Source organism: Trichosurus vulpecula, chromosome 4, assembly GCF_011100635.1.
Source record: "Trichosurus vulpecula isolate mTriVul1 chromosome 4, mTriVul1.pri, whole genome shotgun sequence".
Taxonomy (NCBI): Eukaryota; Metazoa; Chordata; class Mammalia; order Diprotodontia; family Phalangeridae; genus Trichosurus; species Trichosurus vulpecula.
The window spans coordinates 33,524,831-33,654,284 of NC_050576.1; the positions used below are offsets into that span (position 1 = coordinate 33,524,831).

General features: G+C 44.2%; 4 protein-coding genes across 10 annotated transcripts; 3 read left to right on the plus strand and 1 right to left on the minus strand.

Annotated features, from left to right (window-relative positions):
* Positions 1-1,146: 1,146 nt before the first annotated feature.
* LOC118848206 (intracisternal A particle-promoted polypeptide) lies at positions 1,147-34,000 on the plus strand. 2 transcript variants are annotated; one of them, XM_036757019.1, is made up of 9 exons: positions 1,147-1,331; positions 13,204-13,531; positions 18,002-18,433; positions 23,945-24,100; positions 24,610-24,777; positions 28,349-28,486; positions 29,853-29,975; positions 31,003-31,223; positions 32,606-34,000. In XM_036757019.1, the coding sequence occupies exons 2-9, from the start codon at positions 13,240-13,242 to the stop codon at positions 32,828-32,830; spliced, it is 1,755 nt and encodes a 584-aa protein (XP_036612914.1). In that variant the 5' UTR covers positions 1,147-1,331; positions 13,204-13,239; the 3' UTR covers positions 32,831-34,000. The 2 variants fall into 2 exon arrangements, with proteins under 2 accessions (XP_036612914.1, XP_036612915.1); XM_036757020.1 differs by having other exon boundaries at positions 13,207-13,531.
* Positions 34,001-35,526: 1,526 nt separating this feature from the next.
* Positions 35,527-37,564, minus strand: TMEM69 (transmembrane protein 69). Its single transcript, XM_036756609.1, has 2 exons — positions 37,155-37,564; positions 35,527-36,487 (listed from the first exon to the last, which is right to left on the minus strand). Exons 1-2 carry the CDS (start codon positions 37,287-37,289, stop codon positions 35,804-35,806), a joined length of 819 nt encoding a protein of 272 aa, XP_036612504.1. The 5' UTR covers positions 37,290-37,564; the 3' UTR covers positions 35,527-35,803.
* Positions 37,565-37,634: 70 nt separating this feature from the next.
* Positions 37,635-119,101, plus strand: GPBP1L1 (GC-rich promoter binding protein 1 like 1). Of its 6 annotated transcripts, none has more exons than XM_036755035.1 (14): positions 37,821-37,954; positions 70,782-70,828; positions 73,369-74,358; positions 74,713-74,830; positions 79,807-79,842; positions 86,533-86,662; positions 87,109-87,395; positions 91,232-91,304; positions 95,805-95,998; positions 103,422-103,562; positions 110,933-111,091; positions 116,958-117,082; positions 117,880-117,982; positions 118,119-119,101. In XM_036755035.1, exons 4-14 carry the CDS (start codon positions 74,771-74,773, stop codon positions 118,266-118,268), a joined length of 1,458 nt encoding a protein of 485 aa, XP_036610930.1. In that variant the 5' UTR covers positions 37,821-37,954; positions 70,782-70,828; positions 73,369-74,358; positions 74,713-74,770; the 3' UTR covers positions 118,269-119,101. The 6 variants fall into 6 exon arrangements, with proteins under 6 accessions (XP_036610926.1, XP_036610931.1, XP_036610930.1 ...); XM_036755034.1 differs by lacking the exon at positions 37,821-37,954 and adding an exon at positions 38,126-38,182; XM_036755031.1 differs by lacking the exon at positions 70,782-70,828 and having other exon boundaries at positions 37,635-37,954.
* On the plus strand, positions 92,025-92,507 carry LOC118846470 (60S ribosomal protein L21-like). The gene has a single exon (XM_036755038.1). It carries the CDS (start codon positions 92,025-92,027, stop codon positions 92,505-92,507), a length of 483 nt encoding a protein of 160 aa, XP_036610933.1.
* Positions 119,102-129,454: the final 10,353 nt, after the last annotated feature.

Below are 129,454 nucleotides of genomic sequence, written 5' to 3' on the forward strand. Positions count from 1 at the left end.
CACAGCGCCTGCTTCTGCCGCCTTCATGACCGTTGGAACAAATTGTCCTCATCTGCCCGTTCCACTGGGGAAAGTCTTCACATGCTTGGGGTAGATAGATGGGAGGCCCATTGGTTACCCTCAACCTGGCTGATCCGTCTGCTGAGATGGCTTTAGCGGAGTGTGGCCACTGCCCATGCTACAGCTTCTTGGAGCCATAAGTGAGAGTTGGGTGACAGATGGACACCAAAGGCAGGGGAGCACTCCTGAAAGGGTCTCGGGAAGCCCTCACACCAGAGGTGCTAGTTCTCCCTGAGCGCTTTGTATACCCCATCAGGGAAAATGACACTAAAGAAGTATTAATCGTTCGCTTTGATGCTAAATCCTAAGGGTAACCTGGCAGCAGGCTTTAAAGCCCTTTACAATGACCTCATTTGATTCTTACGGCAACTCTGAGAGGCAGGTGCTATCACCCCCAATTTACAGATGAAGAAACTGAGGCAAACAGGTCAAGTGACTCACCCAGGGTCACATATAGCTAGTAATTGTCTGAGGCTGGATTGGAATTCAGGTCTTCCTGACTCCAACCTAGAGTTCTGTCCTTGGTGATAACTTGAGGTCCCTAAAAGCTTGTGGGACCTTTTCCATCTGACCTGCAGCTAAAATCTTCCATGTGCTATCCTCCCCATTAGCACTGAGCTTCCCGGGGGCAGGGACTGACTTTTCTCATTGTAACCCCAGCGCTTATCGCTGTTTTGCACACAGAAAGCACTTAATAAATGCATGTTCATTGACCGTGCTCAGGGCGCTGATTTTAGCAGCCATGCGAAGTGGGGATTGGACAGGCGGGAGGCAGGAGGAAGGAAGGCCAGAGGTGATGGTGGGGGGGCCTGCCCTGGGGAGGGGGCTGCATGGGGGCGGGGAGAAGGGGGTCACGGAGGAGGGAAGCGTGGAGGATGGCCCCGATCTTTGACGGACATCATCCTAGATGGACAGCCCCGACTCCTCACTTTACGGAGGGAAAAACTGAGGCAAGGTAGGAGCAAAGCGCCGACTGCTGCCCCTCCTCCCGGAAAGTTCGGCACGCACCTGCCCGAGGGCTCCGCCCCCAACACCTCGGGCAGGCGCCTGCGCGCCCCGAATCCCCGCCCACTGAGGGAGGGGCTCACTCACGTGACGCACCTCCTCCTCGCGCAGGTCCCTCTCGCTCGCCCCTCCCCCTCTCCCCCCCGCCAGCTGCGTGCGCAGCCGGAGGCAGGCCCTGGCCGGCTCTCGTAGGTGTCGGTGACCGTGGGAAGCGGGGATGAGTCCCCGCGAGCCCCTCCACTGACGCCGCTGCCACCGCCGTCCAGGTAGGTCGGGTCAAAGAGAAGGACTGGGATGGAGGCCGCAGACCCGCGGCCCCAAGGTGCGTCATTTCCCGCCGCCGGGTCTTTGCCTGCGCCTGGCAGGCCCTCCCTTACCCCCTCCCCTGCCCCCGGCACTCCCCCTACTCCGTGTAGTTTCACCCCCGGCCCTTGCGCCCTGCGAGCCCCAGGGCAAGTTGTGTCATCCTCTCCAGCTCTCGGCCTCAGTTTCCTCCCCTGTAAGAGGAGGGAGCGGGCCCCTGCCAGCTCCAGGCTCCGCGGAACTTGCTGCAGCCACCGCTAATGACGGGCAGCTCCCCGAGGGCTGGGGCGGCTCCCTTTGGCTCCTCAGTGTCCCTGGGGCCGGGCCCCTGCTGATGGGGGATGGGCGGATGGGATAGGATGGCATCGAGCCGGGTGGGCATCTGGGAACCGGGCTGGGCGGGGCCCTTGGTTTGACAGCTGGGGGGAGGGGAGATAACTCAGCCTTTAGTAATGGGAACGATCCGGCCACGCAGCGCCTGCCACCACCCCACCCTCCCAGTATTTCGTTATCAGCCTCAGCCTCAGGGGAGCCTCCCTTGGCATTATCTGCATTTCACAGACAGGGCAGGCCCCCCAACAGTCACTGAGGGCAGAACCCTGGGGCACCACCATCCCACCTGCCTACATCAGACAGTGGTAGGGGTCACCCTGACTAACCCTCCCATGGTGAAGAAGAGAAGCCAGGCCTGGAGAGCAGGGGAGATGACAGTGCTCAGGGTCACAGAGAGCTAATGGCAGAGCCCAACCTTGAATCTTCTGGGCGAGGTGTGGGCAGCTTGTAGAGGGCCTTGAATTCCAGGTCCAAGAGCTGATACTTTACAGAGGCTCAGAGTCAGCTGTTGGTAAGGACCTGGACTTTCCCCTGGGGAAGCAAAGATAGGCCATCAGCTCTGCTTTCAGGGACCTAAATTATGGGGGGGGGGGTGGGGGAATGCTTTACAACATGGACCTAGGCCACTAAGGCCAGTGAAATGGCAAAGATATGTTACCAGAGCACTCAGACAGTTGGAAGCTGGGAGGCTTCATGGAAGAGGTGGTACCTGGGAAGGGAAGAAAGGATATCAGTGAGGGGTGGAGGGGAGAATAGGCTGGTTCAGATCTGGTCTCTGACCCTTACAGGTTGGGTACTTGGGCAGTCAGTCCATAAGCATGAATATTCTATCAGTCACCACTCTGAATCTCCATATCCTTATGACAAGTGGAGATCATAATCCTTGAAGATCCTTCCCAGGATGCTTATGAGGAAAGTGCTTTGTAACCCTTAAAGGGGCTTTCAGGGGCATCATTGAGGCCAAGCTGTATTTAACAACAACCCCAGGCTTCTTCTTGCAGGCCTCTGGGGATCTTTGAATCAGCCCATTTCAGTCTCACTGTTAGGAAGTTTGCCCTGCCATTAGACCAAATCATGCCTCTCTCTGTCCCTTCTCCCCGCAAGCAGTCAAGGCTAATCTCTCCTGACTTGAATGTAGCCTCCCTCAATCTTCCCTTCTCCAGGCTAACTAAGCACTAAGTTACATTAATAACTGTTGTGCCAAAAAAAGTGAGTGAGACCTGGATATAAATTTAGATGTGGATTTATTCAAGCGTAGACTGTTTGGAGTAATTACTCAAATCGAACAGCCCCAAGCCAGGGAAGAGAAAGGGTACTTAAAGGGAAAGAACACAATTAGATTTCCACGGAGATGGGGACACAAAGAGTGGGACAAGCTGAGGCAGGATTATTTCCGTAGAGAAGGGAACACAAACAGTGGGGTCGTGGAGATGGGAGTACAAACAGTGGGGTGAGCTGAGGCAAGATGGAGAAACTGGAGGGGGGGTGTGGCAAGGCATAACATTCCACACTTTTTTTTTCAGTGTGTCAATTCTTTGACACATTCTCAGGGGATCTGTCACAAGCATCAGGGGGACTGGGATTTGCAAATTGGTAATGGAGATCCCTAATCAATAGCAGTTTAACAGAGTTTATGCGGGACTTGACAAATTGCAGAAAATAATTAACGAGGCAGGGGCCTACAACCAGAGCTATAATGAAGAGGAGGAGGGGACCAACCAGGGCCAACACCAGGGTAGTGAGCCAAGGGGATCTATGGAACAGGGACTGATACCAGTTCTCAGAGTTTTCCAGCTTCCTTTGTCTATTGACAATATTTTGGTGTACCAACCTCAGGCTTTTCCACTCCACCCCAGAGTTGTTAGCCTCTGCGGTTCTGGAGGGCCACCTCCGCCAACGAGTCCACTTGTTTTTCTAGGACTGAGATGGACTGCTCTATGTGGGAGAGGTCAGTGTTTACCTGTGCACTGAAGGCATCACAGTTGAGATCCCCTTTGACTAGGGCTGCAGTTCCAGTGGCAGCAGAGCCCACAAGCCCCAGGCCCACTAAGATGGGGGTGAGGAGTGGTATTGCTTGCCTTTGACGGTAACTTTGTTGCCCTTCGGGGGAAAAATAGCACCAGCCTTCCTCACCCAGGAGGAGGGAAACCCGGGGAATTATGGCCACCAAGATGCACGGGGGGGCCTTCTGGGTGTTGTTGGTGTCTGAGGAACACAGTAGGAGAGACACACTGGGTAAGGCCATTGTGACACGCCCACCAGGCTCCTGGAGGGACCAGGAAGTAGTCTGAGCTGGAGGCCTGAATCTCCTGAGTTTGTTTGCAAATGGAGCCATACTGAGAACTGGATAAAGTGGTGTTAGATGATGTAAGGCAAAGGCCTGTTCCCTGCACATCCCCAAGGGTGAGCTGTGGTTGGTTCCGCTCGCAGTTTTCTGTGTGGGAGGTAGGGGTGATGGAGGCATTTGGTGTTACCACTACATAGTAAGAAGGCTGGGGCTTAACACAGATCCAACAATTTTTGCCCAGTATGTGGTTAGAACTGTTAAGTGTCTTATGAATAGCCGATAAAAGGGCAAGCAAGGAAACCTGATAGGTGTGGGGTTCCTGAGTAATAGGTGTTGGGGCAGGGATGGCTAGGTTTCCTAATGGGGCAGGGATGGCCAGGTCCCCTATTGGGCCAATGGGATGGGGACCTGGTAAAGGCTTCTTGGTTACTGTCAGGGTCAGTCTCTCCCACTTGTGGCAACCGCATGGTCACCCAAGGGATAATAATGAGTCCCAGTACCTGAGAGACCGGGCCTCTCCGGTAGGGTCGAAAGGATTTAGGACAATAAGATCGAGTTTGGGGTGCCAGGAGTCGGACCTGATTGTACGGATATGGAGTAACGGGTCCGAGTCCCCAATGCTGCCCACTGGGACACACAGGGAGTCACTAGGGTCAGTTGAGGGGAGGTTGTAGACCATGACACAAAGGCAAGCACATGTAGTTGGGCATCCTGAAGTAGAACAGAGCAGGTAGCCTGCGTCTGCTGATGGGGCCTCAAACGGGCTTGGCTGGGGAAAAGGGGTATTGAGGGGGAGATGTATATCTTCGTGACTTTGGAAAGTCCAGCACTTTTTGTTCCCTGTAGTGATTACCCAAAGTAGAGCTTAGCTTGGGAGCATGGGGATTGTGAGGGACCAGGGGGTAATAGGAGGATCAAGAAGGGGGGTCAGAACAGTCTTAGCCTTTGGGGGTCGTCGAGGGGCTCTGCCTTCCATTGTGCGGATGCAACTGCTTTCCCACGGCTATGGTGGAGCCAGACAGGAATGGAGTTAACCTTGAATGCAGATGGGGTGGTCAGGATGACAGTGTAAGGGCCCTTCAACTTAGGCTTGAGACCAGAGGCTGTATGTTTTTGGATTAGGACAGAGTCCCCAGGCTGGAAGGGGTGGAGGTGGTCAGAAGTTGGAGTAGGTGGGGCTTCCCGGATAGATTTATGAAGCTGAGACTGGGTATGTTGCAGACCCCGTAGGAACTTAATGAGGGAAGCATTAATAGGAGCGGGCTGCCCAAAAAGAATTTCAAAGGGGTCAAACCTAGTTTATTAGGGGTGCATCGGCTGCGGAGCAGGGCCAGAGGGAGCAGAGTGACCCAGTTCTCCTGAAACTCTTTAAGGGTGCAGTTTGCTCATTCAACCTGACCAGAGCTCTGGCTATACCCTAGGAAATTTGGCCGTCTCCCAAAACCCACCACCCAGACTTCTTCTTCCCCCCCTTTTTTCTTTTGGCTGTGAAAGTGAATAGGAGGGAGGAGGGGTGGCAGAGGGGAGGGGGTCTGAAACAAGAAGAAGGGGGGAGGCTTCCGAGAGGGATGCTGCCTGGGGCAGCGGCATCGGCTGCGTGGTTGCCAATTGCTTCAGGGGAGTCACCAAGTTGATGGCCCGGGCAGTGGATAAGTAGATGTGAGGGGGCCCTGTTCTTTGTAAATAGGCAGAAAAATCATCGAAGTCAGGAAGGAGTGTGCAGGGTTAAAGGGAGAAGACTTAGAAAGGGTAGGGCGGGGGCTGATCTACCACAAAAAGATGAAAGGGCTTAGTGATGTCAGGGAGAGCAAACACAGGGGCAGAGGTGAGGGACCTTTTTAGGGAGTCAAAGGAGTTTTGTTCCACCGGGGTCCAGACTAGAGGGCCAGACCCAGCAGTAGAAGAGTAAAGGGGTTTAGCAAGGTCAGCAAACCCAAGGATCCAGCAGTTCACGGACATACTTCTTGGTTGTAGGAACAGGAATGTTTAGGGTGGCCTGGTTACAAGCTTAAGAGAGAGAGAGACAGACAGAGATTTCCAGCCTCAAGGCAGTGCCCAAGGTAGGAAACAGAGGTGCAGCAGATCTGCGCAGTAGCCGAGGGAATTTAAAAGAGACAGAAGAGAGTGAGTAGCTTGAAAGCAACCGTCCTCGGTAGATATAGCTAACAAGAGATCATTAACATACTGAATGAGGGAGCAAGAAGGGTTAGATTCCCAGAAAGGCAAGAGATTCCGGTGGAGGGCTTCATAAAAAAGGGTGGGGGAATTTTTGAAACCCTGAGGCAACCTTGTCCAGGTCAGCTGGTCAGAGAAGCTCGAAGAAGGGTCGACTCAGGTAAAAGCGAAAGGGGCTGACTTGCAGGAGCCAAAGGAATGGAGAAGAAAGCGTCCTTAAGGTCCAAGACAGTATACACAGTGTGGGTGGGTAGCAAGAGGCTGAGGAGGGTGTAAGGATGGCTTATTGACCTCCCGAAGATCTTGCACTGGCCAAAAGCCAGAAGTGCCAGGCTTTTTAACAGGAAGCAGAGGGGTGTTCCAGGGGGACCAGCACGGGACAAGGATGCCAGCCTCCTTGAGGTGGGAAATATGGAGAGCTACTGAGGAAAGAGAATGAATCCGTCTGGAGGCCAGAAAAGCAGTTTTTGGGTCCTGGGGGAGGGTCACTGGAGGAGAGATTTTCTATTCAGCTCTGGTCTTTTCACCGAGAAAGCTTCAAAGTCCTCTATTTTATTGAAAGTCCATATTTGGCCTTGGAGCATGATACTCAGTTTTGCTGGGTAGGTGATTCTTGGTTTTAATTCTAGTGCCATTGACCCCCAGAATATCGTATTCCAAGCTCTTCGATCTCTTAATGTAGAAGCTGCTAGATCTTGGGTTATTCTGATTGTGTTTCCACAATACTCAAATTGTTTCTTTCTGGCTGCTTGAAGTATTTTCTCCTTGATCTGGGAGCTCTGGAGTTTGGTGACAATATTCCTAGGAGATTTCTTTTTGGGATCTATTTGAGGAGGCGATCGGTGGATTCTTTCAATTTCTGTTTTGCCCTGTGACTCTAGAATATCAGGGCAGTTCTTCTTGATAATTTCTTGAAAGATGATATCTAGGCTCTTTTTTTGATCATGGCTTTCAGGTAGTCCAATAATTTTTAAATTATCTCTCCTGAATCTATTTTCCAGGTCAGTGGTTTTTCCAATGAGATATTTCACGTTGTCTTCCACTTTTTCATTCCTTTGGTTCTGTTTTATAGTATCTTGATTTCTCATCAAGTCACTAGCTTCCACTTGCTCCAATCTAATTTTTAAGGTAGTATTTTCTTCAGTGGTCTTTTGGACCTCCTTTTCCATTTGGGTAATTCTGCCTTTCAAGGCATTCTTCTCCTCATTGGCTTTTTGGAGCTCTTTTGCCATTTGAGTTAGTCTATTTTTTAAGGTGTTGTTTTCTTCAGTATATTTTTCAGTATATTTTTGGGTCTCCTTTAGCAAGTCATTGACTTGTTTTTCATGGTTTTCTCGCATCCTTCTCATTTCTCTTCCCAGTTTTTCCTCTACTTCTCTAACTTGCTTTTCCAACTCCTTTTTGAGCTCTTCCATGGCCTGAGACCAGTTCATGTTTTTCTTGGAGGCTTTTGGTGTGGGCTCTTTGACTTTGTTGACTTCTTCTGGCTGTATGTTTTCATCTTCTTTGTCACCAAAGAAAGATTCCCAAGTCTGAGACTGAATCTGGGTGCGTTTTCGCTGCCTGGCCATGTTCCCAGCCAACTCACTTGACCCTTAAGTTTTTCAGCAGGGTATGACTGCTTGTAGAGTAAAGAGTACTATGTTCCAAGCTTGGGGGGATGTGCTGTTGATTTCAGAGCTATTACAGCCAGCTCTGCCACACCAGCACTCCTCCTTCCCCAAGAACCCCCAACCTGCACTGGACTTAGATCTTCAGCAGGCTCTGCACTCCTGCTCTGATCTGCCACTTAATTCCTCCCGCCAGGTGGGCCTGGGGCTGGAAGGAACTGCAGCTGTAGTTCTGTAGCTGCCCCACCTCCACTGCCCCCCGGGGTGGTGGCTGAACAGCGAACTCTATCCCCCTGTCCCCAGCAGCTTTTCCCACTAACCTTTTCTGTTGTCTTTGGTGTTTGTGGGTTGAGAAGTCTGGTGACTGCTGCAGCTCACTGATTCAGGGCGCTAGGGTACGCTCTGCCTGGCTCCTGGTCTGGTTGGTCTACACCGCCCATGCTGGGCTCTGCTCCACTCCACTCCCAGCTCCATGTGGGGTAGACCTTACCCAGAGACAATCCAGGCTGTCCTGGGCTACAGCCCTGCTTCCCTCTGCTGTTTTGTGGGTTCTGCAATTCTTCTCTGTTGTCTTTGGTGTTTGTGGGTTGAGAAGTCTGACAACTGCCACAGCTCACTGATTCAGTGCGCTAGGGCCCGCTCCACCCGGCTCCTGGTCTGGTTGGTCCCCGCGGCCCACGCTGGGCTCTGCTCCACTCTGCTCTGCTCCCAGCTCCATGCACGAAAGACCTTACCCAGCAGCCATCCAGGCTGTCCTTGGCTGGAGCCCTGCTTCCCTCTGCTATTTTGTGGGTTCTGCAGTTCTAGAATTGGTTCAGAGCCATTTTTATAGGTTTTTGGAGGGACTTGGCAGGGAGCTCACGCTAGTCCCTGGTTTCTAGCTGCCATCTTGGCTCCACCCCCTCAAATTTTAATTTTTAAAAAATATCCTAAAAGCCAATTATTAAAAATTAGTTCTACTGACTTTAAAAGCCAGGTTCAGAGGTCAGCTAGTTTCTGACTCCACTGTTCTCTTTCTTTCAGTAAAAACTTCCACTTGCAGGCTTTTCCCAACTTATTGTACAAATAGGTGTTGCAGTACTACTACTACAAAACCTGGAAGTTTATAACTTCTTAAATTAAACTTCTTTAAAAGACATGGTCATATGAAATGACTTAACAGTTTCCTAATCCATTCATTATTTCAACAGTACAATTGTCAATCTAACAACACTTAGAGAAATTGTTTCTCTAACAACACAGGTGAACCTAACAGTTGTTACCAAGCAACATGACAAAATTTTAGAAACACAACAATACCATAAACAGATGTCAACCTTTTAAAATCATAATTAATTGATCACCAAACTGGCTAGATGTATTTCCACATTCATCTTATCACCATTGACACAAACTTCACATCTGAGAAAATTCACATATGAAGCAATTCTATTTAACTTGAATGTTTGTATTTGCCAATCAATATGCTAAACACTTTTACAATTAAGAATACTATTACAATTTGGAATCACCTGTTATAACCAGGTCAGTTTAAAGTGACATACTGGACCAATATTCATGTTAAATTTAATAGTACCTACTCACAGATCTAGTCCAAAGGGTGGGTGGGCATAATCCCTTCCATCTCTCTATGACTTCATCTATTGGGTTTTTAAGTCAGTCTATCAAGCCTTTTACTCTCAGCTGCTTGCTTAAGATTTTAATTTACTAATCTTCCGCTTTTATCACAGTCTCTCCTTTCCTTTTCCCATAAACTTTAGTGACAAGCAGTAAAATGAACTCTAATTTATCTTAAGCATTAAATTAGGAATGACACATCTTCACTTTTCACTTCTTTTCTGGTTGGGTCCCATTACACAAAAACTTTTTCTGCTTTATGTAGGCAGAAAAAGGGTTAAAATACTTCTCTAGCTGTTTCCCTTTTGATTTAGGGAAGAGTTAACCCTTCCTTATCTTGAAACTTTTTTTGTGCAGAGAAGTTCAAAGGAACTTTTCCCATGTACCTTTAAATTTTTCTCCTGAGTGGTTACCTTTAAGTTTTTCTGCTCACATAACTCTGCCTTTGAGTGGAAGTTATGCCAGAGCCCTGAGAACTCGGTCTTAACACTTCTCAGGCTTTCTTTTCTCACATACCCTGTTTTTTCCCGTCTTCAACATAAATCAATCTCCCCCCACAACTTGACTTTAACTTGTGGGTATTTCTCCTTACAGTGTTAAACTTTAACCAGACTACAGACACATAGCCTGCTCAGCTCCCTCCTCAGGAATGCCAGTGTGATAGGAAGGGGCAAGGGGGGAGTTTACTGCCTGCTGCTGCAGTGACTAACAGGCTACTCTCACTCATTCATGGAGGAACACACACATGCACAGGCACAAACAGACAAAAATACACAAACACTAAATGAAGAGACACCCTGGGACAGATACCAGAAACCAGAACGGGCAGAGGCTAGACGTCTCTAACATGCCCGGGAGATCAGTGCTTCTTCAGAAGGGAGGCCCTGTCAGACTAATTAGGTCTGTCTCCCCGCCTTACTGACCACTTAAGCCGCATTTGGCTCCGAATCTCCACCAGAACCAGAAGGGAATTCCCACCAGAAACCGGAAAACAGAAACCTGACTCAACTTACCCTCTGGGGCTCTGGAACATCTCAGAGACCGATTCCCCTAGAGGTCTGGATCCACAGAAGTCTGAATAGAGGGCAGGTCGGCGTCGGGGGTGGGTTAGTTCTCCTCCCTCTTGAGTTCTTGGGGCTCTGGCACGTCTGGCCTAAAAGCCATTTATTAATGTCTCAGAGGCCGGCTCCCCTTAGAGGTCCAGATGAGGAGATGCCCACTACCAGAGGACAAGACCCTTCTTGGCCCAGGTCTTGGGGGTGCCACAGGCCACCCCCAAATCTCACTGGGGCCTCCAGAAATATTGTGCCGAAAAAAAGCAAGTGAGACCTGGATATAAATTTAGATGTGAATTTTTCAAGGGCGCGACTGTTTGGAGTAATTACTCAAATCGAACAGTCCCGAGCCAGGGAAGAGAAAGGGTATTTAAAGGGAAAGAACACAATTCGATTTCCATGGAGATGGGGACACAAACAGTGGGACAAGCTGAGGCAGGATTATTTCCGTGGAGAAGGGAACACAAATAGTGGGGTCCGTGGAGATGGGGTACAAACAGTGGGGTGAGCTGGGGCAAGATGGAGAAACTGGAGGGGGGGGCAGGGCATAACATAACAACATTATAATAGCTCACATTTCTGTAGCACTCTGAGGTTTGTAAAGTCTTTACAAATATTTCATCCTCACAACAACCCTGCAAAGCAGGTTCTGCTATCATTCCCATTTTACATAATAGGAAACTGAGGGAAACAAGTTAAGTGACTTGCCCAGGGTCATACAACTGCTGTTGAATGTCTGGGGCTGGATCTGAACCTATGTGTTCCTGACTCCAGGATGGGAGCTCTACCCACAGCACCATCCAGCCCTGGACTTGGAGTCAGGAAGGACCTGGGTTCAGATGTTGGCTCTGACATTTAGTAGTTATGTGACCTTGGACAAGTCATTAAACCTCTCCAAGACTCAGTTTCCTTATCTGTAAAAAGGGGATAATGCTAGCCCTGACCTCTGGGGAGCTTGTCAGTAAAATGCTTGGCAGACCTGATAGCTCTAAGTGTCATCCACCCTACTTCCTTAGGGTGCCACAGCTTGTCTTGGTCCTTCCTTATGGGGTGCCCAGACTAAACACAGCCCTTTAGATCAGGTCTGAGCAGCATTGAAAATGGAGGGATGCGCATATTCCTGGAAGCTCTGCCCAGTCTCATTAGCATTTTGGGCTGCCATACCACTCATGTTGACTTGGGCTTGTGGTCCAACAAGACCCTGTCTCCCCCTACCCCGAGTCTGTGTGAAATGATTATTTTAAAAATCCATTCTGTCACTCTTGTGGAAAGGGAGTAGAGGTCCCCAAGCCCACCCCTTGAGCCGTGCCCCAGGTTATAGTCCACAGCTCAGACCACTCACCTGTGAGGTTTTAGTTTATGCCCCTGGCAGGAGCAGCTTTCCCTCTCCCTTCACATGGGAGCTGAGGTGGCATGTGATGCCCTTTCTCCTGGACTCAGTCCCCAGTATGGCTAGCTCTCCCTTACTTGGGGGTGGGGGTGGGGAGGGCTGTCCAGACCATAGGTCTGCTGACAGGAATTACCTGCAGGAAGTAGCCTGTCAGCTGTGTCATGGGAGGAGGGACAAATGTAGCCTTTAGGGGGGCTAGTGGTGTCAACAAACCAGACAGCAAGCCTCAGGCCAATGTACAGTGGCCTAAAGGGTCAGTTTGTCAGCCGTGTGGAGAATGACCACTCGTCAGCTTACCTACATCCTGGGAGCCTTGCCTGGGACATTGATGGACTAGAGAAAGTCCAGAGGCTGGGAAAGGGCCTGGAGTCCATGTCCTGTGAGGAGCTGGGATTGTCTAACCTAGGGAGGAGAAGGCTAGACTGGACATGAGAGCTGTGCTTTGGTATCTGAAGGAGGGAGTAGTCTGGCTCTGCTTTGCCCCTAAGGGCAGGACCAGGCAGGATGGGGGAAAGCTGCTTGCAGGTGGACTTAGCCTTTAGGGGAGGAAGAGCTTTGCAGCAGCAAGAGTAGGATAGGCTACCTTGGGAGGTAGTGAGCTCCCCATCCTTGGAGGTCTTCAAGCAGAGGTTGGAGGCCCCCTTGGTGGGGACTCATCTCAGAGATGACCTAGATTCAGAGCTCTCCTCAGATCCTTTGCAGTCTTCAGGGCCTCTGTCTATCATATTAGAGGTGCCTGCTCAGTCTTTGGACAGAGGGCCGCATCTGGAGTCAAAAAGACCTGAGTTCAAATCTAGCCTCAGACACGTACTAGCTCAGGGACCTTGGACAAGTCACTTGGTTGCTGTTTGCCTCAGTTTCCTCATACATAAAATAGGGATAATAGCACCTACCTGCTGGGGTTATTGTGATGGTCAAATGGAATAATCATTGTAAAGCTGTGGCATATAGTAAGGTCTTTATAAATGTTGGCTGTTGTTATTTGCAGCCTCCAGAGGCCCCTCTGTCATAGGTGGCACAGGGGATAGAGCTTGCGGCCTGAACTTAGGGAGACCTGAGTTCGAATCCAGCCTCAGACACTTGCTAGCTGTGGGTCCCTAGGCAGTAACTTAACTCTCTTTGCCTCAGTTTCTTCACCATGGGAACAATAGCGGTGCCTGCCTTGCAAGATTGTCATGAGAATCCCAGGAGATATTTGTAGATTGCTTAGCACAAAACTTGGCACACAGTAGGGACCCCCCAGGATGCGGTGGTCCCCATGTCTGTCCTCAGGCCAGTTCAGCTGCTTCTGGGCTGGCTATGCGTCTGGCCAGCTATCGGGCATGAGGGCACGCTGCTCACTGACTGGGTCTCTTCCTTTTCTTCCAGCAGGAAAGCAGCTGAGGGGCCGGGTCACCTTGAACCATGGCTTGTGAGGTGGGGCCAAAGGCGGCTGATAGCACCTTCTCGTCCGACAGACATGCCCAGATCATCCTGGCCCAGATTAATGAGATGCGGAGCGGGCAGGATTTCTGCGACGTGCAACTGCAGGTGGGAGAGGCTGAGTTCCGCGTGCACCGGCTGGTGCTGGCTGCCAGCAGCCCCTACTTTGCTGCCCTCTTCACTGGGGGAATGAAGGAATCCTGCAAGGATGAGGTGCAGATCCTGGGCATCGAAGCAGGAATTTTCCAGACTCTTCTGGATTTCATCTATACAGGTAGCCACCGTGGCACAGGCTGCCCTGGAGGACAGGGAGGGTGCCAGCTGGCATGCTGAGTCTGGCCCCGGGCACTTCCCCTGCCTTCTCTCTTAACGCTCCTTAGGTTGTTTCTGAGGGAAGGGGCTGCGTTGATTTGGGGAACTGCTTTGTCCCTAAATAGGACACTAGGGAAGGGCTGAGCTTAGCTAGAATCATCCTGTCCTCCCCCTCCCCCCACCTAGGACCGCACCTTGGGGTCTTTGGATGAAGCAGGAAGGGTTGTGTTCTTAAGGTCCTGCAGTTCTTTGGGGTAGGGTTTTTCTTTCAGCTTCCCCACTTCTTTCTTAGGGCCTGTGAGAGCTGGCCTTGGTGGAGATGAGGAAACAAGGCTGTTACATTGTCAGCACTGTTGGCTGATTGCGTCTAGAGTGTGGGGTCCAAAGGCCTTTAGGCCTTTGGTCTCTGGTCAGGTCCTCAAGAGAGGTGCTTTCTCTTTGCCATCTCCTGCTTTGTCCCAAATATCCCTCAGTTTCCCTCTTTGGTTGTTACAGATCCGGGAATTTTTCTTATTAATTTATTCTTTTAAAATTTCTATTTTTTTCTACTTACATGCAGAAAAATTTTTAATACTCATTTTTAAAATGTTAGGGTTCAGATTTCTCTCCCTCTCTCCACACTCCTGTCCTTGAGAAGACAAGCAATGTGATATAGATTATATATGTGTGGTCATGGCAAACATTGGAAGGAGAGAGCAGTCTGCTTCTGCTTCAGGGTGGGACCAGGCACAATGGGGGAAAGCTGCCTACAGGAGGACTTAGCCTGGAGGTGAGGAAGAACTTTGCAACAGCAAGAGTGGGATAGGCTACCTTGGAAGGTATCAGGAATTTTTCTAAGCCAGGGGTTCTTTGGGTATATAGATCTCAGGGAACCCATGAGATTGGATGAGGAAAAAAGATATCTTTTTTTCTTCACTAACCTCTGACTAAAATCTAGCAATTCTTTCAATTATTTAAAAACCCAATTCTGAGAAGGCTTCACCAGATAACCCAGGGGGACCCAACACACACAAAAAGGTAAAACAGCCCCTGGCCTAAGCCATTCTTGAATTTGTTTGTGTTGCCTGGTGATGTGGTACGCACCCTCAGAATTTGGGATTTGGCAGTAAGGCTGGGTTCTCCCCTCAGCAGCAGTATACCCTGCTGTGATTTCTCCCAGCCTTCGTTGAGTCTCTGCAATCCCCACATTTCCTATACCTCTTCTTCTGTGGGCCGCCACTCCCCCCAACCAGACGCATGGTCTTGGACTCACTGACATTTGGCTCTTCTACAAACAAGGCCCTCTATCTCTTCTCTGGGTGTTGTCCCTGGCCACCTCCTATGCCTGGGACATCCTCCCTCCTTATCTCCCCCTCTTGGCTTCACCCGCTGCCTTCAGCTGAAATCCCACCTGCTACAGGAACCTTTCCCAGCCCCTCCTCATTCTAGTGCCCTCCTCTGTTGATTTTTTCCTCCTTGTCTTGTCTAGAGCTTGTTTGTACAGTTGTTTGCTTGTTGTCTCCCCCATTCCACTGAGAGCTCCTTGAGGGCAGGGACTGTCTTTTGCCTATTTTGTAGGCAAAGTAGGTGCTTAATAAATGCTTATTGCCTGGCTGATTCCTAACAGTGGATTTTGCCTGCTTTCTGTGCCCAGCCTCCTGGTGCCTGCTCAGTCTTTGGCTTCTTTGGCTACAGAGGCCCAGGGAGCCATTTGCAAGGATTCCTGGATCTCTTTCCTCTGGTGGCTCACAGCCCATCATTTAATCCCTGTGGCCGGGAATATTGTCCTGTTAACCATCTTTTATTTATTCACATGGAATCTTTTATTGTTTGCTTGGCTTTTGTCCTTGTATCTCTTGCACAGTGCCTGGCACACAATAGGCACTTAATTGATGCTTGTAGGATTGAACTGAGACCGCCCTGGAATAGTGGACAGAGATGTGACCTTAGAGCCAGGAAGACTTAGGTCCACATTCTTACTCTCACACCCTGGCTGTATGACCCTGGGCAAGTCCTTAACCTCTCAGTGTGCTGGGGAGCTCTGTGAGACTAGAATTACCTAAAAGGTGCTCATCTGCATGGGTGGGGGTTCGAGCTTCCCCAGGAGTTCCCTATCCCCCTGACCTTCTGGGGCCAGTTCCTCTGCAGGTCCTGGCCTGGCCTGGACCAACTCATCCCTTTCCCTTTGGCCACTCACATAGTCCCTGGTTTTATGGGTTCTTAATCAGCTCAGTGCCCTGCTGGCCAAAGCGATTTGGGGTTATTTGCAGGCTTGGAGATGTCATTGTGTATCCTTCCCATTTTCTTTCTAAAAATGCTTGAAGAACAGACCAGCCAGCCAACTCTCCATGAGGCTCCGTGGAGGACCCTGTAGCTGCTAGGCTTCTCTCCAGGGACGTGCATCTTGGTTTTTCCCCCAGTCCCTGGTTAGCTGCATCTCTGGCTTGCTTCTTCAAACTGTCTTTGGTGTGGCCACTCTGTGGGCTCCTCCATGTCCAACAAGACATTTCAAAGAGCCTCTCCTCCCTCTGGTGTCCTCAAATCATCTGAAGAGTGTAGACTGATGGTTCCATGTAGGTCAGCAGTGTCTGGTGGCAGCCAAGAAAGTGATCGTAATCTAAGTCTACGTTCGGAGAGGCAGCTTGTCCAGGGCTAAGGAGGCCTCAGTCCTGCTGGCCTCCACCCTGGTCAGACCCCATCGGGAGCACCAGGCTCAGCTCTGGGCACAAAGGTTTCAGAATGCATTGATGAGTTGCAGAGTGTCCGAAGGAGGGCAGCCAGGGTGGAGCAGGGCCTCAGATCCACATCACATGAGGACTGATTGAGGGAGTTGCCCATCTCAGAGAAGACGAGGCTCAAGGGGAACATGATGGCCTCCTTTAAGTATCAGGAGGGGTGAGCTTTGTTCTGCTTGGCCCCATAGGGTAGAACCAGAGGCGGTGGGGGAAGGGGCAGAGAGGCCCTGAATACCTCTCAGTAAGGACAGCTACCTAGACATCGAATCAGTGAGCCAGTGAGCTCCTCCTTACCAGAGCTCTGTATGCCACAGTTGGCTCACCACTTGTGGGAAGGGGTGGAAGAGCCTCTTTGTTCAGGAGCCAAGTGGTCAGGCTATGTGCCCCTGAGGTCCCTACTTGCTCAGTGGTGTGGGGATCTGTGAAGCCATCTTCTGATGCTCCATTGGAATAGAGAGATGATCAGGGCTATTGAGGGCCCTGCAAGCCCTAGGAGCCCCCATCCAATGGGGGCAGGGGGCACCAGGCCTGGGCAGAGGGGTCTAGACTAACGCAGACAGGTTCAGGCCTGTGCTGGTCCCAGCAGCCAGAGCTCGAGGATGGGGGAGTGGCTGCCCACCTTGATGTTGTCACAGATTCTTGAAGGATTTGGGAGTATGAGGTGCTGAAATCCTCAGCACACAGGCAGAAGTTTTCACCAAGGGGTCTGTGACCTTTAAACCCCACAACAACTTTGATAACTATTTCTGTTTAATTAATTTCCTTAATTTATTATCTTGTTTGTATTTAAAAACATGGATTCTGAGGAGGGGTCCTCAGGTGACACCAGACTGCCTGCCCCGCCGCCCGAGGCATCTGGAACACGACCCAGAACAGATAAAAAAAGCCTTTCCCTGTATAGCTGAATCTTGTTTAGGTTCGCTGGTGGCCGCCCTTCATTGCAGCTTGTCTGACGTGCTTACTATTTGCAAAGGCATCTGCTCAGTGCTGGTGCTTCAGGCTTCTGCATGTCATGCCCATTTCCACCTCTGCACATCCTTTCCTTGCTCTTCAGTCAGTCCGTCAAATATCTACTAATTACCTGCTTTGTGTAGGGCATTGTGCTTGGCCCAGACAATACAAAAAGAGGCGAAAGACAGTCCCAGCCCTGGGGAAACTCACAGTGTAGTGGGGGAGACAGCCAGCAGATGGATATACACAAAGCAAGGTGTCTACAGGATAAGTAGGAAGAAGGCAGGGGAAGGTGCTGGAGTCAAGAGGGCCTGGGGGAGGCTTCCTTTACAAATCCAAGAGCCAGTCAGTCCCGCCTTCTAGGGACCCAAACTGGAACATCAGGGAGAATGTTGTATCTGGGCTTTCTCCAGGTGCCCCCTGTCCCAACGCTCTCTAGACTTTGACATATATCAGTCAGTCCACAAGCGTTAAGTACTTGCTGTGTGTCAGGCACTGGGGTAAGCTCTGGGGATACAGAGATAGGCTCCTGCCCTCAGGGGGCTCCCAGTGTGATGATCTGTACGTAACCAGATGCTATCTAAGAAGAGAGACAGGCATGGAGCGCTATCTCCTGATCTTGAAGGCCTCATGTTGGGACTGGGACCTTCATAGTGCCCAGTGTTATGCTCCTAGCTTCTCTCTGGAGCCTTAGGTCTGGCTGGGCTTGGTGCACAGAGTGCACCCTCACACCTGATGCCCCTTTTGTCCTCTTCCCCCTCCTCCAGGTGTGGTGAACATTGGGGTGAACAATGTTCAGGAGCTGATCGTGGCTGCTGACATGCTCCAGCTGACCGAGGTGGTGGACCTGTGCTGTGAATTTCTGAAAGGACAAGTAGAACCGTCCAATTGCATCGGCATCTTCCAGTTCTCAGAGCAGATTGCCTGCCATGACCTGCTTGAATTCACGGAGAACTACATCCATGTGCATTTCTTGGAGGTGAGCGGCGGGGAAGAGTTTTTGGCACTGACCAAGGATCAGCTGATTAAGATTTTGAGAAGTGAGGAACTGAGCATTGAAGATGAGTACCAGGTGTTCTTGGCTGCCATGCAGTGGGTTCTGAAGGACCTGGGCAGGAGGAAGAAGCATGTGGTTGAAATCCTGGAGCCCGTCCGATTCCCCCTGTTGCCTCCGCAGAGGCTAGTCAAGTACATAGAAGGTAAGGGAGGGAGGCTGGGCTTCGATCTCAGGTTCATGGTTGGTGCACGTGGTCAGGCCAGCCTGTGAGGAAGGAGGCCCTCAGCTTTCTCAGCTTGGATCAGTCATACCAGGCAGCAGCATCAGATTGATAAAGCATCTGCTCCTTGCAGAGCCCCATGCTGCATCCTGGGGAGATGGAAAGATTCAGTAAGGCCTGCTCTGTACCCCTGTGGGCTGACCATCTGCATAGCAATAATGGGGTCTTGTAGGACACAAACAGAGCAGCATGCAGTGTGGGCAGGGCCCTGGAGGCCTTTTATCTGTCCACAGACATGGGTTCCTGCCCTTCTCAATTGTTAATGTTTGATTGATGTCTGGGGGGAAGACTGCCAACAGTGCTCTGTGTAGAGGGGACAGAGCTGGCCTCGGGACTAGGAAGCCCTGGATTCGAGTCCTCCTCTGACCCCTCCTGGCCATGTGACCCTAGGGAAAGGTCTTCACTTCTCAAGGATCCAGGCAGCCCTCTAAAACTAACTGTAGAGAGATATTTCCCTGCGCTGGGGGAGAGAGTTTACTCATCTGAGGTTTCCCTGGACTAGAGAAATCCTGGGTCCAGTCCCAGTCCTCATCCCGGCCCCATTCAGCCACAGCACCAACACCTTTCATCACAAGACGGATCCAGCCCTAAACAGTAGCTGACATTATTGTTGGTGGTGGTGGTGTTGAGTTGGGTTTGATACATGTTTTCAATCAGTGGGAAAAAAAACCTTTTCTCCCTCCCATTCCAACATCCCCACCCCTAGTTGACAATAAAAGAAAAAAAAAAAACAAGCCTTGTTACATATATAGTTCAGCAAAATAAGTTTCTGCATTGGCCACAAAAAAAAAATATGTTTTACTGAGTCCTTCATCTCTCTGTATCAGGAGGTAGGTGGCCTGTTTCATCATGAGTCCTCTGAAATTGTGGTTTGTCATTGCACTCATCAGAGTTGCTAATTCTTTCAGAATTGTTTGTCTTCACCATAGTGTTCTCATTGTATAAATTGTTCTGGTTCTGCTCACTTCATCAACTGCATTAGTTCATACAAGTCTTCCCAGGTTTTTCTGAAACCATCCCTCTCATCATTTCTTGTTGCACAATAGAATTCTTTTTTTTGTTTTGTTTTGTTTTTTTGGCAGGGCAGTTGGGGTTAAGTGACTTGCCCAAGGTCACACGGCTAGTACAAACGTCAAGTGTCTGAGACCGAATTTGAACTTGGGTCCTCCTGACTCCAGGGTCTGTGCTCTACTCACTTCGCCACCTAGCTGCCCCACACAATAGAATTCTACCACATTCATATACCATAATTTGTTCAGCCATTCCCCACTTGATGGGCAGCCCCTCGGATTCCCATCCTTTGTCACAACAGTATGAGATGCTGTAAATATTTGTGTAGATGCTTAGAGTTTGTTTTGCTTAGAAATTATCCCTCCTTTTAATTCCGCTTTTTCCCTTTTCTTCTTTTCCTCCTGTTTCTGTGTTGACAGAAATGTATTTTAATACTCAACTCTATGTGTGTGTGTGTGTGTGTGTGTGTGTGTGTGTATGTGTATGTATGTATGTATGTGTGTGTGAGTGTATGAGTGTGCTGTTCTCTCCTTTGACCAGTTTTGGTAAGAGTGAAGTTCTCAGAGAGTCAGCCACTTCTCCCACCCCCTCCTCCTTTTTATATAGATGTCTACTTGTGAACCCTTCCTTTCCCTTCTTCCCCCACCCCTTCCCCCAGTATATTCCTCTTCCTCTCTCTTTCCAGTCTTCTTTTAGAATCATCAAGGCATAGCAAAACCCTCCTGGGCCTTTTCTAATTAGACTCCCTCTCACCCCTAATGATAATAGGGATCAGAGGGGACACATGGATCATCTCCTCATATTTGAATGTAAGCAGTTTTATCCTTGTTTAGTCTGTTATCATTGTTCATTTAGGTTTATCTTTTTATGTTTTTCTTTATTCTTATGTTTGCATTTAAAAACTGGTCTTTTCATCAGGAATGTTTAGAAGTCCTCTAATTCATTAGAGGTCCAGTTTTTCCCCCTATAGCATTATACTTAATTTTGTTGGATAAGTTATTCTAGGATAAGCCTTCTAAAGTATCAGATCACATCAAAAACAAACATTTTCAAAAAGGGACAGGGTCAAGGGAGAAAATTCAATAAAGGGGGATAGGTTAGGAAGGAGCAAAATATGGTTAACCTTTCACAACATGAGTATTGTGGAAGGGTTTTACATAATGATACGCATGTGGCCTATGTTGAATTGCTTGCCTTCTTAGGGACGGTGGGTAGGGAGGGCAAAGGGGAGAGAATTTGGAACTCAAAGTTTTAAAAACAGATGTTCAAAAACAACAACAACAAAAAAAGTTTTTTCATGCAACTAGGAAACAAGATACACAGGCAATGGGGCATAGAAATTTATCTTGCCCTACAAGAAGGGAAAGGGGGACAGGAGGGGAGTGGGGTGACAGATGGGAGGGCTGACTGGGAAACGGGACAACCAGAATATATGCCATCTTGGAGTTTGGGGGAGGGTAGAAATGGGGAAAATATTTGTAATTCAAACTTTTGTGAAAATCAATGCTGAAAACTAAATATATTAAATAAATTTTAAAAAGTGAAAAAAAAAATAAAAGTATCAGATTACAAACTCTGCGCTCCTGCATCATGATGGCTGCTAAATCCTGTGTGATCCTGACTTTGGCTCCTTCTATTTGAATTCTTTCTAACTCTTTGCAGTCATTTTTTTTTTTTGATGTGGAAGCTCTGGATTTTGTCTGTAATATTCCTGGGAGTTTTCATTTGTGGGCTCCTTTTTGGAGGTGACTGGTAGGTTCTTTCTCTTTCTACTTTACCCTCTGGTTCTCAAGGATCTTGGCAGTTTTCTTTTAAGATTTGTTGAAATATGATATCGAGGCTCTTTTTTTGATCATGATGTTCAGGCAGTGCAGTGATTTCTTACATTTTTCTCCTTGATCAGTTTTCTAGGTGAGTTTTTGTTCTGACAGACTTCACATTTTCTTCTATTTTTTCCAGCCTTTTGATTTTGTTTTACTATTTCTTGTTGTCTCATGGAGTCTCTGGCTTCTCTTTGGTCCACTTGAATTTTTAGGAAGTTTGTTGCTTGGGTAGGTTTTATACCTTTTGTGCTAAGATGTTAATTTCCTTACTAATCCTTTCTTCCATAGCTCTCAGTACTTTTGCAATTTTTTCCTCTGGTGTTCTCATTTCATTGATAAATTTTTTTTTCTAACTCTTTTTTTAACTTTCACTTTATCTCTTTAAGAAATTTGAGTTGAGTTTGTGCCCAAACTGTGTTTTTCTCTAAGGCATTACTTATAGATGGTTTGAAGTCATTCTCTTTCTGGGCTTGTGAGGGTCTCTGCCACCATACTAGCTCGTTATGGTGGGGTTCTTTTTTTGTTTGCTCATTCTTCTAGCCTGCTTCCTGACTTGGGACTGTATTTTAGGGCTGGGCCCTGCCACGCTTCTTTTTTTTTTTTTTTGTATTTTTTTTTTTGTGGGAGGAAGGTAGGGCAATTGGGATTAAGTGACTTGCCCAAGGTCACACAGCTAGTAAGTGTGTCAAGTGTCTGGAGCCAAATTTGAATTCAGGTCCTCCTGACTCCAGGGCCAGTGCTCTACTCACTGCACCACCTAGTTGTCCCACCCTGCCACACTTATAGAGGGAAAGGCTGGGCTGCTCCTGTTGCTGCTTTCTTGGGGTATTAAGGGTTGTTATTCTAGGTTCTAATGTTGGGGACCCATAAGCTTTCAGTGCTCCTGAAGTGGTCTGATCTAGGACAACATCTGATCTCTGCCCCTCCTCCCAACTCCCTCAGGCTGGTCTCTGCAGATTCCTAACCTTGGTTTGGGTCTGAGCAAGTATAGAGTGCTTCTGGACTCAGTCTGCCCTTTAGGCTTCCCTTTGGTCTGGGATTTCTGCCCTGGTTATTTGTCTGCAGGCTTCATATTGGGCTGGAAGTTGGAACTGAGGCCTGATTCCAGTTCTGGGCTCCAGGCACATCGCTACATCTGAACGTTCTTCTTGCTCAGTAGACAGCCCATTTAGGGCCTGTGACTGTCCTTACATCCTTACTGTCCTTCCCCATTCTACTTGAGTCTGTGACCTAGAAGTGGATGGGGGCAACAAAGTTGCCAGGTGGCACCTGTTTCCACAGTCTGCAGGAAGTCTTAGAATTTATATGTGGATTGCCTTTGGGCACTGTCTTTCCCTTGGGCTGGAGTGGCCAGCCCACCCTCAGGGTCTCTGTGCATGATTCTGTGCCAACCTGGGCTGGATAAACGGCTCACTGAAATTTTTTCCCTTGAATTTTCCCATTAGAATGCAATCTGGTGTGTTTCTAGATCTGTTTGTAAGAGACTGTAAGGGTTGGGGGAGGGGAGGGAACTCACTGTACTTCTGCTCCTCCCTCTTGTGTTTGTTATAGCGTTTCCTTTTCTCCTTGGATCTGAAACTATTTAACACTTGTCACTGCCCTGGAGCAACCTTTGGTGTTTGCATTGTACCCTGTGGGTAAGGGGAAGGAAGTCCTGAGAACACTGGAGAACCAGTGCCAGAGACTTTGAGGATGCTACAGGCCTGCCCTCTGCCCTATACGCTCGTGGGAAGATGGGACCATATAGAGACTGAACCCAATGGAGGCAAAGCTGAGGGTAAAGGTCAGGTTACATAGAGAAGGAGGAAGGAGGGAGACAGAAGAGGAAGAAGATGGGAAGGTGGAAGAGAAGGAAGGAGGGGAAAGGGGGGAGACAGGAGGAAGAAGATGGGAGGAGGAAGAGGGAGAGTGGAGGAGGAAGAAGGAGGGAGGAGGAGATAGGAGGAGGAAGACTGGAGGAGAGGGAGGAGGAAGAGGGGAGGTAAGAAGTGAAGAGAGAGGAGAGGAGGTGGTACACGGGTGGAGCTTGGAGGAAGACCAGCATTGGGGCAGGTGGTGGTGACAGGGCTGAGTGGTTGGCCTTCTCTCATCCACTTTGACTTGTGATGCTTGGGGTCAGCATCTTGCTCCGACATCTTTTCTCACACTGACCAGGGCCTTCAGGGAAAGAGTCTTGCTTCCTTGCTTCTCCCCAGTAGACTTCCTGGTTTTATTGTGCATATTTAAACTCTTGAGAAGAGGGAGAGGAGAATTATGCAATTACATTTTCATCAGAATCATGCCACTCCTGCATGGACTTCTTTTGCTCTTCATTTCTGCCTTGTGGCCTCCCTGGCTTCCTTCATGCCCCAGCTAAAATCCCACCTCCTCCCCGAGACGTCTTCATGCTAATTAGGGCCTTCCCTCCATCATCTCCATTCTTTCCAGTCAGTAGCTTGCTTGTATGATTTGTTGCGTGTTGTCTCCTCCATCAGACTAAGCTCCTTGTTTTGCCCTTCTTTGTATCCCCAGGACTTGGCATACAGTAGGTACTTAATAAATGTTTGTTGGCTGACTGACTGGCCAGTGCTGAGATGTTTTCTCTTGTCTTTTCCCCAAGGAGTTCCTGACTTCAGCCTCCGAGTGGCCCTGCAGACCCTGTTGAAAGAGTACTGTGAGATGGGCAAGCCCCCCAAGGATAACAGGTTCTGCAGTTTTCTGCAGACCTCCAAGGTGCGGCCTCGCAAGAAAGCCAGGAAGTACCTGTACGCCGTAGGTGAGCATCTCTTTGTGTCCTTCAGACAAAGGCCACAGCCTTTGTCATCCTTAGAGTGGAGAGTTTGGACCGTCTCCCACTTTCGACAGACAGGCTCGCTATCCTGTGTCTAGTTTCCAGCCTGAGTCATCACCAGGAGAGAGTGGGAAATCCCTCATTTTGTAATTGGAATCTGGGGCTTATTGATCCCAGCTTAGCTAAGAACAAAGAGCCACCTGGAAAAACACTTCTCTTAAAGCCAGAAGACTTTTGTGGAGACATGGGAGAGACTAGGCTAAACATTGCTGAACCGTATCCAAGCAGGGCCCAGTCTGGCCCGGCTGCCTCGGCTGCTGCCATAATCAGCTAAAGAAAGGGTCAGAATTTTTCAGCAGTTCACACTGCCTGACTTCTGTTTTCACCAGGCTACAGGGGGTACAGAGGTGTGCCTTGTCTTGTTCTCTGGGCCTCGGATGCTTCTCTGAGGGAGGCTTGGCTAACCTGGTGTATGTGCTCTCTCATTTCCCCAGGCGGATACACCCGGCTTCAGGGAGGCCGATGGAGCGACAGCAGAGCCCTCAGCTGCGTGGAGCGTTTCGACACCTTCAGCCAGTACTGGACCACAGTGTCTTCCCTCCACCAGGCCCGTAGCGGCCTGGGAGTAGCAGTAGTGGGAGGGATGATCTATGCCATTGGAGGTAAAGATGGTGTGTGGGTGGGATGAGGGCAGAGAACAAGGCCTAGATAGCACATGGAGATATTTTTTACAAGTGACCCTAATGACTTCTTATTTTTCTGTATTTGTATTGTTTAAATACATTTTAATTGATGCTTTGTGTTTTACAGCACACACATGTACCAGTGTAGTAGGCTTGGTCTCCTTGGAATGGAACTTTGCCCAGAATTTAGGGCCTTCAAAATGAGTTGCAGGAGGAAGCTCAGCAAGGGGCAGGCACTGAATCTAGTAGACGGTGACCATTCATGAGGGCGCAGACCCTGGGAGTGTTGGTCTCAGCTGCCGGCTGAGGCTGGCTGAGCATCTGGGTGGCACACTGGTCCTCCAGTGTCCCCTCCCTAACTCTTCCTTTTTGACATTGCAGTCTGAAGTACTCCTAGCCAACTGAAATAGCCAGTTGCTATTTGGGCCCTGCCTGTCTTCCCGCCTTCTTTAGCAGGCAACAGTGTCTGCATTGGTGGGTCCAGAACCGAGTGTCTGGTGATGCAGTTGCAGGCAGACCCTTTCACCTAGGCAGGGCTCCAATGGCAGAGCTTTCAGGACCCCAGGGTCCTAGGTAGGGCAAGGGCTCAGGCATTCAGACGTGGGCTCTGTAGTCACCTAGAATCATGGCATGGAGGACATCCGGTCATGTCCCTCATTTTACAGAGTTGGAAGTTGAGGCCCAGGGAGGCTGAGAGGACCTGCCTGAGACTATACAAGCAGATAGCATCCAAGGCAGAATTAGAACCCAGCTCCTCAGACTTCAGAGCTGGCCTCCTTTCCACAGGCCTTGGCTCCCTCCTACACCTGGACTGCCTCTTCATCTTGGAACGTCCTCGGAAGGCCGTCAGCGATTAGAGGATTCAGACTTCATCTTCTTTCCTTGTAGCTTGTTGGCTCCTCCTCAGCCTTCTTGGAAACCACCCTGACCTCCAACGTTTCCTGGGCCTCCAAGGCTACTGGCCTTGGTCCAGTCTAGCCATCAGTCTCTCCGTCCTCCATAGCTTCTTTCACAGCTCTGGAACCCTCTGAGTTGAAGTCCCCAAAACTGAACCCTTTAGATCAGGGCTGTCCAACCTTAGGTTTTTATTGAAACAATAGACATTATATTTTAATTTGCCATTTTAGTAAGAGCTCTGCAGTAGCTCAGCATGCATTCATTTAAATTTCTGTGGTTGTAGATGGGTCACCCTTTTGGACAGCCCTGCTTTAGATAACCCTGTCTGCCTGTCAGTGATTCTCCTGGCACCCCTAGAGCCGGGTTCATGTCTTCAGATAGACCTTTGACAAACAGCTCCGCCTCCCTTCTCTATATTGTTGTAAGAATTCAAGTTTCTTTTGCCTCTTCTGCAGAGGCAAATTCAATGACTGAGGACTCTTGGGTCAGCCTTGGTGGTTCTGGTACTCTAGAACAAGGCTGATGGATGTCACCCCCTCAGATCTTCCTGCAGACTCTCCTCCGTGGCACTGGAGGTGAGGTTCTTTGGCACCAGGTTCTGGGTCTGTCGGCCTGCTCTTCTCACTCTAGGAATTATCCTTCCCACTCCCTTGTGCTTGGCTTTTCAGCCCTCCATTGTACAGAGTGAGCACCCAACAGTGCCCACCTCAGTTCCCTGGTTCGCTTCCAAGGCCTTGTCCACATTTGCTTTTGTCCTGCGTTCAACGTGGGCAGTTCCTTCGGGCATCCTGTCCTTATTGCAGGCTGGTCTGACCTCAGTGACAAGTTACTTTACACAGCAGGTTCTTGACAGAGAGTATCCTTGCATCTAGATCTTTCTCTTTCTCTTTTGCTTTTTCCAGCTTCATTTCAGAGCCGGGCACTTTGGAGCCACTGAGTTCCAAAGCTTTTTCTGTGTCTTTAGCAGATTTGAATTCTCCATAGCCTACGTGCCAGCGCAGACATCCACAGCGGTAAGGTTCTCTTTTGCAGAGAAGTCTGTGAAGTCAGTTTTTAGCTCAGCAGTGGTTTTGTTGGAGTTCAGGTTACCAGCAAAGGGGCTGAAATTTGTAGATGCCTCAGCTTCCGTTTCTGTTCCTTGGCTTTGGTGGCTTTCTTTGCCATTTTCACTCTTTCCTGGTGCTGCTTCGATGGTGCCTCCTCCTCCTCCTGGGGTTCCTTGCTTTTCCCAGCTTTCCCAGAAGCAGTCTTCCTTTGTCAGGTGTGGTCACCCTGGCTGCTTCTTCAGTTGTCCTCAGGCTCTTCTTTGCCTGGAGCTGCTCCCGTTTCTTTCCTCCTCATCATCTTCACTGTTCTCCTTACCTTTCTTGCCCCTTTGGTTGGGGGCACTGCTGCCTTCACTGGGCTGGCTCCCTTCTTGCCTGGTGGGATGACTTCTCTGGCTGGGGTAGCCACTTTCTTGGCAAGCCCATGGTGGCCTTCCAGGACTCATGCTTTTTTGACTGCTGGTACCTTCTTTGCTGGTGTAGCCACAGCCTTCTTGCCCTTCTGACATTCCTCATCCTCACTGTCTTCTGCCTCTTTTGGGGGAGGAGCCCTTTTCTTTGGCTCACCTTGATTTTTAGCAGTGTTTCTGAACTTTACCACAGTGGCAGCATGTAACTAGGGGGCAGAGGGCACAGATCTGACAGCAAAGGCCCAGCAACGTCAGTGGTGATGGAAAGCACCAGGAGGAGTCCCTCCATGAGGTCGGAGGAGTGAGACAAAAGTGAGATCTCTTTTCCTTGGGCATTCTTCCCAGGACAGATAGGACTCACCTAACTCCCCACCAGGGCCTGTAGTCATCAGCCTCTGTGGACTGCCCTGCCTGCCGTGTCTGTGGCCTCATTTATTTTTCCTGAGTGAATAGGCCTGGCAGAAAGGACTGCCATAGCACAGCCTGGGGTATGGTCCTCCTGCAGCCCAGATAGCACACCAAAGGAAGCTGCCATCTTGGAAAAAAGCATTTAGCATCTCTCCACTTCCCATGTTGGCCCTTTCCTCTGAAGACCTGCCCTGCTTGCCCAGGTTGTTAGCTTGTGCCCTTGATCCTTCCTCAAGTGACCGTGCCATGCTTACCTCTCTTAGATTGTAGACTGGAAGGTCCTTAGGGCAGGGAGTCTGTTTGGTACTGTCATTGTGTTCTGGCCCCTAGGTACCTAACGTGGCAGCAGGTGGATTGGATCGAGAGGAATGCCAGGAAATCTTGTTTCCTCCACCAGGGTATTGCTTCTTGAAGGCAGAGACCTGTGTGTTACGCTTCTGCTGTGCCCTCCTCTGTGCCTGGCATAGGCCTGACGCACAGCCAGAAATACTTGATGGATTCATTTATGTGGCTTGCCAGGTTTCTGTCAAAGTACAGAGGATTTAGTTTCCTAGCCTGGGGATGCCCAAGGGAAGAACCAGAGAAGTGTTCATGGCTTTGTGGTGTTTTCTTCATCAAAATTAGATGATCTTTCCAAATTCTGCCGGTGGTTCATAGGATGGGGCTTGGGGTTCGTGCTTGGCCCTGGCCAGAACAGGCAGAACTCAGGAGGGAAGAGGGAAGCCACTAAGGGCAGTGGGAGTCAAAGCACAGCCTGTTTTCTCATGGCTTGTTCTTTTTTTCCTAAAGGGGAAAAGGATTCGATGATCTTTGACTGCACGGAGCGCTATGACCCTGTTACAAAACAGTGGACAACTGTGGCTTCCATGAACCAGCCCCGTTGTGGCCTGGGGGTGTGCGTGTGTTATGGGGCTATCTATGCTTTGGGTAACTATGTATGGCCATCTTGAAATGGAGTCCCCTTTCCCTAGTCTCTTGGGAGAGGCCCTTCAGAGGGGGAATTCTTTGATCTCTAGATTTCTGAGGATGCAGGTCAGTCAGGGAGCAGGGGGAGGACAGGATGCCCTGTGGTTGCAGCCCAGCGGGTGTATGTTGGAGCAGTGCACAGGACTGAATCAAGTCCATGTTTTTGCTTCTTCCAATTAACTCTCTTAACTGCTAAACCACTCTCTATGCAAATAAAGAAAACATGGTGCTTTGTACCAAAAGAACTCACACTATTCCTTCACCTGAGGAAGGTGAGGTTAGAAGCCCTCTAGGTGGCTGCCTGCTCTAATCATGAATTACATTTGTATTTAGTAGCACCCACACACAAATAACACACTACTGTCGTGTGAACAGTCAATTCTCTTGCCTAATTTAAATATCCCCCCCTCCCCCTTCCTATAGCTAAGAGTACTCTGTGAAAACATAGTGATGAATGACAAACCTATCAGGCCCCGAATTGAGCCTGAATTGATGAATTTTGACTTGATTAGAACTCACTAAATGGCATTCTTTGAAGGGAAAGTCTTTCTTTTAATGGTCTCCTTCCCCTCTCTCATCTGACATGCTAAGCATGGCTGTCAGCCCTATTGGAGAGGAGCTCCCTGAAGATAACATGTCCATCTTTACATGGGAGTCTGGACTGCATTGTGCAGGGGGTCCAGGGGCACTGGCCTCCTGAGCCTTATCTGTTACTGTGGAATGAAAGGCTGGTTCTTGTTTGAGGAATTTCTAGGAGAGAGAACTGCATGGGGAAGCTTGGGCCTGGGGTCCAGAGCTCTTCCCTGCAGTGTTAAAGCTCTCCAGGCAGTATCTGGGGATTAGTGGGAGAATGTGTTTAATTGGTTTTATTGAGATTGAAAATTGAGTTAATCACAGTTGTTTCAAATTCTGTGCAATTTAAATAATCATTCATAAAGACCACCTTTGAGAGCCAGAATGGTCAGTGCCCGCAAGGCCAGCAGCTCCAGAGGCCTGTTATGAAAGGCAGTTATCTTGAAAGCCTATTTTGCCCACATAAATTTTAATTATTTCTTATTAACTCGGTTCAAAACCTTAATAAGACCCATTAAGTCTCCATTACCTCCATTCCTTGTGTTTTCGGGGGGTCGGGGGGGGGGGCCTGCCGTCCAGAGAGAAGAGGGCTCAGAAGCACCCAGCTAGTATAGGCAAAGCCAGGACTGAACCAGGCTTCTGGAGGGGTACCTCTACCATTCCTCTGGGCTGGGTGCTCCCTCCTCCAGGATGGGCTGGTGTGGGGCTCCTGCCTGGTTTCTTCCAAGGTGCCAGCCTTTGCTCTCTGTTGCAGGTGGATGGGTTGGAGCCGAGATAGGAAACTCCATCGAACGATTTGATCCTGAGGAAAATAGCTGGGAAGTCGTTGGCAGCATGGATGTGCCGCGCTACTACTTTGGCTGCTGTGAGATCCAAGGTAAGGACTTGTTGGAGCATCAAGAGGGAAAGAAAGGATGGCTCCAGCAGAGGCCACAAGGGGGCGCCACAGTGCCCAGAGTGCTGGGCCTGGGAAAGGCACTTCGTGTCTGCCTCAGTTTCCTCATCTGTAAAACGGGGTGATAATAACAGCACCTTCCTCCCTGAGCCATTGTGAGGATCAAATGGGATAATATTTTTATTTAGCACAGTGCTGGTAAACAGTAGGCACTTAATAAATCTTCCTTCCTAAGCTGGCAGAGGAGACCTATCTGGTAGCACACACGTATGGCCTGACAGCAGGCATGCTTTTTCTCGTGACTGCTGTCCTGTGTGCCCTGGTACTTGGGAGTGGGCAGCAAGTGAGCCTGGAAAGGAACCTTCCTCACCCGCTGCCAGGAGGTCAAAGGCTCCTTCTATCCCCATGTCTTCATAGCAGCCCTTTCTGTGGCAGCACAGGGCCCCTGTCAGCTGGCACAGTGTATGAATGTGATAGAGTGTGACTGTGGAGTATGAAATGAGAACTGTGCAGAATTTAGAGGACCCCACTGTCAAGAGGGGACTCTGGGTCCTTACAAAACCAGTGGTAGTCTCAGAGAAGAGATGAGGAAACGTAACCTAGGACCTGATCCCCAAAGGCAGAAAAGTGGGGGCCTTGGTGGTAGAATGTGGAGCACTGCATCCCGTATCCCACAGTTCTGCTTCGTTGTTTTACTCTTGTCTTGGGTATGATTTGGTGTGGAGGGGCAGAGAGGGACGTCTCTGAATGTAAAGACAGGAGGCAGCCATGAGGCTTATCAAAAGAAAAGAAAGAAGCCTTTATGGTTTGTTTCTTCTGTAGGCCTCGAGACCAGGACTCTGTGGCATGGGTGTGCCAGGAGGAGCCATCTGGAGGAGCCACACCCTCCTGCCCCTGGGTCCCCCCTCAGAGAGGGGCCCTGTAAGGCCACCCTTGTTGGTTAATGGCTCTGATGATGTTAAGCCCTTATTTGTGCCTCTGTTGGAGCTGGCATCTTCTGTGTCTCCAGGTTTAATCTATGTGGTCGGTGGCATCAGCAATGAGGGTGTGGAGCTCAGCTCTGTTGAAGCATACAACCCAATTTCCAAGTGTTGGTCCACGCTTCCTCCCATGGGAACCAGGAGAGCCTATCTGGGGGTGGCCGCCCTCAATGACTGCATCTATTCGATCGGAGGGTGGAATGAGACCCAGGATACGCTGCACTCGGTAGAAAAATACTCTTTTGAGGAGGTACGGTAGGACACTTTGGGGTATGGCTCTGCTTCATGGGTTTGTGAGGGGGCTAAGTGACATAGCCCCCATTTGAAGACTGCGCTGTCTAAGGTCATTCATTTCACAGGAAGCAGGAAGGAAGGAACATAGATCTGGGGTGTTTAGAAACTGACCGTGCAGTGATGGTGAATACCTCTCCCGTCTTCTAGTGGAGCCTGGTCCCAGAACATACCATCTGGGCTCAGGAAGGAGAGGCCTTTCCCAGTGGCCACAGAGGGTGCACCCCTGTGATTTATTTAGTCCATGGCACTCTCAGTTATGGTAATTAGAGCTCTCCCTCCCACTATGGGTCCCATGATCACTCCAGGAGCACCCTGGGCTGCTCCAAGCCAGGCATCAGGCATGGTGTTGGCCTGGGTCTCAGCCTCTGCCCTCTCAGAAGTCTTAGGTTTGGATCTGTGGGATCCGCAGTCACTGGAAGTCTTCCTGGGTCCCCTAGGAATGCTTTATCCAGGACTCAATACTTGCTCTCCATTGCTAGGGCAGTAGTGACTGGAAACATTCCAGATTCCCCACCCATTTCTCAGTATCTTTCTATTTGGCCACAGAATGGTTAGGTTGTCTCCTAAAGGGAGTGAACTCTACTGATGTTTCTCATCATTTTTTTACATGGAAAGTTGACCTTTGAGGATGATGTACAGTTCCTTGGGCCAGTTAGGGTGTGTTGTCCCCTGACAGTGGTAACAGCATGGCTTTCCCTAAAAAGGACATGCCTTGAGGACCTTGTATGTGTCATCTTCAAAGGCCTGTGACCTTTCCAACCTCAAGCCTAAAAATCACTCCCCACCCACGAAATGATGCTCACCTTGTCTGAATTTTTCTCTCCTCTGCCTGTGCATCCAGTAAATTTCTGATGTAAAGAAGTACATGTTCAGGGTGTGCCAGGCCTGTTGGTTTTAGTCTGGTGAGCAAACCTGTGTTGCCTTCCTTTTCAGGGGTATCTGGGGCTGGGGCTGTGGATTCTCAGCTCTCCAGAATTTTACTGACTTCTGACTCGGCCCTGAGCAGCAGCTGGCTGCACCCCTTGCAGTCCTGGGGTAGAGGGATGTTTTCCTAACTTGGTTTCCTGACCCTTCCTGAGCCCTCCCAGCGTTTGCCTATGTCCCAGCAGCCCACTGGGATGATGTCCTCAGGCAGTGCTTTCCATCGCCCCATTAAGCTCTTTTTCTCATCTCAGAAGTCAGGCCTCTGAATATGTTTTGGGGTGCCTTCTCTCTGTTCGTTGCCACATCCCACAACTTCGTTCTAACTCAGCCACTCCCCCATCCCCACCCCCAGCCTCTTGTTTTGTTCCACTACTAATCATGAGGCCATTTCCCTTGCTTTTCTATCCTGACCAGGAGAGGTGGGTTGAAGTTGCACCTATGAAAGTGCCCCGAGCTGGCGTGTGCGTAGTGGCGATAAATGGGCTGCTGTACGTCTCTGGAGGCCGGTCTTCCAGCCACGATTTCTTGGCCCCCGTCACCTTGGACTCAGTCGAAGTGTACAACCCTCACTCTGACACATGGACCGAAATAGGTAACATGATCACTAGTCGGTGTGAAGGGGGCGTGGCTGTGCTGTGACAGGTATCAGAAAACCTGGGCTCGAGGAAGAGGACTCTGGGGCTTGGGACAGAAATAGAGGAGAGGGAGGCCCTGAGGTCAGAATGGTGGATGCTCCCAAGTGCAGAAAGGGCTGCAAAGCTGGCTGATGCTGTCCTCTTGAGAATGGTGTGGGACAGGCTTGGCAGACCCACCCTGACAGCAAGCCATCTGGTTCCCATTCCCAGACCTGTCCTGTTCAAGGACCCACACTGCCCTTTTTGTGCCCTTGATCCTGTCAGGGGCTTTTCCTGTGAGGTCTAAGTACTCCTTCACACAGAGTTTTGTTCACCCACAATGAAAACAATACCACTGCCCATGCTACCTGCCCCAAAAAGCAAGGGGAACAACTGCCCAGCCCTTAGTGCCAGGTGGTGTCTTTCATTGGCACCAGACCCTCCATCAGCAGCATATTTACTGGGAGAGGCTGGTGTGAAATGGAAACGATCCTGTCAGAAACTCATGGCAAACCTTGGTTTGCTGGTTTTTGCTTGGTCCCCCTACTGACTGGGCAAGTTCTGAAATCTCCAGTCAGCCTTCTGAAACGGGGGCCACAGGCAGTGGCCCCAGCCCTCACTTATCTGAGTTGGGGGGTCTCCCACGGATCATGCCTGCTCCTCCTCCAGCTGTTATCTGCTTGCCTGCCTGCCTGCCTGCCGGTGAAGCTTCCTTAAAAGTGCTGCCTCACAAGGGCTGCCCCCAGCCCTTTGCAGGCTCACCCCCGTTGTTATCTGCAGGCTTTTGGCAAAGGGTGAGATCATGGGTGGAAGGTTCAGCCTGGGACTGCTTCTCTGCACCTTGCTTGCCTGTGCCAGCTTCAGCTCCCCAATTCTCAAGAGCCTGGTACACCCTGAATCCCCAAGTTGTTTATTGACAGAGCAGTTGTGCAGAGTTTTCATTTCCTTACTGTGGCATTCTGAACCCTGGCTGCATCTTAGGTCCAAAAAGCTTAATTAGTAAACCTTTGCAAAGGCGCTTTTGGTGTAGAAACCCCCTGTAAGTCACTTTCCTCCTCCCCTGGAGAACGTGACTGTCTTGGCATCTGCCTTATCAGAGTGGTTGTGAGGATCCAGTGAAATAATCTCTGTAAAGCGCATTGCAAATGCCAGCTGTTCTCCGCTTCTAATAAACACTGGAAAGATTTTGCTTGCATGCAGTGGTTCTGTCTTTTCTTGGGCAAGTGTTAGAAATCAAAGCTCCACCCTGAGTCAAGTTAAGCCCTTCCTTTGTGCACCTTCAGCATGAGATGCTTCTAGAAGGGTTAAATGAGGGTCTGAGAAAATGACCTGTTTTTGTAGCCAAAAAGCTCTGCCTTCCTTTGTTGAAGGCCAAACTTGTGAATGCTCACTGAACACCACATACATCAATGGAACACAAGCCCAAGTCATCCAGAGGCCAGGGCAAAGTCACCTGAAAGGGTCATTACCCTGAAAAGGCTTGGCAAGCTGGCTTCATCAAGAGAGAACCCCAGTGCCTGTTTTGGTCTTCCAGCCTGTCTACAAAATCTGACCCCACTGGGGTCAAGTCTTGCCTTAGTTTTTCCTTCTCATACACTTCAGCCATGTAGGCACTATGCCTTTGGATGGCTTCTACTACAGGGTGAAGTTGGAAGGGCTATGGAATCCTCAGGCAGACAAGCATGTGATGGGAGATGGGGGGGGGGGGGTGGCGGTCCACTAGGGTTTGGCCCAACATGCACGTCTCCAGGCAAAGGCCTAAGGAATAATGGAGCCTTCTTATTAAAGCAAGATACTAATAAAATGAGTGTGTGGTATTAGGTTTCTTCCTATATGTAGCTTCTGTGGCTGATTCTGGGACACAGTATGACTGTGCTTGGGGCAGCTTGCCACTAGATTTTCTTAGCTGTAGTTAAAGTAAAATATATTTTGAAAAATGTACAGCATCCTAACAAGTCAAAATTTTTGTCCCCAAATCTTTTAGTGCCATTTGCTTAAAGAACTACCCAACTCAACAGAGCTGTCTTGTGCCAGGCTTTGCCCAGCTACCTGCTTCATCATTCCTTCGGGAAGGCTTAGGAGCTCTGAAGATTCCTTTGGTTCACTGTAGGAACGGGGTCAAAGCAAAGCCATTAGATGAAAATAGCACCTCAGGGAGGCCTCATCTGTCCTTCATGTGTCTCAATGAGGCTGCTGGTCTGAGGTTTCTGTTAGCAAACAGACAGACCTTAGATCTTGCAACACCTCCGCGATTATTTCTGGAGTTTGATGGGAACCAGATTTCTTATGTATTTTTACCAAAAAAAAAACAAAACTGGATGCATCATTTCATAGTGAAGTATTCCATACACGCTCAATTCTTCCCTTTCCCCCCCTCACAAGGAGTGCCAGTACTGCAGAACCAAATCGAGACCCTTTGCCATCACTAAGAGAACCTTGGTCAATGGTATGAAGGTTTTGTGGCTTTCCCCACTGGTAAGCATGGTCTCTTTGATGATCTGTGGCCTTCCACACAGAGCTCAATGCTCCTGCCTTCTGGCAGAAGGAAGGAATTCCGTAAGGAAAGAGTTCAAGTTAAGCACCCAGCTCAAATGACCAGCAAAATAAATGCCAAAGGGCAGTTCCCAAGAGCATCCTTTGGAAACAGGTCCCAGATGTTACCATGTAACCAGGGTGTTCTCTCCCATGAGTACAGAAATCAATCTCCAAGGAGCCACAATGCCCTAGCCAAAAGATTCTTTGTGGTCTTTATTTGATCTTTTTAAAACTCTTTACAATTCACTTATACATAGCAGAAATAAACTTGTGAGCACCAGCCTACAGACACATATAACAGTACTGTGGGCCAGACCCTCCCACAACTATAATGAAAGGACCTGATTTCCATAGAGGGACAGTCACCAGATGCAGGAATTACAAAGAGAAAAAAAAAAGCCACTGTGAGCATGGGAAGGAGGTTAATAGCCTGCCTGCTCATACTGGGCCAGTACAGTGAGCTTCACTCAGCCTGACCAGGACGTTCAGAGCCAGATTCTGGATAAAAATCTTTAATTATCAAAGTGGCTACAAATGAAAAAAATGCCACGAGAGTCACCACTATTCTCAAGGCTTTGAACCAGTTAGGATAATGGGGCAGGAGGAAGATTTCATTGTGTAATGCCATCCCAAAGCCCATGACCACCATGACAATGGCTTCAGTGAGTCCCTCAGAAATAAGGAAGGCATACCAGGAAAACACCAGTGGGGCCCCACTGCAGGCTAAATTCTTGATATCTGGCTTGGCTGGACTGTCTTCTGGCAGAGTAAATCCCCACCTGACCCCTCCCAGGAAAGATAGAAAGCTGGCTCCATAGGCCATCTGCGCAAATGCCAAGAAGGGTAGATAGGTATTGGTCATCATCATGATCAGGGGTGGGGCAACAAAGGGGACCAATCCGGTCAAAGTAATATAGAGGGCTGGCTTTGGGGTGTCAGGCAAGTATGTGAGAGTGGGTGGTGGCCTCGTGGAGACCACCGGGACCTTCTTCTTGAAGCAGCAGGAAGACGTGTGATAGTCTTTACCCCCATCCTCAGACCCTAGACTGGACGTGAGCCAAGGTCTCAGAAAGAGACGGGGGACACAAGGGGTGCCTGCCTTCTGCCTCCCAGAAACCAGTGCCGCAGATGGAGAAGTCTTAATGATCTGCAAGAGAATTAAGGAGAATTAGCCAAACAAAAGTCATAGCCTACGAGCCCCATTAAGGGATGCCATCGACCCTCTTCTACTGGGACCCTTCTGTGAGTGCTGGCAGGAGGCCTAGGTGATGACCCTCGGGGGATCGGCCCTGACACTCCCTGCCACGGGGGTCAGGTACTTCAGCAACAGGTACCTGAGACCCCGAAGCTCCTTACCAGGCTCAGAACCCTGGGCCTGAAGTCAGGAAGAGCTGAGTTCAAATCCCGTCTTAGACACTTCCTGGCTGTGTGACCCTGAAAAAGCCACTTAACCTGTTTGCCTCAGTTTCTTCACTTGTAAAATGGACACAACTAAAGCACTACCAGGGTAGCTGTAGCTGCACACCGCTTAGCAAACAAACCTTAAGGGTTATGTAAATGCTAATTATTAACTATTATTATTACTAGGGTGGAGGGGGCTGGGGACCTGCGTAGTTCGTACCCGCGGGCCGGCATTCCTTTCCCACCGCCAGCCCCGATAACCTAGAATGTCAGAGCATTTCAGCCCAACCAGCGGGACTTGGCCTTGTGTGCATAATTCCGCACCCGGGGTCCCCCACCTCCGCATGGGAAGGAGGCTTTTCCCCAAATCTCCAGGGCCAGGCTCGGCTCTCCCCCGGCGGTGGTCCCTTTACCTGGGAAGGAGCCCGACAGCAGGCACGAAGGAGGCAGAGCATGGTGGCGGCGGGTGCCAGTAAGCGGGGCGAGCCGCTTCCGGTTCCGGAGCTTTGGAGAAAACAGTACGGGTGCGAACTCGGCCCGTGCCTCATGGTTCCCAGGGCCGCTTCCGGGAACTTAGGGCTCCAGGGTTCCTCTGGATGCTTTTCCCTGAGGGCGTAACTTGAATGGGAGGGGCGGAGTCTGGGTAATCCGGAAAAGACTCAACGAGCTCGTAACCCGGCTCAGCATCCCGGGACTCAGGATCACGACTCTGTTCTCAAGGAGCTTACATTCTAACAGAGTCTGGTAGACCTGGACCCACCCAATCCCCAGGCCAGCGTCAACGAAGGGCCTTCCCCATTTTCCGATTAGTCTTTGCGCACGCGCGATCCCCGAACTACAAGTCCCGAAAGGCAGCGCGGCAGCGTTTAGCGAACGCCGCGGCAGCTGGGACTGGAGGCGGAAGACAGTCTGCGGAGAGCGCATGTGCATGGTGCAACCGCATGCGCAGAGTCGGTGCCGATAAGCCCTCTAGTTCTCCCCTCCCCTCCCCCAGCCCTCGCCCGGCGCATGAGCGCGCGAGCCCCGGCCCTCACGCAGCGCGAGGAGGCGGTGGTGGCGGCGGCAGGGGGCGGAGTCAGCTGGAGCGAGGCGGGTGCAGGAAGAGCCGCCGGGCCCTGTCTGTCCCTGCGCCGACACGGACACAGACACGGACGCAGGGCCTGGCCCGGAGGGACAGAGGACTCAGGCCGCCCCAGCCGTCGCGCGCCGCCAGGTGGGGCTCCGAACTCGGGGGCCTGAGGCGGGACCAACGGGCGGCGGGGGTGGCGGGACGGGAGGGCGGGAGGAGACGTTGGGCCGAGCGCGGCGGTTGGGGGAGGAGCCTCCTGGCTCCGCCCCCAGAGCGCGCCCCCGCCGCGGGGCCGCGCGTCTCGGCCGCCATTTTGGGCAGAGCTTTGTTGTGGTTCTGAGGCGGCCGGCGGCGGGGGCGACGCGGAGCCCGGTGAGTCGCCCGGCGAACTAGTGGAAGGCGGGGCGGGACCCCCGGCGGCGAAGAGACACCGCCCGCGGGCCTGAGACGGGCGGGGGCGGGACCCCCCCTGAGCCCCGAGGCGGCCGGCGGGAGGGGGAGCGCGTGTGTGAGCTTCCCCTCCCCCCTCGGACCCGAGCCGGGTCGGGGGGGGGGGGGCGGTGTCGCCGGCGGCGACCTTGGGAAGGACCCGAGGCTGGGGGGCAAAGTCCAGCGGGAGCAGGGGCGGGGCCCCCCGGCCGGCGCAGTGAAGGGGAAACCCCGACGCGCAGGGGCCGGGCCGGGGGGCGGCTCCGCTGTCAGCTACACTCTCTCGGGTCTGGGGCCCAGGCCAGCTGTCAGCCAACATTCATTAAGCGCCTGCTGTGTGCCTGGGTGGGGACATGGGCACCCAAGTCGACCTGTGGGCCATGAATTCCTTGTGGGGGAGGGGGTCCGGGCCGGGGTTGGGGACGCGAGGCTTCGTGGGCAGGGCCGTCCAGTCGCGGGCCAGCGGGTATGTGCACATCATCAAACACGGAGCTCCGAGCTCGGTCCTGGAGCAGTGGGGAGGGGCCTCGGAGCAGCTTCAGGGGAGGCTGTATTGCGGAGGCCGGAGTCCGCACGCCGAGAGAGCAGGACGCCTCTGCAGGACCCCGACACCTGTTGGACTTGGCTGCTCATGGTGGGAGAGGCCTCCAAGAGGTGGAATGGACAAGCCTCGACCACCCGTGGGATAGAGGGGTGGGGTGGAGGACCGCGAGACAGTGAGCTGGCAGGGGTGACACCTAGCATGCGAGAGAAAGGTGGTGCTCTGCGCAGAAATGAGAAAGTTAGGAGTAGGTTTTCTATGTAAAAATGATAGGTTTGTATGTTTTATTCAAGGATAATCTGAAAAGTAGAAAAATTTTAAGCAATTGGAAAACGAATTTGACATCATTAAGATTCTGGCAAAGTTGACTAAATATGGTGATACATAGTGTTTTCCAAATCTTTACAATTTTCCAAAATTTCAGATTATCCTTAAATTACAAAACTGAGATAGCTGTGTTTTTATTTTAGTTACAGAAACCTGCACTTTTTCAGCCTGTTAATCTCTAGTCATATTCCCCCCCAAAAAAAAATTTTTTTTGTACTTCTTTTTATGTTCTCATACAAAAATACCAAATATTCCTAAGTGCCTGTTGTAATGGAAGGCTGAGAACAGGTGGTTTTGCCCTGAGTCAAAATGTTCAAGAAAATGGAAGTGAAAATGAGCGTACAATAGAAAAGTCTGTAGGATTTTCATTTAGTAGCTTCTGCTTAGCATAGTCCCTGGCACATAGTGGATGCTAAATAAATGCATATTGACTGACTGACTCACTGAAAATGATCGTTTCAAAACCTCTAATGTCGCTTCATGGAGGAGGGGATGAAGGGGAGGGAGAGCAGATAGTGGTAAATCTGCTCCTTGTTTGTACTTATTGGCCTTCAGGGTCAGCAGGCTAAAAATAGTTGATAAGAGGTACTTACCTTTACTGAATGCTTTTCTTATTTTGAGGGCTGGGTTTGCTGTTCCCTTGTGGAACAAGAGCTATAAAACCGTCATTTGCTATTTAACTCCCAGTTAACTGTCTGTGGTTTTGAAACACTTAGAGTAAAATCCATGTAGGATCTATATCCACAGTGAGTGTTCTTTCTGTAATTATCAAATAGTAATATCTGACTTTATAGAGATCTTTATGCACATTGTGATTTGAACTCTACAGCTCTAGGAAAGGAGTTGTTCTAGGTATAACTCCCATAGTACAGATGAGGAAACTGAGGCTCAACTATGTTAAATGATTTGTCCAGGGTCAAACATCTGGTAAGTGTCAGAGGCAATACTTGATCCTCGTTCTGAGTCTGGTACAAGCTCTGAGCTTCCCTTTTCTCATTATTAAAAGGAGGCTTGTTTGGGGGGGAAAAAACTTTCTGCTCAGGCTTTCTTTACATGAGTGATTTTTTGTAATTGAATATACCTGTTGCTCAGGAAATGTATACAAACTCACATTGAAGTGGTGCTCTTTCCTCACACCCTGGTGAATTGTAGGTAGTCAAATCTTGTTATCCTGTTTGAGAGATGAGGAAACTGGGGTCTAGAGAGATTAAGTGACTTTCTTAGTGCCTCAGAGTTCTGGAGAAGCCTGGCATGATGTTTGTCAGATGAGGAAAAAGTAAATCTTTTGGGAAGAAGAATCAGTGAACTTTACAAGAGCAAGAGTCTTGTCAGAATGCCTGGATTGGAACCTCTCTCCTAGATAAGTCATAGGATTTATATCTAAGAAGGGATCTTGACATCTTTGTTTTACTTATCTACTTTTGAAAGTCATGTCCCCCCCAAAAGTATTTACAGGGTGGGGGGATCCCTCTTTTTATAGGTGAGAAAATTAAGGCAGGGTGAAGTCACAAGGGTAAATACTTGGTAGTGCCATGGTCTTGGAGCCCAAGCATCCTGCTCTTAACACCTCCTCCTTCTGGCCAGTTAAAATGGGAGGGGTCATACTCTGGATATCCAGAGAATCTGAATGTTGAAATGGACCCCAGAGGCATCTTAGTCCTACCTTGATCAGAACAAAATAGACTGACCTTTAGAGAGAGATAGTGCAAAGACTTCTGAGGCAATTAGTCCATTGCACATATGGATTGTTCTAATTGTTCATCAACTTTTCTTTAGATCGTGCTTACATATAACCCAGCTCTTCTGGGAATTTGGGGCAAGTCACTTCACCACTTACAGCCCCAGTTTCATCAGCTGTAAATTGAGGTTAGACTAGAAAAATGAAGAATCATGGCATTTCACAGTTGGTAGGGAGTAGGCTCTGTCCAGGGCAGAGTACAACAGAATTATTGCCTCCCTAGCCCTCCACACTGTCTCAGATAATACTAGATTTTTGTAAACTGCTGTTTCACAATGTTAACTTATATGGAATTGACAGTCCCCTGAGACCCTTGGATCTTTTTCAGGTGAACTGCTATCTAGCTACTCTTCCCCTACTCATAATTTGAAGGTGATTTTTTGTACCTGTGTTAGTTTGTTTCTTTTCAATTACATCTGATTAAGTTTAGCCCAGGGTTACAGCCAGCTAGGTAGCACAGTGGATAGAGCACTGGTCCTAGAACTGGGAAGACCTGAGTTCAAATTTGGCCTCAAATGCTTGTTAGCTGTGAGATCTTGGGCAAGTCACTTAACCCTGTTTGCCTCAGTTTCCTCATCTGTAAAATGAGCTGGAGAAGGAAATGGCAAACTACTCCCATATCTTTGCCAAGAAAACCCAAAGGGGGTCACAAAGAGTTGGACAAGACCGAAATGACTGAACAACAGCTAGACTGTTGATCTTTTTTTAGATCCTGATTTTGTCATTCCATGGGTTAGTTATACTGTCTGTGTCTTTGTCCAAGTATTAATAAAGATACTAAGAAGCTTGGGGCCCAGCACAGATCCCTAGGATATAGTACTACTACTAGTACTACTACAACTACTATTACTACTTTTATATTTATGTAGCACTTTAAAGTTTGCAAAGTACTTTACAACCATTAACTTAATTTATCCTCACAACTACCCTGGTGGGTTTGGTGTACTTATCATCTTCATCTTATAGGTGAAGGTACTGAGTCAGACAGAGCTGAAATGACTTTTCCCAGGGTCACCCAGCTAATAAAGTGTCTTAGGTGGGATTTGAATTTAGCTCTTCCTGACTCCAAGTCCAGCACTCTGTCCACTGTACCACCCAGTAGCCTCAGAGACCTCCTTTTATTTGACAGTTTATACATGATATAATGTATTTATGCACAAATTATATATATTTTTAATTTAAAATTAAATAAAATTAGTTTCTCCATACATAGAGCAAATTAATGTACAACTTTAAGTATATAATAAATTTAATATGTTACTTTCAAAGCTATTCTGCTCATTTCCTTCTAAACTTCCTTTTATTCTATGCATTTAAAAAAAATTCTTCAGTGACCCCACCCACCTCCCACCCCTCCACCCCCCATTGAAAAGAAAAGGAAAATCACAACATTTGCACCATGCATCCATCATCATATATGATTTGAGGAGAGAAGGGAGCCTACGAGAAAGATATTAAGAAGGTAAAGTCGACAGGCTTTGGTGACAGGTTGGATATGGTGGGTGAGAGAAAGTAAGAGGTTAAGGATGACATCTAGGTTTCAAGTCTGGATGATTTGGAGGATGGTGGTACTCTAGGCAGTAATAGGGAAGTTTGAAAAGAGAACAGGTTTGAGAGAAAACATAATGAGTTCAGTTTTGGACATGTTGAGTTTAGATGTCTTCAGGACACATCCACTTTGAGATGTCTAATAGGTTTTTGGCAGGAAGAGAAATTGGGGCTGGACAAAGTAGATTTGAGAATCATCAACATAGAAATAATAATTAAATCCATAAGAGTTGATGAGATCACCAAGTGAAATGGTATAGAAAGAGGAGAGGGCCCAGGAAACCCACATGAGATTGGGGTCAAGGAGGAGATAGAAATGTTTGAGTGATGTGGAAGGAGCTCTTGGCATGTGACCTCAGTTTTTTTCGGTGAAGTATGAAGTGCTCAGCTGAGAGGGGAAAGGAGATTTGACGAGGCTTAGAAAAGTCAATCAGGGAAGAGTAGAAGGATTTCCTTGCTACGCTGATTGTGAGACATAAATTTGTTATGGACCCAGTAAGCACGGTTTCACGACTTTGTCCAGATCCCTTAAGCAGCAGATTAATATTAGGATCAAAGGAGGATATTGAGAATAATCCAGGGTTGAGTTTGGAAAGCAGTGATTCTAAAGTACAGGATAGGATAGAGTTGAACTAACTAAGGGGTCAAGATAAAGAAGAGAAAAGAATTGTAGTTAGTGTGGGGGTGATACCTTGAGTCAGAACTGCAGGGCAGAGCAGGTTAGGGATCATAAGGCAGAGGGAAAGATGGAAGTGATACAAGGTTATGATCAGAAAAGGGAATTTCAGAGTTCTTGAACATGGATGTGGAACATTTTGTGGGTGAAGGCAAGGTTACTACCTTTGAATAGCTGAGGTAAAGTGGAAGACTAGGTCAGGGAAAATGAGGAGGCTGAGGAACTAGAAAGTTAGGGAATTAAAGGGGCTATCATGAATGCCAAGGTTCCTTAGTATATGAATGCAAGAAATGATGACAAGAGGGATACTGTGAGCCAGGAACTAAACTCAGAAGGAGGAAGGAAAATGTCAGGAGGGTCACCAGGATCTGGAGCAATTTGGAATTATGCCAAAGGGGACTTAAAGTTATAATGTTGCAAAAGATAATAAAGAAGCCCAGTTTTCCCACATAAACTCAAGCAAACAGCCTTAAAAAATTTCTAAAATGTCTATACCCTTTGACCTAGAAATCCTTCTGCTAGACATTTAGCCCAAGAAGGTACAGACAAAAAGGTCCCATACACTCTAAAATATAGTGACACTTTGTGGTAGCTAAGAACCAGACACAAAGGTAGATGCCCTTCAGTTGGGAAGTGACTAAAACAGTGATTGAAAAAGCACAAAGGTAGAAGACAGAACATTATATGTGAGCAACAACCAGTAGACAGGACAGATCTATGTGGCTGTACTGCCTAGTGTAAGGAGGGAAATGTGTGAAAGGTTAAAAACTGGTCTGATCCGTTAACTAGCTTGTACTCATCTTTGTATCTCCTTCAACACCTCATACGGTTGTGGGCCCAAGAAAGCTGTGTGTTCAGTGTGAGGAATGCTTTTGATTTTGCTAGGATTTTGCCTGGCTTGTTTCATAAGACTAGACATATTTTCTCAATGGTTTAGTGGAGGCAGCATAGCATGAAACTTTCCTTCTGATATTTTAGAATACTGTGATAGATCACTATTATTAAAACCTTGGGCCTCCTGTTATATGGGAGGAGGAGCTATAGGACTGCCAGTGGTAATTTTTATTTACCAAAGTATATGAGAGAATTTTTAGTTGAGATTTTTCCTTGTTCTAATTGGAAAATAATGACCCATTTTGGAAAGAGCTTCCAAAGGAGGTCCTTTATGGGCATTTCCTGAAGGAACCATGTTTCTCCCCATATACTCACCATATATGGTAAGAGTATGACATACTCTCATGTTGGTACATATAGTATAGCATACATGATACATATAGTATAGCATATGTGAAATTTTTGAAAAATGCTTTCAGTTTTTGAAATTTTACCAAATTAGAGAAACTGAGTATTGAGTAGTCCCTATACAAAAGGACTACCCCCCAGAACATGCCTGACAGGTATGACCTACTTCAATGCAGATCAGAATTTTCACAATAACAAACTGTAGAGTTGCTCTTTCTTAGCCTGGAGAAGGCAGTTTGGGCAGTTAGGTGTGGTACAGTGGACGACCACTGGGCCCGAAGTCAGGAAGACTGATCTTTCTGAGTTCAAATCCAGCCTCAGACGTGTACTAGCTGTGTGACCCTGGGCAAGTCACTTAACCCTGTTTGCTCAGTTTCCTCATCTGTAAAATGAGCTGGAGAAAGAAGTTGCAAACCAGTGTCTTTGACAAGAAAACTCCATATTAGGTTACATAGAGTTGGACACAACATGAAACAACCAAATAACAACAGAAAGCAGTATTGTCTTATTTTGTAATAACAGTTTAAATCAACTCCGCAGCCATTTCTTAAGTTTTCTCTACTGGGTGTGAGGTGGGGGAGCTGTGGTAGGGACTGGGGATACAGGGACAAGAAAGAAAATTTATACCTCCCCTCAAGGAGCTTACTTTATGCTGAAGGAATTCAGCAAGTTCACAGATTCTGTATTTGGGATAAATTGAGGCCAAAAAGGACATTAACAATCGATGGCATCAGAAAGAGTTTCCGTGTAGGAAGTGACACCTAGGCTGGGGCTTAAATAATTCTAAGAGGCAAAAGTAGGTCGAAAGTCCATTCCAGGGGTAGAGGACCAGGTGGGAAGGCAGAGATGGAGGGGCAATAAATGGCATGTCCAGTTAGCTAGACAGTAATGTTTACAAAGGGCAATGAGATTAAGGCTAGAACAAGATTTTGGAGGGCCTTAACTGAGAAGTTAGTGTTTTGTTTTTAGAGGCAGTAAGAAGACACTGAAGGTTATTGAACAAGAGGTTGACGGGACAGACCTCTGTCTCAGGAAGATTATTTAGGGGGCAGAATAGATTGGAGAGGGACTATCCTGGGTTGGGATCATTAATTAGAAAGAAAGAGGTAGAGAGAAGAGAACAGATGTGAAAATGGAAGACTTGACAATTAATTGGCTGTAGAAAGTGAGACAGAGGGAAAAGTCACAGTAGAATGTGGCCGATGGTGCCCTTAAGAAGAAGGAAGTTTTAAGGGGTGTTTAGGGGAAGATATGAATTCCATTTCAGAAATTCTGAATTTGAGATGTTGGTGAGATACCCAGGTAGAGATGTAACGTGGTACTAGAGCACAGGAGAGGAATTGGGGTTAAATATATAGATTTGGAAATCAAATCATGGGAACTGATGAAATCACTGAGCGATCCTGTAGAGAGAAGAGTGCCCAGGACAGAACCTTGGAGGACATCCACACTTAGAGAATGGGAGATGTATGATGATTAAGAAGAGCAGTCAGAATAGTGAAAGGAAAGCCCAGAGACAGCACTGTTGAGTAAAGTTTCTCATAGTGATTGGGTCGTCAACAGTATCCAAAACAGCAGAGAAGTCAAGAAGGATAAGGATTGCAAAAAGACTGGGTGCCTAACACACAGTAGGCATTTAAATGCTTTTTGGTTGATTAATTATTGGTACCCTTTGAGAGATTGCTGTTACTTAAATGGCTGGGTCTGAAACTAGATTACAAGAATTTGAAGAGCAGAAAGTGAAGGAAGTAGAATCAATCAAATATATATTAAGTGCTTACTGTGTGCCAGGCTCTGTGTTAAGTACTACTGGGATACATAGAAAATAAAAAACATTCATGCCCTCAAGGGCTTGTGAATGGAGGAGACAACAGTGTTGTAAACAACTGTGTTAATATGAAAGATGTAAATGGGAAGTAATCCCAGAGGGAAAAAGTAGGAAAGGCCCCTTCTTGCAGGAGGTGACATTTAAGCTGAGTCTTGAAGGAAGCCAGGAGAAGGCAGAACATGCCTAGCATGGGAGACAGCCAGCGAAAATGCCTGGCGTTGGGAGATGGAGTGTTGCAATGGAGTCTCTTTCTTTCTTTGAGCAGCGGAAAAAGGAGGCCAATGTCACTGGATCAGAGTATGTGGAGGGGGGAATAAAATGTAAGAAAACTGGAGAGGTAGGTTTGAGGACAGGTTATGATGGGCTTTTAAAGCCAAATAGAATTTAATATTTGATCCTAGAGCCACTAGAGTTTATTTAGAAGGGGGTGACATAGTCACACCTTCACTTTCGGAAAGTTGTTTTGGCAGCTGGATGAACTAGAGTGAAGAGAAACCAGAGTGAGGAAGAGACTTGAGGTAGGGAGGCCAACCAGCAGTCATCCAGAGGTGAGGTGATTGGGCCTGCCTGCACCAAGGGCTTGGCAGTGTCAGCATAGGAGAGACCTTGCAAAAGTGGATTGTTAGGTAGATGTAGCAAAGCTTTATTGACAGAACTTGACGACCAATTGGATGTGAGTGGTTGAGAGTGACACCTGTATTGCAAGAAGATGGTAGGACCCTGAACAATAGTTGACAAGTTTGGAAATGCTTCTTTCACGTTAAGAAGTTTTTACATTTGTCAGATACTTGCTTACTGAATTTATCCATTTTGAGGGGAGGGTTAATTCCATTTATGTTCCTTTAATCAAATTCCTTGTTAGCTTGGTAGATTCTTTTTATATCAGAGTGAAGTATTTGCTGCTGTTGAATAAATAGGTTAGCTAGCTGTTCATATATGACAGAAAATTCACATCCAAGAAAGTTTACCTCAAGAATACAAACGGATACAAAGACAAAAGACGGTTCCTGGCCTTGAAGTATTTACATTCTTTTTTTTCAAGTGTTTACATTCTACAAGGGTGTTATAAACATGATCACAGATAAGTAAATACAAAATATGTATGAAATTCACAAAGGTTGGAAGGTGGGGAAATCCCTAAAAAAAATGGGGGAGGGGAAGCAGGGATTAGGCTGATCTATTTGAATAATAGCTAGAATTTATATAGCATTTTAAGGTTTTGCAAAGTGCTTTACATAGGTTATCTCATTTAATTTCCATAACCTTGTGAGATAGTTGCTCTTATTATCCCCATTTTACAGACAAGGAAATGGAGGCCCGGGGCATTACATGGTTTTACCAGGGATGGGAGGGAGATAAGAGGAAGAAAAATAATAGTCGTGTCCTGAATATGTACAAAGGAAATACGATGTTACCCACTGGGAGCAAGTCTAGTTTCGCTGAAAGTGTGAGGAGTAATATGTAATTAGCCTAGAAAGATAGACTGGAGTCAGATTGTGAAGGGATCTAAATGCCACACTTGGGAATTTATATTTTATTCTAAAGTCAGTGAGAAACTTTTGAAGTTTCTTGAGCATAGGAATTAATTAATCCTATTTGTGCTTTAGGAATATCAATTTGGCAGTTGTATGGAGGGTGGATTGGGGAGGGGAAGAGACTGGATTCAAGACTCATCAGGAAGTTACTGCATTGAGGAAAGAGAGTTGACCAGGTACTTGTTAGCCAGATGTGGGGAGTTAAGTGAAAGATAATGGATAGTTGTTCACAGGATGAAAATAGGGAAGTTTGAGGAGTGATGGTTTTACCCTTCTGTTTGACATTGTCGCTTCCCTCCTTTTGCATGCTTCTTATACTTCACCCTCCTCCTCACACTCTGTATTACAGCCATACTGGCTGCCTTATGTCCCAGCTTCCTAGGATTCATAGGTGCCTTCAGGACTCAGGAAGTTCCTCAGGCCTCCCAGCTGACAAACGCAAAACACTTCATATTTGTTTCGTGTGTTCTGCTCCCACTTGAGTTTATGTGCTTTCTTCCGCATTAGAGTGTAAGGTCCTGGGAGTCAAAGTCTTGAGCTTTTTTCTTTCTGTCCTCCAGTGCACCAACCATAGTAAATCATTATATTATAATGCTTGTTGATTGATTAAGGATGGTATTTGGGGGATTCACAGAATTTTAACATTGGGAGGAACCTCAGGGACCATCTAGACCCCTGAATTCTAGACCAACCCATACATGGAAAGAATTCCCACTACATCATCCCTGATATTGTTGTTGGCCATCTGCTTGAAGATCCCCCAGGATGGCATTCCCACCACTTCTCCAGCCATTGAGTCCACTTTCACACAGCTCTAATTGTTAGGATTTTTTCCTAGTATCTAATTTTAATTGGCATCTTTGCAACTTTTATCCACTGCTCCTAGTTTTGTCCTTTGAGGACAAACAGAACAAGTCCAATCCCTCATCCATATGACAACAGCCCTTCTAGAGGAAACAGTCAGGGCCTTGCCCACCCCTAGTCTTATCTTTTCCAGGCCAAATATCCTGGTCATCCTCTTCTGTATGCCCTCTTGATTTTCAATGTTTTGCCAAAAATGCGGAGACCAAAACTGAACGCGATACTCTAGATGTGGTCAGGTCAGCACAAAGGGACTAACACCTTATTCCTGGAAGCTTTCTGTGCCTGTCAATTTTGCTGCTTCATATTGAGCTTATACTGCACTATTTTTTTTAAAAACCCACAAATAAACAGAGATCCTTTTTGGAACAATTACTGCTTTTCCATACCTCCTGCCTCTTTTATTTGGAATTGGTTTTTTGTACCCAAGTGCAAGGCTTTATGTTTCATCTTATTAGATTCAGCCCAGTGCCCTAGCATGTCAGTATCCTTTTGGATACTGACTCTGTCATCATCCAGTCACCCACTCAACTTTGTGTTATCTGTTCATTGGGTAAGCATACCATTTATGTATCTATCCAAGTCATGTATAAAAATGTTAAACATCACGGGACAAGTACTGATCCCTGGGGTACTCTATTACAGACCTCCCAAGCTGACATCAAATTATTACCACTCTGGAGCTGACCATTAAGGCAGTTTTCCATTTCCCTCAAGCTTCAAACCTTTATTTTTATTTTTGCCACATCATCCTGATATTTAATCACTATTTCCTATCGATTATTTTTTAATAGTCTTACTCCTTTCTCTTTGCCACTGGGAAGTAAGCGTTTATATATTGCCTGTGTCAGGCATTGTGCTAAGCACTTTTACAAATACTATTTCTTTTGATGATACTTAAAGATATATTTTTATAAGACTAATCCTTGCACCATGTCTTCATCACACTATGTGTAGCTTCTAACTGATCTGACTCTTAATTATCACCCTTCCCTAAGGGGGAATCACAACACCTTTGCTTACAGATTTGTAAAGACTTAGTGTTAGCTACCAGATCAAATGCAGCTTGCACTCCAAGCCTTTCAGAGGCCTTTTCTGATCTGCCTTTCACTCCCCAAGAGGAAAACTCTTCCTATCAGGTTGCTTCTGCTGCTGTCCCCATCCACTTTTTTACTGCTCAAGCACATTCTGTTCTCTCTAACTAAAATGCCTTCTTTTTTCTTCTCTAGGAATCCTTGCTTTAAAATTAATTTTAAGGCCTAGTGTAATTTCAGCTTCAGCTCTTAAATTCCACATCGCACAGCAATCACTACTTTTAAAAAATTATTTATGACCTTTAAAAAATTTAATTATTTACCAATATATTCCCTACTCAAGTCTTACCCTCTCATAACCCGAGTAATAAAGAAAAATTAATACCCATATTGAAGCACTTTTGGGCAAAATATACAACATTCTGCACTCGTAAATCCCTACTCCTCTACTGACACAAAAGTATGTTCTTCATTTCTCTTGGACCAAGTTTCATTGTTGTATTTTTTCTGAGTTCAGTTGAAGTAGTTATTGTTTATATTCTCCTGGTTCTGCTTTATTCTTTGTATCAAATCATACAAGCCTCCTCATGTTTGTCTAGATTTTTTATTTTTATTTCTTATAAGAATATTCCATTTTATTTATACACTGTAGTCTGTTCAGTACTTCCCCAGTGAGTACCTACTTTAGTTTCAGTGTTTAGCTGCCACAAAAAAATTCTGTTTAGAATATTTTGATATATAGGGACCTTTGTGTCTTTGATCTTCTTGGGGTATATGTTCATTAATGGGACTGCTAGGTCAGAAGGTATAAATAAGAAGGTTAGTGGGTTTTTCCTTTTTTCTGAATTTTTATCACACATGTTAACATGTGGTTATATACTGTCTTGTTTCTACACTGTCTAATGGGTTTGCCATGTCTGTCCAAATAGATAAATTGTCATTGCTTTGAAGACAAAGAACATGCCTTATTCTTACTAGGGCTACTCCCAAAATAATTGTCTTTTATGTATACTACTTGACTTTACTAAATCATACAATCTTGTTGAGGAATAACAACCTCCTTCCACCCTACCCCGCCATCATAAGGTCTTGTCCGTGAATTGCCCTATTCCTCATGTGTGGTGTTCTCCAGTTGTCAGTGTTTTGACAGGCTAAGTCAGCTCAACTTTTGGATCCTTTGCCTGTTTGTACTATGGCCAATTATACCTTGCCAAAATCCTACCCAGAATTACTCTTACCATCCACCTTCTTTGTCCTATTGATCAGTTTTGTTAAGGAAATCACAAAACCATGCTGGTTGAATCTATAGTATATTTATGTCATCAAATCACAACTTCCTGGCCATCTCCACACCATTTTCCTCTCCAGTCCTGAACTCAGCCCTTGGAACCACCCTGGGCTCTGTCTGTTCATTGAGCTTTCCCCTTGTCTTACCTACAGTTAGGTCTCTGTGCCACTTTCTTGAGGTGCCACCCTCCTCACCCCCTCCCAACTAAGCTTTCCGTGTTGTTTTTCTGTTTTAGGGTGTGAGCTCTTTGAGGGCAAGGATTGCTTACTTGTATTTGTATCACCAATGGCTCAGTAAATGCTTGCTCTGTTTCTCTTTCTCATAACTAGGCCCTCGTTGCAGCAAGTCAGACATTCTACTGGCTATGCCCTCTCCACTGCAGCTGTTGCAGACCTTCTCTAGGCTTCCAAAGCTCCCCCCCTTCCACACCTTGTCAGCTGAGGTTGTCACCTCCTACTATAAAAATTGAGGTCCTGTCAAATTACCAAGACAGACCATGATAGTAGTCTTCTCACCTGCAACTTTAGTGTAAAGAAGCCAAGGATGTATCCAGCACCCTGCAGGGTCAAGTTATCACTTGAGCCAGAAGGCCTTTTGTTGAAGCAAAACTGTTCCAGGCCCTGCCTCAAGTACTTAATAATCACCTAAGTTGGTTATATATATTTAAAAGTCCTGAGGAATTATCAAGAATAACTGTATAAATAATATGTGGCGTCAAATAACAACACAAAGCCTACAGACCAGGGTATAGGTTTCAGTCCATCTTACCTTTGTGCTTATCTGAAATATTAAGTTGATACAAATGCTTATTTTCATAGCTATTGTCTCTAATAATTAAAGCCTTTCGTGTCTCAGCCAGTCCCACCCTTTGTACAGGTCCTCCTTAATCTGTGTCTTCCCTCTGGATCTCTAGTTCCTCCCCCTGTATGACTTGTTTGTACAGAGCTATTTATATGTTTTCTTACCCCATTAGACTGTGAGTTCCTTGAGAGCGGGGACTGTTTTTACCTTGGTATCCCCAGTACTAAGCACAGTGTGCACATCGTATGTTTCATGGCCTTCAGTGTTTCTAGCCTTAACTTGAATAAATTAAACACATTAAAGTTCTTAAAGGCAGAGAAGGAGCTATATCTTGGCTAATATTGTTCCTGCAGATGTCTGTCATTTTTCATTGAACATTTGTAGCTTTCTGACTTCATGTCATGTCCTTAAACGTGCTGTACTTTTACGTTTTGGGATGGAGCTATGAACCTACAAACTGTCTTAGATTTGTTTGTGTTGATTATGAGAATTACTGAAGGCATTATCTCAGCAAGCAATTTTGTAACTTGTTTGTGGTCCGTCTTTTTCTTTATTAATCTGTCCCTCCCATTCCCACCACCTCCCCCAGAAAATTAAAAAGAAAGGGAGAAAAGGAGGGGCTGACCTTCAATATATAATAATAGATTGAATACTTAGAATTGCATTATATTCACATACTCTAGTTTGTTTAGCCATTTCCCAATAGGAGGAATCTCCCCACCCCTCCCATCTCCCATTTTTAGTTAGAATGAAAAGAGCTGCTTTAAATATTTTTGCACATAAGGGTCCTTTTCTTTCTTTGAGGTATAGACCCATACCTATATTGAGAAGTCAAAGGGTATGCACATTTTGGTAATTTGGGGGGCATAGTTCTAAATTTCTTTCCAAAAAGATTGGACTAATTCACAGCTCCACCAGCAGTGCAGTTGTTTTCCCCCACCTTCTCTATTTTTTGTCATTTTTCTTTTTTGTCATCTTTGCTAGTCTGTTGGGTAGAAGGACTGATTTAGAGCATTTTTTCCTAGAAACATGAATAATTTTAATTTCTTTAAAAACTTCTTGTTTGGTCCTTCAAACATTTGCTCTTGGTTTTATATATTTGAATCACTTCCTTATATCTTGAAAATGAAATCTTTATCAGAGAGACCTGCAAAGAATTTACCCCATTTGCCCATTTCTCTTCTAATTTTAATTACATGAGACTGTATAAAATCTTTAATTTCCTGTAATCAAAATTGTTCATTTTACCATATTTGATTCTTTTGCTTAGTTGGTCTTGAACTCTTCCCCCATCCATAGATCTGAAAAGTAATTTCTTCTTTTATCCTCTCATTTGTTTTCACCTCTGTGTCTAAGTGATGTATCCATTTGGAGCTTGTCTAGGTATGGGGTGTGAGGTAGTAGTCTGCTCCTGATCTCTTTAAAAAAAAAATCTGAAGGTTTTTTTTTTTTCCCCATTGAGTTTCATTTCTTCTTAACCTAGATGCAGTAATTTTGTTTGGGCAAATGTCTTTCAGTTTTATGTAATTGAAGTTACCCGTTTTATCATTTGTGTGCCTGTATCCCTTGGTTCGTCTTCTATCCATAGTTGTGAAAGCTAGATGGATGATCTCCTTAATCCTTTACGTGGTATGATCTTTAATATTAATAGTAAGGTCATGTATTCATATTGAACTTACTGTGTGGTACGGCATAAGGTGTTGGTCCAAAGCTAATTTATGCCGGATTGTGTTCCAGTATTTCCAGCAGTTTTTAATCGAATAAGGAGTTCTTTGCTAAATCATTTGTTTTCCAGTTTATTTTTATTTCATTTTATTTTTGGGGGGAGGCAGTTGGGGTTAAATGATTGGCCCAGCGTCACCCAGCTAGTAAAATGTCTGAGGCTGGCATTGAACTCAGGGCCTCCTGACTGCATGGCCAGATGCTCTATCTACCTGCGGTGTAGCGGCTCCATTGTTCCTGATTGTCTCGTTCCGTCTGTCTTAGTTCTTTCGATCACCCTGTTTTTGACCAATACCAAATGGTTCTGATGACTGCTTTTTCTATGACCCAAAGTCTGGAAATACTGGTCCTCTCTCATCCCTCCTCGTTTGCATTATTGCCCTTGATAGTTTTAGACATTTGATTTTCCCAAATACATTTGATTTGATCAAGTTCTCTAAATTATACGTTCGATCATGTGATTTTTATAACATTAAAACTAAATTAACTTGATTAGCATTGTCATTGTATTCTCCAGCCTTGCCCAGCTATTCCTGCAGCTATTCATTTAAGCTGTTCTTTATTTCTCTAAGGAACTCTTTGTCATCTGTACAAATACTTTGTATTTCCAAATACTTTATATGAATTTTGCAGTTATATTTGGACTAGAATTTCCTTTTCTATTATTGCCTCTTTGGTTTTTTTTTTTAATTTTATAGAAATGCCGTTGATGAGGGGGAGCGGCATTTTGTAGTCCAACACTTTGTTGAAGCTAGTAATTGTCTCAGTTAATATCTTTGCTTGTTCTCTAGGATTTTCTACGTAAACCATGCCATTCACATATAGGGACAGTTTTTATCTTCTGCTTTACTTTTCTTTATGTCTTTCATTTCTTTCTCTTGTTTTATTGCTATGGTTCACATTTGTAGAATTGTATAATAGTTGGGGGAGGGGAGAGCAAGCATCCTTGCTTTACTCATGTATTTATTGGGAAAATTTATAATACTGGCTTTTGGTTTTAGAGAGATATTTCATATGATTTTTTAAAAGGTCCTTCTGTGCCTATACTAATGAATATCGTACTTCTTCAGAGGTTTTCTCTGCATTTTTCGAGATAATCATATGTCTAGCAATGTTTTGGCTTTAGTTAAGTTGATTGTTTTCCTAGTGTTGAACCATCCTTGCTTCCCTGATATAAACCCAACTTGGTCAAAATGAATGATTTCTTGGAGGAATCGTTATAGTCTGATAAAATTTAAGTATTTATTTATTTGTTTGTTTGTTTTTGCGTGACTTGCCCAAGGTCACACAGCTAGTAAGTGTGTCAAGTGTCTGATGCTGGATTTGAACTCAAGTCCTCGTGACTCCAGGGCCCGTGCTCTACTCACTGTGCCACCTAGCTGCCCCTACTTAAAAATTTTGAATCAATATTCATTAGTGATGTTGGTCTGTAGTTTTTCTGTGCTTTATCCTTCCCTTGTTTATATCCCCTGTATTTATCTCATAAAAGGAATCTGGTACAGTGCTTTCTCAGTTTCTGAGAATAATTTGTGTGGTATTGTTACTGTTCTTTAAAGTTTTGATAGAACTTTCCTATTGATCCACCAGAACCAGAAGTTTTTCTTTTGGTTGTTCCTGTATAGCTAGTTCTATGTCTTTTTCTGAGATTGGATTATTTAAGATGTCTATTTGGCCTTTTAATTCTTTTACATTTTTGAAGGTATTCCTTTATCTCTTTAGTGTTTCTTGTTTTGCTTGCGTATGACTGCATAGTAAGGCTTTTTTAATCTTGTTTACTTGTTGGTTTTGTAATATTTTAAATGCATATTCAGTTCACTGATACTCTCCTTTGCTGTTTTGTTAATATGTTTTTATTGCTCTGTTTTTTTCCCTAAAGACTGCTTTATCTACATCCCACAAATTTTAGTCTGTTGTGGTACCATTGTCATTTTCTTTCACCTAATTATTGTTTTCTATGATTTTTTTTCTTTGACTTACCCATTATTTAGGATTTCATTGTTGTGTCCTGCTCAACCCTCACCCCTACCCCCACATGCCTCTATATTGCTCTTTGTATGATAATAATTTTTAATCTTTCGGAGGCTACTCGTTTCAACAATCCAGCTAGCAGCTTCTGTGAGGGTGTAAGATCCACACACAGCCATCACCCAGAAAGCTGCCAACCGCACAGGTTCTTTTGATCTGCTTAACTAAGGAAAGCAAGGTTAAGGGGTTGACAAGCTTACTTTAATTCAGCACACAAATATCATTCACTTAGTTCAGGGGAAAAAACCAGCACACTGAACTTCAGAGCAAAATACAAACAAATGACAGACCCAATACAGATTCATAGTTACCAACATCTAGGTTCAGCCCGGGAGCTCAGAACTAGGGCTGGCCCAGAGTCGCGCGCCACCACTGCTGTGCCAAAGAGCTCCAAAGAACAGACAGCCAACCCCTGGTTTTTATATCTTTTTCAGGGTCAGGGGTGAGTCACACATGCGACTCACCCACGTGACCTAGAATCATCATAAAGAGGCGAACTTAAACCCACGTGGTCTAAAAGCCTCTGCTCTCCCAGACATGTAAAAGTTGGCCCCACCTTGGGCCCCACCTTAGTTGACAATCCACACCAACTAAGGTTTTACACCTAATAGCGGTTTGGGCCTGGGGCTTAGCACCTAGTAAAGGTCAATGAATTACTCAAAGGGAACAAAAGCCAAACTATTCAAGGGCACTTGTTGAACTAAGTGCTAAGGAGCCCATTTTTGGTTACCAACACACTACTCTACTTCATGTCTCATTCATGCAGCAGTGGGTCTGTGTCTTTTGTTTATGTCCCTTAAACCAATTACTATTCTCATTGTTTTATGGTCTGTAAAGGGTATTTTTACTATTTCTGCCTTTTTACATTTATTTGCAGTATCTGTCAGTTTTTTTTAACATTCTGTGTGGTGTTTATATTCTTTAGCAGACCCATTTACAAGATGCCATAAATATATTAGCTCTAGCTTGTTTAGCAATTTGTACAATTCTGTATTTTCCCTTTGGTTTATCTTTCTATTAGACTATATGAAACAGAGAGGGTCAAGAAAATCTCCTACCACTATCATATTACTGTCTTTGTCATCTTGTAATTCAGTTAATTTGATCTGTGACATGGTAGGTGCCGTAGTAGAGAAGGTTTTATTTAAATGCCAGACTGAGACTTTTTGTCTAAGAGGTAGGAGGGAGCCACTGAATATTTTTTGTGTAGAGGAATAACATGCAGTAAATCTGCATCCGTTTGGGTAGCTTTGTGGAAGATTGCTTGGAGGGACAAAGACTGAAAAAAGGGAGTCTCCTTAGGAGACTATTGCAATAGCTAAGGTTGGGTTAGAGGCTCCTGAAGTAGAGGCTGTGTGAATAGAGGGAGGGAATGGGAGAAAGGAAGCCTAGAAACTGATGGATGGTGGTCCCCCAAAAGAAATATGGAACTTTTCATGACATAATGCTGAGTGAGTGGAGCAGAGCCAGGAGAACATTATACACAACCACAGATATATGATTTCTGTGAGGACCAACCCTGACAGACTTCGCTCTTCTCAGCAACACAAGGTACAAAGACAACTCCAAAGGATTCACGATGGAGAATGCTATCTACATCCAGAGAAAGAACTATGAAGTATGAATGCAGATTGAGGCACACTTCATGCTAGCCTTTTTTTCCCCTTTTTTTTCCTTTCTCTCTTTTGTTTTTGGGTTGGTTTTTTTTTTTTGGTCCTGTTTCTTCTTTTGCATGATTCATTTCATTGATCACAGTTCTCCATAACTTGACTAGTGTGTAAATTAATTCAATGCGAAGCTATACATGGAAGCTATATGGGATTCCATGCCATCTTGGGGGGGGGGGGAACGGGGAGGAAGAAAATCTGGAACTCAAAATTATGTAGAACCAAGTGTTGTAAACTAGAAATAAAAAAAAAAATGCTAAAAAAAAAAGAAATATGGAACTTTTGAAGAGGGGAGGAGTTGGTGGAAAACAGAATGAGTTTCATTCAAAATATGTTTAGTTTGAATAGCCTATAGAGAATTTAAAGGAAAGGAATTTAGGAGAAAGAGGTCTGGGCTATAGGCACAGTTTTGGACATTGGTAAATCTGTACCATTCACCTTTTTATCTTTTGGTCACATGAGTAATGCATGAAACCAGTATCTTATTAAGAACTGCTTATGTGAAAGACATTGAGGATGCAGGTTAAAAAAACAAAACAAAACCAAATTCCTGTTTTCAAAGAGCTGACATTCTAATAGGGAAAACAGCATGTACACAAATGAATAAATATAAAGTATATACAAAGTAGGAGGCGACTAGGTGGTGCCATAGTGCACAGAGTGATGGACCAGGAGTCAGGAAAACTCATCATCCTGAGTTCAAATCCAGCCTCAGACTCTTATTAGCTGTGGAACCCTGAGCAAGTCACTTTACCCTATTTGCCTCAGTTTCCTCATCTGTAAAATGAGCAAGAGAAGGAAATAGCACACCACTCCAGTATCCTTGCCAAGAAAGCCCCAACGGGTTCATGGAGGAATCGGATGCAACTGAAAATGAATGAACAACATATACAAAATAATTTCAGTGTAGGAGGCAGAATAAGCCCTAACTAGGGGGATGAGGAAAGGCCTCTTGAAAGAGGTGAAATTTAAACGATGTTTTGAAAGAGGCTGATGGGAGGAGGGAAGAGCTTTCACTAGGTCCCATACCTTGATGTATGGCAAGCCTACCTCCTTTTCTGGTTTTACAGGTCCTTGGGAGCACAAAAGACATTATCATTTTTGAGCAGGTTGCAGCATGCTGAGCCTACTCTGCATCCTTTTCTCTATTGCCATCTGAGGATTTTATCATCTAATTCCTTTAAGATCCTGGTGTTCTGTCACTCAGAGCCTTATAGATGCCCAGTAAATATTGCTGTTACAGAAGTGGAGACAAGTGACTGTTCCCTTTGTCTAGTAGACCTTCATACAACCCAGTCCACCTTCTTCTTGTGCAGTTCTAAGTAAAATGCATACTCATCTGGAGCACTGAGCTTGCAGGTCAGACAGTATACATTTTTCATCTACTTTTTTTTTTTAACAAAAACAAAACAATCTCTTTTCTTAGTAATCTGTGCCTAAAACCAGGCAGTACTATGTCTATTTGCAAGTACCATCCAATTTGCAAGTTGGAACATTTAGGTAATTCAGAAATACTCAAATGGATCTTTGCCTTTGTGTATCTGGAAGTTCTCCTCAGTAATGCAGATTGCAACCCATCTGTGCCTGTGCAACCTGTGTAGTTGTTCTCCCTTAAGTTCATAGAGGGTCACCCCAGCAGTCTTAGGGCCTTCCTTGTTTGCTTCTGAGATGCCAGTGGAGTAAGCTGTCTACTTGTCATGTGTCACACTGGTCACATGACCAACTTACCAGTTCCTATCATGTGATTCCTTGATGACATCTTTCACTCTTGTTCCACCTCTTCATAGTAACTTATTGTTTATGTTATGTGGCCTGCTCGACCCCCACCCCTACCCCCGTGTGCCTCTTTATTGCCCTGTGTATGACAGTAATTTTTAATTCTTTGGAGGCTGTTCTATTACATGTCTCACTGCCATGCAGCATCTACAATGTGGGTCACATAGCCATTAATAAGCAAAGGTGGAGGATGAATCATTCTTCTCGTTTCTTGGTGGAAAGGCTAGACTCAAGAGGCAGAAGGAGACATACATTTTCAGCATTAGTTTTGCATGACTATATTACAAGAAAGGACTTTTCTTTTTTGAGGGGTGAGAATAAGAGGGTACTAAAAAATACTTTAAAAAACAAGAAAAGAAAAGAGTGTCAGTGAGTTATTTTAAAAAATTAATAGAAGAGAGCAGAATCAAGTTCAGAAGGGAGCACAAAATTAGAGCAGTGTTGTAACTGCCACACCAAGTTTGAATTACACAAAAAGCCCCAAGCTATGGGGGTGGGAGGGGAAGACAGTGTAAAGACCTTCACAGTTTCAGATATAATCCTCCTTTTCCGCTATTCTTGGAATATTGCACTATTTATACTTGTTTATTAAATTCATAATAAAAAAGAAAATTTATATTTACACCATTCTTGTTGATTGGTTACTTATGTGTGTGTTGTTCCCCAGGGGTGACAAAGCAATTTCTGTTTCTCCTTCCCTTGATTTTCACCTTAATGCTCTCCAACATGCTTCCCCTGCATTCCTACTTCCGTTCCTCCCTTATATGAGTACACCTTAGTATACAATGTCAGCCCACCTTCTCTTTTCTCTCCCCTTTTACCAAATGTTTTTTTCTTTTAAATAAGGTATCCATCTAAAGCCATACATAGCAGTCATGGGTTTTATCCCATCAAGTTTCAGGTGCACCTCAGTGATCAAATTTATCTCCTTATGTTAGAAGTTCTAGCTCCTCTTGCTTTTTGCTTAAACATTGAGCATTTTTGTGTAGATGTATTAAACTATAAGTTTTACTACTGGTTCTTTTCTTGCATTTTGTCTCCTGTGAACTTCTGGTTATCTCAATTTCTAGTCTTCCTTCATCGCAGGTACCTTTTATGATATCTAACTTAGTATACATGACAGTTTTCCTTCCCCAATCCTTTATATTTTAAAAGAGCCTTTTTTCAGCAATTTCAAACAACTCTCTGAAAACTTGTAAAAAATGATGTTGACTGAAGTGAGCAGAACTGTATTTAGTACAGTGACCAACCACAATTCCAGAGGACATGTTGATAAAGCAGTTTAGTCACCTGAGAGGTGATGAACTTAATGTGCAGAATGAGACTTAAATTCTTAGACATAGCCAATGTGAGAAATTTTTTTTGCTTTGCTATGTGTGTTTGTAACAAAGGTTCTGTTTTTATTTTTTAAAATAGAGGGAGTTAGGAAGAAGGGAGTAGGGAGGAGCAAGAGGATTGCCAAAAAAAGAAAAGAATTTTAAAAACTATGAAAAGAAAGGCTCATTGAAGTATTTAAAAATCAAAATTACCGAAGAAAGACAAAAAGAAATAGAGCAGATCAACTTTAAAAGTTACATTTTGAATTTATTGTATACTTAAAAGGAAAACCAAGCAGTAGAAAGTAGTTGAGGTTTCATGTACAGTCCTCATTTTTTCTGATCTACCTTGTAAAGTGTTAAGCGAATCCATTTGTTTCAATTTTCAAAACACCAGGAAGATAGCTTTTTGAGGTTTACTCCATCCTTGGCCATGTGTCTCCACTATATCTTAAGCTGTAGTCCAGAAATAAAATTCCCATGTTCAGACATTACCTTCTTAGTTAGCTGTTACCTTCGCCATACAATTTGACTATCTTGTATTCCTTGCCCTTAGTGGATAGCAGTCAGCTATCATTTATTAAACTTCTGTTATGTGCCAGGCACCAGCAATATAAAGAAAGGCAAAGAACGGCCCCTGCTCTTGAGGAACTCAGTATAATGGGGGAGCAGACAACTATGTGCATAAAATATATATGGGATAAATTAGGAGTAGTTTTAGAAGAAAGACACGAAGATTACAGAGACCTGGGAAAGGCTTCTTGGAATCAAGAAGGGACAGAGTTCTAGGCATGGAGGACTGCCTGTGAAAATGCTCAGTCAGGATGTGGGATGTCATACACACACAGCAGTGAGGTTGCTGTCATTGGATTGCACAGTACATGGAGGTAAGGTATAAGAATGGCATAAGTCAGAAGGAACACGGTTATGAAAAGCTTTAAAAGCCAGAAAATTCAGATTTGTTCTTGTAGGTCATAGGGAGCCACTGGAATCTATGGAATGAGAGGTAACGTGGCTCAGCTGTATTTGAGAAAGATCAGTTTGACTGCTGAGTAGAGAATGGGTTCAGTGGGGAAGCCAGTGAGCTGACTTCTACAGCAGTCCGGATGTGAGGTGACGGGGCCTTGACCAGGGCTGCCACAGGGTACATGTGAGAACTGTTACAAAGGTATATTCAACAGGACTCGACGACTGTTTGTGGATATGGAGTTATGAGAGAGGGCGAGGAGCTGAGGACGTTACCGGCCTGTGTGACTAGGAGGCTGGTGGCTGCATTTAACATGTCTGTGTGACATCCAGTTAAAGATGGCCATTTAGGCAAGTTGGTTTGAGATCGGAATGTTAAGAAATAGGTTAGTGCTGGATGGATCAATGGAGTCATCAGCATAAAGATGATCATTGAAACCAGGTGAAACAGTTGAGGGAGGAGACAGTTTCAGAAGGAAGGCATCTAATTAATGTGAGGAGTTTGGGAGGAAAGGGAACTCTTTGAAAATAGGCTCAGTTTTTTTCAGGGAAATGTGTGTCAGAGTTCTCAGGTGAGAGGGGTAGGAGAAGTGGGAAGTTTGAGAACTGAAGAAAAAGTGTGAAAAAGCCACTGTGGTAAGTGGGCTAATGAATTGATTGGGAAGATGTAAAAAAATTACCTTACCGCAATGAAGGCCAAGCCAAGATTATGAAACATAAATTTGTAGTGGATCCAGTCTGAACAGTTTCATGATTTTCTCCACCTCAGCAGCACATGTATAGAAGCAAAGGCAGTAGATAGTGGGAATCATCCAAAATGGGGGTTTGTCAGGGCAAGATCTTCATGGGGATAAAGCATTGAGGAAAACACTTAAAGCCCTGTGGTCATCAGATTTTTACCCAAGGTTCCATAATCTTTGAAAGCTCCATAAATATTTTAGGCTCCTTTTGGAAATATTGGGTATTCCCATGTGACTCACCAAAAGTGGGTAGTAGTTACCTGTTTGGTATTGGGTGGCTCTCTGTTTTGTCTTGCATACCTCCAGGAATGTTACAGACCTGTGTTATCAGCCAAGAAAATGCTTACCCTTAGTACTGCCTCAGGATAGTGTCTCTCCCAAACTTGCATACTGATGAACTATTTGGTGCTGTCCAAACACGTGTTGAAATCTAAGCAGTAGACATTCATCCAGTTGGTCTTTCCTGTTTTTGTGAACAGGTGAAATCATTTTGAGTGATTGTAGATATCTTTAGGAAAGAGTCTCTTCAGTGTCTGAGGGGTTGATGTATTCGGCATAACAGGAGCATCTCAATGACTTCACTATCCTCGGGTCTCTGCTCTGGATCTCCTCCGTCACAGTAGCAGCAAATACATTTATTTAGCAGGCATACATTTTATTTTATGCCTAGCCTGATGTTTCTTATCAGAGAGTCTTTGAACAAGATTATTGTGTTTTGTCTTCTAAAGAATCTTGAATAATTTTGCTATGTGGATGGGAGATGACAATTTATTGTGAAAGAGCCTGTAAGGTAGTGTTTTGTTCCAAATCAAATGCATTTTCACAATCAATAAATAGAAAGCGTAGTAAGATTTTATCTTTTTTTTTTTTTTTACATCTTTAAGTTAATTGGTAATGGTAAAGATGTGCTCCATTGCTGACTGTAACCTAGGAAAGCTTACCTGTTCCCTCCTAATACAGAAGTCCAGGATTCCCTTAGTTCATGTATGAAAGACTTTTATTCAAAAGATTTTGTATAGATAGGAGAGTAGGCATGTATAATTCATTAGTTATGGATATATTCTCAGTTGCTCTTTTTTGGCATTATTTGGTATATATTGTATTTTTCCATTTTTTTGGTAGCTTCCCCTTCTTTAGATATCTTGTATGTATATTTATCCCTCAACACACTCACAGTTGTGTCACCCATGGCATAGATACTTGATTCTTTTAGGCTGCTTTTCCTGTCCTTGTTCACTTTAGTGTCTTTCCTTTTCTACCTCCTATGAGCACATCTGGGACTGGGACTGTGATTTTAGGGTCCAGGGATGACTCCACTGGTGTTTGTGGAGAAAAGTTTTTTGCAAATCTCTCCCATTTTTTCTCCTGTTTGTAGTCCTTCCATTTTTTTGCCTTTGAATGTCTTTGGGATGACTTTGGTAATGGCTGGATGGATGTCTTGCCAAATTTTCTTTAATTTGGTTTTACCCTCAGTTCTCTGTGCCTTATAAAGCTGATACTGCTTATAATAGCCCATCATCCTTCTTTGTAAGAATTTCTACATGAGTTTATATTCTAACCTGATATTGTCTTTGATGACCATCCCTCTCTATTTGACAGGTAAGTTTGCTGGGCTCCTTTGTTGTCTTATGGAAGTTAATTTAGATTGATTATATTTATGGATAAAACTGATACTACATGTGTGGATATCATTTCTGTTGTCTATTTTCTTTCTCTTGAGTCTTCTACTCTAACTCCTGAATTCTTTTACTTCGAGTGGACTCCCTTTTCTTCAGTTTGTTTTCAACTTCTTTTCCCTATACATTCAGTCTTTTTCACAAGTCCAGACTCTTCAAACTGCCTTTGCTATTTATTTATTTCTGCTATTATTTGGTTTATGGTCTTGTTTTCTCTCTTGTTTCCCCATCTTAAGCGTCTCACAGAGGTTGGAAGTAGAATCTAGACTTGTAGATTGTTTTGACTTTTCCTCAATTTCCGCAGTTTTTTTCCTCATATTTCTCCTCTCCAGTTTCAATCTCTGGCGTTCACAAATTCAAATCACATTCACATTTTCCTTCTCCTTTTTGTCTTCCGCAACCTTCTGCCACATCAAAGCTGGTAGGATTTGAATACTTTCTGATTTTATTCTTGAACAGATTTATCAAGAATGGTAGATTAACAGTGATTTGGGAGAAGGCCAATAGAATCCAATTGGCTCTAGAAAAATCCCAGAGATTTTAAAGCTACGCATTTGCACTCTGGCCATCCTCCTCTTCACCCTTAGTCACTAGATTCTAATTGAAGAATTTTCACCTTGCCATGCCCAGAATCAGGCTACCACCTCATTTGCCAGACATTTCCGACCATTGCAGGGCATGAAACTCCACCCTGTTTGAGCTTCCTTTTATGTGTTGTCTTTCCCTATTCCCCCTATTAGATTGTAAGCTCCTCTGGCCAAAGATTGTCTTGCTTGCTTGTATTTGTAGTCTCTGTGCTTGGCACAGTGCCTGGCAAAGAGTACACTTAATTATTTTTTATTCATTCTTAAAGCTGAAGCTTCTCTTTGAATAGTTGTCTAGCTGTGACATAGACATAGTCTTTCTGTCAGCTCACTTCTTAGGAGGCAAAGAGTCTCTGGATTGAATTCCTTGAAAGATTGTTATGAGGAAAATGTCATAGAGATAAGTCTGCCAGGTATTGATTAAGCACTTACCAGGCATCCTCTCTGTTCTCAAGGCATTCACAGGCTAATAGAGACAACTGAAAATAACTATTTGCATCCACAATATGTTAAGGAAATGAGACATTCTCTCAGAAGGAAGGCAGTAGCAGTGTGGGCAGCAGGAAAAGTTTCCTGCAGAAGGTCTACTTTGAGCTGAGTCTTAAAGGAAAGTACCCAGGGCATAGGTAAGAAGGGGAAGCACTGCCATCCTGGGGAAGAACCAGGAAAAAGGCATAGACTTGGAAGATGAAGTGTCCTCCAAGGGAGAGCTGGTGTCACTGGGTCGGAGAGTGTGTGCAGAGAAGAGAAATTGTGAAAAAGATTGGAACCATAGGAAAGGGACCAGGTTATAAAGGGCTTTAAATGCCCAAGAGCACATTTTTGGTTTGCTCTCTGAGGCACTAAGAAGACCCTAGAGTTTACCAAAAGGGGACGTAATTTGATCTTTAGGAAGAATCAAAATCACTTGGGCAGCTGAGTGGAGGATGGATTGTCATGAGGAGAGACTTGAGACAGGAAAACCAGATAGATTACAGATAGATAGAAAACCAGTCTTATTGAAAGAGTACTGGTGTGAGATGATGGGGGGCCTACACCAAAGTGGTGGCAGTATCAAGGAAGGGAAGGGGATGTAAACAAGAAATGTTGTAAAAGTAGAACTGAGACTTGACAACATACTTATATATGTGGGAGAGTGAAAGTGAGCCACAGTGAAGGATGGCACCCACGTTGCAAGGCCTTGGTGATGGGCAAGATGAACATTAAAAGGAAAGATTTTTGTGGAAAAGATAATTAGTTTCGAACATGTTGAGTTTGAACTTGTGGGACATCCAGTTCAAGTTGTGCAGGAAGAAACTGGTAATGTGAGACTGGAGTTCAGGAGAGATAGGGTGGGACATAGAGATCTGGTAATCATCTTTCTAAAGGTGAAAACTGAATCCCTAGCAAGTGATGAGTTCAGGTGTGACAGTCTAGAGGCAGAAGAACAGAACACACAGGGCAGCATTGGGAGTGTTTTAACAATCTGGCTAGCAGCTGTTGTGGGGGTAAAAGACCAACACAAGGCCAACAACAAGAATGCTACCAGCACACTGCAAAAGCACAGGTTCTTTTGATCTGCTTTAGTAAGGAAAGCAACGTTAAGGGGTTGACAAGCTTACTTTAATTCAGCATACAAATATCATTCACTTAGTTCAGGGGAAAAAACCAGCACTCTAAACTTTGGAACAAATACAAACAAATTACAAACATTGACAGACCAAATGCAGATTCAAATTCCAATACATAGTTACCAGAGTTTAACAAAGTCGCAACATCTGGGTTTACGAGCTGGAGGGCTTCTTAGCTGCAGCTGCCCGGGAGTCTCCAAATGCCACCAAGAATGAGAGCCCTGTGCAAATGGTTCTGTCTTCTCTTACAGGATTTCAGACATCATCAAATGGTCATCTGAATGACCAGAACTTAGGCTCCTATGATTGGCTCTTGAGTTAGCCCCTCCCCTTAGGACCCTGGGAGGTTCACATCCAAATAGGTTAGGTTAACACCTGATAGGGGTTAGAGCCTGAGGCTTAGCACTTAGTAAGACTCAATGAAATACACTGAATTACTCAAAGGAAACAAAAGCCAGACTCTTCAAGGGCACTTGGTTGAACTAAGTGCTGAGAGCCCATTTTGCTTACCAACACACTCTACCCCTTGTTCCAGGATACATAATCTAATCAGCCATGGATCCTGGATCCTGGATACATTGTGATCCAATTACAGAGGAAACTAAAACATAACATTCACAACTAAGCAAAACATACCATTCAGTGACATTCCCAAATGTTGGTTTACAATTCAAGTGTCCACCCCTAGGTCAAAACAGGTTAATCTCTTTAGCTTATAAAGTACTTCTTGAGCATCACCCTGCCATTGCAGGCTTTTTCCCAGTACCCTGAGGCATGGGCATACTTTAGTTAGTAAAGTCATAAAGCAAACAAACAAACAAACAAAACAAATAGTTCTCTTGGGGATGTCTCCTCCCCAAACTGCTGTTGCAGGCTTCCACTTGGCATCCAAAGTCCCAATTTCAAATAAAGAGTCCAAAGTTCTTTTGGGGTCTGTTTTCCCCAATATGTTTCGGTCCCCATTTCCAAGTCCTGAGGGTCCGAAGGGCAATAAGGCCAACAGTGTAGGGTCCCTGGGGGTCCAAGGCACTTTCCCCACGCCAACAAAAACAAATCCATGCCTCCCTCCTGGATCCCAAGCAGCCCAAGAGGAAGGGGCCAAAAAGGCAGACTCAGTGCCTTGCTGCAATGCTTTCATTTTGCCCCAGGGCTGAATTCCAACTCCCTGGTTTCCTGGTTGTCTAGCTTGGGCTGGCCTCTCCTGGTTTCTGCCGGAATCTCGAATGCAATGTGGGTGATTCTCCACCTTTTTGCTCACCTCAAAGTTCTCTGCTCTGGTTGGGGAAGGCAGCAAAAAAGCACACTCGGAGTCTTGCTGCAGAGTTTCCTTCTTGCCCCAGGGCTGAACTCCAAGCTCCTGGGTTCCAACTCCAGCTGGCCTCACCTGGCTTCTGCTGGAATGTAAGCCATTCTCCACCATTTCGATCCTCTCACCGAAGTCAGCTCCAAGGCAGCTCAGCGCTTTCAGCTTTCCATAGTTCCCATGCAGGCAGTCTTCTGCTCTGTCTGGATCAGTATTTCGGCAGCCACTGTCTGCTTCTTCTTTCGCCTCACCAGCCCCTCCTGCCAAATCTTCAGGAAGGCCATTCTCCACTCCTGTTTCAAAACTCCATATATAATATAATCTCAACACATTCACCCTTTCAGTACAGTCCTCCAGGGCCAGGCTTATCAGCTTAAGCCCTGGAGAGAAGGGATTATCCCTGGGGGCCCTGAAACCACTCCCAGCACTTCAACTGGTCTGCTTTCCTTCAGGACTTTGTTGTTCCTGAGACTCCACAGAATCATAGCCACCCCAACTACAAAGAGCAATACAAAAACTGGGAAACATTCAACCAACCCAGTACCCCGAAACGCCATGCTTTCCTGTTAAAGGCAGATCCTGAACACCACTACGCCATTTGTTTTAACAGTCCGGCTAGCAGCTGTTGTCGGGGATGAACAACCAACAGAAGCCCAGCAACAAGAACGCTGCCAGCACGCTGCAAAAGCACAGGTTCTTTTGATCTGCTTTAGTAAGGAAAGCAACGTTAAAGGGTTGACAAGCTTACTTTAATTCAGCATACAAATATCATTCACTTAGTTCAGGGGCAAAGACCAGCACCCTGAACTTCAGAGCAAGATACAAAGTACAAACATTGACAGACAGACCTTGTCTGATTCAAATCCCAGTACACAGTTACCAGAGTTTAACAAAGTCCCACCATCCAGGTTTACGAGCTGGAGGGCCCTTAGCTACAGCTGCCCGGAGTCTCCGCATCATCCTGTGCCACCAAGAGTGAGAGCCCTAAACAAATTAAAAACATCGACAGACAGACCAAATACAGATTCATAGTTACCAACATCTAGGTTCAGCCCGGGAGCTCATAACGAGGGCCGGCCCACAGTCACTGCTGTGGCTAAGAGCTCCAAAGAAGAAAAAGCCAACCCCTGGTTTTACATCTTTTTCAGGGTCCAGGGTGAGTCACACATGTGAACTAGAATCATCACAGCGACTCACCCATGTGACCTAGAATTGTCACAAAGAGGCGACTTAAACCCACGTGGTGTAAAAGCCTCTGACATCCCAAACATGTCACTCAAACTCATGTGTAAACTAGGCCCTCCCCTGAGGCAAGGAGGTCACCAAGGACTCCCAAATCTAATCAAGGAATCAAAGGCCAAACTCTTCAAGGGCTAAGCACTTGAACTAAGTGCTAAGAGCCCATTTTGCTTACCAACACAGGGAGACACCCATGGTTAGTAGGCTTGGCTTAAATGAAGTGGTTCCAGGAGAGAGCAGTATCAGAAAAACCCAGAGAGGAGAAGACAGTGGTCTGTGGTGTCAGTTTGCAGAGAAGCCAAGAAGGATGAGAAAAGATGATGAGATTTGGCAGTTAAGAGAACGTGGAAGGGACAGTTTCAGTTGAATGATGATGGAGGAATCCAGGTGTGAGCTGTTGTTGGTATTTTGGAAACTTGTCTAGCCTCCAGGTACAGACCTAACAAAGGGTCTCCAGAACGTGCCCTACTGTGCACCGCTCAAGGCATGAGGCTGCTCCTGGAGGGGAGGACAACACTGGGAAGCCCATGACTGTCATGTAAAGGTCAGGTCAACTTCTTTTGGGGGGTTTCTCAGACTGTGACTTAGTGAGGAAGGGCATGCCCAGTGAGCATATGAAGGAGGTCTACCCCCAAAGTAAAGGATGAGAATGTTCTCCAACATCCTCAGTGCTGCTACCTAGGGCCTTTCCTCTTTACCTCTCCTAGGACAGGTTGACTTGCCACATGGCAAGCATGTTTAAAAGGAAATGTGAGGAAAGCATGTTGAAAACTTACTGCCAAAACATGAAAGTTGTAATTCAAAGGTTACACAGACTTTTGTAATGCATTTTCCCAAAATTTCATTGCCGTTCTTCCCTCTTCCAGAAATCTTCAGTGGCTCTCCTGTGTCTATTGATGTCTAAACTCAGGTGGACATTCAGTGCCTTACATGCTGACAAGCCATTAGTAGAATATGATGATTCCACACACGTTTTATGTTGAGGGGGGAGAGGAGGGCGGCGTGCGTGCGCACACACACACACTTCCCAATCTACATGTGTTATCAATTATACTATTAATATGTGTTAATAGAGTTCATAACAGAAAGCTGCTGTGAATTCAGTGACACTTTAAAATGAAGGGAAGAGGAAGAAAAGAGCAAGCATTTATTAAGTCCCTGCTTTGTACCAGGAGCTGTGCTAAGCACTTTACAGATATTTTTTCATTTGAATATGTATGTGTGTGACAGTCATGCCTTAGGTGTGTTTGCTTATATATTATAACAAGTCATAATGAAGTGGCTGGTGCTGTTCTGCAACTTGTAGAAGTTGGAGTTTGATCTGGTTCTATGTCAAGCTTGCTGCAGCTTAGATACAGCAGAGAAGCCCAAGTTCTTAATAGTTTTATCAGACAATAGGTATTCAGAATAAAGTCAGCCAGATACTTTGATGCAAAGATGAGTTTTAAATAATTGTTACATACAAGTTCCTGTTAAGGATGAATAAAGTACCAAGAAATAGAAAGTCATTAGCATAGAACCCCACTGTTAATATTGTACATATTTTTTTCAGGCAAACAAGGTAAAAAATAATGTTTGCTACACTTAGGTATTGCCAGACACCTTAAAATGATTCTCCTGCCCTGCAAGAGCTGTGGTACAATGATTGGGAAACCACCAGTGTAGTGAACAGTGCTGCGCTGGATTTGAGAGATTTCAGATACCACGTTTAAGAGCCGTATTAGTCTTGGATAAGTTGCTTGACCTTTCTAGACCTCAGTTTACTCCAATATAAACGGGGATAATATTTACACCATAAGGATTATCGTGAGGATAGCCCTTTGCAAGCCACAAATCAGTATGGAAATGTAAGTTGTACAGCATGGTCTAGTGGAGAGAGTCCTGCTTTGATTCCTAATAGACCTAGGTTCAAAATTTGCCTCTACCACTTCCTAACTGTGTGGTCATGGACAAAACAGATGCACTTCACCTGCTTCGGTCTCTTTGTTCAGTGCTGAAATAGTAGTTTGGAAGTCTTAAGAGTTGTCTGCTTGTAGGGGAGTGCTATAAAGGAAAGGGTAGAAAGGAGAGTTGGACTGGATGATTTCTAAGTTCCAACAGTTATTTTTTAAAAAGTTATTTATGGAAAGGGATGATAATGCCTGTGGTACCAAATTTGAAATGGTTGTCTGGGTTAGTGATTCATGATATATATATATAAAAGCACATTGTAAATCTTAAAACTCTGCATAAATAAATCAGTTATAATTGCTATCATTTAGTTGGTCCAGAATTGTTTATTTTAAGCACTGGGGGTGCAAATAAATTAGAGAGGTGGCCCTTGCCCTGGAGGAGTCATGTCACTTAAGGTCTCATGGGGGAAGGCATCACAAAGAAGGGAGCTGAAGAGAGGAAGGAGATATGGCTGCCCAGCTTCTAGGAGGAGCCCCAGGGCAGGGAGTACTGTTGTGGCATCCTTTAACTTTATACCCTTTCTCACACTCTGTCCCTTCTTCATAGGCGTTAACCAAAGGCAAACTGAACTACTTAGTGCTGGTGTTCCCCAGGTATGTGCTGAACAGCTGTTTTTTAGCTATTCTTGTCCCTCCCACTAGGAAACTACCCTGCACCCCCTCCTGTCAAACCCAATGAAATGGTGCCCATTCTTCTTCAGAGTCTTAATTCCACTTACCATGATACTCTTCAACCACCCACCCAGAAATGCTGTCTCCCTCCCCAGAGCTTCCCTACCATCACTATATCTCTCAGATAGTTTGGTGCCTCAGTAGAGAGAGGCTTGGATGTAAAGAACACCTGAGTTCAAATTCTATCTTAATCAATAGATGTGTGACCCTGGACAAGTCACTTTACCTCTCCTCCCCCCCCCCCCCAGATTCCTCATCTGTGAAGTGGGAATGATAATAGCATCCCCACCCACCACCCCACTGTTAATGACAATAAAATGAGACTACATATAAAGAGCTTGGCTAACCTTAAAGGGTTATATTAATGCCAGCTAGTAGTAGTAGTCAATGAGAATTGTTAAAAAATTTATTTTTTCAATTCCACATCCTCTCTACATCTTCCCTATCCACCCTGTTCCTCACCCATTGAGAAAATAAGAAATACCATACCCATATGAAGTCAAACAAAACATATTTCCACATTAGTCATTTTTCAGGGAGTGAAGACAAAAAGAAAATATGCTTCAATCTGCATGCAGAATTCATCACTTCTCTCTGGAGAGGGATAGTATTTTTCATCATGAGTCCTTTGGAACTGTCATGGATCATTGTATTGAGCAGAATTGCTAAGTCTTTCACAGTTGATTGATTATCTTTACAATATTACGGTTATTGTGTACAACATTCTAGTTTTGCTCACTTCAGTCTTCATCACTTCATACAAGTTTTCCCAGGTTTTCCTGAGCTAATTTACCCTCTCATTTCTTATATCACAATAGTAGTCTCTCACAATTATGAACAACAGCTTGTTCAGCCTTTCCCCAGTTGAAGGGTATCTTCTTAATTTCCAGTTCTTTGCCACCACAAAGACACCTGCGCTATAAATATTTTTGTATATATAGGTCCTTTCTTCTTTGATCTTTTTAGGGTACAGACCTGGTGGTAGTAGTGTTACTGAGTTAAAGGGTATGCACAATTTTGTAGTCCTTTGGGCATCATTCCAAATTGTTCTCCAGAATTTTTATACCACTTCATAGCTCTACCAACAGTACATTAGTATGCCTCAGTCACCATTTTTTAAAGGCTTACTATGTCTGGCTTCAAGGAGCTTACATCCTAATGAGGAAAGACCACCCATAAAAGGAAGCTAAAAGCGGCAGGGAGACTAACTGAGAAAAAGAATGAGGTATGACTGACTTGGACAACCTTTTGGGAGGAACCATCCAATCAGATCCAATTCGTAGGCACTTATGTCTTATTTTGTATTCTAGAGACTTTGGCATATTTTTTTTTTTCCCATTTAGGTCCTCTCCATTGCTTCAGTGTGGTATAGAGGTGACCTTGAGTTCTTAATAGCTCTACCAACAGGTCCTGCCAGGTTGGAAAGATTTTGAGTATCAGATTGCTATATGCCCATTTGTTCATCTGTAACCTGACCTAGCTAATTTCAGAAGGATTACTATCAGTTTGGCTGTAAAATATAATTTGGTCACAGCAACTCTATAGGCCATCATCAAAGATGTGGATAGAGTATTTGGAATGGGAGGAAGGAGCCGGGTCCATTGACAAAATCACAGATCCATAAAGAATTGAGAACATATCTGCCTCCTCTCCTTGTTGAACTCTGTGGTGTAGAGCAGGGCTGTCCCAAAATACGGCTCACAGGCTGCATGCGATTTGATGTGGCCTGCCTATGGGTTTTAATTCTCACAAGTGAAAAAATAAAATAATAATTTGCATGGAATGTGTCTTAGATTTTTTAATTCCATCACTAATAAATAGTCTTGTTGATGTTAATTTTTTTCAGTGTTTTTAAGCAGTATTATGGATGGAACATATCACACAGAATTTTTAATCGATCTGTGGGATGTGTTCCCTCTGTACTATGCAGACTAGTCAGTATGCACCTACCTTTATACTGTTGTGTTGTCACTTTGTTGTTTTGTGTTTGCTTTTGTGCTTCACACCTTCACCTGTTGTACTGATAACGCGCATTCCCTCACTTTATATTAGCGTACTGTATTTTTTATTCTGGGTACGGCCCTTGAATAATTATTTTATTTTAATGCAGTCCTGTCTAACCTAAGGTTGGACAGCCCTGGTGTAGAGTACAGAGAGTTCATTTTATTTCTCATTATATCTACCTCAGAACCTAGTACAATACTCTGCATGTGGTGAGTACTTAATAAATATGTGATTGATATGACTAACTCTACATAGAGTTTTGTAATTCATACTTTTTGATAAAGGTAATAACAGCAAATGTCTAAACCAGAAACAAAACTGAGGAGTCTTGGCCCTCTGCCCCTTGAGTCATTTTGACTATACTGCTACTGCTTAGGATGCTGTAGCTTAAATGAGTTGTAATTCTTTTGTATAAATTCTCTTGAATATATTGTTTTCTGTCTCATCTTTGTCTCTAGACCAATTAAGTCCTGTGGCTTTTTTGAAGATTTGTTGATGATGAAAATGCACTGGATACAAGAAGCAAACTCTACCTTGTTGCAGTAGAAGCATTCCCAGCCTGCCTTCTGACCGTGCCCCCGGTGTTGGGCAGGAGGAGTGACAAAGATCTCTAATTGAAGAGAAGAAAACAGCATTTGGGAAACTTTTTCTGCCCCTTATTTCTGCATTTGAATTATGTTTTCACTTTATGAATGGTCAACATTGAAGAAGTAGACGACACCTCTGGAAGCTTTCCACTCCCAGTCTAGCATTGAGCACAAGTGTGTTGTCCAGCATCTTCACAAAGCAGAGCAAATTTCTGCTGGATTGTTTCCACCCCAAGGCAGTCCAAGATCTTAAGGCTACAGTAGACACACACATACACACACACTTTTTTAGCAGCTGTATGATTGGGGATAATGAAATTAATATTTTAAAAGCACTCTCATGTGGATGTTTCTCGATTGAGTTGACTCTCCAAGTTCACAGTTTCCTTTTACTTTAGAATTATATTTTTCTTCTGACACTTACCCTTTGCTAACACATGACCACATTTGTCTTGTTAGCCATGGCCTTGCTATGAATAGCATTGGTACCAACTCCCTAGATCCTCATGTACTATCTGCTTCAGCAACAACATAGTGCCCACCCTGAAGGCAGGTGAATGAGCTGAACAGAGGTGTGTGGTTCCCCCCTCCCTTTTTTTAAATGTAACCAGACACCTTTTTCTGTTCTCCCCCTCCCCCTCCCCCCTTTATTTGGGTAAGTGTGAGAAACAGAGTAGTTTAAAATGAGCAACTGAGGGGGCAGAGGGCTGGTCAGCACAGGGCGTGGCTTTTGGTGCCTCGCGTAGGCGTGCTGCTGCCCAGGCCACCCCAGCCCCTCTTGAAAGAAGGATAACGTGGAAGACCCAGCTGGGCCAAGCATACGGAGTTGGAGGACCAGGACCGCAGAGGTTACACTCTGGGGTAAATATTCTCTATGTCCCTGACACTAAAAAATAGCCTGTGATGGTGCATGTGCAAATGGGTGTCCAGATTGGAAGACAGCATTAATGTATCTGCAGGCAGGGCTGGAGTAACAAGCTCCAGATTGTACAGGTCTGTCCAGGGAGAGATACTGGAAGATTCTGAAGGATGGTGATGACAGCAGGAAGCAGAGCCTCCTAGGTGATGATGCTGTCCTTGCATTCCTGGGAAGCTTTCTTCCTCTGCTTATTCTGGTGTTCTCAAGGAACCCTTAAGAAATTTTTATCTTCCTTCCGTATTAACTGAACCTGGCAGGCCTAAAGGATCTTTGCCTTCTTTGTCTCTTTTTGTCAGATCCTGGCCATGAGGTTTGATGCCTCCTCACCTTGCTGAAGAGAGACACTGGACCTAAATGGCGCAGCATGACTTCGTCCCTGCTTGGCTTAATTTCTCCACACCACAGTCAGCTAAGGTACAATTCTTGTTCCCTGGTCTCTGAAGCCAAACTTTCATTCTCTCTCCTCTTAACTAAATTATAAACCCAACACCAATCAGATTTATTGTTTTTCCCACTCTGTTTACATTTTCTAAGATATTTCATAGTATTATTGTGGGTGTGAATAGAAGATGGAGAAAGCCTAGTTAGATAGCATTTTGTCTGAAAAAGATCTGAGAGTCTTAGTGGACTAAAAGCTCAATTTTAGTCAGCAGGGTGATGGGGCAGCCAGAAAAGCCACAATAGTCTAGGAATTCAATGACTAAACACATAATTATTAAATATCTCCCTAATGCAGGGCACTGTGTTATACACTGGGGGTACAGTTACAAAGAATGAAACTGTTTTAACTTGCTGCATGTGGTGGGTACTTAATAAATATGTGATTGATATGACTAACTCTACGTAGAGTTTTGTAATTCTTTACTTGCTTGGGGATTGCATTCTAGTGGGGGAGACAAGTACATGTGTAAACATAGGGCATGCATATAAAGTGAATAAATACAAATATATGCCTTAGTTAGAAGCGTTAGAAAAAACTTTGTACAGAAGGTGGTACTTGAGCTTCATCTTAAAAAGGGAGGGGGGGCTTCAAAGAGGAGTTGACAGAGTGCATTCTAGACATGAGGGATGCCCGGGTCAGAGGCCTGGGGACCAAAGGCAGCCATAGTGTCATGTGTCACAGAGAAGGCCAGAAGGCTACATTCTAGAGACTGTGAGAAAGAGGGCAGTATCCAGGGAATATATAAAGGTTGGTTGGGGCCAGGTTGTGAAAGACTCTAAGAGCTCAGCAGAGAAGTTTGTTGTTTGATCCTGGAGTCAATAGGGAGCCACTAAAATTGATTGAGTGGGGGAAGAACATAGAGCTATGCTTAAGGAAAATAACTTTGGCCATGGTGTAGGGTGGAATGAAGTGGGAGAAACCTGAAGCAAGGAAGTTATTTAGGCAGCTGTTGCATGAAGTTAGGCATCTAGGTGCTGCAGTGGATAAAGGGCCAGGCCTGGAACCAGGGAGACCTGGGTTCAAAATCAGCCTCAGATACTTAACTAGTTATGTGACCCTGGGCAAGGCATTGAATCTCTCTGTGCCTTTGTTTCCTCATCTATAAAATGAGGATAGTAAAAGCACCTGCCTCCCAAGGTGGTTGTAAAGGTAGAAGGAGATACTGAAAAGAATTTTCCAAACCTTCAGGTGTTATATAAATGCTAGTCGTTGTCGTCATCTAGATGTGAGCTGACGAGGGCCTGAAGTGGTAGCTATGTGAGTGGAGAGAAGGGGTCATAATGTAAGAAATGTTGTGGAGGGAAACAGGGATTGGCAGCTGGTTGGACGTGTAGGGTGAGGCAAAGTGAGAAGTCCAGGATGATACGGAGTTTTCAAACTTGATGAGAAGGATTGGTGCCCTCAATGGACATAGGCAAGTTTAGAAGAAGGAAGTGTTAGGTGGAGGGGGTGGAAATAATTCCTTTTGAAATATCTAATAGGCAATTGATGATGTGGAACTGAATCTCTGAACAGAGACCGACTGGATAGAGATAATAGTTAAAAACTCATGGGAGCTGATGGGCTTACAGAAAGAATGTACAGGGAAAAGAGATGAGAGCCTAGAACAGAATGTTGAGGTACCTCCTCAATTAGGGAAAGACAATGAACCAGCAAAAGGAACAGTCAGATAGAAGGCAAACAAGTGGTAGTATCATGAAAATCCAGAGAGGAGAGACTTATCTGAGAAGAGGGTATGATCAGCAGTATTAAATGCATCTGGTAAATTGAGAAAGATTAGAATTAAGAAAAGACCCTCAGATGCAGCAATTTAGTAATACCCAGTAGTTGGGGGTGGGGGAGAGTGTTCAGGGAGGACTAGCACCTCTGGTGTGACGGCTTGCCAAGCCCTTTTCAGGGCTGCTCATCCGCCTTTGGTGTCCACCTGTGCAGTTCTTACCTGTGGCTCCAGGAAGCTGTAGTATGGCAGCAGCCACACTGGTAAAACTGTCTCGGCAGATGGGCTAAACCAGGCTGAGAGTAACCAACAGGCCTCAAACCCATCAGTGAGTTGGGGGATGTGTATCCCAAATGTGTGAAGACTTCCTCTGGCAGAATCGGTAGATGAGAACTTGATCCAGTGGCTGTGGAGCTCCTAGAGCTTGGTCAGACATTGAAGACACCAAGGTCATCCACTACATCCTGGGCCATCAGTAGTCATCTTGACTTTTGTTCTGCCATTGGACCTCAATGACTTTGAAAGAGAGAGCGAGGCTGACAACTTTGTGCAGCTCTGCCTCACTAAAATCTAATTCACGCACATGATGTCATCGGTCCTCTTCAAAAATGAAAGATAAAAATAGTTATTTGGAGGGGAGCATCTTCAGACTACAAAGGGTTGAGGAACCGGTTAGAGGACAGGAAATAGTTTTGAGGAATTTGGCTGAGAAAGAGGAGAGATACAGAATGAGCTTGTGGGGGTAGTCTATTGGAAGGTCTAGTGAAGATTTTTTTTGAGGATGGGGAAAGCAGTAGGGAAGGGTCCAGAAGAGATTGAAGATGAGAGAGAAGGAGGGTTGGTTAAGGATGCCATCTACTAAAAAAGACAAAAGACAATGGAAATCAAAGGCATGTGGAGTGGGATTGGCCTTGGTAAAGACTTTTTTTTATCAGACGCTATGGAAAGGAGTGGAGAGGAAGACTGTAGTATACCATGAAGTTTTCTTGGCAAAGATATCAGAGTTGTTTACCATTTCCTCTTTCAGTGGATTTTGACAAATAGATTAAGGGATTTGCCCAGGGTCACATAGCTAGTAAGTGTCCGAGGCCAGATTTTAAGTAGTTCTTCCTGCTCCAGGCCTGGCTTTCTATCCACTGAGCCACCTAGATGCTTCCACCAGTATGACTTGCCCAGGGTCATACTGCTAGTAAATGTCAGAGGCTATATGTCAGAGGCTATATTTGAACTCACTTCTTACTGATTCCAGATCCATTGATCTGTCCGCTGTGCCACCTAAATGCCTGTTTACTTTTCTGGAATTTTTTTAACCTGCATCAGATCATTTTAATGACTACCACTTTATAGGATAGTTTAATTATGCTATTTTAAATTGCCATTAAATACGCCATTAAAAATGCCATTTTACTTTCATTCTTACCCTTTTTTCCTTCATTTTTTCCCTTGATTCTAGACCCATTTGTTGTTTTTCTACATGAATTTTGTCCAACTCTGTAACCCTACCCTCTTTGGTACTTGGTACAGCACCAAATCTATACATTAATTTAGGTGATATCAATTTTATTATATTAGTGTGGCCTAAGCCCAGGCAGTGAATATCCTTCCAGTTGTTTTAATCATTTCTTTAAAGGTTGTTTTGTAACTTTCTGTAAGTTTTGAATGTGCCTTGGTAGATGATCTCAATACTTCATTAAGTAATTAATTAAACTCATTAGTATATTATACTTATTTTGAATGAGATTTACTTTTCTCTTTCCTCTTGAATTTTGTTATTGTTATAAAAATGTTTTGGTTGGCTTTGCTACATTTTTTTCCCCTTTTTTAATCATCTATTAGGAGGTATGGCTCTCTGGGTGAGGGACTGGGGAGAAATATAATCAAAAAAGAAATTTTTCAATTTTTTTAACGAATTTTAAATTTTGGCCTGTAGCTGTAGTCCATTAAGATACTTCAGGGTTATGAGTGAATAGCTCAACATGTTGGCTCTCTTTTCCAATTTTTTGTCATCTTCAAGTATCAGAATTACACTATGTAGGTCTTCATCCCAGTTGATAACAAGGATGACTATTATATCTGAGCCAGCATGAAGACCCTTCAGTAAATCTCTCCAGGTTCACATTGATGACCACTATTACTCTTTGATTCAGTTTGTTATGAATCTACTTGGCTTTACTGCCATCTTGCCCATGCTTCTCTGTCTTATAGAAAGGAATAAATAGAAATTTGTGGGATGTTTTCCACACATCTAAGACACTTATGACTGTATCATTCACTTGATAGATAAAGTCAGTATATTAATCCTATCTGTAAAAGAATAAGGTTAATCTGACATGCCCTGTTCTTGATGAGGCCAGATTAGCTTGGACTGTTGCTATTCCTTTTAAAATGTTTAGATATATCCCTTTATTATGTTTTCAAATTTGATGCCAATAAGTCAGACTCACTTAAAGCTTCCAGATTCCACTGTTAACCTTTTTTTGAAAATTGGGGCATTTGTTCTTTTTTTTTCTAGTCTATGATACTTCTGTTCTTCAGGGTCTTTTAAAAATGTGCAGTGCTTTTGTCAGTCACGTTTTACAAGTTCTTTCAGTATCACCAAAAAGATCGGTGACTGGAATTCATAGAGGAAAGCTAGGTGCCCTTGTATTCTCTCCTTATTTGAGTTTTCATTCTGCCGTTAGCCATTATTGTTCTGTCCTTTCCATTCTTCATATCATTCTTCTTGGTTTTAGATACTACTTATTTTAAGAAAAACTCTGTTTATTCATATGCTTTCTAATGTTTTTAATGGAATGGATAATGTATCTTAGAAACTTTCTACATAAGATTTTGGTTTTTGTTATTAATATGGTCACTTGCGTTTATAGTTTTCCTGATAGTGAACCGGCCCTATATTCCTGGTATAAATGCAGCTTGGTATATTATCTTTGTAATATATAGCTGCAGACTCCTTGTTAACATTTCATTCATAATTTTTAATAGCAATATTCTTTAGGGATATGGGTCTAGTAGTGTCAAACTCAAATAAAAATGGATCCCTCCAGACCACTTATTGACTTAGAAAACTACAAATTAACATTATCTGTATCGTGTTGTATTTTTATATATTTTGTCAAACATTTTCTAATTACATTTTAATCTGGTTCAGGCTATACTTGGAAGTTTTGCAATCCAAGAGATTGATACCTCTGGTCTATAGTTTTCTTTCTCTGTTTTGACTCCCTGGTTTAGGTATCAAGACCATATTTGTGTCATAGAAGGAATTTGGTAAGACCTCTTTCTTTTCCTATTTTTTCAAACAGTTTATGTAGTATTTGAATGTTTTTTAAAATATTTGGTAGAATTTGCTGGTCTTTAGGATTTTTCTTTAGGGGTTTATTCATGGTTCAATTTCTTTTTCTCAGATAGGGTTATTTAGTACTCTGTTTCTTGTGTGTTAAACTGGATAATTTATATTTTTGTAAATTTTCATCCATTTTATTTCGATTGTCAGTTTGACATCATACAGTTTTGGTTTTATGTAAATTTGTATTATGCAAATTCGACTTTTTACAGAAAACATTCTGAAAAATTCTGCATTCCAAAAAAACACCTATGTTAACTTTACTACAGTACTGTGTACTCTCTCTCCACTCTTGCCGCTGCCTTCCTCTGCTCAGTGCTTCACTCCACACTATACCTGCCACCTCCTTCCTCGCCCCCCCCAAAAAATCCTCCAAGAGAAAACAGAAGCTGCCACTGCAGGAGAATTGGGGGCTTGGCTTGAGACCTCTGGTCAGAGAAGAGACCTTTGCTGCTTGACCTACCTACCTACATGTTAATTCTTCTTGCATTTCTCTCTTCTGTCTGTGCTGGGATACTGAGTGTCTGTCCCTGACTCCAGTGTGTTACCTCTTCTCTCCTGTCTGTGTCTTTGTCTGGCCCCCATGTATCTACCCCCCGCCCCCAGCTTCTTGTTTTTCTTGGTTTGGGCCAGGTCCCCATGTAACTGGTCCCTGCCCCCATGTGTTCCTCCTCCTGCTGTTGTTTTTCACTGTATGGCAGCCCCTTCCACAGGCATTCAGGGCAGCTCCCTTCCCATTTCTTTCCAGGCAAATTCACATTCTATAAAAATAACTTTTATGTAGAGGTCTGTAGAATAATCTTTACATAAAACTAGAATTTTCTATATAGCTGGGCATAATAACTGTTAATTTCTTTTGTTTCTTCATTAGTTGTGAATTCATCTTTTTCATTTTTGATATGGCTTATCTGTTTTATTATTTTTTGTCTCCCCCTCCCAAAAGGTTCTAATTTTATTTACTTGGTTTTTTGCTCTCAATTTTGTTTATCTCCTTTAATTTTCAGGTTTCTATTTTAGAGTTTGAGGATTTTTGATTTGTTTTTGCTCTCCATTTTGTTTATCTCCTTTAATTTTCAGATTTCTATTTTGGTGTTTAATTGGAGATTTTTGATTTGTTGTGTTTTCTGGGGTTTAGTTGCATCCCTTATTTCCTTCATCTGATCGTTCTCTTTTTGGTAAGGGTTTAAAGATATCAATTTTCCCCTAAGTGTTGGCTTTAGCAGCTTCCCAAAAATTTTGGTACCTTTTCATTTTTGTTACTATCTTTGATAATTGTTTCTATGATTTATTCTTTGATCCACTCTTTTTTTAGAGTTGTTAGTTTCCATTTAATTTTTAATCTTTGCTTCAACAGCCTTTTATTGAATGTAATGTCAGTAAAAATGTGTTTGATATTTTTGCTTTTGTGCTTTTATTTGTGAGGTTATTATGCCCTATCTAATACATGGTCAGTTTTTGTAAAGGTGCCATGCACAGCTGGAAAATAGGCGTATTCCTTCCTATTCCCATTCAGTATTCTCTAGAAGTTTTTCATATCTAACTTTTTGTTCTAAAATTCCATTCAGCTTCTTCTTTCTTGTTTATTGTTTGGTTCAGTTTATCTAGGTCTGAGAGGGGATAAATTGAGGTCCCCCATTATTATAGTTTTACCGTCTATTTCTTCCATGTAATTAACTTAATTTTTCCTTTAAGAATTTAAGTGCAAATGTATGTATATGTTGTATCAATTCATTGTCTGTGGTAACTTTTAGCAAAATGTAGATCCCCTGCCTGTCTCTTTTATTTAGGTCTTTTTTTTACTTTGGTTTGTCTGAGATCTAATGGCTACCCTTTCCTTTTTAACTCAGCTGAAGCATGATAAATTCTACGCTAGCCCTTTATTTTAATTCTGTGCATACTTTCTACTTCAATATGATTTTTATAAATAGATTATTCTTAGATTCTGATTTCTAATCCATACTGCTATCTTCTGTTTTATGGGTAATTTTATCCCATTGACTTGTTACATTTGAAAATTTAGGTGAAGTGAGAGACAGTGATAGATTTATTAGTTAGACTAGCAGTAACCAATAAATTGTGTCAATGACGTCTCTCAGTGACCAAAGACCCCAAGGTAGGGCTCACCAGCCTTAATATAGTTTGGCCAGGATGAACAGTACATCTCTTGGAGCTTCACAGTTTAACACCAGACATCTTGGTACTTTCCTAGGAGCTGAAGATAACAGTTTTTCCCATTAATTAGAACTTTACCTCAAAGGGAAAACTGAATTCCTGAACTCAACTCAAAGACATAGAAAGGTGGTTTGAACAATCATACAAAATGAAGTGCTAGTACAGAATAGAATCTGTTCTAAAATAATACAGAATCAATTACTTTCTCATTACTGCCTGCCTTAATCTGCCCTCCTCATCCCTCTTCCCCTTTCTCCTTTTCTTAACTGTTGGGTAAGAAGAATTTCTGTACTCAGTGGTAGGTGAGTGTGCTTTATTCTTCCTTTTGACCATTTCAAATGAGTGGGAGGTTCAACTGTTTCCTGCTCCCCCTTTCACCTATGGCCTCCTCCAGTGTAAACTCTTCTTTGTGCACACCATTTATGTGAAATTACTTTCCCATTCTTCATCTCTCTTCCCACCCTTCGTTTCTTCTTCTGAGATCATCCAAACACAACAGAACTTCCTTTATGAACCTTCATGGTGATAGAGCTCTGAAGAGATAAATGTTTCATCTCCCCCTATAAGAATGTAAAAATTTAACCTTACTTTAGTTCCTTGTGATTGTTCACTTATATTTACCTTTTCTTGCTTCTCTTGATTCTTGTGTTTGTATGTCAGATATGTTTGTATGACTGCTCAGCTCTAGTCTTTAAATCAGAAATGCTTGAAAGTCTTCTATTCCTATAAAGGACTGGGATTTTTCCCCCCTGTAGGATTATGCTCAGTTTTGATGGGTGGATTATTCTTGGTTGTAAGCCTGGATCCTTTGCTTTCTGGAATTTTATGCCAAGCTCTCCATTTCTTTATTACACTGACTGCTAAATCTAGCATGATCCTGATTTTGGGAGCAGCTAGGTGACACAGAGGATAGAGTGCCTGGCCTAGAGTCAGGAAGACCTAAGTTCAAATTTGGCATTTACTCACTATGTACCCTGGTCAATTCACTTAACTTCAGTTATCTCAGTTTTCTCATCTGTAAAATGAGAATATACAGCACCTCCCTCCCAGAGCTGCTGTGAGGATCAAATAAATTAATAACTGTAAAATGCTTATTAGCACAGTGTCTGGCACATCGTTATCATCATTATTATTATTAATTGTTCCTCCACAGTACTTGAATTCTTTTCTTTCGGGCTTCTTGAAGTATTTTTGTCTTGACCGGGAGATCTGGATTTTGGCTATAATATCTCTGCGAGTTTTCATTTTGGGGTTTCTTTCAGGTGGTGACTGATGAATTCTTGCCATTTTTACTTGGCCCTCTAGTTCCTAGATAAATGGGAAGTTTTAATTTTTATTAAAATATAATATCTAGATTACTTTTCTTGTTCATGACCTTTAGGTAGTTCATTGTTTCTCCGTCATTGTTATCTTCTTCATCTTTTGACTTTGTTTTATTATTTCTTGATGTCTCATGGAGTCATTTGCTTCCATTTGGCTAACTCTGCTTCTCAAGGAGTTAACTCTCTTTAACAGGGTTTTATTCCCCTTTTTTCAAACTTTTAATTGTCTTCTTTTCTCCCTAGCTTTTGCTTCTTTTCCCATTTATTTCCTCTACTGCTCTCTTTGGGTTTTTAAAATCATTTTTAGCTCTTTTTTTATAATTCTTGCTTTATCTCTCCTAGGAATTCTTGTGGGGCTTGTATCCAGTATGCATTTTTTTTCCTTGAGGCTTTGTAGACTTCTTCAAGTTATTCTCTTCTTCTGTTTGTGTCTTGAGCTTCCTTGTTGCCAGAATAGCTCTTTATGATCAGATTCTTTCATTTGTTTGCTTTCTTCTAGCCTTCTTCACTTTGGATTTCATGTTGATGTTGGGTTCATTGCACTTCTGAGAAGAACGTCTGGCTTGAACACTTGTCTTCTTACCTCCTCCTGCTAAGTATGCTCCTACAGGGATGTGGTCTGGGGCAGTATCTGCTCAAGGCCCTTCTAGTCTGAGCTTTGTACATTCCTGACCCACATTTGGGTCTGGCAGCTTTTCCTTTGGTGGTTTCAGCAGATTGCTGCTTAACCGAGTCACTGTTATTTCACCTGATGGACGGCTCTTCAGGGTCCCCGTTAGTCTGTCATTTCCACCAGGGTAATTCTGCTGTAAGCAAGAAATGAGGTCCCTTCTGCTCCTGGGATTAGATTCCCCACAGCTACTGTTTGCTTCCCGTACTTATTCCTTGAGCTGGATCTGTGGCCCAGAAATAGACAGTAAACAACAGAATAGAATGGGTGCCACATGACACCTATTCCTGTGCCCTGAACTAGTTGCCCCCTTTCAGTCCCTGGGTACTAAAATGCTCCTAGCAGCAAACTCCCTGGCCAGACCTCATTCCCATCTCTATAGACTTGTTCTGTCTCCCTAAGCTGCTCTTGGCTGGCAGGATGACTCAGCTGTGACTTCTTTGGATTTCCTGATTGGAATTTGATCTGGTGCATTTTCTAGATCTTTATGGAAGAGGTTTAGTGGGCAAGCTAGGTTATACTTCTTCCTCTCAATCCTCCATCTTGACTCCTTGTCATTCTTCTCCTTGAAGGAGAAAATAGGAATCAAAATGAAAATTGAATATTTTCTGTCCTCTTGTCATCCTAATTACAAATCCTGTCCCTTCTTTGATCTTTCTTTTTTTCCAGGGTACAACTAAAAAATGCCCTTGTTGTTGTCCTTAGCATTCATGCGAGCCTCAGTTTGTTCAGACTTTTTTTTAGCAGTCCTGAAACTAAAATCCTAAATGACCATGCCCCATGTTTTTCATCTTCCACTTTTTGAATCTGCTGCCATCTCCTGTACATGTCATTTTAGAATCTCGGTGCATTCAATCTAGGGTCTTCAGACAGACACTTCCTCCTTGCTCCCTCATCAGAAGGCTTTTTTTTTATGTCTTCAGAATTTCTTTCATAAGAGCTTCCCATTTTCCCTGGGCTTGTCTTTCCCTAAAGAATTTTGCCTCTCTTCTGAGGAAGTAAAGAGCTTGACACAGAATCAGAAAGTTGTTGTTCAGTCACGTCCAACTCTTCATGACCCCGCAGACCATAGCACGCCAGTGTTGTCCATGGGGTTTTCTGGGCAAAGATACTGGAGTGATTTGTCATTTCTTTCTCCAGTGGATTCAGGCAAACAGACGTTAAAGTCATTTGCCCAGGTTTACTCAGCAAGTAAGTGTCTGAGGCTGGATTTGAACTTGAGTCTTCTTGACTCCAGGCCCAGTGGTCTCTCTATTCGCTGAGTTACATATCTGCCTCAAAAGTCCGGATGACTTAAGTTCAAGTCTGGCCCGGTTGCTTCTTACCCTCCCTTGGCCACAGTTTCCTCATCTGTAAAGTGGAGGTAATACTTGCACCCAGCTTCCAGAGCTGTGGTGAGGGTCAGAGAAGTGCTTTATAAACCCTAAAGCTGTATAAATGTTCGGTTTTTTTTTTTAATTAGGAGATTTGGACATGTTTTTTGGCAACAAGGAAGGACCCAATGAATAAAGAACGATTGAAAATTAGGAGGCAAGAGTGGACTGAAGCTTTCGAAGAACATGGGAGGAGAAGGGACCAAGGGTTGGTCTCAGCAAGGAAAAAGGCTGCCAGTTTTTCAGCAGTGAAACAAAAGAGGAAAGAGTAGTGGGAGTTGGCTGAAGGGACTTTGAGCGATAGAGTAAGGAGGAGAGGGAGCTGCCAATGGATGTGAAGCCTGCATAGTTCTGGATTTCTCTGTGTTCAGCATCTTAAGAGTAGGCTTAGCACAAGTGTCTTGGGGTTATCGGTGTTTGTTTTTTTTTTTAAAGACATAGTCCCTCAAAATTATTCTTTCATGGGGTAAATGGGGTGGGAAGAAGGTCTGGGGACAAGAGAGAGATGTGACCTGTACACTGATGGATAGAATACAAGGGTTGGGTTCATTAGAGACAATGGAGACTTCCCCCTCCCAGAATCCCTTTTGAAGGCAGTGTCAGACAAGTCACATATCCTCTCAAGACTTCACTTCATTGAACAAATTAAATGTAACCAGATTTCACATCTGGATGGAAGTTCCTTTCCAGCTCTCAGACCATGATTCTAATTGGTAAGTTTAGACACAGTGCTTGTTGGGGAAAATATGATGAGGAAGTCATGGAGGAGGTGGATGTAGAACTGAATCTCAATGGAAGTGAAGGCTTTTGAAAGCCATGAGATAGGCAAGCAGTGCATTCCAGGTGTGTGATTGTTTAGTGCAGAAAGGTAGGTTAGAGCTAGATTTTGAAAAGGTTTTCTTACTCAACCAAGATGTGTTTTGCCTGTGACACAGTAATGGGCTTCTCCTGGACCAAGGTGGCATTTATCCCTGTTATGGCTTGGCCCTGGCTGAATTTGACCCACAGGAAGAAGTCAGAGGGGCCTAGCTTGGGCTACTACTCATGCATTTGCTTCTTTGGTCTTTTTCTTCCTAGTCTCCTGCAGCCACCTTTGAAAAACATGGAGAGCACCTATCCCGAGGAGAAGGACGATTTGGAGTGAGTCGCCGGAGACATAACTCCTCTGATGGTTTTTTTAACAATGGGCCCCTACGAACTCCAGGAGGTGAGTGATTCCCAGCGTCCTCTTGTTCACATCAGAGCCATCTGGTACAGCAAGCAGCACCTGGGAAAGATGGAAGGAAGGAAAACAGACCATTGCTTCCATCCACGTAGGAACTTGTCTTAGGTAGAGGCTGTATTGCTCGTATCCACCCGAGCTGGGCTCTCTACTGGGTGGGAGAGACTTGTCTTCTGATGAATTTAAAACCATTTGTTGCAGTTGGAAGGGATCTTTCCAGGAATTGGCATTGAAAGAAAAGTTGAACTTTCATCATTCCAGCTCAGTTTTCCAATCTCATAATCCATATCATTTCTAAGCATACTAATCAGACTAGCCATTGGCTGACTGGCAGGGCCTTCAGCCAGATCAGAGGCCCCTGGCCCGCCCCCTCCACACTCCCAGCAGAGAGCCACATTGACGCGTGTTGTTGCTTTTCCTTTCCACGTTAGATTCCTGGCACCAACCCTCCCTGCTCCGCCATGACTCCGTAGATTCGGGTGTCTCCAAGGGCACACATGCCGGACTCGCTGGGAACCAGTCCGGCTGGCATGGCTCTGCCCGGGGTCACGATGGCGCGAGCCAGCGCGGCGGGGGGGGAGCAGGGACCCACCGCCACTGGAATGGCAGCTTCCACTCCCGCAAGGGCTCTGCCTTTCAGGAAAAGCCACCTACTGAGGCCAGGGAAGAAAAGAAAGAAGAGAAGGCGGAGAAGTTGCAGTTTGAGGAGGAAGACTTTGTAAGTGTGGAACTTTTCCGAGGGCAGCTAAGGCTGCGGCATAATAATAGCAGAAGTCAGGACTCTTTGGCAACAAGAATTTTTTTTTAGAAATTACACAGTCTAGAAGTAGGTATAACTGAGTTTAGGTTTAGAATCAGGCCAGGGACATTAGTGAACATCTAGTCCAACCCTTCATTTTACAGAGGAAGACACTATGACCAGAGAGGGGAAGGTAATATTAAGAGGCACAGAGATAGTGGGAGAGCCAGGACCAGAAACCAAATTGTAGCCCCTCAGTCAAACTCTAGAATACCTTTTGTAGAGGAAAGGAGTCAGAATTGACAGGAAGAGGGGAGGGCTTCATGAGAATCCCTGAGCAGTTGTCACTGCTAGTCACGTTCAGTCTTAATTAAAGTGTCAGTGAGTGATCAGCTTCTGTAGGCCCAGTTGCTTTATCTTTAATGGAAAGTGATATTTTCTAGAGTTAGAAATTATCTTACATATTGTGCATTCCTAGATAGGATGCTCTGTAATTAAAAACTATGCCCTCTCAGAGGGATTTTGTTTTCTGCTGATCATGAGGAGTTCCTTCTCTTGCCCTTGCTTTTGTTGTGAAAGTAAATAGCCTGTGCCCATAGAAATTGTGGCCAAGAGACCTGGTGATATAGCAGATGGTTGGCACAAACCCTGATGTTCTGTGTTGACCTCTCTGCTGCTTAGCATCTAAACCCCCCGTTCAATCTATGCAGTGTGTGTTTAAAGTAAAGAACTAGAAAAACACCATGGTATGGTTTGGGGTGGGGTGGGGTGGGGCAGGGTGAATCCATTTACAATACTGTAGTGCCCCATGGTTATTCCCAGGTTTCAAGCTTATGGTTCTAATGTCCATTAGCACTAATTACTTTGCTTAGGGAAAAGAAAGAGGAAAAAAAATATAGAAATAGAGCAGGTAAGCTTCTTCTGGTAAGTGGACAACTAGAAGCCATCCCTTCGCCCTTCCTCCCCCTCAAAAATTGTTAGCAAAGTTTAAACATGACAAATATGGGAAAACTTTTGTTGTTTTGTATTTAAGACGTTTTGTCATATATGGTTGTAGTAAAACTTGTATTCTTTGAGTGGATGACAGAATTGTTGCTGTTAATGTGATGTCTTATGAGGAAATAAAGGATCCTTATTTTATAGGTGGAGGAGCCAAGATTCAATCACTCACACTGCTGGGTCGCAATTATAGTTTATTCTTTTTTCCCTACTAGTCCATGTCTTGAGTATGACACTAAAGGACACTTTTGTTGTATAAAAACATAATGTCTCCTTGACATTAGCTTGGTTAGGGGCGGAACCCTGGTTTTTTGTCATTTGGGCTCATCTCATTCTTCTACTTTCTGGCAAACCACTTTACACCTCAGGAACTGTTTTCTTTGTTAAAATCAGGGCATCAGATCAGACTGAGATGATTTCCAAAGTCTGGTCTAATTCTGCATTTTGAATCTAAAATCTTAAATGTCCCTTAATATAGTGTTTTTTTTTCTCATAGGCAGCAGGATTTTATCTAAGTCAATTGTATTTTTCTCTTTTCTGCCCTTACTGTCTTGACTTTGGGAAGTCTTTGCCCTACATTTCCCTCACTGAAGCTGCTGGAGAAGGCCCCTTCATCCTCCATTGTCAGAGCTAAGCCCATCTTTATTTCTCCCACGCTAGTCCCAGTTATTGTCTTTGACCTTCCTACCTTGCAGGTCTGTCCTTATACTGCAGCTTCCTGACCCCACCCTGTCACTATCCTACAGCAGAAGGAAGCACCCAGATTTTGTAGTCTTGCTGCCTTGTTACTGATATCTTGCATGGTCGCTCCCAACTGCTTCTTGGCACAGTAACATATACTGAACTGTTGACCAAAGGGTACCAGACAGATAGTGTGATGTGATGCAAAGAGCCTTAGACTCACAAGACCTGAGGTCATATTCCCTACTACTTAGCACTTGCCTGACCTTGGACAAGTCAGACCCCTTCTCTGATCCTCCATTTTTTCTGTTCTGAAATGGGAAGAGTTATTTACACTACCTACCTCACAGGGTTGTTGTGAGAAATATGCTGTGTCAGCGTGACATCTTCGAATTTTTGTCTTCAGGACATAGTCTGAAACTACTCTCTTGTCCCTTTCCTGAACTTCATTGTTGTACAGTTGCCTATGATGAAACCCATCTGCCACTTTTCTACGTGAACAGAAACTTTTAAGACTTCCTAATCATTTTTCCCTTAGCATTTCTTTACTAACATGCTTAGGATTTCTAACAGAGTTGGGGATTCCACTTGGGTACAGTTTCTTAAGATCCCCTATTTTAAAAATAAAAATGATCTGGTGCCAGCTAATAGTGGGTTCCAACTGTTGGCATTTTATTGTCTTTATTTCCTATTTGTCTGAATACACAAAAAAAATTAAAATTATATTTGTCTTATCTTGCATTTTATTCTGCTAAAACTGTTAGCAGATTTCAGAGTTCAGTCCATCATAAAGCAGCCTTGCAAACACTATGAATATTTACTAGTTCATGCCTAGCTTTACCCTGAGAAAGAAGTTATTAAAATCAGTGTTCTTTTAGACTAGCAGTAAAGGACAAACTCTTGGGCCAGGCAGAACATTCTAGGATGTAACCCAAACTTACCTTTCTAACTGGAATATACCCAGCACATTGTCCCTTTTATGCCTTGGCCCACTCTATTCCAGCTACCTGAAAAAATAACCTTTTCCCCATCCCACCTCCCCAAGCTCTCCTATAGAAATTCTTTCTGTCCTTTAAGGCTGTCCAGACTACCACCTCCATTCTCCCCCAGGTGCAGTCAGAGGACATTTATTCCATGACCCTGGACTCCCATGGATATTTGTTAAGCATACTTTTATAACACCATTTGTATTATGTGTATATGATGTATTTAGCTTGTATAAGAATGATGTTTATACACCTCATCTCCCCTATTGTATTGGAAAGCCCTTGATACCAGCGTCATGCACATTTTTTTTACCCTGTAGCTTCCCTAGGCTACAGGGTCTTTTTCTGTATTCTTAGATACTCTGAATGGCTGAGGCAGCCTGGTAGAGTAAATGGGAACAGCTGTTGGTCTTACAGTCAGCAGAAAGACCTGACCAGCCTCCCATCCTAACTCAGTTGTACAAGCTATGAGACCCTGGGCAAGACACCTGATTTCTCTGAGCCTCAGTTGCCTTGTTTGTAAAATGGCCCTGAAAGCCTCCAAGTCACTGTTTACCTACTAGGATTGTGAGGAAAGTGCTTTGCACGTGTGAAAGTAGTCAGTCAATAGTTAACAGTGACTATGCGTGATTCTCATCTTCAGAAGCACTAAGCTGAATCTTTCCTAGCCCAGGCAAGTAAGGCCTTGGTGTTTTGGGTTTGGTAATGGGGGAGGGTGTTTGGGGGGGGGGGGTCAGGAGTGCAAGCCTTTTTTTTGACATGTGATATATGTTCAGAATTAAAGGGGTGAAACAAAACTCATTTGTGTGACTGAGGGCAGAGCTCTTGAGCACAGAAACAATGTTTGTCATCTTCAAAAATTCTTTGGATTGAATTGAACATCCAGCAGTCCAGTGAAATTTGTGATGTAAAGAAATCATGACTGCAGGCAAAAAAATTAGAACTGAATTTTGAGTGAACATTTAGCAACCCACCCAGGTGGGCTATCAGTGGATGTTTGTTGTTCTACTTTGCACACTGCTAAATGTGATAAATACTAGACATTCTTCTTACACAATTTTCACTTACATTTTATGATGTTGGCTATTGTAGAGAAGATATGGCCAAAATAAGCTACTTTATACTAATGTTTTTTGCTGGTTTTTACAGCCATCTTTGAATCCAGAAGCTGGGAAACACAATCATCCAAGCAGACCTGTTGGGACCCCTTCTGGAGTATGGGGTAGGTGAAGCTCCCTTTTCTCCTAGAAAATTTCAGGGGCATAAATTAAACTGGGTTCGTGCTTGGGGGAAAGGGACAAAATCATTTTCCTTTTATTACTTTCCATTTGTTGGCCCCAGTAATTACTATTCCCCTTGTGAGAAAGTGTTCAGCGAGACTCTCTGCAGGTAATAAAGTGTGTCAGCAAGTACAGACAGGCCAGAATTACAGGCCTGATGGAGAAGGTAAAATTTGAGAGAGAGAAACATAAAGTCCTTCACATGTTAAAAATAATCACCTTCCTAAGGATAGTCCACACTGCTTCAGGAGGCCTTTGTCAGACCTTTTGTCTTCTCCGGATAGTTCTATGTTCCCTGCCCCACTGGAATGTGTAGTCCTCGAGGGCAGGAGGTATTTTTACCTTTTGTAGTATTATTAGTGCTTAGCACACTTAATAAATGCTTGTTGACTTGCTAGCCTACAACGAGATAGTAGATGCATGGCAACACAGTAGTCTGCAGAAAAAGACCTTAGCTTTTTAGTGGACTACAGGTCTAATAATTAACAATTGTGTGGCAGTTTTTAAAAGCTAATCCAATTCTAGGACATATTAAATGACAGTGTCTAGAACAGAGGTTCTTAACCTAGGATCTATGAATTTGATTTTTTTTTTTTTTAATTTTGAAAATGAAGTAGAGCTTCCTTCCTGCCGGCTCCACCATATTCCTGTGAGTTGCCAAAATGACAAACACAAAAGGAAAAAGGAGAGGGACACGCTACATGTTTTCTAGGCCCTTTCGAAAACATGGTGTTGTCCCTTTGGCTACGTATATGCGAATGTACAAGAAAGGTGATATTGTAGATATCAGGGGTATGGGCACAGTTGAGCAAGGAATGCCCCACACATGTTACCATGGCAAGACCGGACGAGTCTATAATGTTACTCAACATGCTGTGGGTATTGTTGTAAACAAGCAGGTTAAGGGCAAGGTTCTAGCCACGAGAATTAGTGTGCGTATTGAGCATATTAAGCATTCTAAGAGCAGAGACAGCTTCCTGAAGCGTGGAAAGGAAAATGATCAGAAGAAGAAGGAAGCCAAAGAAAAAGGCACTTGGGTTCAACTGAAACACCAGCCTGCTCCACCCAGAGAAGCACACTTTGTGAGAACCAATGGCAAGGAACCTGAGCTGTTGGAACCAATCCCCTATGAATTCATGGCATAAATGACTTGCTAAGAAAACAATAAAAAAAAAAAACTTGGATTAAAAAAAAAAAAGGAAAAAGAAAATGGAGTAGATATAAATGGTTTCGTGTGTGTGTGTGTGTGTGTGTGTGTGTGTGTGTGCTATAAAATTTTGTATGCATTTTAAACATTATTCTGGGAAGGCATCTGTAGGTTTCATAGACTACCCCAGGGGATCCACAAGATGGTAAAGGTTAAGAACCTTTGTTCTAGAATGGGGAGAGTGGCATTCTAACCTAATTCTGCCCTGGTTGCACACTGTATTTAGAGCAATATGTTAAATTCTGAAGGTTGCGTTTTAAAGAAGATCTTGACAAGCTGAAGGTGACCATGTGCAGAGACTTCAGCCCATACTGGTTAGGTTGCAGGGTATTTAGTCTAGAAAAAAAGGAGTTTTGGCCAAAGGAGCTGGAGGATGTGTGATCCCTGCATTCAAGGGGCTCTTCTAGAAAATCAGTTAGACTTTATCTGGCTGTTCTTGGTCTCCTAGAAAGCAGCTCTAGGAAGCAGTAGGTGGAGAAAGACAGAGCATGTCTTGATACCAGGAAGAACTCTCACAAAAGATGTCTTAACAAAACTGCAGAGTGAGTTTCCCAATGGCTTCTCTACCTCTTGAAGGTTTCCAAACTGCGACTCGTTACTTGGTAGAGAGGGTGTCAAAAATTCTCAGCTCTAAGTTAGACGAGACAAACACAGAGTCCCCTTGTATTGCTATGGTTTTATGGTTCTTGTATTTGTGTGAAACACTGTTGGAATATCCACATGTATCTGAGGAGTGTCTGAAAGGGAGAAAGTCTCTCTGTATCTCCACCTTGGCCTTTAGCCCCTGTGGGTTCAGACGGCACCCAGCTGTCTTCTCTCTCCAGTGTACAGTCCCAAGTCACTAGCTGCCCACAGGACTTGGATGGCATGAGCATCTCAGACTGTTGTGACCAGAGCTAAGGGGGGGCATAGCCACCCAGGTTCCTAGCTTCCCATTAAACCTTAGTCCTTCCACCTGTCTCCCTCACCAGTGTCCAGTCAGTGGCCAAGTCTCATTACTTCTCCCTCTGTTCACACACTACAGGGGGGAGCTAGTGCCCGAGGTCAGTCCCTTGCCATCTCTTGTGTAGACTCGGGCAGTAACCTTCTCTTTTGAGTTCCGGCCTCCAGCCTTTCCCCTTTTCAGTCCATCCTCCTACGAGCTCTCAAAAGAATATCCCTAAGCTCAGGGCTGACGGTGGCGCTTGCCTGTTCACAGGCCTTTAGTGGCTTCCTTTTCTCTTTAGAATAAAATACAAACACATTAACTTGACATTTAAAGCCCTTCATGATCTGGCTCTGACCTGCTTCCTTCACATTACTTCCCCTTCATACATTCTATAATCCAGTCAGACTGGCTTGTCCACTCTCTGTTTCCTGAATTCAGTACATTTGTACCCGCTATCCCTAGGCTTAGCATGCCCCTCCTATTACCCCTGCCTCTTGGAATCCCTAGCTTCAGTATAGCCTCAGCTCAGGTGCAACATCCTATGGGAAGCCTTGCCTGATCCTCCTAATTAACACTCTCCCTTTTCAAATTAATTTGTAATAACGCTTCCACTCTGTCAAATTTGCTGGAATTATTGAGGCCCCTGTTGCCAGAACCACTGGCTGCATCCTCCTCTCCTACTTGGAGGTAGTACAGGCAGGCAATTTCAGCAGTTAAGAGAGAAGCCAGGGTGGTACCTAAGAAAACCTTCAAGGAGACTGAGAGGCACGTCTGCAATTCTAGCAATGGTTTTCCAAGGCATGTGGTGTCACTACCACTATGCTATTGGTTCCCCTCAACCACCCATAATAGAAACTTGACAGTGAATAGAGCCAGTATTAGCCACACCAAGGTGACAAATTCAGGCCTCTTTTTCTCCCTCTCCTCTCTCTTGCTCCCCCTCCTTTCTTCTTGTCCCCTTGCTCTTCTCTCTCCTCTTCTTTCGCTCCCATTTCCTCTTCCTCTCCCTCTTCTCTCCCCCTTCTCTCCCCATCTTCCCCTCCTGTTCCCTCCCTTTCCCTCTCCCTCTCTCTTTAGAGCATGCACCATGCGCACACCACTCTTGGGGAGCTGTCCCAGTTTGTGATACCTTGGGATGGAGCCAGGGCAGACATTTAGAGAATTTCCTTAGAACAAGACTTAGATCTTCATTGTCTTTTTGCTTAGAAGGCCATGCTCCCTTCTTATTCTTCTTCTTACTCTTCTAAACAGAATCAAAATGTGGCGTTTGTAAATTAGACTCACAAGGCTCCCTAATGATCATACTAGTTGTACCCTGTGACAAGTCCCAGGCCTCTGACAGTCCATATCTTATCTTCGATCTTTGAGGCTGCTCATGTCTCTCCTAGACAGTAACTGTGCTTTAGGTGGCTTTTTAATGCTCTTACCTGAGGCTCACAGCCTCAACTTTGTTACCTCCTAGTCACCATAGCTTGGGAGAGGGGCTCTGTTCCTTCTCAGTCAATCAGCATTTATTAAGCACTTGCCCTGTGAATGAACCAATGAATGATTAAAAAGGCATTTATTAAATGCTTACTATGTGTCAGACACTGCTCAGCTCTAGGGACAAACAAAACAAAATGAGACAGTCCGGATTTCAAGGAGCTCTCCTGATTGGGGGAAATAGTATATAAAAAGAAGTACAGCTGCAGAGCAGATCGAAAGGCTTAGGAGTATGTAGTGTGCATCAGTTTGTGGGGCCAAGGTCCTGGCTTTGCTCAGTATCTGGAGGGAATAGAGGCGAGGCAGTTGGTAAGGCCTGGAGAACCATAAGAGGCTGAGGTAGGGCAGGTGGCAAGGCCTGGTGGTCCTCCATTTCCCTAGGAAAAGTACGTAGATTTGGTGAATTGCATCTCCTCCAAGCCCCGTGAACAGTGGAGCAATCTGGATTGAGACAGGGCTAAGGGAAAGGCAGTCTTGTTGTGACTTTGTTTCTGTCCCAGCAATCACTTTTCTGCCCATGTGCCCTCAAGGATCATAAGACACAGAACCTCCCTGGGCCTCAGTTTCCTTATGAGGGGGGTGGATTAGATGGCTTCCAAGGTCCCTTCCAACTCTAGATCTGAGGCTATTTGTGGTCCCAGGTACAGAGGCAGGATTTGAACCTGGCTCCTCTGGCTCTAGAGCCAGTGCTCAAGAAATTTAAACTCTGCTGATCGTATTCTTTTGTGCACCACAGAAACTAAGGACTAAGGAGCTAGAGGGTCCCTGCTGCTTAGGCCTGCAATGTGTTTTCTTCTACCGTCTCTGTATTACTGTCTTTCACAGAAAATCCTCCGAGTGCCAAGCAACCTACCAAGATGCTGGTCATCAAAAAGGTTTCCAAAGAGGATCCTGCTGCTGCCTTCTCTGCTGCATTCACCTCACCAGGACCTCACCTTGCAAATGGGAACAAGCCCACAACTATTGTCCCAAGTGTCTACAAAAACCTTGTCCCAAAGCCGGCAGCGCCTCCTTCCAAGGTACCAGAGGTTGCCAGTTTGTGGAATGAGGACTTTTGAGGTGGAGGAGAAAGAACCCGGGTTTATCCTATTCATTAATTGAACATATATTTATCAAGAACTTGGCACTGGTGGGTGCCGTGGGCAAAACCAAGAGTGGTAGTAGTTATTGATCCCAAAGAGCTTAGTCTATGTGAAAAAACTCTTATATCTACAGATTAATGGGTGATGTGTCATGGTATTTACAAAGGACAGTTAAGCGTGGCCTTCCCTTCCTACAGCTTGCCATGCACTTTGAAACAAAACATGCACATTACAGTTAAATTAGAAATAAGATTTCATAGAGTCCTGTGTGATTCATTGCCAGATGATTGTACAAACAGCTGCCACTAGAATTCAAAAGAAGGAAAAAGATCTACAGAAGAGGAAATATTTGATCTGGGTATTGCAGGGTAGATAAAGAAAAAAGGTGTTCCCAACCAGTAGAACAGAAGGAGAAAAATTGTGAATCGGCAAAGCAAAAAGCTGACTCACAAGTCAGTGAGGAAAGCAGTTTGGGGATTTGTGAGGGACTGGAACTTAGGGGAAGGTCACAGAAGTATCTTGTGCAGTGAGATGAGAACTGAAGTAACAAGGGAGGAAAGCGCCAACAGCAGAGAAAGGGAGCTGCCACAAGATATCCCAGAAGTCAAGAGACAAGAAGGTGAAGAGTGAGCAAAGGCCACTGGACTTAACAATTAGGTTGTGGATGATTTTTGAGAAGGAAATTTTAATAACATTGTAGGGTCTGAAGCCGGATTGTAGAGGATTGAAGGGAGAGAAGCTTAGTATGATAGACTAGGGAAGGAACAAGTACATGCTGATTGCTTTGCAAATATTAACTCATTTGATCCTCAGAACAACCCTGTGATATTGATACATTATAGCTTGCGATCATCGCCACGTCCCAACTTTTCAATGACCCAGGCAACTCTAAGATTCTTAAGGTTACAAGATGATTGATGATCTTATGATCCTCTTAGATGGGGCAGTCCTTGAGAACAGGGATAGGGTTCTTTCTCACAGTAGCGATTAGCACAGGTCCTGGCACACAGGAGGTACTGAATTAAGGCTTGTTGACTGATCTACGTCGCTGCAGGGAATTTCCACCTCAACAAAGAGGGCTCAGTGATAGGGCTGCAAATGCCTTGTTCAGGTAGGACAAGGAAAGAAAGAAAGGAGACAGAGGAGGACTTGTGAAGTAACAGTGAAAGCAAGCAACAGGGAAGGGCAAGCCTGAGAGCCAAACGGACGGGAGGTGATCGACAGGCAGGGTCTAGGGGAAGAAACACGGTCACAATTGGTCAGCAGATTATTCTTAGAAAGCAGAGGGACGGCAGGCCCTCGGAGACTGTAGAGAATCTCATCTCCGAAGTCACTTCCAGGTCTAAATCTGTACAGATCAAGCAGCGAGCACGTATTGAGTGCCTGTTGTGGTCAAGGCCTGAGGAAATAAGGGCAAGAAGCTAAATGTATTCTAATGGGGTGACAAGTGCAGAAAGAAGCAGCATAAATTTAAATATAATAAATACAGATTTATATATGAACTAGTTTGTTATGGGAGACACTAACAGTGAGAAGGACCAGGAAAGACTTCCCATGGAAGGAAGGATCTGTTTTTATGGCCTCTCACTTTCTTTTTCTTTCTGGCTTCCAGACTCAAGTCAGCTGAAACAGACACGGCTCTTACCATAGTTACCATTGAACTGGCAAATGTGATGACCTTTTCTCTGGTATCTAGGTGCCACAATGAATGGAACGCCCAGCCTATAGTCAGGAAGACCCGAGTTCAGTTCCACCGTCAGTCACTTACTAGCTGCGTGACCCCGGAAGAGTCATTTAACCTCCATCTGTCTTAATTTCCTCAACTTTAAAATGGAGATCATAATAACAGCTACCTCACAGAGTTGTGGGGAACAACTAAGATAGTATACTTTAGCACTTAACACAGTTCTTGGCACATAGTAGGTGCTTAATAAATGCTTATTCTCTTCCTCTTCCATTCATTATTTCTCTGCAACTGTTAATGCTATCAATCACCCTCTTCTCCTCTTGTCTTAAAGTTTTCATGTCGCTGATATCTCCTGCTTGTCCTATCTGTCTGACCTCTCCTTTTCTGTCTTCCTGATTGGATCTTTATTTAGGCCTTGTCCATTATGCATCCCTTACATGCTTTGTCCTGGGCCATTTTATCTTCTTTCTATATACTATTTCACTTTGATGATCTCGTCAGCTTCTATGGATGATTTATCAGCTCCAGGCAGATTATTTTCAGATGTATGAATCCAGCCCTAACCTATCTCATGGTTTCCATTCTCAAATTGCCAACTGCCAATCAGATATCTTTAAACTGGATGTCCCATAGATATTTTAAACTCAACATGTCCAAAATTGAACTTGTTCTCTCTTTCTCCATCCTTCCTTCCATCTTCGTGACTTCCCTTTCTGACCAAAGCACCACCATCCTTGCAGTCCCCCAAGCTCACGACCTCTACTATTCTCTAATGGCCAAAATTCACTCTGTTGCCAAGGGCCATTGATTTTACCAACGCTAGTGCCAGACCGTCATCACTTTAACTCCGGGGCTACTGAAGTAGTCTTCTGTTTGGACTCAAGTCCATCATCTGCTCAGCTCTGGTTCTCCAAGGGGTGAGAAGTGAAGGGAAGAGATGCAGGGAGTCGGAGGCATTGGAGTCACAGTAAAGATGAAGAGTGGGGTTAAGAGTTACTCACAATCCCTGTAACTTCCCAAACCAAATCAGCCTTAGCAGACCACTGCTTCCCTGTGTGTGTTCTCTTCTCTTTTTAGAATGTACAGTCCTTGAGAGCAGAAACTGCCTAGATTTTTTTGAATTTGTATCCCCAGTGTCTGGAATATACAAATTACTTAATAAATGTTTTTCACTTATTAGTTCATTTACGATTCCCAAGAAATTACAACAGATAGAGACTAATTAAGTGACCCTTTGATGATAACATCAGGCAAGTCATAAAACATCATCTTCATTTTTTCTCCTTTATCTTCTGTCTCTTCATGTCTACTGGCTGCTTCCCTACTGACTACAAATATGCCTTTGTCTCCCCTTTCCACAAAAAAACTCTCACTTGGTTCTTCTGTCCCTGTTAACTATTGTCCTGTATTACTTCTTCCTTGTGTGGCTAAACTTGAGAATTCTCCATTAGGTGCCTCTACTTTCTGCCTTCTCACTCTGTTGTTAACAAAGTCTGACTTTTGAATTGATCGTTCAGCTGGAACTGCTCCCTCCAAAATTAGGAACAACCTTTGAGTTGCCAGATCTAGTGACCTCTTCTCAATTCCCATCCTTTTTGACCTCTCTGCAGCCTTTGACTCTGTTGCTCACCCTCTTCTCCTGGATACTCTCTTGTCTCTAGGTTTTCACATAACCACTGTCCCTGATTTTCCACCTGCCTATCTGTTCTTTCTCTGTCTCCTTTTACTGAGTCTTCATCCAAGTCACATCCATCCACCATAGATATCCCACAGGGCTCTTAGAGCTTCTTCTCCTTTCTATACTACTTCACTTCATCAACTCCTGTGGATTCAATTATCATCTTTCTGCCGATGATTCTCAGATGTGCTTATCTAGCCCTGTCCATCCTGCTGACCTCCAGTCTTAAATCTCCAACTGCCTGTTGGGCATCGAACTGGATGTCCTTCAGGCTTCTTAAACTCGGCGTGTCTAAAACTGAGCTCATTATTTTGCCCCCAAACTCTCCTATTTTCCTAACATTCCTGTTACTATCAAAGGTGCCACCATATAGCCCCCCAGTCACCCAGGCTCTCAATAGATGTCATCTGTGACTATTTTCACCTTTCCCCATATTCAGTCTGTTGCTAAGTCCTGTTGACTGCAGCGTCTTTCATTTACACCCCACCTCCACCACTTCTGTTTTGACACTGCCACCAATCTGGTTCTCATGATTTCATGCTCTGACTATTGTCACCTGCTGGTCACCTCTGTCTGAAATCTCTCCCCACTCCAGTCCATCCCTTCAGCTGCCAAAGTGATTTTCCTTAAGTGCAGATCAGATTCAAATCATGTTATCTCTCTCTCTCTCTGTCTCTCTTTCTTTCTCCTTTGTTTGGCCTTCAAAGCCCTTCATGACCTAGCCCCTTCCTACCTTTCTGGTCTTCTTACACCTTGCTCCCCCAACACATCTTCCATAGACTGACACTGGCCCTTGGCTGTTCCATGAACAAGATGTTTCATCTCTTGGCTCCAGGTTTTACCTGGCTGTTCCCCATGCCTAGAATATTCTCTGTCCTCTACTCTAACAAACTTCCTGGCTTCCCTTAGGTCCCAACTAAAATCGCACCTTCTACAGGAAACCTTTCTTTGATCTCTCTTAATGCTGGTACCTTCCCAATTTCTTGTGTCTGTAACTAGTGTGTACATATTGTTTGTATGTTATCTCCCCCATTAGTCTAGGAGGTCCTTGAGAATTAGGACTGGTTTTTTATTTTGTAGGTGATTTTGGCTTCTTGTATCTTCAGCAGTTAGTACAATTCCTGACACATAGTAGGTGCCTAATAAATGTTTATTGACTCACTGACTTACAACAAGGAGACATCCTCAACAAAGGTGTTAACCAGCATGCTGGAGGAGCCTCAGGGCAGAGTCCCAGGTAAAGACAGACTCCCTTGTGAATAGTCATATCCTTCAGGTCATCTTGTTTTGTAGATGACATTATGCTGGAAACTCTGTAGTATTCCCCACAAAGTAGTTTAACCTCCATTCACACAAGAAAAATCAAGAACATAAAGGCTGTCCTTTGCCCAGATTATGACATTCAGTTAGACAAAACAGATTTTAGCCACTAGGAAAAAACAGTACAAGTAGTTGGTGAGACAGGTCCTGAGGTAAGGAAGAGGAGGAAAGGGGATTGAGATTCCTTCAGGAAACCTTTAATTAAATGACCCCAAACACCTCCCAGAAACAAAAGCTTACTTTTTATGTATCTGAAGGTGATATTATATGTTTGTGAAATGTGGACCACAACAGCCTCAACATGCAAAATAATTATCCAGTAGATGGCAATGGAGAGGCCCATGAAACATAAAGCAACAGGACTCAAAGACGTCATCAGGGAAATGGCCAGTTGAAAGAGAAGACAGGGTGGTTGGGTAGTATGAGAGCTGGGATAACTCGCCTTGCTTCTGGCCTAGCAGTGTCAGCACTGGCCTAACAGTGATCAAGGCCTAAAGCCCCAGATGGGAAGATAGGAGGAGCTCCATAGGATAGGCTGCAAGTGTCATCATTGTGGAGGATAGCCAGATCTGTTGCTTCCATTGGAATGTACTGTTCTGGCATTGATTTTGTGAACAGTTCTTTTTTGATCACAAATTGCCACCGAGACACCTCAATGGCAACTCAAATCCATCTTGGCCAAAACTTTTCCCAAGCTTCCCATATTCATCTCCCTTCCTCTCTCTGTTCTTTCTGACTTCACTGTTTGTGGAGCCATTCATAGTCTTCTACTTTTGGAATCTTGGGGTTTGTTAGTTAAGATTCTTCCCATTCTTCTTTCATTGGTCACATCTAATCAGGCCTTGGTGGTTCAGGTGCTCTGTGACCCCTTCTCAATTGCTTCCTGGCTTCTCCCATAACCAACATCCCAGACTGAACTCCACCTTCTCCAGTCTCTCCTGCTGCTCATGGAAAATATGCAGGCTCTTTGCCTGTCATCCAGAGTCCTCCACTGCCCAGCTGTATGAGAGGTACCAGTAGCATAGTAGTTAGAAAGCTGGCCCCAGGTCCTGCCTGCATCCCAAACTGGCTGTGTGACCCCTGGAAGTGACTTCTAGGTGCTCTAGGCAACACTCTGAGGCAATTGCAGAAAATATGTGACCTGCATTGACAGAGGGCATGTCCTATACCAGTGAAGTCATAAATCCAGTCCTAACCCTCTCCGCACATACTCTGCTGTATCCAAACTGTAATTTTCTTTGTCCTCTAAATGCACTTTTCCAGTACTAATTATTCTCCTCCCCTTCATGATTCTTTAAAATTTCAATCAGATGCCATTTCTTGGGGCAGCTGGGTTATATAGTGGATAAGACTCAGGTCCTGGAGTCAGGAAGACCTGAGTTCAAATTTGACCTCAGATACTTTCTAGCTGTGTGATCCTAGGCAAGTCACTTCACCTGTTTGACACCATTTCCCTCATCTTTAAAAATGGGATAACGGCCAGTAGTATCCTACCTAGCAGGGTTATTGAGGATCAAAAGAGACAGTAATTGTAAAGTGCTTAGTAGAGTGCCTGGCACATGGTAAACTATATAAATTGATGTTGTCTCTATTAATATGATTATTTTGTTTTCTGTCGCCTTCCATCATTGCCTTTAGGACGTTGATATCTTGTTGAATTGATTTTTCTCCTTCACTCTTCATAAGATAGAATCATTCATCTGAAAATTTCTATCATGTATTATTGTCTTACATAGTGTATGTATCTTCTATGAGGATCCAGGTTGCATCTTATTCAAGCTTTGTTCCCCCAACCAGCCCCTAGTGCCCGGCTTTATCATTGGCTATCGTAATGCATCCAAGGCCCCTGCACAATGGCAGAGGCTGAAGGAGTGTCTTGTCCTGAAGAAGCAAGCATTCACATCCTAGGGTCTTCTTCATACCTCCTGGCAGCTTTGGTCTGCTCCTCAGGGAGTCCCATTCCATCTTGGCATGGTTTACATAGCCTCAGTCAAGACCAGCAACAGCCATGTTCAGATGGACATGCGCACTGGGAGCAGCAGCCGTGAAGGAGCTGTTAGGGTCAGAGTGCAGGGAAATCCCAGATGAGGCTTCCTGTATCACCCACCACCTAGAGACAGGATAGGCCAGAGCATAAGGGCATGCTGTGTGCAGCACCCACTTAAGTTGGCCTCCACACAAAACTCAGGCTCCATTCTTCCATTCTTGCCATTTTTCTGCTGTCTCTGGGCTTCCCAGATGGCAGTGACACAGCTTTAGCAGTTCAGCCAGCTTGGCAAAGGGGAGAATGATTTGAAGAGTGATGCCAGGAATGATAGAGTAGGCTTAACAGGGGAAAGGGGTACCCAAAGCCCTCTTGACTAGGCATGGAAATGTCTTCCCAGATGTGCTCTTGAGCGTAGTCCCCTCACTCCCTACTTCTCACAGCTTAGTCTCTCCCTCCTGCAGGCATGCCCAGACTTGTGTCTGACCAGATTCCTCATCTAACCAGAATTCCTTACCCAGACTCTCATCTTCTCATAAAGAAGCATCCCACCTTCCCTCTGCTTCCCTCCCCTTCTGCCACTAATGGCGAAGAGAGAGACAGATAGTCTGTGGGGGTCAGATTTCCTAACAAGCCAAGAGACTGTTTGCTCTGTGGCCTAACTGCCCTTTGATTTTTTCTTCCCCCACAGCCCAGTCCATGGAAATCGACCAGGACAGAACACAAAGCAGGCTCGCTCTCCGCTAGCCGGGATTCTGCCTTCACCAGTCCAGTTGCTGTCACCAAACCGGTAGTACTGGCAAGTGGTTCAGTACTTCCCTCTCCCAAAGAGGTGAGTAGGACCAGCCAGAGCTACCAGGGGTGAAAATGGCATTTCTCAGGATCTTCAGGGCTTGTCTTGTTGGCCTTACTAATAACATAACTCTCACAAAATGGCAGCTAGGTGGCTCCATAGTGCACAGAACGCTGGGCCTGGAGTCAGGAAGACTCATCTTACTGGGTTCAAATCTGGCCTCAGACACTGATTATCTGTATGACCCTGGACAAATCACTTAATCCTGTTGGCCTCAGTTTCCTCATCTGTAAAATGAGCTGGTGAAGGAAATGGCAAACCAGTCCAGCATCTTTGCCAAAAAAGTCAGACATGGCTAAATACCAACACAGATTGACACACTGTTAGCTGTGCTGGTCTCAATCACTAATGAAACGCTTGACCATAGATGAGACTCCACTAAGCTCTCAGGGACCCGGAGAAGGCCTGCAGTGTCTGCCCCTATTTTTGTTGTTTTGCTTCCAGTCAGTAGGTAGGTGAGAGAAGATCTCTGAGGAGGAATCAGTGAAAACCCCTGGCCCACATCATTGTCAGAGCAGTGGGTGTTCCACTTGTTTTTTAAATACTGCTTCCTTTCCTATGTTTGACCATGGGCCAACCATTTCATACCTGGGCCTCAGTTTCCTCAGCTATAGAATAAGGGGGCTGGTCCTAAAGGATCTTGAAGGTCATTCCATTACACACGTGTTTGCTGGATAGTCCCCAGGATACCTGGGGGAAGCACCTGTTAATGGGATTTTTTTTTTTTTTTTGACTTGCGATTTTATCAATGTTAGGAACTCTCAGTTTGGAACCTTCCTGAATTGATGCAAATTAACAATTCATCTACAAAGATAATGATGTACCCATGGTCACTAGCATGTATCAGAGAAACAATTTGACCCCAGGCATTTATTCCTCAATATAAAGTTGTTAATGGGATTTTAAATGTAGTCCGGAGAGGACTGGTCTCTAACCTGTGAAAATTTAATTTGGGGTGGTAACAATAGAAGGGAACCTTAGAGGAGGCAGTGGAGGTGAAGGTACTAGCCCAAAGTCACATAATCAGTAACAGCTGGGAGTCCCTGGGGTTCTAGTCCATTGCTATTTCTGCCATGCTACCCTTCCTCTCCTTAGATGCAGTCTCTGTTGTCACACACTTGCACTCTAACTAGCTAAGATAGACTGATGGGTTGTAACCATGAACATTCAGAGGGTGTCACAGATCCAGCTCTGTGATGCTGTTCTCAGTTTTTATAATGTGTAAGTTAGAATTTTTAATGGTGTCTAGGACTTTGTGAAAATATTGCTCCGTTCACTGAGATTTTTTGACTCTCAGTGAAGAAAAAATGTGTCAGAGATTGGGTTGACATATTCAAGAATAGGTGAGGTACAACCTGGGAAAGCTTCCTAAACTCAGACTGTGGATGACATTGCCTGGGCCCCTGGGTACAGATGACATCATACAGCTGTTCTGGAAAGGTTTTCCAAAAATGTAAAAGTTATTGTTTTGGATTGAATTTGGACAAAAAGAGAAATTACTTAGTGGGTGAGAAATGGAGCATATTGAAATAATCCAGAAACTGATTTCATGTAGAATGTGACAGCCGGAAATGACTTGCCTGCCAAGGAGGTAGACTAATCATTGAAGACTCTCAAGGCTCTCAATGAGAGTGATATTAGTCACTTAAGGGCTTTGTATAGACCCCATGGTTTTTTCACCCAGGCTTTGTTAACCTCAGTCGGCCATGTCATTGGGAGAGCAGCACCAAAGTCACCACACTCCGCCATCCTAGAGTAGAAAGTCCTGGCCTGTGCATCCTATATTTAGCTTTGTTTCAGTGCTAGGACCTGAATTCTGGGCAGAGAGCAATGTATTCAGGGTCTGAGATCATCCCCTGTTGGATGTCTTTCCAGTGACTTGTAGAACTATTCATTTTCCATATGGCCAGACCTCCGTCTCTTTGTGAAATGGAACTTCTGCTTAAATCAATTGAAGAAATACCATTTTTTGTCTCTTCCTGTACACTTAAACCTTCTCCTTTAAAACTCCCACTTTGTTTTGGGGCTTCCCATAGCTGTCCTTAAAAACTCTTACGTTTTTACGTAGCATCATTTACTTGGACATGGATACTATAATTTACTAGACTGAAAGACCTGAGTTCAAATCCTGCCTCAGACATTCATTAGGTGTGTGACTCTGGGCAAGTTACTGGACCACCATGTGCCCTTAGTTTCATCATCCGTGAAATGGGAATAATAATAGTACCTGCCTCCCAGGGTTATTGTGAGGATCAAGTGGGATAATATTTGTGAACCTTAAAGTGTTCTATAAGTGCTGGCTATTCTTATTAATTATCTCTAAGCTCATCATGTTGACACTGTGCACCAGGATACATCGTATGACATGTCCTCCATACTTCCTCATCCTAAGTTCTCCTCATCATCCGGGGGCTTCCTTTTAGCATTTTGAACATAAGTCCTCCCTCACACTCCTTTTCCGTTATGCATTTACAGGTTGTTAACCTTTATACTGTTTGCATCCATGATTTCATGAGTGGCCACCATTTCCCTCTGAATCCTACACAGTCTTGATTCTTAGAAGTTCAAGATCTTCTTTTTTGGAATTAGGTAGCATCATCGGAAGAATAGTGGTTGGGCCAGGGAGCAGCTGGAGAACACTGCAAGGAGGATTACTTTATTTTCATTTGTAGCCTAGTCTACCCTCTTCCTCTTCTTTTCAGTTCTGTGACCCTTTGTTGTTTATTGGTTGTTTATTGGCTTTATGAGGTCAATGACTTGAACAAGAATTTGACAAAATTACCTCCTGCAGGTATCATAATTTGGGTAATGGCATTCTTCATCCAATTGTTTTTTTCTTTATGGATTGTTAACCAGTCTATCTAAAGGCTATGGTCTCACTAAGGATACTCTGCAGTATTCTGGGGCATGATGCTATCAATAGTATTGCCTAACTGCATCTAAATCTCAGCATCCAAAGCCAGAGGATCAAAAGAAATTAGTTAGGAAAGGACTTGAATGAGCATCTAGTCTAATTCTTACCCAAGGAGGAGGCCTTGCTATAATATCCTGCAGTGGCCATGTTGGAAGTGCAAGGAGGTCAGACAGAAATAGAAATGGATTCCTGTGGGCCCATATGGATTTAGAAAATCACAAAGTAACATTACCTTTGTGAAGTCACTTTATTTTTTTTGTTAAACTTTTCCCAGTTAGGTTTTAACCTGCCAGTTTGACCCCCTCTGCTGTAGTAGACAGAGGTGTGAAAGTCCTGGGCTTCAGTCCCACCTGTGCCTCCACTTAGCAAGTCCCTTCAGCTCTCCAAGCCTTAGCTTCCTCATTTATGAAGTGGAATGAGGATACCTTTAGTACCTACCTATTTCACCTGGTACTTGTGAGACTCAGATAAAATAATGCATCCAAAATGCTTTGCAGTGATGCATACATTTCAGCTCCTACTAGGAAGACCTCACTACCTCCCTGAGCAACTCATTCCAATTTTAGACAGCTGGAATTGTTAGCAATACCATCCATTGAGCTGAAATCTGCTGCTATAATTCTGTTTCACCTCCCCCTTTGTTCCTAGCTCTGCTCTCCCTCCCCCCGGGGGGCCAAGTTCATCCCTCTTCCCCCATGGCTGCCCTTGAAGTAATTATACATAGCTACATGTTGTGTCCTTCTCTCCCTCCACCCCCTTCCCCAACTCCTCTCCAAACACCTGTCTTTCCTGGTGGGTATGAATAGGTGAGCTGCCTGACTAGTTGGCCTAGCTTTTTCCTCCCTCTTAAATGATTCTGTGTAAGCTTTTGTTTTTCCATACTGTCACTTTTATCAGTTCCTTTTTGTTTTTTAAACTTTTTTATTTTTTATTTAATTGTATTGACTCAAAGAGATTGCTTCATTCCCTCTATCTGAAGTTGTCTATATCACTCCCTCATCAAACCCCTCCCACTTAATGGTATAAGATTGCATTGACCCTACAGATGGTTTCTGTTACATGGGACTTTGTTCTTTATTTTACTTGTTCATTCCTCTGTGTTTATTGAGGCTGAGTTTTTATAAACTTTTTAATCGCATTGGCCTAAATCATCTTGTAGCAAAAATGCTCATCCTCAATACTTTTTAGTTAATTCCAAACAAAGGCCATGCACATCATCTGTCCAAACTTTTTGTAAGCTTGGAATGGCCATATTTGAAGAAATCATCACCCAATTATTTGATATGCAACTACACTGATACTGGCATGAGTTCCCAATTCAACATCCCTCAAAACTTGAAATCACAAGTGTGGTGGGAGAGACTTTACCTTTATGATTATTTTAAATACTATTTCTCTAATTGTGAGACTACCTGGTATATGTACCATGTGACCCAGATGAATTGAGTTGCATTTGTCTAAGCTAATGAATCTCATGTGTGTGCACATGAAAGACATTGGTTTAAATGGATCTGTGTGACAGTCTGATGGCTGCTTCTAAATCCGAGTAGAATTGTGAGTGCTCCTGGCTAAATTCCCCGGGGGGGGGGGTTAGATGCCCCAGATTTCAACATCTGCCAGCCTAGACCTTAGCACAGGTGGCATGCCCAGATAAGGAATATTTTGGACCTAACAGTAGAAAAGGTGCCAGCGACCTGAACATCAAAAGGGCCCAGAAATGCCTTTGGCAAAGCTGCTAACAGAGACACAAATAGGCACCTTCTGGCACTAACAGAACAATTCACTCCTTGGCCGTGTTATTTCATCTTCCCATTTTAGGCCTAAATGAGACCGCTCCCCATTAAATCTCAAAGTTTCATTGATGACTTTTGGATTTTATACCAGCCATTTCTTAATAGATCTCTGTTCCTCCCTCCACTCCCAAGAAGTCTCCCTTTCTACAGAGGAAATCATTTAAGCCAAGCCAGGTGAGACTGGCTACTACTGACAGTATGTGCAACATTTAATATCAGTACATCAGCAAATATTTACCAAGTGCCTGCTGCATGCCCAGCACTGCGTTAGCATTGACAGCATAGGTACAAAGAGTGAAACAGTCATGAAACAATCCACGTTCATAGGGAACTTACATGCTAGTGGGAGAAACAGATGTGTGTCTGTATAGCATAACTATTATGTGAATAAACAGATATTCAAAGTAGTTAAATACAAGGTAGTTTGAGGGGGAAGGCACTGACAGTTGGAAGATTAGGAAAGTTCCATGTAGAAGGTAGTGTTTGAGTGATATATTTTTTAAAATAAATTTAGTATTTATTTTTTAGCATTCATTTTTTAAAATCTTGAGTTCCAAATTCCCTCCCTCCAACTCTCCCCCACCCATTGAGAAGGCAAGCAACGTATCAATTACACGTGCAAAGTTATGCAAAACATTTCCATATTGAAAAAATACTCCATGTTGCATAAAAAGAAAAATAAAGAAAGTTTTTTAAAATCTACTTCAATCTGCACTTAGAGTTCTTCGTTCTCTCTCTAGAAGTGGATAGCATTTTTCGTCTTGAGTCCTATGGAATTGTCTTGGATCATTTTCTTGATCAGAGTAGCTAAGTCATTGTTACAATTTTGCTGTGACTGGAGGATTAGGAAACGTTTCGTGCAGAAGATCGTGTTAAAATTTTATTATTTATCATGTATCATAAAGGTGAAGTCCCTCTCACCACACTTGTGGTTTCAAACTTTAAGGGATGTTAAATAAATTGAGATGTTAAGCTCTTAACCATCGTTCTCCTTGTTCTGTTTACTTCACTTTGCATCAGTTCATATAAGTCTTCCCAGGTTTTTCTGAAACCACCCTGCTTGTCATATTTTATGGCACAATAGTATTCCATCACAGTCATAAGCCACAACTTGTTTGGTGATTCTCCAGTTAATGGGCATCTCCTCAATTTCCAATTCTTTCCTGCCACAAAAAAGGCTGCTATAAAAATTTTTGACCATGTATGTCCTTTTCCTTTTCTTTGATCTCTTTGGAGGCATAGTGACCTAGCAGTGAAATTGCTGAGTCAAAGAGCATTGAGCTTCATCTTAAAGGGAAGGTCTTGTTAGAATCTGATCCTCCACTGATGCTTTATCTATAAGATATCCCACTGCTCTTTAGTAAAGGGACTGCAAGACATAGCTGTTTGGGAAAAGTCTTGAACACAGCTTTGCAAGTGCTACACTGTGAAATCAATAATGAGCCCAGCCTTGCGCCAGCCACCGTTAATATGGGAACAGAATGAAATTGGGTCTGCCCTCCAGGAGCTCAATTTCAGCAGAAGAGGGGAACTCCAGGTGAGAAACTCCACCAGTGCCACTTGGCACTTTTCTCTGCAACTCAGCCTGAGTGTGGCTGCCCAGAGTCTCACCTGTAACTCCTTTTTACAGATGAGGAAACTAAGGAAGACACAGTTTAAGTGATGGGCCCAGGATTGCACAGCTAAAAGAGTCTGAGGCTGGGTTTGAAATCAGATCTTCCTCAATCCAGGTCCAGCACCTACTATCCAAATTTATATTGTCCAACCTCATCTGGGCCCTTATTGCAGCAAAGCAGTCTTCCTTTTATTCCTCCCTAGTTGAATCTCTTACCTCACTAACTCCTCTTTCTCAGCTGAGAATCTAGCCTCTTATTTTACTTAGCAAATTGAGGCCATTCTATGTGAGCTCCACTTTCTTCCGTTCTCTTCGTCTCAAAACCACCTGCCATCAGCCCCCACTCTTTCTTCTTTTCTGCCAGTCTGATGGAGATGACCCTTCTCCTCACCAGTGTCAACTCCTCTCTATATGCCCTGGATCCTCTCCCCTTACATCTCCAGCTGACTGCATTCTAGAACATCCCTCTCTGTTTTGTCTTCAAAACACCTCCCTCTCTACTCCTGGTTCTGTCCTTCCTGCCTTCAAATAGCCCTCGGTTCCCCCCATTCTTAAAAAGATACCTCAAACTTGACATGTCCAAAACTAAACCCATTATGTTCCCATAGTCTCTCCTTTTTAAAATCTCCCCCTTTCTGTCAAAGTCACCACCATCCTTCCAGTCTTCTAGGTTCATGACTAATATTTTGTCCTGAATTCTCTCCTCTCCCTCAACCCACATACCCAGTCAGTCACCAAATCTTGCCCTTTCTACTTTTACAACATTTCTCACATCTGACCCTTCTCAGTGTTCTTAAATGCTCTTGCTTATGTCACTGACCACCAGACTGGCTGCCAGGGAAGGAGGGAGTCCAGGTGGATTCTTTGTCTAAACTCAGGGTGATTCAGATTACCAACGGAAGAGTCATGAGTGAGATGGAATTGCAAGGACCAGGCATTCTAAAGTTTAAAGCCTGTAAGAGCTGGTCCATGGAAGTCCCCAGTTCCAGATTTTGCCTAACAAAACTCTTATTGTGTGTTTGTTTAGAGCCCCTCCAGCACCACCCCTCCCATCGAGATTAGTTCCTGCCGCCTAACCAAGCTGACCCGTCGGACCACAGACAAAAAGAGTGAGTTCCTAAAGACTCTCAAGGATGACCGGAATGGAGAGATCTCAGAGAACCGAGAATGTGACAAACTGGAGGACGTAAGACCAAAGGCTTTCATAAGGCAGAAAGTGGGGAAGCAGGGGAGGGGGAGGAGCACCTTGCTGGAAGTAGTGTCCTCATGTTTCTGGATTAGTGTTGGTCTGTAAACACTTGAATTTTTACTTTGGTGAAGGAACTAATAAACCATTGGCATATTTATTAAGTATTAGTAATGGGCACAGGTTGTACCAAAAAATCCATTTGCAGTTTATAGTTATCCCCCCTAAAATGCCTTTTTTTTTCCTGGCATACTTGTAACAAAGAAATGTAAGTTACAATCTATGTAAAGTTGTATAGCAACTCAGTGCCAAAAGCAAGGGCTAGATTAGTAGCTGTATTTAAATTAAAGCCCCAATCCCAGTTACCAGACTAGCTTCTATTTCACTAAAATTGAAGTTACCCCCTGAGGAAAAGATAATTCAGCACAACCAGCACCAAACACCTCCCATGCCTCCCATTGCAGCAGAGAAACTGCTGGGCTAACACTGGGTCTCTGTTCTTAAAGTTGACCATGTAACAGAAGCTAAGATAAAACTTGGTCCTGATTAGTACAAATACTGAGTCCCCTTGAAGTATAATTACATAAAGTGTTTGGTTAAAGGCCAGTGGAAATACTCAGTGTGAATTCAAAAAATGCAGCCACTGCAGGGGATCCATTATTTGCTCTAAGGAGAACCTAGCCATATGTATTTTTCACTGCCTGCCTTGTATCCATAAAGACAAATTTTTTTTTGGATCCAATTCTCACTCACGGGAGGCACTGGTTGTCCTAGAGGTTGAGGGTAGAGGAGAGCAGAGCTGGGCAGAGTGTGGTGCTCCCTCACTTTAAGAGAGCAGGCTGTATTGAAGGTGCAGAGGAGAGCTTTCTGAAGAGGCAGATGTCTCTGAAGGACAGGGAACCCCCTTAGGTTTTTAAATGCCCCGTACATAAGATAGAAGCTTGACGTGGTTCTCAAAACAGGACTGTCAGGAGGGCTAAAGTTGAGAATGAGCTGAAGCTGACTGGAAAGCCATGGACCACAAAATGATTTGGGCTTGTGTTTTTGGATGAGCTATATTGAGGAAAAGAGGAGTCTCAAATGACAGGTCTGTTGTGACTATGACAGCTGCTGACGAGGTGCTTGATTTTTATTCTTCTGTTCTCGCTGTTGGTGAGAATGACCTTTACACTGCATAGAAATGGCTAATAGGAAATTGATTCCCAATATAAATAATTCCCATTTTACAGTTGAGGAAAGTTCAGTAATTTGCCTGGGGTCACATAGCTAGTAAGTGTCCAGGGCAGGACTCTGGTGTTACTTTTTTCCATCTGGCTCCCCAGCATCTTCTGGAATTAAAAGAACAGGCAGGTGTGATCACCAAAGCATTGTTAGTGATATTGAAAACATCGTGGCAAGCCAGAAAGGCATCAGGAGTACTGGTAAAGAGCAAATGTCTCCATTTTCCCAGAAGAGAAAGCAAATAGAATTTTCAGCAATGAGGTGGACTTGATTTGAAAGAGGATTCTAGAAACTATTGTTAGAAATGATTCCAAGACTCGGAAAAGACTTGTCAGACTTAGTTCTTTCTAAGGGATACCTCCCAGAGAAATGGAGATTTTTATAGTGAGGATAAAGATGTCCTGGGCAAAATGCTAAAGACGTTGAAGGTTTTCATTCCCCCTACTGATTGAAGGAGGAATTGAGAAAGAGGCAGGTTTGGGAAACAACCAGCTGGCTAAGAAGGTATCAGTCCTGGGTTTGGGTTTCTGGACCGAAGCTTAAAATGTCTGAATAATAGGCCAGAAATAGAGTATACCTAACTGGAGTTGAGTTTCTTTTATTTTTTTGTGGTTGGGGTTTTCTAAAGCTGTTTTTGGAATCTCAAAAATCTAGTATGGGGGAATCCACCTACTTCTAACATGGAAAATGGTCCCCATGTGGATTACCAGCTTCCTTCAAGGCCCAGCCCAGACCCACCCAGGGCAAGAGGCCTTTCCATCTCTGTCCAGCTCCTCTTCAGTATGTGTCTGAGGCCCACATTACTCCCAGTTGCATTCACAACTATAATTGGGAAATAGATAACGATTTGTTGAAAGTGTAACAAGATAAATGAAAATGAAACCTAAGTCAGTGTGTGGTCCACAAGGTCGTTATGGATGGTTTTTGTTTGAGTTTAACCTCACTGCCAATAGAATGTGACCCTCTGAAGATCGGGGCCAGCTTGGCCTTTGTTTATATTCCTAGAGCCTAGCACAAAGTAAGTGGCAGAAACGATCCACTGGACTACCCTAGCCCAGAATAAGTCTCCACCCTCCCATCCCCATGTAGATCCACCAGCATCTTTGGGGTCATGCCAGGGGTTTGTGCCTGATGTCTCATATCCCATCTCCGAAATGTTAGAACAATGATAGCTAGGAATGTGGGCTGACAGGGAACACTGGGAAACAAGGCCAGAAAGGTAGGTTAAGGGGCTTCTAAATGCCAGTAAATAGAAATATTACAGTTAACTGTAATATACAATATTGCCTGAGAATTGTATCAATGAAGTAAAAACCAAAGCATTCCATGGCACAGAGACCTAAGTGAATGGTACAGTGGATAAAGCACTAAGCCTGGCATGAGGAAGACCTGTGTTCAAACCCTGCTTCAGACACTTGCTAGCTATGTGACCCTGGGCAAGTCACATAACCTCTGCTTCAGTTTCGTCATCTGTAGAATGGGGAATCATAATAGCACAATGTCTTGCACTTAGTAGGTTTTTAATAAAAATTTATTCATTTTTGTGTGTGAGGAGGGGAAGGATGAGGCAGACCAAGGAATCAAAGAAGGTTTTCTGGAGGAGGGAGCATGTGAGTTGAGCGTTTAAGAACATATAGGAATTAAATAAGCGGTTCCTAGGGAGTGTATCCCAGGTATAGACAGAGAACAACATGGGCCTGACGAAGAAGAGACCTTCTGAAAAGGTCTGGCTGCACCAGCTTGTGGAGGACCCGAGTATCGCATACAGGAATTTGAACTGACCCTGAGAATCACAGATGGGAATTTGACTGACTCGGGAGTCAGGAGGGAAACAACTCAAGATTTTTGAGCAAAGAAATTAAATGATCAGAATTCTGTAGAAGAGACAGACCGTGGAATGAAGACTACACTCATGAAGAGAGACCAGTCAGGAAAATGACACGGCGTGGGGGGGGGGGGGGGGGGCGCGGATTGTAAAAATCCAGGAGTGGGGATTGAGGGAAAGACAGGGCTCCAGGACTTAGATTTGCACAGGATCAGAGTCTGTCTCATTTTACAAAAGAGGAAACAGATTCTGTAGACATTATGGAAATGGGCTTGGGAGCTGACAGAGGGAAATATTTATCACAAGGTTACAAAAGTGGGCATCTGGGAGGAGCTGGAAATCGGGCTGGTTTTTAGATGTGCTGAGGTCGACTTAATGAATATTAAAGAATTTGAAAGACAAGGGTTTGAATCCAAGCTCCAGGCTTTATTAGCTTAAGTCTTCAGCACTTCCTTTTCCTCCTCTTTTATGTGGAGATAGTAGAGGCCCTGGAGGCCCCAAGACTCAAGTTCAAATCCGGCCTCAGACTTTTACTATCTGTGAGACCCTGGGCAAGTCACTTAGACTCAGTTTGCCTCAGTTTCTTCATCTGTAAGATGGGGATAATAACCACCTACCTCACAAGGCTGCTGTGTACAGTATTTGTTGCTATGCAGTAGTATTTTTAAAAAGTTCTTAGAATAGCATCTGGCACAAGGTGACAGTAAGAAGACTGCTCTGTAAAAGCCCTGAGAAATGTGAGTTATCGTCTATTCATAAGAAGAGGCTGAAACCCTGAGATTGCCAGGGGGTGGCTGGGGATGCTCACTTAGGGATTGGGAAGAGGTTGGGTGAAGAATCCCAGCATCATAAATGTGAGAGTTAAGAGAACACTCCTCCACAGCCTCTCCAGAAGAACCCCCACTGGATAACCTTGCCAGCTTTTACTTGGAGACTCCCAAGGAAGGGGAGGGGTGTCCATCCCACTCTGACTCTGCTCTCATAGTTAGCAAGCCTTTCCTGACATCAGCCTGAATTGTCTGCTTTGCACCTTCCCTTCTTGTATCTCATCCTGCTCTCTGGTGCCAAGGGCAGCAAATCTAATCCCTCCTCTACTCACCAGCCCTTCCCAGACATGAACCCATCTATCATGTCCCTCCCTGAATCTTATTTTCTCCTGGCTCCACATGATGAACTGAAGTCCCTTTCCCGTCATCTTGATCACCCTCCAGGCATTCCCAACTGATGAATATCCTTTAATATTCTGGTACCCAGAACTGAGCAGGTTGGGACTGTCACCATCCTGCTCCTGGAAGCCTTGCCCCTCCCAGAGCTTGGCTGCCACCTCACCTTAGTGACTCACTGAGCTTTAGCAGTACCCGATCCCCAGATCTTTCTCCAGATACCTACTGTTTCTCCATGGCTCCCTCATCTTACTGTGTGGAGTTGGTTTTCTTTATACCCAAGCTTAAGAGTTTACATTTATCCCTAATGAATTTCATCTTATTAGACTGAGCCCTTTGCCCTAGCCTAGCCTATCAAGGTCCTTTGGATCCTGACACTGCTGTTCATATGTCAGCTGGCCTTCCTAGTTTTGCTTCATCTGCAGATTTGATCAGCAGCACCTTCTCAGCCTTCATCCATGTCATAGAGAAAAAGGTTAAACAGCACAAGTCGGAGCACAGATCTCCAGAGCACTCCACTGGAGACCTTGGTGACATTGACCTGTTAATAATTACTCTTTGAATCTGGCCATCCCACTCATGCTGAATCCATCTAACTGTATTATCCTTCAAAAATTAAAACGCAAGGATCATGTACTTCCCATATCTAAGGTTCTTTTTCCTTGATAGTTTGATTACCTTTTTTCTCTTACCTTGCTCTAAATTGTGTCGAAGCAAAATCAACCCTCACTACTGGCAGTTTGAGTGTGCTTCCAAACACAGCAATCACAAAGTAGTACTTCCTTGCCACCAGTGTCCTTTGTAAGTTTGAGCACAGTCATATTAGGAAAAACCAAACTTAGGCTCTCAGGGGCATCCCAACCTGTTGGGCTTCAGTCCAGAATCCCAGAGCCTCTCCTGAAATTCATAACAACCCAGCTCCTTTCGAAGCTGAATATGTTCCTGATTCTGTGGACTCTTCTTTTTTTCTCCTTTTCTTCCTTGGACGACTTGGGGGAGATTTTCAGGAAACCCAGGCTATACTGGAGGAAACTCCATCTTGCTACTTGTTTTAAGTCTTAGATCCAAGCCAGTAGGGCTTGGAGCTAAGAAAATAAAACCATCTACATCCATAACAGGAAATATTTATCAAGCAACCACTTCCTTGCTACTTATTTGGTGATCTTAGTCCTCTTATCACAGAAACCTAAGTCAAAACTCCGTTAGGGTCTTAGATCTAATTTTGAGTTAAGTGAGCTGTCAGCAGTGGGGATGTTGTGTTGTCATACAGTAGCAAAGCTGTGCCTGTCCTAAGTGAATTATGTTGTGCTTTCCATCTATAAAAGGGCCAGGCTTAGGACTTGGTGGTGGGTGACGTTGGGCACTAGCTTCAGTCTCACTTAAGAAATCTGTACCCCTCATAACTAAGTCTGCATAGCTGTTATACAGATTATTAGCCACCATAAGAAGAGGGGTTTCAGTGAAATGGTCTAAAACTCAGCCAGGACAACAGCTTCTTGTACTCCTTTGGCAGTTGGTTAACCCTGTAAACCCACATTTCTCTTGGGAGAGAAAGTACTGGGCAGGAGGGAGGAAAATTATCCTGTGCTTGGGTGCTTGGGACTGCTCGTTGGCAAAGGGCAGTTTTCCCAGGTGATTTCTTTCTTTCCTGCTGCAGATGGAGGGGAACAGCACACCAGAACCAAAGGAAAATGGGGAAGAGGGTTGCCATCAGAATGGCCTCACTCTCCCCCTAATGGAGAAGAGAGAAGGCCTTTCTCTCTCATTGGAAGCGGAACACAGGTGAGTGAAAGAAAACCAATCCTGGCAAGTGTTGCTTAGTGTGGAAAGCTGGCTGGTGGGTACCTGGGGGCCTTCAGGCCACAGGCAGGTTGTCATCTCAGGAAAGTGTTACCAAGCATCTCATCACAAAAAAACCTGAGTCCTGCACTGGCCCAGAACTGACTTGGAAGGCACCCAAAGCAAGAATGAACTTGCATCTGTAGTTACTTTTGTGTCAAGAAGAGTTAGTAACATTGGAGTGGGAGAGGGGTCAGCAGAAAGAAGGATTCCTTAATTAAGACACTTTTTCCCCTCTGAGAAGTTCCTATTCTTGTTCCCTTCCCTCTATCCCTGTATCCATCTCTGTTCTTCCGCCTGTGATCCTCCAGGTGGTTCTCGTCTCTAGTCCCCTGAGCTGGTTGGTTCTGGCAATTGGCAACATTCATCCCTTGGATTTCCTTTGGTAGCCTTGGTCGTCTTGAATGTCCCAGTTAGTGTGAATAATGAATCCCCTAGGATGGTCACTGATACTTGAATTCACACTGTTTGAAGTTATACTTGTGTAAAATATGGTCATTGGAAGTAGGTGGTGTGACTTTGAATGATGTGGCCACTTTTGAGGAGTCATTCTTCACCCTCACCAGGATCTGACTCTGATTTGGTGCTGACTGTGTGCCTCACTGTCCCCAGAGGGCACCTGCTGAGGGCTGGGATGTTTGGGCACAGAAAGGAGGGAAGCAGGACAGGAGGGAGCCAGAAGCTCTTGGTCTTCTCTCATCTGCCCTGTTCCCACTGACATGTTCCTTCTGTTGGAACAGGTTATTGAAAGCAATGGGCTGGCAGGAATACCCAGAGAATGACGAAAATTGTCTTCCCCTCACGGAGGACGAGCTGAGAGAGTTCCACATGAAGACAGAGAAGGTATGTCTGCCACTTATCCCACTGCCCCTGCACAGCTTTGTTCAGATTGTGCAAACTCACCTCTTGCTGTTGTCACCCCCCAAACCCCAGGAGAGCCCCTGCTCACAGTGATTGTCACCTTCCTCCCTTCCCCCAGCTAAGAAGAAATGGCTTTGGGAGGAACGGCTTCTCTCAGAGCCGCCGCCTCTCTGGCCTTTTTGCCACTTGGAGAAATGCTTTGAAGCCCGAGGCCGAGGACTCGGGCACAGAGACAAGCAGCAGCGAAACTTCAGATGACGAGGCCTGAGCCGAGTGACCTGTCCAGCTCCGCTCCCCGTCAGGGTTGTATAAATGAAACCGTTCTTTTTCCTTTCTTTGTTCATTGCTGTTGAATCCTTCGTGCACAAAGGGAATGATCCCAAAGAAGAGAGATTGGCTTGTTTGGCTTTTTTTTTTTTTTTTGGTTCAGCCTGTTCTATGCTTAATAGAGGCAAGTTTGTATAGCTGGGAAATTTGTGACAAAAAAATAAAATCTATAAGTACACACATACACACAAATTTCTGTGTGCAGCTGTGTGTGTAGGACAGTAAATGTGTCTAGGACAGTAAAAGTATCTGACAGAGCTGGTGGCAGAAGTGAGCAAGAGCCGGACCTTGGCAGCCATAGCTTTCTAACACAGCCCACCCACCCCAGCCAGCCCCCCCCTGCCTGCCCTGGGCCCTCGCCAGCCCAGGACTACTCACAATGTGCTCAAACAATCATTGTCAATGACAAAATGACTACAAAAGTTATAATTGTGTTAAATTAATGCAAATAACATGGATTTTTAATTTTCTTTTATTTTTGGCGGCTCGGGCAGCTTTCATCACTTAACCAAGCATTCGTGGGTTTCCTTTTTTCCTTTTTGGGTACAGCTGTAAAATATTTGGATATAGGAATTGTTGTGTTCTTCTCGCAGCCTTGATATTCAGGGTGGATTGTAAAATATAAATTTTTGTGAGATTTCAAAGATTAAGATTATTTTGATAACATTATTTACAGATTTTAAAAAGTGGTTATCACATGAGTCTGTATAAGGGGAAAAACTACTGCATCAAAAATAACTAACTTGGAATAAATATTTTGCATCAGTTTGCCAATTGGAGTTGTCCTTCTTGCGTGAGAAAGAGTTTGGTTTTAAGGGAAGTGGTCCCAATTCTTCTCTGGTAATGCTGTTAGTGTATAAATCTGGGGGGCAGATCTTGGGTTTTTGCCAAAACTTTTCTTTCCCTTGGATGTTGGAAGCTGTTATGGCTCCCTGGTGCCTCAGTGTAAATGACATTCCAGGCCTTTGATCTGAGGAAAGGGCTATGTCCCATCCTATCCTACCTCTTTCCAGCATCCTGCAGTGCTTCCCCATCCATTGCCTCTGGAATAAAGGGGCCAAGCTTGGGCTTTACTCCTCATGGCCCATTTCCCCACCCTGAAGTACACACCCCTCTCTCCATTTTCAGCAGAAGGTCTCGGGTAGTGGTAGTTTGGTTCATGTCACACTTTATTTGGACATTTTTCGTGGGCTCAGTCACAGTTCCCAGTCTCCATAAGTCACACCCAGAGAGGCCAGTGTAGAACCCCTGCTTTTCTCTGTGTTAGCAGGAGCTGCTGGGCCCCCAGGAGCCAGTCTCTGCGGTTATTTATCCCTGAGGCCTGGACCTTCAGGACAGCGTCCTGGGCTGTTTGTGGGTCCCACAAGCTCAGTCAATAGACAGGGTGAGGTGGGGGGAGGTTTTTTGGAAGCTTCATTGTTCGGGGAGGGGTGGCAGTGCATCATGAAGGCATAGGACATTTATTAAATATCCCTTGCATGAAGAATTCCAAATGAGCCCTTGGGGAGATGCTGGGTTTAGATGAGACAAAGGCCCTGCCCACCCTCCTGAAGCTGACAGCACTGGCACATGGAGCTGGTTAGAGGACCCTGGCATCAGACACCAAGGAGGGTCAGGGTGAGGTCAGAGCTTACCCTAGTAAATCAGGGAAGGCTTCCCGTTGGAGACTGTTTGAGCCATGAACAGAATCTCAAAGTCAGGATGGTGCCACTCCAGGTTCTCCACTTCAGTGTATACTTGAAAGGACCTCCACTATCCCACCCCAAAAGTGGTCCTTCAGCTTCTGCTCGGAAGATTCCCAGTGCAGGGAAATCCACTGTCTCAAAGCAGCTTGTTCCACTTTAAATAGGGAATTTTTCCTTAAATTGGGTCAACATTTGCCTTTCTGGTTTTTCTCTACTAATTATTAGTAATAATAACTGACATTTCTATAGGACTTTCAGGTTTTCAGAACACTTTGCATCGGTTCATTTGATCACCACAACAACCCTGGGAGATAGGCACTATTATTATTCTGTTTACGGATGAGAAAACTGAGGCTCCAAGAAATTAAGCTATGTGCCCATTTTTGCAGCTAGTGTCAGACATGAAATTTTAATCCAGGTCCTCCCAGCCCTGAGACTATCACTGTAAGGAAGTAGCTGGAGCTCAGGAAAGGAGAAACAAGATGAAAATCCCCACAAAGGCAGGACGTTATTGCAGTATAAGAACCAACCAACAGAAGAGAAAGCCAGGAAGACTTGTACGAACTGATGCAGAAGGAAATGAGCCAAACCGGGGAATAATTTATGCAATGATGTTTTAACAACCCAGCTAGCAGCTGCGGTGAGGGCGTAAGATCCCTCCCCCACAGCCAGGACCCAGGAGGCTGCCGGGACACCGGGAAAGCACAGGTTCTTTTTTATCTGCTTAAACAAGGAAAGCACGGTGAAGGGGTTGACCAGCTTACTTTAATCCAGCATTCAGTTAGTTCAGGGGAGCATACAGGCAACATTCATTTAGTTCAGGGGAAAACGCCAGCATTCAGTTAGCCTTCAGTTAGTTCAGGGGAGCATACAGACAAGCATCAAGAGACAGACCAAATACAGATTTATTGACTTACTTCAGGGGAAAAAACCAGCACCCTGAGGTTCAAAACATTCATTTAGTTCGGGGGAAAAACAAACCAGCAGCCTGAACCTCAAAACCAAAATACAAACAAATTACAAATATCAACAGACAGACCCAATACAATTCATAGTTACCAACATCTGGGCTCGGCCCGAGAGCAAGGGCTGGCCCAGGGTCACACTTGCTTGCCGCTGCTCCCACACCAACTGGAAAAGGAAAGAGAGATCTTCAAGCTGTCCTCTCCCCTCTTATACAGTTTTTGACATCATCAAGCGCCGTCTAAATGACCAGGGCCAATTGGTTCTTGAGTTGGCCCCTCCCCCTAGGGTAGACGTTAACACCTCCCCTCAGCCAGCCCCATGACTCATAACACAGGAAGTTCTCTGCTTCCTGGCATGCTCTCTGGGCTTCCTGCCCTGGAAGAACAAGCCACAGCTTCCAGAGGCTCAATGAGGTAAGCTGAGTCATTCAAAGAAAACAAAGGCCATTCTGGTTACAAATGACCACAACTTAAGGAGAACCAGCCCCATGTCCAGAGGCCAGAGGGAAAGTACAACAAGCGCAGCCTGTCTTTGGGTGTGATGGTTTGTGCCTGACAATGGCAATTTGTTACAAAGGTTTTGGTTTTCTATTGGGAATGAGTTGAAAAGGGGGCCATTGATAAGGTTGTCAAATAAAAAGAAGAGAACCATTAAGAAAATCTTAATATGTAGAAGAGAACAGAGGGAAATAGACAAGGAGGACAGCTTGGAGAGTTGCCTGCTGGGTTTACTATAGACTTAAAAGGAAAAGCAAACTAAGTGACAGACACATTTTCCTACTTTGTATATAGAAATGTTCATTTTATTTGGTTTTTGTTTGTGGCAGAATGAAAACACTTGTTCCTTTTCTCCCAGGCAAGAAAGCCAAAGACTTGAGTAGTGCCAAAGGCCCTCATGACCACCAATGGAAGGAGAAGGATTAAAAATCCCACTCCATTGAATTTGAAGCACCTAGTCTGTACCAGGTGGTGTACTAGGCCTTGGGCTATCCCTGCGTGTAAAGAGATTATGTTCTGATGGGATCTTTTGGTCCAGATGTGATTTCATTGTGTTAGAAATATGCTTGACACTGAAATTCAGGTATCAAGGGCAATTTATTATTATTGAGGAATTCAAAGGAACTGGTAAATGTTCCTGGCCAGGAGCAAACTCCACCCTTCTTTAGGAAGAGGTAGTGGAGAGTACAGGAGTGAGACCAACTTTATTCTGTTAGACTGACATAGATTGATGCACCGTCATCTCAGTACCTCCCTTTAGAGAATGGATTGGTCCACTCCCTTCTGGGTTGCAATCTTCCCTACATGCCCCCAACATGAAACTCCTTTGGTATGTACCCCCTACCTCAACATACGTCCCATGTTCAAAAATGGTGGAAACTCCTCCCTGTGGGTGTGTAAGGTAATACTCAGCCAATTAAGCATGCATGGTAGCCATTTGACCCAGTTTTCTTTTCAGCCGTGGTGACCATTATCTGGTCAGTTTAGACCAGTTTTGCCTATATCTGGAATTTGTGGTTTTCAGAAAGCCACCAGCTATTCTCTCATTGGCTGAGTCCATCTACCATAGTTAATTTTTATTCTCTTCTTTGTTCAAGCTGACAGTTCATTAATTATTCTGTGGAACTTAATTAACTCTTCTGTGGAAAACTAACTTTACCTAACTTTTACCCATCGCTCACAAGAACAAGTATAAGGGATATCAGAGCAGTGATAAGAGGTAAGGGAATAATTGAGCAAAACAAGCTCGATTTTAGAGAGAGGAATGTAAAGGGGCATTGAAAGGAAGGGAATAAAAACCTGAGTTAGGGAAGAGAGGAATGAGAAGAGCTGCAAGAAAGGAAATAAGCCATTTCATTTGTAAGTCACACATGTTGAGCAAATGCCCTCTTTTACACACCTTCCTGTTGGTAAAGAGGGACATGGGAGGGAAAGGTACATTACAATGACAGGATGGAGAGAAGGGAACATCTAACACTCATAACCCTGAATGTGAATGGGATTAACTCACCTATAAAATGGAAGAGGGTGGTAGACTGGGTTAGAAAACAATTTGATAATGTGTTGTTTACAAAAATACACTTCAAACACCAAGATTAACATAGAGTTAAAAGGAAGAATTGGAATAAAATTGATTATTCTTCAGTGACCTAAACTAAAATCAGCTAAATTCAAAAAAGCAGGAGTGACAATCATGTTTGCAGATAAGGCTGTAGAAATTACATTAAAAATAAAGCAGGGAGGGGGCAGCTAGGTGGCGCAGTGAGTAGAGCACCAGCCCTGGAGCTAGGAGGACCTAAGTTCAAATCCAGCCTCAGACACTTGACACACTTACTAGCTGCGTGACCTTGGGCAAGTCACTTAACCCCAATTGCCCTATCTCCCCCCCACTCCAAAAATAAAATAAATTAATTAAAAAAAATAAAGCAGGTAAGTGTTATACTTGAAGACACCATAGATAATAAGTCAAAAACAATACTTAATTGATGCACATCTAATGGCATTGCATTTAAGTACTTGAAGTTTTTCAAATTGGAACAAGAAACTAATAGTGAGGGACTTTAATGTATACCTTTCAGATCACGATAAAAGAAAATGAAGTTGTTAAATATATGAGTAAAACTTTAGAAAAGAGATGATAATGCTCTAGCATTTACTGAATGAGAACAGAAAGGAATTTATACAACTCTTTTATAGATAACACCTTTACAAAAATTGACCACGTTTTAGAGAATAAGTGTAGAAAAGCAGAAATGCCAAATACATCTAATAATGTAATAAATTATATTCAGTAAAGGGTCCTTAAAGAATTGAAAAGTAATTTAAGACTTTTTTAAAAATAGTGGCTCAAATTATAGGAATGATAGCTAAGATTTATATAGCTCTTACTATGTGCTAAGTGCTTTATAATTACTTCATTCGATTCACACACACACACACACACACACACACATATATATAAATACCCGTTTTACAGATGAGACAGGTGGTGACTTGCCCTGGGTCATGTAGCTACTAAGTGTCTAAGGGTGGATTTGAATTCAGGTCAATCAAACTTAAAGTGTGCTGCTCTGCATACCTAACTGCCAATGATGATGATGGTAGAAAATTTCATCAATGAAAATGACAATGATGAGACAAAATGCCGAAACTTATAGGACGCAACTAAAGCAGTTCTTGGGTAAATGTATGTCTCTAAACACTTTTATCAAAAAAAAGAAAGATACAGACTGAGGCACACTACATGCTTGCCTTTTCTGCTTCTCTTTTGTTTTTGTTTTTGGGGTTTTTTTTTTTTCTTGTTTGTTTTGTTTTGTTTTGTTTTGGTTCTGTTTCTTCTTTCTCATGATTCATTCCATTGGTCAAAATTCTTCTCCACGACTTGACTAGAGCATAAATTAATTCAATGCAAAGTTATACATGACAGTTATATGAGACTTCATGCCGTCTTGGGGAGGGAGGGGAGAAAAACTGGAACTCAAAACTATGTAGAACCGTGTGTGGTAAACTAAAAATAAACAAAACACCTTTAAAAAAAAAAAAAAAGAAAGAATGAATCAATGAATTGGGCATGCAGTTTAAAAAGCTTGAACAACAAAATAAAAAATCCCCAACTAAATTAGAAAATACAATTTTTGTAAAAGAAGATACTAACAAAATTAAAGGCAAAAACCATAAATTTGATAAAACTATGAGCTGTTTTAAAAAATAATTAACAGCTAATCTGACTTTTCTTAAAAGGAGGAAAATATATATATATGTATGTATATATATATTCCCTGTTAAAAATGAAAAAGGAGAACTTAATAATTGGAGGAAAAAATCAAAGAAATTATCAGAAACAATTTTGCCCAATTACATGCTAACAAATTGATAACTTAGAGGAAATGAATACCTAGAAAAATATGAAATGCCCAGATTAACCAAAGAAAAAATATTAAATAATGCAATATCAAGTAGGCATTGAACAAGCCATAAATGAACTCCCAAAGAAATAACTCTAGGGCCAGATGGGTTTGCAAATGAATTTTATCACACGTTCCAGGAACAGTCAATTCCAATTCTACATAAAATGTTTGCAATAAGAAAGCATCTTTTCAATTTCTATGACACCAATGTGGTCTTGATACCTGTATCAGGGAGAGACAAAGCAGAGAAAAAAAATGTAATAGAACAAAATTCCCAAATGAACATCGACTTTTAAAAAATTATATGTTGGCAGCAGTACAGTATTTAACAAGATTATACACTCTGACCAGATTGAGTTTTATTGGGAATGCAGAGCTGGTTCAACAAAAGGAAAACTATAAATATAGTAAATGTTGACAATATAAAAAAATAATAGATGCTGAAAAGGCTTTTGACAAAATGCAGCACCCACTTTATTAAAAACTCATCATAGGAAAAAATGGGCTTTTCCTGAGACAGCTAGGTGGTACACTGAATAGAATGCTGAGTAGGAGTCAGGAAGACCTAAGTTCAAATGTGGCTTCAGACATTTACTAGCTGTAGGATTGTGGGCAAGTCACTTAACTTGTTTCCCTCAGTTTCCCTAACTGTAAAATGGGGATAATGATAATAAATATTTGCCAGGATTGTTGTGAGGATCAAATAAACTGTAAAACATTTATCATTGTGTCTGATACAAAGTAGATGCCTAATAGATGGTTAGTTCTTTTCTTCTTTGTTTCCTCAAAACAGTAAATATCTAACTAAAACCAAAAGCAAACATAACATGTAGTGGAGAAAAGTTAGATTTTTTCCAATAAGATCAAGGATGCCCCTTATCACGACTGCCATTTAACATAGTGCTCTAGAAATTAGACAAAAAAGAAATTGAGAGAAAAAGCTGAGGCAAAGAGGAGACATAATTACCACCGTTTTGCATATGATCTTACTTAGACTTAGAAAACCCTACTGAAGAGTCAACTGAAGATTTAACTTATAAGTTCAGCAAAACCGTAAGATATAAAATAACTATTTTGGAGCGTTTCTACCAAGACGCACCTAGAAACCATATGAATCCAAATATAAAACACTCTGCACATGTAAAGATATGACAAAATGGAGAAATGTTAACTGCTTGTAAGTAGCCAATATAATAAAAACGACGAAACTACCTCAATTAATTTACTTGCTCAGTGCTATGCCAAACTACCAAAAGAATATTTTATATAGCTAGAAAAAGTAGTAAAATGCATGTGGAGGAAAAAAGTTCAAGAATCTCACGGGAAATTTTAAAAGGGGAGAAGGAAAGTCTAACCCATAGCAGATCCCAAACTGAACTACCAAGCAGTATTTTTTTTTTAATTTTTGATACTGGCTTAAAAGAAAACAGAGAAGCAAAAAAAAAAATAGCATAATGTTTAATAAACCCAAAGACCGCAGTAACAGGAGCAGGGTTGGGGGGGGGGGAGGGGCAGGGGAAGGAGGAAGAACTCAACTGCTTAACAAAAACTGCTGGGAAAACTAGGCGGAAGTCTGGCAGAAATTCATTTTAGAACAACACTTTACCTCATAGACCAAGATGTCCTCTAACTGGATCCATGACCTAGATGTAAAAGTTCACTTCATGAGCAAATTAGAGGAGCAAGAAAAAAAAGACTTTTCCTCCCTTTCCAATGTTATACCTCACACCCTCCTCATACTCTGGTAACCCAGTGACCCCGGCTCCCTGCTGTTCTCCACAGAGACCCTCTGTGTCCCAGCTCTGGACATTTTCCCTGGCTTTCTCCTGAGCCTGGAATGCTCTTCCCCCTCTCCTCGCTGCCTCCAGGCTTCCCTGGCTTCCTTCGGGTCTCAGCTAAAATCCCACCATGTACAAGAAGCCTTTTCTGAAGCCCTTTAATTCTAGTGCCTTCCCTCTGGCAATCATCACCGTTTATCCTGTATAATCTATAAGATAAGATAATATTAACAGGTATATAATACATATGCTGTTTATCCTATATATATATATATGTGTGTGTGTGTGTGTGTGTGTGTGTATATTTATATCTTATTTGTACATAGTTCTGCTCTGCTTTCTTTGAAAACATGAATTTGTTCCAAGAAAGTCGATGCATTAGGAACAATTTGGCTATAATGCAAATTCTGTGTTGTTAGGGCACAATTTCATTTGCAAGAAAGTGAGAGAAAACAGATAACAGCAAAACAGATAACTGTTACTTCACGATAACTGACAGGCTTCAGACCTTCCAACACCCAAGGAAACGAGGAGTTTTTAAAGTGAAGTGCCTTAGTGCTTATCTTTCTGGTGCGGTAGGAGTCATGGGCTGAGGGGAGCCAGGCCAACCCATAATCTTCCACTATGTATAACGCTCCTGACCCCACTCAGTGACTCGGCTTTGCTATCCCAGGCCCATGGGAGCATGGGCCACAGGCCAAGCAACAGACTAAGGCCTCAGATGCTGCCATTGTTTATTGCAGTATTTATGTATTTCTCAATTACTTAATATATATAAAATTGTGTTATCATTTTTATAAGATTCTTATCTTTTTGTTTATACATCACTGATGAAGTCTTTGTGTTTTATGCCACTAAACCCATTTTCCCCATAAGCTCTGTGATTTTTGCCGCAAGATTGTGTATAGTTCAGTGATAACATGTCATGTTATGGCAGAATTGACTTAGTGTTTACATGTTGTCTCTCCTATTAGATTGTAAACTCCTTGAAAGACTATCTTTATCACTTTGGTAGTTAGCACAGTGCCTGGTGCACAGTAGGGATTTAATAAACGCTTCTTGATTTGACTTGACTTTGAGTAGGGGATGACAGAGGGAGCAATCTGTTGAAGGAGATAGTATGGAATGGGATCTCTTGTGCAGGGTTTTCCTTGGTAAAGAATAGGGCCACCTCTTTGTGAGAGACAGGGATGAAGGAGAAGATTCTGGCTATTGTACTAATCTGAGCATGAATGAGGTGATAAGAACCTGCCCCAAGATGGTGGCAGGGTCAAAGGAGAAAAGTAGACATATTTGAGAGACATGGACAAAGAGTAGGATTTGGTATGAGAAAGCAGAAGGAGAGGTAGAAAGCCAGTAGATTAAGGTCAGAAGGGAATTTTGGAATTACTGAACATGGAGGTGGTATATTTGTGTGAGGCTGAGGTGGGGTGGAGGAAGTAGGTCTTGGGAAGTGAGTAGGCTGAGGGACTGAGTGGTTTGGGTGTTTGAGGGAGAGCCAGTATGTATGTTTAAGTCTCCTAGTTGGAGAGGAGAGAAAAATTGTGAGTCTGGCACTGAATTTATTGAGGAAGGAAGGGGAGTGACCTGGAGGTCTAGAGACAATAATCACCAGGATTTTTATTTGGTAGACCATCAAGGAGGAGAAATTACTGAATAATGGAGATAAAGAAAGAACCTAGAAGTGGCAAAGGGGAGCAAGAAGTATTCCAGCTCCCTCTCCCCCTCCACACACACGAGCACACGCACACACACACCCCTGCCTCAATCAGTGAACCAAGGGAAATGAGGGAAAATGCAGCCAACACTGAAAAGGATGGCCATGGAGGCTGTGGCATCTGGAGGGAGCCACGTCTCAGTGACAACTAAAAGATGGAAGGCGTGAGAGAGGAAAAGATTTAAGATGAAAGCAAGTTTGTTGCCTGTGAAACAAGCATTCCAGAGGGCACAGTAGAAGGAGTCAGTAGCATTTGGTTGGATCTTTGGAGAGGGAGGGTTAAAGGGAATGGGAATAAGGAATCCAATGGTGGATAGGAAATAGGGTTTGGACTTTACCTACAGGATTCAGAATCTCTGGAATAGGTAGGGTGGTTCCAGATGTGAGTACGTTAATCTCTGAATGAAGGTGCCACTCCTCCAAGGTGAGGCTGGGGATCTAGCAGGAGATAAGATGTACAAGCTGGAAGGCACACAGTCAGATGGGAGCTGGTTTATGTTGGGCAGGCACTGAACAGTCAAGTGATTTCCCAGGATCTTAATCTGTCACAAGCCATCTAGTCCAAGGCCCTTATTTTATAAACGAAGGTGAAGCTGAGGGTCATAGAGGAGCTCTTCCAACTCAGGTCTATGATCCATGATTGGGAAGGTAGGAATGCCATGGGGAGAAACAGGAAAGGTTGGGAGGATGAGTTAAGTTTAGAAGAGAAAGATGATGACTTCAAGGATGACCATGTCCAGAGCTCGGCGTTGGAACTGGGCACAGAACTGAGAAGGACCCAGGCCATGAGACTCCCCAAGAGAGAGCAGAGGGGAGAGTCTGGGGGATCTGGAAAGGTGGAAGATTGGGAGAGAGCATGAAGAGGAAGCAGAGGGAATGGTCAGAGATAGGAGGAATGCCAAGAGAGAGCGGTGCTGGAAGGCCCATGACAAGATGGCGGCCAAAAGCCTAGGGACGCTTAGGCCCAGCCTCAGCCCAGTGCCCTCCCCTCTGCCAGGGTTGCTGGGCACCAGAGTCTTGGCTCCAAACACAAACAGGAAGCCTTGGAGACCCAGCCTGGCCCAGGCACCTGCCCCT

Bases quoted from the DNA above. Each gene is read 5' to 3' on its own strand.
- GPBP1L1 (XM_036755031.1), top strand. From the start codon at position 74,771: ATGGCGCAGCATGACTTCGTCCCTGCTTGGCTTAATTTCTCCACACCA. The intron at 86,663-87,108 runs GTGAGTGATTCC...TTTCCACGTTAG, and splicing joins GCCCCTACGAACTCCAGGAG to ATTCCTGGCACCAACCCTCC. The intron at 117,083-117,879 runs GTGAGTGAAAGA...CTGTTGGAACAG, and splicing joins TCATTGGAAGCGGAACACAG to GTTATTGAAAGCAATGGGCT.
- LOC118846470 (XM_036755038.1), top strand. From the start codon at position 92,025: ATGACAAACACAAAAGGAAAAAGGAGAGGGACACGCTACATGTTTTCT.
- TMEM69 (XM_036756609.1), bottom strand. From the start codon at position 37,289: ATGAGGCACGGGCCGAGTTCGCACCCGTACTGTTTTCTCCAAAGCTCC. The intron at 36,488-37,154 runs GTAAAGGGACCA...ATTCTCTTGCAG, and splicing joins GCTGTCGGGCTCCTTCCCAG to ATCATTAAGACTTCTCCATC.
- LOC118848206 (XM_036757019.1), top strand. From the start codon at position 13,240: ATGGCTTGTGAGGTGGGGCCAAAGGCGGCTGATAGCACCTTCTCGTCC. The intron at 24,778-28,348 runs GTAAAGATGGTG...TTTTTCCTAAAG, and splicing joins GATGATCTATGCCATTGGAG to GGGAAAAGGATTCGATGATC. The intron at 31,224-32,605 runs GTACGGTAGGAC...TATCCTGACCAG, and splicing joins AAAAATACTCTTTTGAGGAG to GAGAGGTGGGTTGAAGTTGC.